Source organism: Anolis sagrei, chromosome X, assembly GCF_037176765.1.
Source record: "Anolis sagrei isolate rAnoSag1 chromosome X, rAnoSag1.mat, whole genome shotgun sequence".
In the NCBI taxonomy this organism is placed as follows: Eukaryota; Metazoa; Chordata; class Lepidosauria; order Squamata; family Dactyloidae; genus Anolis; species Anolis sagrei.
Window position 1 is genome coordinate 22,795,914 of NC_090034.1, and position 144,179 is coordinate 22,940,092.

The 144,179-nt window shown below is 42.7% G+C and overlaps 3 protein-coding genes across 3 annotated transcripts; all 3 read left to right on the top strand.

Moving 5' to 3' along the window:
- Nucleotides 1-4,553: 4,553 nt before the first annotated feature.
- LOC132781882 (coiled-coil domain-containing protein 63-like) lies at nucleotides 4,554-22,813 on the top strand. The gene is made up of 12 exons (XM_060786409.2): nucleotides 4,554-4,770; nucleotides 7,173-7,286; nucleotides 7,826-7,983; nucleotides 8,698-8,887; nucleotides 10,932-11,051; nucleotides 14,241-14,422; nucleotides 15,387-15,568; nucleotides 16,672-16,889; nucleotides 17,951-18,025; nucleotides 18,440-18,632; nucleotides 20,864-21,061; nucleotides 22,328-22,813. The coding sequence occupies exons 2-12, from the start codon at nucleotides 7,245-7,247 to the stop codon at nucleotides 22,462-22,464; spliced, it is 1,695 nt and encodes a 564-aa protein (XP_060642392.2). The 5' UTR covers nucleotides 4,554-4,770; nucleotides 7,173-7,244; the 3' UTR covers nucleotides 22,465-22,813.
- A 9,044-nt stretch (nucleotides 22,814-31,857) lies between these two features.
- On the top strand, nucleotides 31,858-61,579 carry PDILT (protein disulfide isomerase like, testis expressed). The gene is made up of 11 exons (XM_060786408.2): nucleotides 31,858-32,268; nucleotides 37,066-37,272; nucleotides 47,252-47,385; nucleotides 48,635-48,772; nucleotides 49,148-49,258; nucleotides 49,695-49,820; nucleotides 51,897-52,094; nucleotides 54,155-54,275; nucleotides 54,415-54,596; nucleotides 59,095-59,172; nucleotides 61,395-61,579. Exons 1-11 carry the CDS (start codon nucleotides 32,076-32,078, stop codon nucleotides 61,464-61,466), a joined length of 1,560 nt encoding a protein of 519 aa, XP_060642391.2. The 5' UTR covers nucleotides 31,858-32,075; the 3' UTR covers nucleotides 61,467-61,579.
- A 10,812-nt stretch (nucleotides 61,580-72,391) lies between these two features.
- UMOD (uromodulin) lies at nucleotides 72,392-86,931 on the top strand. The gene is made up of 10 exons (XM_060784395.2): nucleotides 72,392-72,512; nucleotides 73,333-73,980; nucleotides 74,078-74,185; nucleotides 77,386-77,594; nucleotides 78,645-78,793; nucleotides 80,390-80,635; nucleotides 82,173-82,335; nucleotides 82,465-82,549; nucleotides 83,680-83,718; nucleotides 85,507-86,931. Exons 1-10 carry the CDS (start codon nucleotides 72,431-72,433, stop codon nucleotides 85,575-85,577), a joined length of 1,800 nt encoding a protein of 599 aa, XP_060640378.2. The 5' UTR covers nucleotides 72,392-72,430; the 3' UTR covers nucleotides 85,578-86,931.
- Nucleotides 86,932-144,179: the final 57,248 nt, after the last annotated feature.

Sequence of the window (144,179 nt, forward strand, 5' to 3'; positions counted from 1 at the left end):
TTCATTTTCAATTCTCTTTGCTCAATTTTCAGGATGTCTTTGTAGGTTGGCCATTCGTTCCATCCTAGTTCACGTCTCTGGCATGCCTCTAAGGGGTATACCCATAGTGAAGTTTTACTGTGTATCCTTTGTTTGTATTTATCCCAGAGTCTTAGCAGTGCTGATCGGGCAAAGTGGTGTCCAATTTTTTTTCTATGGCTTTTTTCCCATACCATAAGTACCCGTGCCATCCTGTTCGCAGATCGTGCCCCTCTAGAGTCAGTAGTCTTCTATTTTTCAACAATATCCACTCCTTCAGCCACTCCTTCAGCCACTCTAGGCCACTAGACTCAAAGTATAGTCCTAAATCCGGCAGTCCCAGACCTTCTCTTCTTTTTTCATCTGGGTTACCTTTGAATAGCCTTGCACCTTAAAAGCCTGGCTTCTACCTGCCAGCGGTAAATCTTTGGTGGGAGTTCCCTAGTCCAAATTATTCAATTTCTGGGAATCTTCTGTTTTTTAGGGCCACAGCAATGCGTGGCAGGTACAGCTAGTGTGTGTGTGTGTGTGTGTGTGTGTATGTGTGTGTGTGTGTGTCTGTGTGGAACTGGAAAGTATGAGTCTACACTACCAAATAATAATAATAATAATAATAACTGGAAAAACTGACACGATATGAGGATTTAAAGATCGATCTGCAAAGACTCTGGCTAGTAAAGTTGGTCCCAGTGGTGATCAGTGGTTGGTCCCAGTGGGACACTGGGTGAAGTGCCTAAAGATCTTGGAACTTAAACACAATTGGCGCTGACAAAATTATCATCTGCCAGCTGCAGAAGGCCACCTTATTGGGATCTGCATGCATTATTCACCGATATATCACACAGTCCTAGACACTTGGGAAGTGTCCGATGTGTCATCCAATACAACAGCCAGCTGTAGACTCATCTTGTTGTGTTTCAAATTATAATAATAATAATTATTATTATTATTATTATTATTATTATTATTATGGTCATTGGCGCACTGGATGCTGTACCAAAAGATCTCAGCCGGCATTTGGAAACAATAAACATCGACAAAATCATGATCTGTCTACTGCAAAAGGCCACCTTACTTGGATCTGCACGCATCATTCGAAAATACATCACACAGTCCTAGACGCTTGGGAAGTGTTCGACTTGTTATTTTTTGATACGAAATCTAGCATATAGATCACGTTTGCTGTGACATACTGTGCTTTTGTGTCAGAAAATAATAATAATAATAATTATTATTATTATTATTATTATTATTATTCTTTATTTATACTCACTTTTCTCCCTTACAGGACCCAAAGTGGCTTGTATCTTAAAATCATACAAACAACAGTCCAAATACATCAATAATAAATATAAACATCATAAAATAAGCAATTAAAAAAACCAAACTTCAATATACATCCACATTTATGTGGCAACATGTCAAGTTATATTGCGCTCTGCTCCAATAGTAACATTATGGTGTTTTCTGTCATTTTTCAAGGAAAGTCTACTCGAAGTCTGTTTTGGAGACCTCCTTGCAAAGACTAGACAGAATGCAAAAAAAGAAGCAACGCATCGAGAAGCAAAGATGCAACAAAGCAGCATAAATCCTGAAACACAATGATGTAAGGTTCCAAAAGATTTAAGGATGCCAAGGCCCACTATACAGGCAGCCCCCGAGTTTTACAAACACCCAGCATGCAAATGACTCAGTTAAGAACAGGGCTGAGATTTATTTATTTACAGCATTTATATACCACTTTTCTCACCCCGAGGGGGACTCAAACAGGAAGTGAGAGACATCTACCCCTTGAAAGGGAAATCCACTCCTGGAAGAGTTATCCTGGGGAAAAGCGGTCTCCATTGAAGCTCTATCTCCAATCCTTGTTCCCACAGCAAGCTACATTTTCCAAAATCCAATTCTCACAGGGACAAGAAGTGAGGTGAAATCTTCTGAAAAGGGGCGCAGACAGCAAAGGAAACTCCACAGGGATGTTCACCCTTCCCTATGCTATAGGATCAGTAGGTTTTTTCGGATGTTGAATTTGTGGGTAAGACAGAACAAGTACATTTTTTAAGTTTAACTCCAGCCAAATATATAGAGATAGATAGAGACAGAGACAGAGATAGAGATAGAGGAAGTTCAATTTGTGTGTGTGTGTGTATGTTAAAGTAGAATTTGTATGTAAGTTGGAACAGGTACATTTTTAAGTGTAACTCCAGACAAATAGATAGATAGACAGATAGATAGATAGATGTGTGTGAGAGTGTGTGTGTGTGTGCGCGCGCATCTGCAAGCGCTAATTTGTATGTAAGTCAGAACAGGTACATTTTTAAATGTAACTCCAGCCAAATAGATAGATAGATAGATAGATAGATAGATAGATAGATAGATAGATGATAGATGTGTGTGTGTGTGTGCGCGCGCGCGCACGCGTGTCTGCATGCGCTAATTTTTATGTAAGTTAGAACAGGTACATTTTTAAGTGTAACTCCAGTGAAATATAGATAGATAGATAGATAGATAGGTATGTGTGTGTGTTTTAAAATCGAATTTGTATGAAGTCAGAACAGGTACATTTTTAAGTACAACTCCAGCCAAATACATGGATGGATGGATGGATGGATAGATAGATAGATAGATAGATAGATTCATGTGTGTGTGTGTGTTAAAGTTGAATTTGTATTTAAGTCGGAACAGGTACATTTTTAAGTGTAACTCCAGCCGTGTGTGTGTGTGTTAATGGGTTAAACTCATGTGCTGCTGAAATGCTGATCTGAAGGTTGGCAGTTCAAATGCAGGAGAGGGTGAGCTCCTGCTGTTAGCCCTAGCTTCTGCCAACCTAGCAGTTTGAAAACATGCAAATGTGAGTAGATAAATAAGTACTGCTTTGGCAGGAAAAGGTGAAAAGATGTTCCAAGCAGTCATGTCAGTCACACGACCAGGAGGAGACAATGCAGGCTCCTCTGCTTGGAAATGCAGAACAGCACCACCCCCAGAGCCAGAGATGAGCACCGCTTCCAAAGTAGGAAATGAAAGGAGAAGACTTTGCCTTTTCTGTGTTTGTTTGTCTCATTATACATGATTGTAAGGCACTGAATGTTTGGCTATGTCTCCTGTATATACTATAATCCATTCTGAGTCCCTTGAGTTGTTGTTGTAGTTGTTGTTGTTGTTGTTGTTGTAGTTGTTATTATTATTATTATTATTATTATTATTATTATTATGTCAGAACAGGCACAATTTTAAAGTGTAATTTCAGCCACACACACACCTGTTTGGCTGGAGTTAAACTTTAAAATGTACCTGTTCCAACTTACACACAGATTCATAGAATCATAGAGTTGGAAGAGACTTTGTGGGCCTTCCAGTCCAACCCCCTGCCAAGAAGCAGAAAAATCATATTCAAAGCACCCCCAACAGATGCTATTCAACTTCAGAACAAACCTACAGAAGCTATCTTGTTCCTAACTTGTGGAATGCCTGTATGTATGTGCATATAGTATGTATGTGTGTACACACACACACAAATGAAAGGCTTTCATGAAATGTGTTGTGTCCCTAAACCAATGGTTCCCAATTTTCCTAATGCTGTGATCCCTTAATACAGTTCCTCATGTTGTGGTGACCCCAACCATAAAATTATTTTCATTGCTACTTCATAACTAATTTTGCTACTGAATCATAATGTAAATATCTGATATGCAGGATGTATTGGCATTCACTGGACCAAATTTGGCACAAATACCTGATACGCCCAAATTTGAATACTCGTGTGGTGGGGTTGGGGAGGATTGATTTTGTCCTTTGGGAGTTGTAGTTGCTGGGATTTATAGTACACCTACAATCAAAGAGCTTCCTGAATTCCACCAAAGATGGAATTGAACCAAACTTGACATACTGAACTTCCATGACCAACAGAAAACACTGGAAGGGTTTGGTGGGCATTGACCTTGAGTTTTAGAATTGTAGCTCACCTGCATCCAGAGAGCACTCTGGACTCAAACAAAAATGGATCTGGACCAAACTTGGCATGAATACTCAATATGCCCAAATGTGAACAATGATGGAGTTCAGGGAAAATAGACCTTGACATTTGGGAGTTGTGGTTGTTGGGATTTATAGTTCATCTACAATCAAAGAGCCCCTTTGTGATGGCCTTTGGCGACACCTCTGAAAGTCCCCTCGCGACCCCCCCCCCCCGAGGTTGAGAAACACTAGGTTGAGACCCCTAGGTTGAGAAACAGTACCCTAGATCTTTCCTTAATATGTTCTCCTAAAAGGGTTGGTTTCTCCTCGAGTGGGCTGGCAAAACCGAACGACTGCGTTGCCAAACGTTGCAGGACTCCAAAGTTTGGAAAGCCCTCTTTTATACTCCTGGGTCGATGCAGATCCCAAGCATTTCTGGTCCCCACTCTCTGGGATCAGGGATGCGGGGCTCGCCCTGCCCTTGAGCTCCCCTTTGGGCTGGACGGAGTGTTGGGCTCGCCCCCACTCCAAGGCGCCTTCGGAACAAACGGTCTCTCCATTGTCCTGGCGGGGCGCGTTCCACTCGCGGAGGCGCAGAGAGTTGGAAAGGCGACGCGCTTGCTTGGACCAAGGAGGAAGGGCTCTCTTTTCGGCCCCGGCTCAGGAGGCCCCTCCGGAGGGAAACTCCCAAGGCGCACTTTTGCGCCTGGAGACGAGAGGCAAACTCTTCCCCTTCTTCTGTCCAATTTAGATGAGAATCGAAGTTGTTAAGACTGCATCTCCCAGCACTCCCAACCAGAGGTAAGAAAGGATATGAGCCACACTCCAGAATTATAATATAATCATATTTATTTATCTATCGTATCAGGGGCGAACCAAACAGTTGTATTGTATTTTTAAAAAAACACAAAGTTTGAAAACTTGGCATTACATTAAATGTTCTTTGACCAGTAGCTGGCCACTTGGAGTGTCTCTAATGTTGCTCTAAGAAGGTCCTCCATTGAAGCTTCCAGGCAGCCTTCAGAGGCAGCCCCACATAGCGTACGTTGCAGTAATCTATTCAGGATGTTACAAGAGCGTGGACCACTGTGGCCAAATCAGACTTCCCAAGGTACGGATGCAGCTGGCGCACAAGTTTTAATTGTGGAAAAGCTCTCCTGGCTAACACCAAGACCTGGGGTTCCAGACTCAGCGATGAATCCAACATCACTTCTAAGCTGCGAACCTGTGTTCCTCCAAGTCTCACTCCAGAGAGCTGACCCAGAAGGATACCATGGTCAACAGTATCGAGAGCCACTGAGAGATCCAGGAGAAACATCAGGGACACACTCCTCCTGTCTAGTTCTCTGAGGAGGTCATCCACCAAGGAGACCAAAGTTGTCTCCATTGTAACCGGGCCTAAAACCAGACTGTGAAGGATACAGAACTGCAAAGGATGTCTGCAGAGATACTCAATAGCCAAAAATACTATTTGGTACTGTATAGGGGGCAAGATGGATGGATGGCAGGCCCGTAGCCAGGATTTCGTTTCGGGGGGGGGGGGGGGGGAATTTTCAGGGGGGGTTTCGGGGGGGGGCTGAGTTTCGGGGGGGGGGGCTGAGTCTGAGTGAAAGAGGGTCTAGCCTAGCAAACCTTTTGTATCATTACCCCAATACCCCCATACATATGTGATATATTGAGAATGGTGATCAAATCATGATATTAATAAACATAACAGTTTAAATAATGCACCAGTAAGGCCTTTTTGCGTACCACCATGAGAATTTCGGGGGGGGGGGGGGGCTGAAGCGCCCCGAGCGCCCCCCCCCCCCCCGGCTACATGCCTGATGGATGTTATCCTTGAAGTGACTGGATTGACCTTGAAGGAGCTGGGGATGGTGACGACCGACAGGGAGCTCTGGCGTGGATTGGTCCATGAAGTCACAAAGAGTTGAAAATGACTGAATGAATGAACAACAACAAGGGTGCATCTCCATTGTAAAATGAATGTAGCTTGACTTCCCGCTTTGCCATGACTCAGTGCTATGGAAACATGGGATTTGCAGTTGGCAGAGAAGGCTCAAGGCAATGCTAAACCACAGCTCCCACAATCTCATCAGCAGTAAGCCCTCACAGCTCAAAGGAATGTCAGAACTAAATCCTTTCGATAGTGTAGATGCCCCCAAAGTATTATTTGCAAAATAAACACATTTTGCAACCTCAGTTATGAAGCAATAAAACAAAACAAAAGGTGGAAGTAAGGGATATCCAGCTGCAACCTTTACCCCTTAGTTGGGATGTATATCTGTTGATGTATATCTGTTTCTTAGGCCCCCTTCCACACAGCTGTATGAAATTCCACATTATCTGCTTTGAGCTGGATTCTATGGCAGTGTGGACTCAGATAACCCGGCAAATATTGTGGATTATCTGCCTTGGTATTCTGGGTTATATGGCTGTGTGGAAGGGCCCTTAGTCCCCTCCTACATTGCCATATAAAATCCAGATTTTATCTGCTTTGAACTAGATTAAATGGCAGTGTAGACTCATATAATCCAGTACAAAACAGATACTGTGGATTTTCTGTGTTGATAATCTGGATTATTTGGCAGTGTAGAATGGGGCTGAGTCTACACTCATACAATCCAGTTCAAAGTACATAATCTGGATGTTATATGGCAGTGTAGAAGGGGCCTTAATAAATTTGCATTTTTAGTGCTGTTTGTGTTTAGTTCTGTTTTAATGTTTTGTATATTTGTGTATTTTAAATGGTATACTAATGCTTTTATCTCAAGCTGCTTTCAGTTCCCTTTGGGGAGATAAAATGGGGTAATAATAATAATAATAATAATAATAATAATAATAGGAAGGAAAGATGCCTTGGAAAAGAGGATACTCCACATTGGCACCTTCCAGATGAGCTGAACAGAAGTTATTTAATAGGGCATGCAGATGTGTGTCGCTGTATTTTCCCACTTGGTATCTTACCTTGTCTTCTTGTTAAATGCCTGGAGAGGTGTTATTTGTATCCAAGGTCTGAGACAACACACATGGCAATGTTCTTTGAAAGCATTTCGCCAATGGGTATTTTAAACAATTGGTATCCTTTAGGGTTTGGATGCCTTCTGGATGAGGAAGGTAGAGGTTGACTATGATGTTGTTATTGTTGTTTATTTCTACCCCTTTTTTTCTCCACAAAGAGACTCATTTGCTCTTCTTTCCAGGACATTGGCTTCGCATCGAGAAGGATTTTCCCCTTTCCTTAATCAAGCTGTCTTCCATAAAACAGAGGAAAGATGAGGTCGGCGGTAAAAGTGATGACCACCATCCATTCCTTGGTAATTTGGGAGCTAAGTTGTTGCAAAATGCTCTTTTAAAAAGAAGACACTTGCTTATCCGTAGGCTGTACATCAGGCATGGGAAAACTCCGGCCCTCCAGCTGTTAGGAATTGTGGGAGTTGGAGTCCAAAACAGCTGGAGAGCCAAAGTTTGCCCATGCTTGCTGTACATCATAGCTCTGCCCCCTTCTACACTGCCATATAAAATCTGCTTTGAACTGGATTACAACAACAACAGCAACACTTTATTTATATTCCTCCCTTCTCCCCATGGGGACTCAGAGCAGATTACAGTGTAAACAGATACTGGCAACAATTCAATGCCTTGTTACAATACAATGAGACACAACAAGCACAAACAAAGGCAAAGGCTTCTCCTGTCATTTCCGGTTCTGGAGGTAGTGCTCTTTCTCCATTTCCAAGCCGAGGAGCCTATGTTGTCAACTCCTGGTTGTGTGACCAGCATGACTACTTGGAGTGTCTTATGCCCTTTCCGCAAAAGCGGTCCTTTTTCATTTCCTTTTTTTTTCTCTTTCCAGCGCCAGAGAGGATCCCATGGAGAAATTTCATACACTGAGAAAGAGCGGGAGATTATGGCAGAGACAGAACTCCGGAAACTCCAGCAACAATTCCGGATCATGATGGAAAGCCGGAAATCATCCGGGTTCAAGATTCAGCTGCTGCTGCACCAGCAGGAGTGAGGGCAACGTCTTCATGCTTTGAATGTTGGACCAGGGTTTGAATCACCACTCAGCCTTGGGCAAAGTACACTATTTCAGCCTCAGAGAAAAGCAAGGACAAACCCCCTCTGAACAAATCTGACCTATACACCCCCTCAGTAGTTTTGCCTTAGGATCACTGACTTGAATGCACACATAATGAAAGAAGGGAGAGTTATGTGTCATCTTCAAGTTGAGCAGATATTCAGGCATGGGCAAACTTGGGCCCTCCAGATGTTTTGGACTTCAACTCCCACAATCCCTAACAGCTTCAGGCCCTTTCCTTTTCCCTCTCAGCCGCTTAAGCAGATTGGGAAAAGGAAAGGTCCTGAGACTGTTAGGAATTGTGGGAGTTGAAGTCCAAAACATCTGGAGGGCCCAAGTTTTCCCATGCCTGCCCTAAAGGCACAGGATTCCATCTGATCCTGGAAGCTAAGCAGGGCCAGCCCAGGCTAGTACTTGTATAGGAGATCCCCAATGTGTATTGTGGGCTACCTTTCAGAGGAAGCAAATGGCAAATCACATTTGTGTATTTCTTTTCACTTTTGAGTATTGAATTCATGAGATTTCTAAAGAGGCTCAATCTAGGAAGAAGAACATTGTACTGTTAATGCTACTTCTACTGTTATTATTACTGCTACTACCACTACTAATTATTATAATTATTTCCCCCTTCCGCTCTATCACCAAAGAAAACAAATCCGCCAGTTGAAGCAAGAGAACAATGAGATCAAGTTAATCCAGAGTCTCATCCAATCCCCGCAGAACTTATTAATGGATGAACAGAACTGCCTGACCCTTAAATTCCTTCTGCACACCAAAGACCATTGCTTAGCCTGCATCCGAGCCACCAAGGCCTTGATCGCGGAACTGGACAAAAAGGTCTTGACTTTTATTTATCGAGAGGAATCTCTAGCGTGAAAGCATCCATTGTTGCTCCCCTTCCCAGATCTGCAGCTTCTCTTTTTGATTTGTATGTTTACCAAAGCTCCAGCAGAAATTTGCTTAGTGTTGATGTAATGTTAATGGTGATGGGATTTGCAGTCCCTTCACTTGCTTCCACAGACCACTGCGACCCCCATGAATGATGGACCTGGACCAAACTTGGGACACATCCCCCCCCCCCCCATGATGACCCACTTTACATCCTGGTGAGGTTTGGGGGAGGATGGACCACAGATGATGGGATTTGCAGTACTTTCACCCACTTCTAGAGAGTGCTGCAAACCCCATCATTCTTGGATATGGAACAAACTTGGCATACAGACCCCATCTTGATCACTTTACATCCTGGTGAAGTTTAAGGGAGGATGGGCCATGGATGATGGGATTTGTAGTACCTTCACCCATATCCAGAGACTGCTGCAAACACCCATCAGCCATGGATATCGACCATACTTGGGACACAGACCCCCCCTTGGGTCACTTTATGTCCTGGTGAGGTTTGAGGGATTATGGACAACGGATGATGGGATTTGCAGTTCTTTCACCCACATCCAGAGAGTGCTGCAAACCCCATCAGCCATGGATATGGACCATATTTGGAACACAGACCCCCATGATCCACTTTACATCGTGTTGAAGTTTAAGGGCACATGGAGCATGAATGATGGGATTTGCAGTACCTTTGCCCACATCCAGAGAGTGCTGCAAACCCCATCAGTCATAAATATGGACCATACTTGGGACACAGGACCCCCCCCCCCCCCATGGTCTACTTTACATCCTGATGAAGCTGGCTGTTAGGAATTGTGGGAGTCGAAGTCCAAAACACCTGGAGGGTCAAAGTTTGCCCATACCTGATGTAGATGCATTTCCACCTTTTTTTCCAGCTTGCAAATGCAAGACTGAACACAAGATGACTGAGTAGACAGTGGCAAAACTCCTACTTCACTGATATCACTATGTAACAAAATTTGAAAATGTTTCTGTTTCTAGTTTGAAAGAGTTATTTCCTGTTTAATCGTGCAGTACTTATTTTGAAAATAGTTGTTCTACTCCAGAAACTTTGTTTTTGTGGCTGCCACAAACTAGGTTGAATTGGTTGAGACTGGATGAGATATTCATTGAAAAATTAGAGCAAAATGTGCTGCAAGATGTTGTGTCAAAATAGTTTTTGCAGTTTAATAACCATTTTCCATATTTTTAATGACAGAACCAATTAGGAAATGACATTTATAACCCAGGAACAAAAACAGTGTCATATAGTGTAATCAACCGAAGTTCTAATTGACTGCAATATGAATACTAATTTATAGACTGAAAGAAAGTAATAATAATAATAATAATAATAATAATAATAATAATAATATAACAACAACAATAATAGTTTATTTATATTCTGCTCTGTCTCCCCAAGGGGACTCAGGGTGGATTACAACATACATAGATAGGCAAGCATTCAATGCTTTTAATGCAGTGGAATAACAATGAAATACAAATACACAGAACAAAGGTACAGTCTTTCCCTTTCATCTCCAGCTTTCTGGAGGTGGAGCTCAGCTCTGGCCATGGGAAGGTGCTCTTGTTCCATTTCAAAGCTGAGGAGTCTGTTGTCCATAGACACAGAGGTGGCCCTAGATAATTTTCAATGGTAAGCAAAGTATTTTGTGCCCCCCCCCCCCAACCAATCACTGATATATATTTTCCGTTCGTCGTGGGAGTTCTGTGTGCCATATTTGGTTCAATTCCATCATTGGTGGAGTTCAGAATGCTCTTTGATTGTAGGTGAACTATACATCTCAGTAACTACTACTCGCATATGTCAAGGTCTATTTACCCCCAAGAGCACCTCAAGAGCGCCCCTGGGCAAAATCAGCTATACTGCAAATGCTTACTTTGCGTAATGGGTTGAGCCACCCCTGATAATTATCAATCCTCTCCCATCATGAATAGAGGAAGCTTCATATTTTTCTTGTTGTTGTAGATACTGCAACTGGAGGGTAAGATTAAAAAGCAAAAAATCCTCGTGATCAAAATGAGGCGAGAGTTCGAAGGAAAGCGGCTCCAGAAACGGATTTACCTCTTGGACAACCGCCTCAACCAAGTGAGTTGTCTTGTATCTCTGTGCCTGCCTTTTCCCATATTCTAATCTATCTTCATTGTTGATGGTATCATCCAAAACTAAAAGGGATTATTGTATATACTTGAGTATAAGACTAGGCTGAAAAAGCCCCCCTCGGCTTATACTCGGGTGAGCGTCCTGGCGGGTAGGCGTGCAGTTGAAAGAAGGGCTTCTTTCAGCCCCACACTTTTCTGCCAGGAACCTCACCTCTCCACACAGCAACACAGCTCTCCTTCATCTCCTTCTCTCTTGTGCAGCGCACACTTTCCTCTCCTCCTTTCTCATGCAGTGCGCACCTTCCTCTCTTGGTGCCAGTCTTTCCCACTTTTCCTTATTTATACACGCACAGCATTTTCCCCAAAATATATAGTTAAAATAAACTGTGGTGGAAGGTTACGTAAGCACATTTACATTGAAGGAGGTTAGAATAATGATTTAATCAGAGTTGGATAGTCTTATCTTAAATTACAGTTTTACGCAAATATTCAAAAACATTTAACCTACTGATGCCTCCATTCATGTAAGTAAGAATTGCTATCTATTTTTATTTTGAAATTTACCAGTAGCTTCTGCATTTTCCACCCTCGGCTTATACTCGAGTCAATACATTTTTACAGTTTTTTGTAGTATGATTAGGTGCCTTGGCTTATATTCGAATGGGCTTATACTCGAACATATACAGTACTTATCAGGATTACAATGTTCAAAGTTCCTCCCCACCTGTTTGTGAGATTCCCAGATATCATCAGTGTCCCATCAGTGAAGGAACACAGCATTGTTTTTGAGGGCAAGAAAATGGAACCCACTTCCAGTAAATCTCCAACATACAGAAGTGCCCTTCTGGGAAACTGAAAGTTCGTTCCCTTTTGATTTCTTTGTTTTGCCCTGCTCTTAACTCTGTAACAGAATCCATAAAAGACATATCTGATATCAAACAGTCTAGATTCAGGAAGCCATAAATCAGAACAGAGTACAAACAATTAAGGTAACGGTTAGCATTTCAAGAGTCATAAATCTAGTACTGTGCTTACAATAGCCAAATCAGGTAGTCAAGCAATGAACTGAAAGTTTGCTTTCTGACTTCCGGTGGGCGAAATGGCGCAGGAGCGGCTTGCTGAGGGCTCTCGGCAAAGCCACCCGGTATCGAATGGATCAAGAGGTAAAATCCTCTCCTCAGCCCATGGATTGAAAGGGGCTGAGTCGCAGAGCCAGCGGACCCCCTCTCAGGCCCCAGAGTCGCCCCCACCCTCAAGGAGGGGGAGACGAGAGGGTCGAGAGGTGAGTGGTCGGGCGAGCGGATCGCGACCGGGAAGCGGAGGAAACTCCGCAATCACTGCCCCATCGCTCGTTTTTAAAGCCAAAGAGATCGGAACGAACTGAGGGCCAGACAAGCTGGCAGAGAGCCATCTAAGTGCTCAGAATATGAGAAATTCTCTTACTTTTTAATAGAGCTACTCTCTGAACCCCAGTAGGGGGTGGGCTGAAACGAAGATATAGAAATAAGAAAATAAGCCAAGCCCTCTGCGAAAAGCAGAAGGAGGAACGCAAGGTAACAAAGGGTAAAGCTCCTCCAAAAAAGCTTTGAGAAAGATACGCAAGGGAGAAGAGAGAAGAGAGGGGAAGAGGGGCTAGTCTTGAAAAGCTAAAAAAGCAAACAATATACTTGTTTGCTTTTGATGCTTTTATCTTCCTAGGAACATAAACTTGCAATGGGAGCCATGGCCATTTGGCAAGGTTGGTATGGCCAAATTGCCCATCAGGTTTTGAACAAAGTGCAACCTTGGGATTTATCTGTACCAGGCATGGGCAAACTTCAGCCCTGTAGGTGTTTTGGACTTCACAATTCCTGACAACCTCAGGCTCCCCCCCCCCCCCAACCAATTAAGGAGAAAAGGAAAGGGCCTGAGGCTGTTAGGAATTGTGGAAGTTGAAGTCCAAAATGCCTGAAGGGCCAAAGTTTGCCCATGATTGATCTATACTGCAGAATGCATGCAGTTGGGCCCCACTTTGTTGCAAGGGTGGGAGAAAGAACCCTTGTCTGTTTGAAGCAAGTGTGAATGTTGCAATTTGCAAGTTTGAATTAGTATTTGAGCAGCTACAAAGTCAATCAATGAGGGTATCTGCATGGAGGTAGCCTGGCCTTTGTTGCTTGGAGGCATCCTTTGTTTGTGAGGTGTCAAATAGCCCTTGATTGCTTGTTGTCTGGTTACCAGTATGAAAAAACTCTGGAATCAAGACAGTAAATAATGAACACCACTCATAAACAGGAGAACTCCAGACAGCAAACAATCAAGGGCCAGTTAACATCTCCCAAACAGAGGATGCCTCTGTTGTGGCTACTCCAATTCTAATTCAAGCTTGCTAATTGCAACATTCACACTTTCTTTAAACATATAACGGTTCTTCTCCCCCACTTCAGTCATTTCACAGATATATATCACACACACACACTCCACTTGCCTCACTGCCAACAGAACCTTTGAGGATGCCAGCCACAGATGCAGGAGAAATGTTAGGAGAGAATGCAGCTGGAACATGGCCCTAAAGCTTGAAACCCCACAGTAACCCAGTGGTTCTGGCCATGAAAGTCTTCGGCAATACACAAAATTAATGCAGTGTGACACTACTTTAACTGCCATGGCTCAATGATGTGGAATCCTGTAAGTTGTTTGGTTGGTTGCCAGCATTCTTTGATTTGTTGTTCATTCATTCAGTTGTCTCCAACTCTTCGTGACCTCATGGACCAGCCCACGCCAGAGCTCCCTGTCGGCCGTCACCACCCCCAGCTCCTTCAAGGTCAGTCCAGTCACTTCAAGGATGCCATCCATCCATCTTGCCCTTGGTCGGCCCCTCTTCCTTTTACCTTCCACTTTCCCCAGCATAATTGTCTTCTCTAGGCTTTGCTGTCTCCTCATGATGTGGCCAAAGTACTTCAACTTTGTCTCTAGTATCCTTCCCTCCAATGAACAGTCGGGCTTTATTTCCTGGAGGATGGACTGGTTGGATCTTCTTTGGTATTCTATGATAGAGGCGGCTAAAAACCTTGTAGAGCTACAACTCCTGGCCTTGCCAATTCAAGCGATGCCAATTGCATTCATTCAATGGTGTAAATGCATCCTTGGTTGATGTTTCTTCTCTCCCTACCACTACTCAATCCTTTTTTCTCCTCAGTTAACTGTTCGTTTTGACACAGTCTTGACCATAAATGCCAAGCTCCGTGACGACATAGATAACCTGCAGGTCCAGAAAGCCATCTTTGGCGGTATTTATTGGAGGCTGTACAAACAGCTGGACCAGCAAAGGAAAGCCATAGATTTGTCCATCGAACGGTCAATGCAGGCTTATGAGCAAAGGTGAGTGCCAGCGGAGTCCCGAGGCTTTGATTCATGATATACTTTCCTTGATAGGAAAGTGGACTTTCAGAGAGGAATAAGTGGCCTGTTTTCTCCAAGAGAAGTGTGTCACTATATAAAAAACAATATTATATTACACACACACACAAACACACACACACACACAGTATTATTTTAGTATATTATTATTATTCATTATTATAATAAAATCTTGTATTTTATTATTATACACTGTTGTATCATTTTGATGTTGTTTTTTTGTTTCATAAATTGTATTTTATTATTATATACTACTGTATTATCTTAATATATTTTACTATATATTACTTTATATTAAATTATATCGTGAGATATAATAATATATTCTATTAGGTTAAAACTGTTTTAGTATTTGTATATTTTAAATTGTATTGTAATGCTTTTAATGTTAACCACTTAGAGTCCCCTTATGGAGAGATAAAGTGGGAAAGTGGGATATAAATAAACATAATAATAATAATAATAATAATAATAATAATAATAATAATAGATAGATAGATAGACAGATTGATTCTTGGTGTGATCTTCACAGAATGTGCAAGCAGAGATTGCCAGGAGGAAATCACAACAGGGCTCCTGTACATTTATAGTTGGGTCAAAGTAGGAATTTCAGCCCAGTTCAAGAAACACCTTCAGAAAGTTTTTGCATAGCAAAGCAGATTGTACAACTTCAAACATAAGTTTGACTACACTGTAAGGATCGTGGCACCATCCTATGGAATATTGGCTATTATCGTTTGTTTAAGAACATTTCTCTGTTGTCTTGGACTAAAGCACTGGAGCTCTCAAGCAAATAATTCGAAGTGTCCCACTAAAGTATGGATTTCAGGATGCCACAAGATAAATCCTAGGGAATTAAAGTTGTTTTCAAGTGCAATAATTCAATTCTTGGATTGTAATCATGATTTTTCATCCCATGTTTCAGGACAGAAGCTCTTGCAAGAATCTCTGCCATGAAGGAACGGCGGGCCAAGGACCTAATTTCCTTCAACATCGAGTATCGGGAACTGGAACGGATTTACAACCACGAGACCAAACTGAGGGCCTTTATGTTCATGAAGCTGGTGGACCGCTCTGAGTTTGAGGAGCAAGCCAAAAAGGAAGAAGGTACTGTTACATGAAGAGAAAGGACATATGTGAACTATTTAGGGAAGGGAAGGCGAGTTTGAGTTGCGGTGCATGTTTATTGTTATGGGCTTCAAGTCAAGCACAATTTGTTGCAACTCTGGGTGCATCTGCACTGTAAAATGAACTGCCATGGCTCAATGTAAAGGAATCATGGAAGATGTAGTTTGACAAGGTCTTCAGCCTTCTCTTCCAGAGTTCTGGTGCCTCAGTAATTCCCAGGATTCCATAGCACTGACAGCATACATTCTACAATGTAGATGCGCCTTCTGTTATAATATTTTCTTGGCATGATAACTTCAGACATTTCCAGTTGTTTCAGTGAGCTTCCATGGCTGAGCAGGGATTCTAGCCCTAGTCTCTTGGAGTTCTCGTTGAACACTCAACCCATTAAATCAAACCAAAATGTCCAACTGCTTCCATAGGAGAACTTACCCAAAAGAAAGACATCAACTGAAATCCAGGTGTAATCATAACACGATGAATCCAAATTCAGCTGCATGCATTTGTAATTTTATTACCACCACTATGATTACTATAAGTTCTCCTCCTTCTTTTCCTCTTCTGTTTATTTGTACCTTGCTTTATCTCTCCACAAAGAAGACTCAAAGCGGCTTACATTCAAAGCATTTCAATACGATTTGAAATCCAAAAGTAGAGACGAATTATTTTGCACAAAGACTATCTGGTTAGTAAACATCTTCCAAGCCAGGGGTTCTCAAACCTTTTCAGTCATTTCAGCACCTTTGAAATGTGAAATTCAATGTATAGTACTAAATTTCCTCTCCTAGGAGCTGAAGGCGAAATATAGAGTCTATAGTTTGTGTTTCACAAGGAAGGTGCTAAATATATTCTCTAATGTACTCAATATGTTTCTAGACACCACTCATGGGCACAAAAAATCACTATATTGAGATTACCCCCCATTTATTTCTAAAATATTAAGATTAAGATATTTTTTAAATACTTTTCTTTTTGCAGAGCACTTAGCATTATTTCACGGAGCACTTGGTGCTCCGTGGAGCACAGGTTGAGAAACACTGCTCCAAGTGAAGATTTCCCACTGTCAATTTATTTGTTTCTAGCTCTCAAGGCAAAGAAGAGGGCCAAGACCAAAGGGGAAACGTTGGAGAGCTACCTGAATGGCTACAAGCGCTTATTGGACCTGACAGAGTATGGTGATATTGACCAGCTGATAGAGGATTTCAAAGAGAAGGAGGTGAAGAACTTTGCTCTCTTCAGCTATGTCACAGAGCTGAACAATGAGAACGACCGGCTGCAGAAAGGCATTGAAGACATTCTGGTCAGTTCCCTTTTTGCATTGTTGTTGTGGTTTTCCACCAAGCTGACTTTGTCTCGAGGTTAGAGACCTCCAAAAACACTGGCCATCTCCTGCCTCACTCAGGCCTTGTGCCTTCCTTGATTGAATCAATCCATCTATAATGCATCTTTTCCTATCACCTTCCACTTTGCCAAGCCTGATAGTTTTTTCCATATATTTTCCATGTCCAAAGTATGGCAGACTCCATTTCATCAGCTTGGCTTTTAATGAGATTTCAGGCTTGATTTGCTCTAAGACTCATTCTTTGATCTTTCTAGCAATCCATGGTAGAAGTCTCCCTTATCACATTTCCAAGGAGTTGAGACCCTTCTTATCAGCTTTATAAATTGTCTTGTTTGCCAACCCGATGGAGAAATCAGAAATACCTTGGCACCTTATTTGCCATTGCTGTTGATGTTATCTCCTACATCATACATCATTAAACTGCGCTATATGACTCTACACTGACCGCACAAGAAGACTGCAAGAAGATGACATTGATACATCACTTCTGAACCCTTTATCTTGAAAAAAATATAATAATAATAATAATAATAATAATTGTTATTATTATTATTATTATCATCATCATCATCACCATCATATCATTATCTTTATATTCCACCCTTCTCCTCTAGGGGGCTTCGAGCAGATTACCGCATTTACATACATAGGAAAACATTCAGTGCTTTCACAATTTTATGTACAATGAGACACACAAAAACAAACAAAGGCAGAGGCTTCTCCTTTCATTTATGGCTTCTGTAGGCAGTGCTCATCTCTGGCTCTGGGGAGGTGCTTTTCTCCATTTTCAAGCCGTGGATTTGAACTGCCCACCTTCAGGTCAGCAGTTCAGCAGCACAAGGGTTTAACCCATTGCACCACTGCAGCTCCATATGATGAGTTCTTCTTCCTCCCGCTAAACAAAACCTTGGGAAAAACAATTGGACTGCAGCTCCCAGAATCCTCCAGTGAAACTGAGATTGAAAAACAAGCTTTTTGCTGTGGCTGATCGTAAGCATATGTGCTTCTGTGTTTTGCAGAATGGCATGAGCCAGATGAGGGTCAAGCAAAAGAAGGATGAAGATGAAGCCCACAGCAAGTTGAAGGAACTGGAAGTATGTTGAAGGGCCGTCTGTGTGTGGATGAATGACAGCTGCTTTTTGTTTACCACTTCGTTGTCTTGTCCTGACCACAAACTGAAGTCCATAGGAGACAACCGACTCATAATGTGCATCTGGACTGTGGAATTAATGCAGTTTGACACCATTTCCACTGCTATGGCTCAGTGTTATGGAATCCTGGGCTCTGTAATTTCACGAGGAACCACTACTTTTTGGCAGAGATGACTAAAGACTTGGTAAAACTGCAACTCTTAGAATGTTCTAACACTGAGGCATGGTAGTTCAATTGGTGCCAAACTGAGTTAATTCAACAGTGTAGATGCTCTCTTGCCTGAACAGGTAGGAGCCACAGAATTGCAGGAAACCCTATCCAAGGGTGCTGCTGAGCCCACCTACTTTGTTCAATAGGAGCAACTGCAGAAGACAACCGAAGGTGCCAACTGGGCTGAGCACAAGCTGAAAGAGAGCCGGAAGATCCTAGACCAGCTGAAATCTATGATGGCCTTCTTCTTCAAGGAGATGGACTGTGATGCCACCAAGATCAAGGAACACCTGGGCGAGACTGGGGATATCACCGACCAAAACCTTATGGCCTATTTAAGTATGTGAGCAGCCACTGGTCCACTGTGAGCAGCCATCTTTGTCCAAGATGCCTTCCCCTGGGCATCTTGGACAAAGATCCTGGGTCTTGTGTGTGCACGGGGAGGGATGTGGGGTTTATCCAAGAGCCTTCTGTGGGGAAAATGTGGCAACTTCTTTCCAACTGAAAGCCAAATAACCTCATCACATTGAGAGGGGAAAGCATGGGTGACTGCCCCTTTAAGAGTAGAGAATTGCCCCTCATACATCTTCAGCTTCACCTTCTGCCTCCCCATCACACTCACACCTGGAAACTTAAGAGCTGGCAAAGCATCTTAAATTAATCACACAATCAGTATTACTTTTTTTGTTTTCAATCAGAAGAAACAACAATATCTGAAAACCAAGATATCACTTCTTCTGTCCAAACCCCCTTACATTAAAGGAGGCTGACACCAGTTTAAAAGCATTTATTTCCATGGGATCCTACAGTTATGCATCAAAGCCCATAGGATACAAGAGTTCAAAACCATTGCTGACAGTTGGGCAATGAAACAGGACAGGAAACTGTGTTGGTTCCCATCCCACTTGTGTTTCAGTTGTAAACATGGGATTAAAGTGCAATAAGAGACAGGAGCTCTGGACAGAATTTCTAGCCCATGTTCAGAGTTCCCTCCTTTCAGGACATTTCTGCCTCTTTTCAACCTTGGAATATGTGATGAGCTCCGTGCCTCTCCATGCTAGAAAAGAGGCTGAGTGTCATCTCTGGGGGAAATGTCTCAATGTAATGAAGTTGATTGCTGGGTTCCCTCTTTTCAGGACACTTCTGCCTCTTTCCAACCACAGAGGACTATGCATGACTGCTGGAAGTAGTTTAACTCATGTGATGAGCTCTGTGCTTGAAAAGAGACTGAAGTATCCTATGGCTGGGAAATTTCTCAATGTAATAAGTTGGAAAGTAAGTTTCAGAGACTCATAATCCTAGAGACCTCAAGGACCATCCAGTCCAACTTCATTCTGCCAAGGAGGAAGGCACAATGCTTTCTGCCATACTGGAGACTAGGACACAATGAAGCAATGGATTCAAACTTCAGGAAAAGAGATCCCACCTAAACATTAGGAAAAACTTCCTGCTGTTAAGAGCTGTTCAGCTGTGGAATGTGCCATTGCCTTAGAGTGTGGTGGAGTCTCCCCTCTGGAGAACTTTAAGTAGAGGCTGGATAGCCATTTGTCAAGAGTGCTTTGTTTGTGTTTTCCTGCATGGCAAGGTGTTGCACTGGATAGCCCGGGAGTCTCTTCCAATTCTGTGATTCTAAGTCACACTCTCTCAGTCTCTGTGGAATACAGTAGCACAGGGGTCCACAAACTTTTTAAACAGAGGGCCAGGTCACAATTCCTCAAACTGTTGGAGGGCCAGATTATAATTTGAAAAAAACATGAATGTATTCCTATGCACACTACACATATCTTATTTGTAGTGCAAAAATCACTTAAAAACAATACAACAATTAAAATGAAGAACAATTTAACAAATATAAACTTATTAGTATCTCAATGGGAAGTATGGGCCTGCTTTTGGCTCATGAGATAGGATTGTTGTCATTGTTGTTGTGTACTTTCAAGTTGTTTCAGACTTAGGTTGACCCTGAGCGAGGGCCGGGTAAATGACCTTGGAGGGCCGCATTCGGCCCCCGGGCCTTAGTTTGAGGACCCCTGCAGTAGCAGATCTGAAGAAACCATGCTAAGAAGAGAAGATTTCTTCCATCTATGGAAGATTTCTTCTTCTAGGTTAGGGGGCTGCCACAGGATTGAAACAAATTGAATGAACACAACAATTGAATGATAACAGCAGCAGCAGCAACAACAATAACAATGGGATGGGACCAGGGATTGTGTGGACTACATTGCCCAGTGTCAGTCACCATTGCCTGTTGTAGTAAAGATTGCTGAGAGTTGTTGTCCAGCAACAAATGGTGCACCACACGATTTCTTCTTGCTGTTGATATTGTTGTGCGCCTTCAGATCAATTCCAGTCCTAGGATTTTTCTTGTTTTGGGTTTTGCTTTTTGCCTCTCTTTTGAAGCTGAGAGAGAGTGACTTATCCAAGGCCAAGATAACACATAAATAAGATAAAATCCCTAGCTACACAGGGCTTCAAACCCTGGTCACCCAGAGCCGTAGTCGCATGGACCCTGTGTTTCCATCCTCTGCTATGACACATTCTGTCTTTGTCCCTTTCCTCCAACTCAACAGGTATCATTGAGAAGAAGAGCAACGACCTTCTGCTGATCGAGTCATTCTTACACTACAAAGACGTGGAAGGGGAGCTGGACTCTGTCCCTATGCTGAATCCATTTTTGGGAGGTTCAGCGGCACTGAGAAAGGCGGAGGCCATTAAAATACCCCCACCATCCCTTAGTGTGGATCCCTTTGCGGAGACAACAGAGCCTTGTGAGTAGATATGTATTTATCACATCAAGGTAGATGGCTCTCCTCTTCCAGACCTTATTCTCATAATAACCCAGCAAATTGGCCCAAGTTGTACTCAGATAGCAGCAGCTGAAGTAAGTTGAAATGTAGGAGGAGGGGAGACATTTTAATAGCAAAAGAGGAATGGCGGAGGATGTCAGGACTGTCCCTGCCAAATCAAGACAAGGGTAAATTCCTGGGCCTGAAGTTCAAGGTTGTTTAAAAATGAAACACATTGCAATACATTACTTTTTAAATTTTCCAGTGACTGCAAGCAAGGTTATTTCCTTCCCCTCCAAATAATCCAGAGAGTAACCAGAATGTAATTCATTTAAAAAGTAACTTTCCTAGCAGAAAGGAGAGGGTGTTGATTGCAAAAACAGGTCCAGATTCAGATGCACAGGAAGGTGAAACATGTACACTCCTATTTCATGCACAGATTGCAAAAATCAAAGATGGCTTCAAATTATCCCTTTTGGATTAAAATAATTATGTGGTTGCTCAACTTCCATTACAAATAGTGGTACAGTAAAATGATGACCCTTGCATAGCAAGGCAAAGTTTGCTTCTGGGATTTTTTTTTTTAAAAAAACCTTTCAAGCCATGGATAGCAGCATTTGAGGATGCAGAATCCGTAGTAAGGATAAGGACTTTCAGTTGCTTTAGCAATGCATTGCAATGTTGTTTATTGAGGTATGGAGATTTCAAACCGAGATTGGATGGCCATTGGGCTTTAGCACAATGGATTATACTGCCAGCTGTAGAAAATCTTGTTGATCAAAAGGTTGACAGTTCAAGCCTGGGTTGGGGTGAGCTCCCACCATCAGCCCAGCTTCTACCCACCTAGCAGATCGAAAACAGTAATGTGAGTAGATAAATAGGTACTGCTTTTAGTGGGGAGGTAATAAAAATGCACCCATAAGAACAATCCGATGATTCGATTGGAAGGACATCTACTGACAACAAAACTCCTCCATATGGAAGATGGAGCGACAGCACCACCCTGTGGATGGAGTCAGATGCAGCCTCCAGATGCCGGAGATGGAAAAGATGGGAAAGCCTACCTCTGCTTATGTATAGTCTGTCCTTGTTAATTGTGCAATGGCACTGAGTCCTATCTAGGAAGGAAGGTTAGACTAAATGGTCTTTGGGATCCCCCAGATCTTATGATTCTGTAATGTAAGCTGAAATCTAATAAGAAGTGTATGGTGGCTTTTCCTAACTAAGCTCTGTTGATTTCATTCTCAGCCGTGGAGGCTCCCTTGGACTACAGAAGCCTCCGGGCTTTGGTGCTGGAGAACCAGAACAAGGCCAAAGCAAAAGACAACTCTGGGGAAGGGGCTGATGGCTCCATCCGGGATAGGAAGAAACCCTCGTCGTCATAGAAGGAAGTCAATCCAAACAGGTGCTGGCAACCATGATAATCCATGGCCTGAGTGCCAGGGGAGCAATGCTTTGAATTTTAGTCTGAACCTTAAATGCTGCTATGCAAATTGTTAAACCTGACCCATTCCTCACTAATACATTCAGCACCTTGGTTAGTTCTCTTACATTTTTTAAAAATTAAAAACCATGACAGTTTTGGTGCTTCTGGTTGTTGGCAGCGTCTTTTCCAACTCATTTGCTTTTGAAATGTTTATGTCTGTATTGTTCAAAACTGAACATGGAATACAAAAATGGCTCCCACTGTATTATTTTTAAAAACATTAATTAAAGAAACTGTCTTTTTTTCAATTTATACAGCCTGAGGGGTTTTTTTTGGGGGGGGGGGGATTGTAGAAATGCCTGTCTGTGTTCCCATAGTCAGATGTAAAATGATGACATTATCCATAGATGTCTTTCAGTGGGCTCTACATATCTCAGAGTTGATGTAAGCCTTCAGAAGTTGCATACATCAGGATTAAAATCTTTCTGTTCCTGGTTAGTTGATATAAGCATTTCACATTTGCCTACATGGATATAACCAGATAATTTGGTTATTGGAGCAAGAGACTCTATGTCACAGAATCATAGTGCTGTAAAAATCCTCATGGGCCATCTAGTCTAACTACTTTGTGCTGTCGCACGCTGGGCCTGTGCATCAGACTGTAGACAGGACATAAATTCTGTGTGCCCAACGGGATGCCTCAGATTAAAGGTCCTTGGATTTCCCTAAAACAGAGTCTTTAGATTGCTTAAAAGTTCCACAAAGTTCTTTATTAATGAAAACAAAAAGGTACTTCAAGGCTTTCTTAACAGTCTATTGTCTCTTTCAATCTTGTCCACAGGGAACAGGCACTATCTTCTTTACTGTAACTAATGTGGAAATCTTTAACTTCTAATCTGGGCAGTCTGTCTTTTGCTCTGTTGGCGTGGAGCCCCTACACCCGGTACCAACTGCTTCTGGCTTCCGCGAGAGACCCTTACCAAGCAGAGCTTTGTAGACTTCCAGGGGGAAGGAACTCAGGTTTCCATGATGGCTGAATGAAGTCCTTCAGCAAAGGAGCTGTAAGGCTGCACAACCCCGGTCAGGCTGTAGGCTGTATATCTCCCCGGCCAAGCCGTGGGCTGTATAACCCTGGCCAAGCTGTAGAAGACGAAGCTTTCTACAGGAGCTCTTGGTATTATGTCCTGCATGGAAAGCTTCTCTGTGTGGACTGAACTCAAAAAGGCTCCTATTCCCTCCAAAAACCCAAAAAGGGGGCGGGACCAGGGAACCTAACTATAATTGACAGGTGGCTTGCCCTATGATTGCAGCCAAAAGAAGCCACCTATCTGCAGAGTCCCTGAAACTTAGGACTACAACAAACATTCAATGCAAAGCAAACAAAATTGGAGCTCCTGGTACAGCTGTACCTGCACATACTTCCTCAATGCAGGATCTCCAGAAGGGGTTTTTACTCACCCTGGAAGAAGGAAGCAAATAGTAACTGAAGTAAATAAGGTTAATTAAAGTCTGTGCATGCCACTAAGATAGTGGTTTCCAACCACTAGTCTGCGGACCATCAGTGGTCTGCAAGAACTAACATATGGTCCATGAAACATTTAAAATTTGAAACCTTTATTCATTTTAAATTAATTTTAAAATTGTAATGGATGCATTGTTATGTGGGCAGTGCCGGTGAGTAGTACGTAGGGTGAGCATGGGAGGCTGGGGTGAGGGCAAACAATTGACTTCACGTGTCACGTACTCACGCCACCCAGTATTAGTTAGTTGCACACATTCTTTTGTCTTGCTCAGCTGTGTCAGTGATTCTGTTTTGCTGTTTAGTAATTTGACGGCTCCAGTAGTTTTACTGATCATGAGTCCTCAATATTCATATTAATTTTTGACTTATTTAATGATGGTTGAAATTGGAGAGGTTGCAGAAGAAATCTAGGAAGAGCTTATTGGATTTCAAAATGATAGAAATGGCAAGGACACATTTGAATCTGATTCTCTTGAACAGTTTTGGTGTAAAAAGCATTTTTATACTAAAATTCGATAGTCTTGCACTATCTTATGCTCTTTTTCACAACGTACAAGAGTTTTTTGCTTTTCTGGTAATTAAAAACAAGTCCAGGAATCAATTGAAAGTAAGTGATGATATGCCTCCAGTTTTGAGCAATAATATTAGCCCCAGGAGTACACAACTTGTAAAGAACATGCAAGCTCCAAAATCACATTGATGCAAAACGAATTTAATTTTCTTTTTAAAAGGTTCATTTTTATTTTATAATAGTACTCTTAATTCATGCTACTATTAAGTTTAATAAATGTTAAAAGTTTTTATTAAAGTTTATTTTTAAGATCAACACACTTATCTACAGATATCCAGATTGAGGAAAGCTATTGCTGTCTCACATACACCAACAAAGGCCAACTTTTTAAACAAGGACTACAACAAACATTCAATGCAAAGCAAACAAAATTGGAGCTCCTGGTACAGCTGTACCTGCACATACTTCCTCAATGCAGGATCTCCAGAAGGGGTTTTTACTCACCCTGGAAGAAGGAAGCAAATAGTAACTGAAGTAAATAAGGTTAATTAAAGTCTGTGCATGCCACTAAGATAGGACAAGAGGGATCCTCTCACCTCTGCAGGAGTCTACCGTATACCATGCAGCTGTGGACAAGTCCACATAGGGACCACCAAACGCAGCGCCCAAACACGAATCAAGGAACATGAAAGGCACTGCAGACTACTTCAACCAGAGAAGTCAGCCATAGCAGAGCACCTGATGAACCAGCCTGGACACAGCATATTATTTGAGAACACAGAAATGCTGGACCACTCCAACAACCACCATGTCAGACTACACAGAGAAGCCATTGAAATCCACAAGCATGTGGACAATTTCAACAGAAAGGAGGAGACCATGAAAATGAACAAAATCTGGCTACCAGTATTAAAAAACTCTAAAATTACTACAGCAAAACAGCAGAGAGGAAACAACCAGGCACATCTTAACACCTCTCAACAGAACATTTTCACAGGCTCAGCCAAGCCTTCAAATGCTAATGAAGGTGGTCAGCTGAAACATTCACACCTAGCTTCAGCAGAGAGCTCTTTGCCCCACCCCAGTCATTCCACAGATATATAAACCCATTTTCCTATTTCCAACAGACCTCACTACCTCTGAGGATGCTTGCCATAGATGCAGGCGAAACGTCAGGAGAAATGCCTCTAGAACATGGCCCTATAGCCCGAAAAAACCTACAAGAACCTTTTTAAACATTCTTTTTTAAATGTCAGCAAAATATCACAAAGTAATTGCACACGGGATTCTAACAGTGTTTTTGATTTAATATTGTTCTGACGTGCTGTTGTTACGTGCAATTGGAAAATCAGTATGCATTCCATCAGCTAAAATCTTGCAAGAATAGTAGTTTGAGACTTACAGGCTACGTCACTGCGCAATATTAGGCAAAAAATCTCATTTCCTCCGAATGTCCATTCCTCCTTAGGAACATCCAAATAGTTCTCTCTTTTCCAAGTGAGCACTAGAGGGCAGTTTCTCTCTGCATTTTCAATCTACGACATCTCACGGAAACATCTTAGATAGACTACTTCTCTGGATTTGTTTTTGCTTCTTTGGATGAGGTTGCTGGTTTGCTCTTTAGTGTATTTGGAAGAAGGGGGATATGTATATATAATTTTGTGTGCAACCAACTGTAGAAATTGAAAATAGGAAATTATGTGAAGAAGCACTGTTTCAGTAGCTGAGGTTGATTCTAGCAACCACATCTTCACAGGCATGACATGTTCATATTTATACCATGTCTATAAACTAATATATGTAATTTCTTTATGCTTGTGGATAAACAGCATTTCTTGCTGTTTCTTTGTCAGTGTTGATGTAGAGATTGTCTGGTTTGCCTACACTGGAACATGCAACATATAATTGCCCTTTTTTGATGCTATATCTCTCTGCGTGTGAATCATATCTATCTATCTATCTATCTATCTATCTATCTATATGGCTGGATGGCTCTTTATCAGGAGGGCTCTGATTATGTTTTCTTGCCCTGGTGAAGAGAGCTAGACTGGATGGCCTTAAGTATTTTTTTTCTTGGTCAGGGGGGTTCTGTGTGGGAAATTTGCCCCCAATTGTGCTGTTGGTGGGGTTCAGAATGCTCTTTGATTGTAGGTGAACTATAAATCCCAGTAACTACAACTCCCAAATGTCAAGGTCTATTTTCCCCAAACTCCATCTGTGTTCATATTTGGGCATATGGAATATTCATGCCAAGTTTGGTCCAGATCCATCATTGTTTGAGTCTACAGTGCTCTCTGGATGTAAGTGAACTACAACTCCAAAACTCAAGGTCAATGCCCACCAAATCCTTCTAGTGTTTTCTGTTGGCCATGGGAGTCCTGTGTGCCAAGTTTGGTTCAATTCCATCGTTGGTGGAGTTCGGAATGCTTTGATTGTAGTTTAACTATAAATCCCAGTAACTACAACTCCCAAATGACAAAATCAATTTTTTTGGAGTGATGGTCACTCCTTGGGTTAGTAGGTGTCTTGTGGCCAAATTTGATGGCAATTAGTCAAGAGGTTTTTGAGTTATGATGTCACTCAAAACAAACAGAGTATTTTTATATATATGTATAAGAGTTGTAAACTTGCTAGTCTTATCATCCTATAATGCACTCCTGCCAAAGTCATTTTGGATTCTGACTGCATTCAGTGAGATCCCATCTACACTGCTAAATGAAATCCAGATTTATCTGATTTATGCATGGCTTTGCACGACTCAGGTCCTGCCTATTTATGCGACTGCATCCTTCTGTATAAACCTGTTCGGACGTTATGAACATTCCTACTTGGTGACGAATGCAGAAGACCACTCGGAACAGCTCAGAAGGGCGGTTCTTTGAGGATGGCGCCTTCCACACAGATTATCTGATTTGAACTGGATTATATGGCAGTATAGACTGAGTCTTTCACTCACTTATGCTCCCAGAGTCTCCTTTTCTATTAGAACTATTTGAAACCATGGAACAAGTACAAGCAAAGCTAAGCTTTTTTCCCCGTGTCAGGAACGACTTGAGAAACTGCAAGCTAAGATACCGTAACTCATGTCCTTTCTTCAGGAGATTTGCTGCACTCCTAAAGCTTACTCCTGTTCATTGTATAAGAAGCTTTGTATATGCGGTAAGACTGCTGTGCACAGGCCTATTTCTGTGAGGCATATTGTGTGCTTAATGATAAGAAGGTTGTGGGTCATTTTCAATGACAGTTTGTCATTGAGAACACCAATAACGGCTGTTGTGCCTTATAGCAGTCTTTCCCAAACTCTTGCCCTCTTGGTGTTTTAGGCCCCTTCTACACTGCCATATAATTCAGATTGTTAAATCGGATAATCCACATTATTTACTTTGAATGGGATTATATGAGTACACTGCCATATAATCCAGTTCAAAGCAGATAATCTGGTTTTTATTTGGCAGTATAGAAGGACATTAGACTTCAGTTCTTAGCAGTCCCAGGTGTCTTGGCCAATGATCACTTGAACCTTGTGACATTTCCACTCCATTTCTTAAGGGAGTCAGCACATCTATAACTATAAAATGTATTTCACATGTGAAAGTTACAATACAAATGGCATGAAGACATTCTTCATTGGTGGAGGTGCTCTGTTCTAAATTTAGACTAACAAAATTAAATGGCAACTATTGGTGAACTAACAATGCATGCAAAATGTTCAAGGCCAACCTATGGGCTACAAACACCATGGCATCACATGTGCATGTCTGCCTCTGAGGATAAAAATTAGATTCTAGCCATGAAGTAACAATCACAACATTATATTGTTATAGTATTGCTATTTGGGAAAAGGAATTGATTACTATTAATGGATTGTTAAGAAATAGTTGCTTCAAACACTCTGAATGTAGCAAAGATTTGAACTAGAACTAGAGGGTGTACTGTGAATCTCTTCTAATCCAATTTATTCCTATTTAAGCTCCTTGTAGCTTATTGGTGTGATGGTGCTTGGATAAATGATACGACTCCCAGGATGCATATTCAACAACATATTCTGTAACATCAAGTCACAGTAGATCAAATGTTGACACGCAGGTTTACACAGCTTCACTGGAACCTCATTGGTGATATGTGTATCTTCAACCATTGGTTTTGGGTGGATATGTCCTGTTTTGGATATCCAGTACCTCCTTGTGCAACATTCCCCCTAAACCCAAGCAATTGTTGTACAACGGGAGTGCACAGTCATGATCATTTAGGGCAGTGGTTCTCAACCTGTGGGTCCCCAAATGTTTTGGTCTTCAACTCCCATAACTCCTAACAGCTGGTAAACTGGCTGGGATTTCTTGGAGTTGTAGGCCAAAACACCTGGGGACTCACAGGTTGAGAACCACTGGTTTCAAGGCTTGATGGGGTAACTTGATGCAGAAACCCAGCCTTTGTCTAATTTTATATATGGACTATGCCTCCATCTTACTGAAATAGAGCAATTTAAAGCAGCAGCAGATAGTGAGATCGCAAAAACCAAAGCGTGAAAACCGAGATCTGTAGCCAGTGGGCCGCCTGTGGATCCATGTGCCTGGTGAGAGAAAGAAACTAAATCTAATGTTCCCCAATCAAGAAGTCTCATGAACTGAAGAAGAAGCCACCAAGGTATTTTATTTTATTCAATTCCAGCTGGAAGGGATGACAGTTTGTGCTAAGCCACAAAATGAAGCTGAGATTCTGACATAGGCAAAGCATACATTTTAATATACAGAAACCTTTTGTATTTCCCGCTCACACCCCAGCTGGAGCTGGCTTTGTGTGATTGGCAGAGCTGGGCCTGACGTCGCAGCCATCTCGGAGGATCCCTCTGGGAGGCGGGAGTGCAGCACCCACCAGCCAATCAGAGAGCGTCCCCCACTTCGAATGCAGATTCCCGCTCTACAAGGTCTGGCAGGGGCAGGATACTCATCCAGACAAAGGAGTGCAAAGTGTCCTTAGAGGATTACTGCTGTCCCAGTCTAGGGATGAAACAAAGAGGGGCCATCAGGTCCCATGAGTTCTATGGTATGTTCTTTTGTGTTGGTGAGTGACCCATTAAGGTAGGCTGGGCACCCAAGGCACCCATGTCCTTTATAGTCCATACAGAGCATTGTTAAAAGTTATAGGATTAGCAAATCCAGTCCTGGGAAAGGGGAAATGTCATTGTGGATAGTGGGGCAAGTCATCCCAGTACAGAGAAGAAAATGCCAGGTGACAAATGTCCTTTCTCATGTCCAAGTAGCTGCACAAAGGACAGGCAGCCTGGCCTCAGGATCCTGTTGTCTTATGCACAGCTCTGACACCACGAGATGCAGAGCCAACCTTAAGAAATGGGGCCACAAAGTGGACTCCATGACATGTGAATGTGGTAAAGAGCAAACCACAGACCACTTATTACAATGCAACCTGAGCCGGGCCACATGCACAATGGAGGACCTTCCTATAGCAACATCAGAGGCACCCCAAGTGGCCAGTTACTGGTTAAAGGACATTTAGCAAAATACCAAGTTTTTTAAACTGTGTATTTTTTAAATACATTACAACCATACCCTTCTGAGACAATAAATAAATAATGCACAGCTAGGTTTATGGTGCCAATAGAGATGGATTGGTCCCAGGGATGATGGGTGCTTGTATCCATTGTTGTGATGACTAGGAAGCGCTGGAGGGGACTTCGAGGTCAAGGGGTGCAGGTGAAAGGTTACCGGAGCTGGATCAGTGGCTTGATCCTCCAAAGGAGTTTTATATCAAGAATAAAATATAACACATTAAACATATACACACACGGGGGTCCATGGATACCGAGGAGGACCCAGTGTATGGAGACCTAGGTGTCCATAGAGCAAGGGTTGGCTAAAGAGTTAGTTGGGGTGCAAGGAAGTGATATAAGGAGGGAAGGAGGGAAAGGAGCCCCTCTCCGGGGGCTGTGGGGCTGTGCAGTCATGTGCAAGAGGTGAAGGCAGGGAATAAAGTCACAGGAGGCAATAGAGGATACAAAGAGTCAGAGATAAGAGAGTAACACGCCGTGATGCACATTTATTGAGGGGTTACTTGTGATAAAAATAATAATAAAAAGGGTAAGGATCAATGCATTATGTATCGCCGGTAGCTGCTTCTGGTCTCCTCCATATCTCTGATCATTCACATAGTCAATCTCCGTGGGGCTCTTGACTCCTGATCGCCGTGGCTCTCTCTACCACAGCTCTGGAAGGGAATTTAGAGTATAATTTGATGGGGGGGGGGGGGGTCATGTTCGACATTACTACAATAGTGAGACAGGATCTGGGAAACAGTCCAAGATGAGCCTGGGAATGGAGAGCGTTATTTGCGCACAGAAAGCAAAGTTCATCTCTTGTGTCGGTCAGGGTGCTCCTTACTTGGCATTGAATGATCCTCTTTTGGCCTAGTCTCACTCACAAATTCAGGTGTGATACATAAAGTTTCTCATAGAGCTGCAAGAAATGTTTATATATTATATAAAATGTATATATTTCAAGCACGGACAAACTTTCGAAGAACAATTTTTGCCAACATAAATGTAATAGTATTTCAGTGGAAGACCCCTGGGGGCTATCCAGTCCAACCCCCTTCTGCCATGCAGGAAAAGCACAAAGTACCCCCAAACAGATGGCCACACAGCCTTTGTAATAATGATAATGATTGATAATGATAACAGCAGAAACCCCAGGGGCCATCCAGTTCAACTTCCTTCTGCCATGCAGGAAAAGCACAAGCAAAGCACTCCCAACAGATGGCCACCCAGTCTTTGTAATAATGATAATAATAACAGCAGAAACCCCAGGGGCCATCCAGTTCAACTTCCTTCTGCCATGCAGGAAAAGCACAAACAAAGCACACCCAAGGGCTCCAGAGAACCGCTGTTGTAAAGTATTCCACTTTGTCTAGATAGTGTAGAACCTGCAAATGTGATTGTTTAGGGTTGCAGTTCCCTACATTTGCCACAGCCTGGATTGCCAGGCTAGTTAGGGGATTCTGGGATTTTTGTCCAATTAAAAAAAACCAATGTGATGATTCTTAGGGGTGTATTCATATGCCACCACTATCCTGCTTAATTGAACAGATGGAGAGAGCAGCAATGTGATTTAAAAGGCTTGTCGTGCTTCACCTTCTTGTTTTTCTAAAGTGTTTGGCTACTTTCTGAAACTGGTGGTTATCTCTCACCCCCCTTTGTCTTTCTTCCTGCTTCCTTCCTTCTGACAGTCACTCCTATTGTTTAGGAAGTCAGTTGGAGCAAAACACTGGCTTCCAACTTCCTCCTTCCATTTCTCTCTGTTTTTCTAAAAGCACAGAAATGAAACAGCTGTTAACTCTAGCTCTTTTTTGAGGAGGTTGGCTCTATTTGCAGAAAGCGGAGTTTCTTTCCATATCTCCCAAACCGTGTGGGAATTGGGCCACGTGGCCAAATGATAAGGCCACGGGCACTTTTTAAACACAGCAAGTCAGTTCCAGGTCCCTTTCTTGTTCTTTTCTGGTGCCTGCAAACTGCCAGAAAGAGAGAATGAGAACTCTGGGGCTTCTCCTTCTTGCATTCATCTCTTGGTCTTTGGGAACAGCCGAAGGTAGCCTCAGCCCAGCAGAGAAGAAATCCAAGAAAGGCAAGCCGATCAAGGAGGAGGACAATGTCCTGGTCTTAAAAAAGAGCAATTTTGATCAGGCCCTGAATGAAACAAAGTACCTGCTGGTTGAATTCTGTGAGTATTTCTTTTTTGTTCTAAAGATGTCAATAATTAATATTGACATCTGTCAGTTAATGCACACTGGTTTCTGTCTTTGACAGTTGGCCTTGAATCTATTTAGACCAAAGAGTATTTGCAGGTTACCAAAATCTAAACCTAATTCTCCCTTAACTACTGCTTCACCTGTAAAATATTTGTTCTGTAGGTAGAACAGTCGGGTAGAAGGCAAGGCCCTTTCTACACTGCCATATAATCCAGATTATCAAAGCAGAAAATCTATATTATCTGCATTGAACTGGACTATATGACTCTACATTGCCAGATTATTTGGATTTCATATTGCAGTGTGGAAGGATCCTAAGTGTGCAAAACTGAAGATGTGCACAGGTGGCATCTCACATAGTCTCCATGTGATTTTGGGTAGAGAAAAAGGGAAAAAACATGTCATAAATTCAGTTGTTAGTGCCTATTAGGATAGACTTGTGGAAGCAGGATAACTGGATAATTGGATTATATGGCAGTGCAGACTCATAAAATCCAGTTCAAAGCAAATAATGTGGACGATCTGTTTTGATAATCTGGATTATATGATAGTGTAGATCCAGGCTCAAATGTTCTTGAGTTCCAGCTTCCAGAGTTCCTCAGTTTAACTGTGCTCACCTGAGACCACATCTACATTGCCATATAATCCAGTTTCTGAATCCAAATTATCAGCTTTGAACTGGGTTATATGGCAGTGTAGATGCAGCCTGAGCTGCCAGGATCTGCCTTTCCAAGGGCAGCTGGCATTATTGAAGAGAGGTGCAACATTGAAGGCCCTCAACCTGGAATTTGTCTGCTCTTAAGGAGATTGCCACTGCAATGCAATAGCACCTTGGTCACACCAAAAATAGGGTCACTAGGCTGAGAACTGGAGAGTTCCCCTTTAATAATTAGCAGATGCAAAAAATCCCTCATTTTACACAGGAGCCATTTCAATCCCTTTGTGACCTCATGGCGCATCCCACGCCAGAGCTCCCTGTTGGCTGTGGCCACCCCCAGTTCCTTCAAGGCAGTCACTTCAAGGATACCATCCATCCACCTTGCCCTTGGTCGACCCCTCTTTCTTTTTCCTTCCATTTTCCTAGCATCATTGTCTTCTCCAAGCTTTCCTCTCTTCTCATTATGTGGCCAAATACTTCACCTTTGCTTCTATGTAATATCCTTCCCTCCAGTGAGCTGTCAGGCTTTTTTCCTGGAGTATGGACTGGTTTGATCTTCTTGTGATTCAAGGCTCTCTCAGAATTTTCCTCCAACGACACAGTTCAAAAGCATTCCTCTTCCTTCACTCAGCCTTCCTTGTGGCCCAGCTCTTGCATCTATTGATGACTACGGGAAATACCACCGCTTTAACTATGTGGACCTTCGTTGCCAGTGTGATGTCTCTACTCTTCACCATTTTATCAAGATTGGCCATTGCTCTCCTCCCAAGAAGGAAATGTTTCCTGCAGACAGCAGTTTGTGTCTGCAGTCATTTTTGTGCCTAGAAATACAAAATCTATCACTGCTTCCACGTTTTCTCTCTCTATTTGCCAGTTATCAGTCAGTCTGGCTGACATCATCTGATGGTTAACTGAAACCCAGCTTTTGCACTTTCTTCTTTCATCTTTGTTATATGGCTTCTCAGCTCCTTCTCTCTTTCAGCCATCAAAGCAGTATCATCTGCATATCTACGGTTGTTAATGTTTCTTTCAGCAATTTTAACTCCAGCCTTGGATTTGCCAAGCCCCACATGTCCCATGATGTGTTCTGCATACAACAGTGGTTCCCAACCATTCCAACGAGAGCGACCGATCTCACAAAACCCTCTTATAGTGCTGAGGCTTATTAAATATGGTTTTCTGTGGATGAACAGATGGCAACTACTGGATGGCATATGTTCTGTATCAGAAACTAGAGCTCATGTGGTCTATCCAATGCAATTTTCTGAATCAGCACCCCAAATAACCAAACCAAATTTAAAGTTGACCAAAAATTGATTCATAACCCTTTTGGTACTAATGTTGGAGAATAGTCCCTGGTCAAAGTGGTCCCTGGTCAAGTGGTCCCTGGTAAAAAAAAAAAAGGTTGGGAACCATTGGCATACAAGTTGGAATAGGTCGGATGAGAGTATGCAGCCTTGCTATACTCCTTTCCCAATCTTGAACCAGTCTGTTGTTCCGTGGTCTGTTCTTACTGTTGCAACTTGGTCGTTATACAGATTCCTCAGGAGAGAGACAAGGTGGCTTGGTATCCCCGTACCACCAAGAACTTGCCAAAATGTATTATGATCAAAGACTTTAGAATAGTCAATAAAATAGAAATAGATGTTTTTCTGAAACTCCCTGCCTTCCTCCATTATCCAGCAGATATTGGCAATTTGGTTTCTCGTTCCTCTGCCTTTTCTAAACCCAGTTTGTACAGTACATCTGGAAACTCTCGCTCCATGTATTTCTGGAGTCTACCTTGCAGGATCCTGAGCATTACCTTACTGGCATGAGAAATAAGGGCCACTGTATAAAAGTTTGATCATTCTTTAGGGTTTCCATTTCTTGGTATGGGGATATAAGTTTACTGCATGTTTAATAGAAATGATTTATACCCACCCTGACAAAAAAAAAGAAAAGAAAAAAAGTCTTCTCAAAATGAAAATATGCCAAAGAAAAACTAAAACTAAAACAATACATGGAATATATCTACCTGAAAGTATATGAAATAAAAGAGGGCAGATGGATTAAGGTCAGAGAATCACCACCACCACCATCCTCTTTATTGTTATTATTATTATTTTACTGACACAAAAATACAGTATGACACAGCAAACGAGATATATATGCTGAATTTCATATCACAAAATCACAAGTCGAACACTTCCCAAGCGTTTACGACTGTGTGATATTATTATTATTATTATTATTATTATTATTTATTTCTACTCATGCTGGAAGGCATCACTAAGGGACTTCTAGTCCAACTCATTGTCAATGCAGAGAAAGGAGAAAAAGACAACGTGTGCCCTACTCTGCTGGGTAGAAGATGTTTACTCACCATATCTCTGTTTCATTTTTTAATAAGTCACACATCAAGCACTACCATTTTCAGACCATCAACATATGCTGGCAAAATGAATAACTTCACCAAATCCTCACTTATGTGCATAGCAAGTTGAACACACAGACACATGGACTGCGTGTGTGTGTGTGTGTGCATGCAATCAGAGTAGGCAATCATTAGAGTTGTGGTTTTTCCAGATGAGGGCAAATATTACAGGATGTAGCCATATGTTCTTTTATGTGGGGCTCCTTCTACACGGCCATATCAAATCCAGATTATCTGCATTTAACTGGATTATATGGCAGTATAATATAATCCAGATTAAACCAGATAATCAGATTATCTGTTTAATAATTTAGAAGGAGCCTAAATAGACTCGGGGCTTCCCCAGATTGGACAAAATATGTCAAGGGATTGCTGTTTTTGTTGCTGTGGTTGTTGGAGTAGGGCTTTATATCTCCAAATAGTGTTTATGTTCTCCACGACTTTTTCTCTAGCAGGTCACAGCATGAGCGGCATCATTTTTTAAATTCCCACAATATATAAGAACAAGATGTTCCCCTCTCTTCTCTTACTTCCTTTAAAAATTAGTTATAATGCTACAGTGCAGGGATGTCAAACTCATTTTCATCAGGGATCATATGAGCCTTATGATTGCCTTCAAAGGGCTTTTGAATCCAAGATGGCCCAGACTCAGCCAGCAGGCCTTGAGTTTACACATATGCAATAGTGCATCAATGCAATAGGACTTTTACACTATACATTTTTCTTAAAAACTCAAATGGGAGAACATTTGCCTTTGATGTCAGCAAACCATGCACAATTTCAAGAAAGACCTTAACCCACTAGTGCAGAGCCAACAATTTTACCACGAACAGTGCTCCCCTTAAAGAAGGGGATTTTGGGCGCAACTACAGCCCAAAACTTGTGTTGTTGAAGGCTTTCATGGCTGAAATCACTGGGTTGCTGTGAGTTTTTTGGGATGTATGGCCATGTTCCAGAAGCATTCTCTCCTAACATTTCACCTAGATCTATGGCAGGCATCCTCAGAGGTTATGAGGTCTGTTGGAAACTAGGAAAGTGAGGTTTATATATCTGTGGAAATATGTCCAGGATGGGATAAAGAACTCTTGTCTGTTTGAGGCAAGTGTGAATGTTGCAATTGGCCATCTTGATTAGCATTGAATGGCCTTACACCTTCAAAGCCTGGCTGCTTCCTACCTGGGGTAATCCTTTGTTGGGAGGTGTTAGCTGGCCCAGATTGTTTCCTGTCTGTAATTCCCCTGTTTTTTAGTGTTGTTCTTTATTTACTGTCCTGATCTTAGAGTTTTTCAGTACTGGTAGCCAGATTTGGTTCCTTTTCGTGGTTTCTCAAAGAGCTAGAGAAGGTCAGGGATTTCTCCAGGGCAAGGACAGGCAAACTATGGTTTGCTAGATGTTAGACTGACTCCCATCAGATGTGGCCAGCTGTTGTCGTCATCACCTTCATCATCTTTCTCGCAAGATTGGGACTCAAAGCAGCTTACATATTAAAATGGTTACAATCTAGTTTAAAACATACATAAAACAGAAGTAAACTACTATTGAACTTGTTCTGTGGATTAGGTACAGCACTTTGTATAGTTCAGCCTAAAATCAGATATGGATCCAATGTTACCTCTAGCGTCAGAAGGCCTTGCTAAATTGTTGTATCACTGTAAAGATAAATAATCATATATCTTTGTTATCATGTCTTTGCAGACATTGCTTTATCTGGGGCATCTCAGAGCCTGGCTGCTGAATTTGCTAAAGCCGCGGAGCAATTCAAGAACGATGCTGTGGATATCCAATTCGGCAAAGTAGACGTTGCGGATCAGAAAGATTTGAAAAAGGAATTCGACATCCAAGAATATCCCACACTGAAGTTTTTTATAGATGGCAACAGGAAAAATCCCATTGATTGCAAAGGTAAATGAAGACATAGTGATCTTGCAGGCAGCTGTTTTCCCACAAGGGGGCGCTTGTGCCTCATGCTCAAGTGAGGAATAGGCGAATGTCAAAATGGGAACTGAAGGCAACATGCATAATAATAATAATCATAATAATAATAATAATAATAATAAATATGGATGAAAACATTGAGTAGGGGGAGACACATGTGTCACAAAGAGTGGCCAGTTGTGCATTGTCAGAAGAGGGCATATATTGGCATATCTTCCCAGGACTGGAGATGAGACTTAGAGGAAGGCCCTGTTAATGTTGTTAAGCTGCATATGTCAGATTTAAAATAATGCATTTAATTAGTTATCTGAAAAGCTTCAAAGAATGCAAATCAAATTAAAATACGAGCTTTTCCATGTGCAAAATAATTGTGTAAACTAAGCCACAGTGTTTAAGAAGGAAATACATATTGTGTAAGTCACCCTACTGCCATGGTCTGAACTCTTTGAAGTCCAATGAGTCATGATTTCTCAACAGACTGTGGTCCCAGGGTACAGCTATCATAATCTCAAAAATGAACATATGGTAGGTACTGCTTCATGTTCCATTTCCAGAGAGCAAGTGCCAGAAATGAGCAACTACAATTTTATCATGCACATTTATCAAATAGTAGCTTCAAACAGGAACAGAGTGAAACATCTTACCAAAGAAACAGCAGACGGACATAGCCTCCAACCATCCCAATTTGGTAGAGACGGTCCCAATTAATCCTTGTTTTCCCCCTTTGCAGCTACTTTCTTTCCTCTACTCCTATTTGACATCTTAATCCTCACTGTAGTTCAGCTGAGGCAAATTGAGTTCAGTTTACTGCAACTGAGACTGTTGAAAATAGCAACCTTCTTCAAACCTCCACTAATTATTTGTTATGTATATAATTAAAATTGCTTACTCTATTGTATATTGGTATGCAATTTGACCTTAACTCTTTGTTGTGTGAGGGGCTGCAGACCATGTGATCAGATCTGGGCTTGTTCAGGACTCAGACTCTATTTTAGAAACAGTATACTTTCAGATGCCAGCAGGAAAAGTATGCTTACAGACTCCACTGGACTTTCAGACCAGACAGAGACTCTGTTAGACTCTCAGAACAGAGAGATACTTTGGACTATTGATTCTAAGAAAGATGCCCAGTGTTACCTACACAGAGAAACTACTTCAAACCTATTTATAACTGGATTGATATGCAAAGTACCTGTATGCTGAATACATGAAGTTTGTGAGTAAACCAACTATGTTACTTTTAAAGAAATCTGCTTATTTTTGTCTCTTGAGAGCATGATTTAAAGGCAAAGATATTTTAAGGGAGAGTAGATGTTTTTGGGCAACTAAAAGAACACTTCTGAAACTCTGCTATCTATCTATATATCTATCTGTTTTTTTGTACATTGGCATATCTTTGTCTCTAACAGTTCAAAGACATATTTAGGGTGTCAGTCTAACAGCTGAGAAACATAATTGCCTTTCATGAATGCCATTTTCCCAAAAGCATCACTCTTAACTGGTGATGCTTTGACCAAGAGATTATGGCTTCATTAATCGAAATATTGTGACTTCTAATAAGGTCATGCCTTTCCAAAGGTCATAAAATCTCCAAAAGATTATGGAGATTTCCATTTTCCAAAAGAAGCAAATTGAATTCAAAATCCAGAATTTCTTTGACCACAGTTAAATCAATGGGGGAGAGGAGCATGCCTTCCCCAGTAGACTCAGGCACAAAATAAACTCTAGTAGCTTCTCCTAGCTTGTTTCAGTCTTCCTCATTGTTGTCACACTGTCTTCCCTGCCAAAGAGCTTTGTTTGGAAACTTCCTCCTTGATTGAATTGCTGGTTTGTTTCTAGCATTTCCCTTTGGGTGCCTTAAATACCTCCCCGCTTTAAAGTGGTACCTATTTATCTACTCACATTTGCTTTTGAACTGCTAGGTAGGCAGAAGCTGTGCTAAAGGCCAGGAGCTCACCCTGACGCAGGCTTCAAACTGCCAACCTTTCAATTGGCAAGATTTACTGCAGCTGGCAGTTAACCTGCTGTGCTAAAGCCCAGCTTGTTTGAGGATATTTTCAAGCTGCTGGTGATTAAATCCATGTAATCTATTCAGCTCCGTTTCTGAATAAAGGTCAACATAAACAAATCTAGGAGCTCATCAGCTGGAACTGGAGAAAGCAGGGGAAATCATTTTCTTTGTGTGTGGAAGTATCTCCTTTGTGAGGGATGTCACGAGATAGGTTTGGAAAGTGACTTATAGTTTTCCAATCACAGCTTTCCTGGAATCGCTGCACACTGGACAAGCACGTGCCACAGAAGCAAGCAAAACCTAGTACAGTCCATTCACAGCAACAAACATTTTTTAGTCAGTCAGTAAACTCACAGATTCAGTTTTCATCCAAAAATATTAGGAGGCTTTAATCTTCACTGTTGCACTATTTACAGCTGTATAATCAGGATATGCAGATCCACAATCAGATTTGTGCTTACAAACAATGCTCATAGACAGATATTCATGATGTGTTCACACAGAAAGAGAGAGATTGATCATCTTATCTCCTTTTTATAACCACCTGCTGACTGGTCATCAGTAGGGGACCAATGACTGATGCAACTCCTTGTTATAAACCTCACATGATTCTGACCCCGCGATTTCTGCATGCCTCTTAGGTATTTCATTACCAGTCATTCCCCAGGTGTTATCACCTGCCCATCAAAACTGTATTTTCATATCAATTCAATGCTGATTTTTATCTAACAAGGGATTCCATCTTTAAAGAAGACAAAGAGTTTACTTAACCCCATCACACAGGATCCCCTCCTCCTGCCTCAACCATTTTCTTGGAGAAGACATAAAGCATCATTCTTAAGATACCACTTCTATGGATTCCTTTACCTTCCCTCTCAATCCTGTTGTTCTAGAGGAGACCCAAGGCACTGTTCTTATGACAGACACCACTTCTATGGAATCCTTTACTTTCTTTCTCGGTCCCACTACTCTAGAGGAGCCACAAGGCACCATTCTATCTTCCTATAGTTAACAACAACTTTATTTATATTCCGCTCTAGCTCTCCAAGGGGACTCAGAGCAGATTACAACATACACAGGTAGGCAAACATTCAATGTATTTAATACAGTAGAATAATAATGACATACAAAAACACAGAACAAAGGTAAATGTTTCCCCTTTAATCTCCAGCTTTCTGATGGCGATGCTCAACTCTGACCATGGGGAGTTGTTCTTGTCCCATTTCCAAGCCAAGGAGCCTGTTGTCTGAAGACACCTCCTGGTTGTGTTGCCGGCATGGCTGCATGGGCGCCTTTATTACTTTCCTGACAAAGTGGTACATATTGATCTACTCACATTTGCATGTTTTTGAACTTCTAGGTTGGCAGAAGCTAGATCTAACAGTGAGAGCTCACCCCGACCTATGGCTTCAAACTGCCAACCTTTAGGTCAGCAGATTCAACAATTCAACGGTTCAACCCGTTGTGCCAAAAGGTTTAAAACTAGCAATAGTGCCATTTCAAAAGCTGAGATTACTATGATGGAGAAAATGTAGCAAAATCAAAGTGGTGATATCTTACAATTGTGCTATTCCTTAGGATTACATTAATTAAAAAAATAGTGTTCCAGGTGCATGCAGAAGCACTTTGTAAAAGAAGTGGAGCATAGGAGATTGCCCATAGGAACCCCCATTCTTCCAAATCACTAAACCGATTCAACATGGGTGAATCTGTTGGGTATTATTCCATGTGTTTTTAAAGTGCTTTATCCCATTTCCACGTGCATCAGGAGACCAGAAGATGATTTCTCTCTGGCTTCAGCCCACCCCACCCCTCACACCCCATTTCTCCACACTTCTAACACAGTTCACTGATGAGATATCACGGATGGCAGCCAGAAGTCTGTCTGTTCCATATGATGGGCTCCAGGGTACTTTGTGTATGAACTGTTTAAGAAGTATGTAGAAAAAGGGGGAGAACTTGCATGTGATGAAGTCCTTAGTGTGCAAAAAACATGATAAGCATCAACAGAACATGTCTATGTCATTGTCCACAGAGTTTGTTTTAGACCATGTCCCCTGTCCAAATGAGAAAAGCTTAGTTGTGCAATACTTGCTCTCACCCAGGTTTATTACCTTTTTTTCCAGAAAGAACACACACACAGAGTTCTTCTGTACCCTCTAATTTAATTAAGCAGTCTGCTCAATAAGCCTTTGAATGGTCTGAAAATCATTGTAGATTACACGATCCATCAATATTTTGCTTTGGGGGGAGGGCTAGGCAGCATTTTCAAGAGTTCCCATAAAAATCGTGGTGCTACGTGCTCTTTCAAGGTATTTCAGGGAGAGTGGCATGACCTGAAAGAACATCTTCAAAAGCTAGTGATTAGGCAGCTAATTGACAACATGTCCAATTAAGCAGGGAAGGCCTGAAAGCATACAGGAGAATTAGATCGGCAGCAGCGATGTTGTATTTCTGGAGTTCAAGGGGACTCTCAACTAAGTCCCAAGATCAGCCCTAGCATATGTGGGGCCGGGATTTGGGACATGTGTTTGGTTGCGGATGTGGAACATGCTTTGAGCTTTACTAGGATTATGTTCTTTACAAATATAATTTTACTTGGCAAAGTTCTAGGCAGATCTTTAACCTTTCCATGGTTTCCACTTCTTATGTTTGTGTTCCTAATGCCACAACTCCTTAATACAGTTCCTTATGTTGTGGTGACCCCCAACCATAAAATTGTTTTAGTTGCTACTTCATAACTGTAATTTTGCTACTGTTATGGGGATTGATTTTATCATTTGGGAGTTGTAGTTGCTGGGATTTATAGTTCACCTACAATCAAAGAGCATTCTGAACTCCACCAACAATGGAATTGAATCAAACTTGGCACACAGAACTCCCATGACTGACAAAAAATACTAGAAGGATTCAGTGGACACTGACCTTGAGTTTTGGAGCTGTAGTTCACCTATATCCAGAGAGCACTATGGATTCAAACAATGATGGATCTGGACCAAACTTGGTATGAATACTCAATATGTCCAAATATGAAAACTGGTGAAGTTTGAGGAAAATAGACCTTAACATTTTGGAGTTTTAGTTTCTGGGATTTATAGTTCACCTACAATCAAAGAGCATTTTGAACCCCACTAATAATAGAATTGGGCCAAACTTCCCACATAGAACCCACGTGACCAACAAAAAATACTCTGTTTTCTGATGGTCTTTGGTGACCCCTCTGACACCCACTCAAAAACAAGTGTGCAGCTTGTTTTTGCAGGCTGTAGAAGGACAAGGACAGCAGAGTCTTTAGAGTCATAGGGAAGCAATGTCAGGTTCAAAGTATCCAGTTCAATGCATTGTCAAAGACTTTAATGGCCTCTGGTATCTCCGAAGATGCTAGCCACAGATGCAGATGAAAAGACAGGAGAAAATGCTTCTAGAATACATTGGCCACACTGCTTGGAAACCACACAACACTATGTAGCTCAACTTGCTAAGACATATGCATCCAGATTATATAGGAAGATGTGTTGAAGGGTTTCCTCTGGGCATACCCTTATTTGGGTCCCTTTCTGGGGTGAAATTTTGAGGTTCATAGAAGCATGGCAATGCTAGCCAGGCCCAACACCCAGATTCCAATGCAAAGTATTAATATCTCCAGTGGTGAGTTCTTATAAATGTACAGTTGCCTATGCAAAGGCTTTTGCTAAACACTTGAAATTCACCAGAGCAGAAAATATGGAAAGCATTGCTCTTTGGCACAAAGCTGTTCCACATTTGCTTGGTGCACCATTGATCAGCCTGAAAGAAGCTCATGACAATTAATATCTGGCCCTACCCACTGTGCTGGACACACACTTGACTTGGTCTTCTGTCAGGGCTGGGAAGAAGGTGGCGGTGTGGAGGAGTTATCAATCTCCCCTTTGCCATGGACTGACCACCACCTGATCAAGTTTAGACTTGCTGCAACTTCTAACCTCCGCAGGGGTGGTGGACCCATTAAGATGGTCAGCCCCAGGAGGCTTATGGATCCAGAAGGACTCCTGATGGCTCTTGAGGATGTTTCCGCTGCCTTGGATGGTGATTCTGTTGATGCCCTGGTCGCTCACTGGAATAGGGAGTTGACTAGGGCAATAGACACGATTGCTCCGGAGTGCCCCCTCTTAAGTCGCCGAGCGAAACCTGCCCCTTGGTTCAACGAGGAGCTGGTGGAGCTGAAGCGAACAAAGAGGTGGCTAGAGAGCGTGTGGAGGAAAGAGCCCACGAGCCAAACCGAACACGCCTACGCCTTTATCTAATGGCGTATGGCGCAGCAATAGAGGCCGCGCAAAATGCTTTCTACTCGGCCAATATTGTGTCCGCAAGGAACCGTCCGGCAGAGCTGTTCCGAGTAGTCAGAGGGTTGTTGAATCCCACCTCGAGTGGGTCCCCTGACGACTCGGCAGCGCGCTGTGAAGCATTTGCTCAGTACTTTGCGGACAAAGTCGCTTTGATCCGCGCGGGCTTTGACACCACATTAACTGCAGTCTCTGAGGATGTAACTCAAGCATCTGCTTGTCCAGTTTTGTTGGATTCGTTTCACTCTGTTCAACTCGATGAGGTCATCAGGGTTCTGGGAGAGGCGAGACCTACCACATGCATCCTAGACCCCTGCCCTTCCTGGCTGGTAAAAGAAGCCAGAGGGGGTTTGGCAGAGTGGGTAAAGGTGGTGGTTAATGCTTCCCTTTGGGAAGGCAATATTCCAGCCAGCTTAAAACAAGCTGTTATTAAACCGCTGTTGAAAAAACCATCACTAGACCCCACTCAATTCGTCAACTTTCGGCCAGTTTCCAATCTCTCCTGGAATGTGTGGTGGCCTCGCAACTCCAGGAATTCCTCGTGGACATGGACTATCTAGATCTGTCACAGTCTGGCTTTAGGCTGGGACATGGTACCGAGACAGCCTTGGTCGCCTTAGTGGATGATCTTCGCCGGGAATTGGACAGGGGGAGTGTGTCCCTGCTGGTTCTGCTGGACCTCTCTTCGGCCTTCGATACCGTCAACCATGGTATCCTTCTGGGACGCCTCGCAGGAATGGGTCTTGGGGGTACTGCATTGCAGTGGCTCCAGTCATTCCTCGAGGGTCGTTCTCAGAAGGTGTCTTTAGGGGGCACCTGCTCGACTCCTCGGCCATTTTACTGTGGAGTCCCGCAGGGTTCAGTACTGTCCCCTATGTTGTTCAACATATACATGAAGCCGTTGGGAGAGATCATCCGGAGTTTTGGGGTGTGGTGTCATCTGTACGCAGATGATGTCCAACCTCTATCACTCTTTTTCACCTGCTACTAAGGAGGCTGTTCAGGTCCTGAACCGGTGCTTGGCCGCTGTCACGGACTGGATGAGGGACAACAGATTGAAACTAAATCCAGACAAGACAGAGGTACTCCTGGTCAGTCATAAGACCGAACAAGGTACGGGGTTACAGCCTGTGCTGGACGGGGTCACACTCCCCCTAAAAGCACAGGTACGCAGGCTGGGAGTTCTCCTGGATTCATCGCTGAGTCTGGAACCCCAGGTTTCGGCAGTGGTCAGGGGAGCTTTTGCACAATTAAAACCTGTGCGCCAGCTGCGTCCGTACCTTGGGAAGGCTGACTTGGCCACGGTAGCACACGCTTTGGTTACATCCTGCTTAGATTACTGCAATGCTCTCTACGTGGGGTTGCCTCTGAAGACTGCCCGGAAGCTGCAGCAAGTACAACGCGCGGCAGCCAGATTACTAATGGGTGCTGGGTACAGGGAGCACACCACTCCGCTGTTACTCGAGCTCCACTGGCTGCCGATTAGCTTCCGAGCACAATTCAAAGTGCTGGTGTTAACCTATAAAGCCCTAAACGACTCCGGCCCTGTTTACCTCTCCGAACGTATTCTCCCCTACGAGCCATCAAGACCATTAAGATCATCTGGAGGGGCCCTGCTCTCGGTCCCACCGCCTGCACAAGCACGGCTGGTGGGGACGAGGGACAGGGCCTTCTCAATGGTGGCCCCTCGACTTTGGAACTCCCTCCCATTAGAGATCAGAACTGCCCCCTCCATCATGATGTTCAGGAAATTAACAAAGACCTGGTTGTGGAACGTGGCATTTGACAACTGATCTAATTATTTGCCCACATGAAAGGACGATGATGAATGGGATTGTGCTGGTGTTGGACGATTTGGCTCTTTTAACTGTGATGATAATGTTTTAATGTGTATGGTGCTGATATTTTAATCGTGTAATGAAGTGGCATTGTGTTGTTATTGTATATTTTTTGTATGTTAACACATGTTGTGAACCGGTCCGAATCCCTCTTTGAAGGTGAGAGGGTCGGTATATAAAATCTCAAAATAAAAATAAAATAAATGACATCTATTGATTAGTACTGGTTGGTGGCTCCAGTGGTGGATAGGTAGCAAATCAATTCTGGGTTTTAACTCACATTTGAAAGGAATTGTCTAAGGTGCTGAACTTGCTTTGGGCAAGTAAGATTGAGCATATTGGCCAACATCTTTAATGAATGGCCTAAAATGTGGAATTGTAGAATTCTACATTTGGAAGAGACCTCGTGGTCCATCCAGTCCAACCCCATTCTGCCAAGAAGCAGGAAAATCACATTCAAAGCACCTCTGACAGATGGCCATCCAGCTTCTGTTTAAAACATCCAAAGAAAGACCCTCCACTACTCTCTGGGACAGAGAGTTTCACTGCTGAACAGCTCTCATAGTTAGGAAGTTCTTCCTAATTTCAGGTGGAATCTTTTTTCCTATAGTTTGAAGCCATTGTTTCATTGCATCCTAGACTCCAGGCTAGCTGAAAACAAGCTTGCTCCCTCCTCTCTATGGCTTCCCCTCACATATTTATACATAGCCCTCATCAAGTCTCATCTCAGCCTTCTCTTCTGCAGACTAAACATTCCCAACTCTTTAAGCTGCTCCTCATAAGGCTTGTTCCCCAGAATCTTGATCATTTTAGTCACCCTCCTCTGGTCACATACCAGCTTGTCAGCATCTCCATTCAATTACAGTGCCCAGAATTGGACACACTGTGATTCCAGATGTGGTCTCACTAAGGCAGAACAGAGGGGTAGCATGACTTCCCTGAATCTAGGCACTAGACTCCTATTTATGCAGTTCAAAATCCCATTGGCATTTTAAACTGCCGTATCACATTGTTGCCTCATGTTTAACTTGTTGTCCACAAGGACTCCAAGGTCTTTTTCATACGTACTGCTGTTGAGCCACACATCCCTCATCCTGTATCTTTGCATTTCATTTTTTCTGCCTAATTGGAGTATCTTACATTTGTGTTGTTGAAGGCTTTCATGACTGGAATCACTGGGTTGCTGTGAGTTTTCTGGGCTGTATGGCCATATTCCAGAGGCATTCTCTCCTGACGTTATTTGCATTTGTTCCTGTTGAACTTCATTTTGTTAGTTTTGGCTATTCCTCTCTCTAATCTGTTAAGATAGTTTTGAATTCTGCTCCTGTCTTCTGGAGTATTGGCAATCTCTCCCAATGTAGTGTTGTCTGCAAACTTGATCATGTCTTATAACCCGTCATCTAATTCATTAATAAAGATGTTGAACAAAACTGGGCTCAGGTCAGAACTCTGCTTCTGGCACTCCACTCGTCACTTCTTTCCAGGATGAAGAGGAAGTATTGGGGAGAATTACCCATTGGGATTGTTCACTTAACCAATTACAGAACCAGCTAACCGTAGTTTTGCCTAGCCCACATGTGACTAGTTTGTTTGCCAGAACGTCATGGGGGACCTTGTTGAAGGCCTTACCGAAATCCAGATACGCTACATCCATGGCATTCCCCGCATCTACCTAGCTTGTAACTCTATTGAAAAAAGAGATCAGAATGGATTCATTGCTATGCTGACTTAGAAGCTACCAACTGCTAAACGGATTCTTTTCTCCTTCTTTATAGGAGTCAGAGAAGCCTCTGCCTTTGTGACATGGGTTCAAAGGAGAATCGGATCAAGCACCGTACTTCTCAATAGCACAGACCAGGCCAAAGCTTTCATAGACCTTGAAGGTTTGGCAGTGATAGGCTTTTTCGAGGTATTTCTTTACCTATTTTAAATGTATGTCTTCTGATAAGTGGTAAATGTCTTCTGAGTACAGAACAAAAACAATAATAAATCCCCATCAGTTGAAACAGTGTAGAAGCCTTGAAATAGTGATAGTAAAGAGCCATCAATGAAAATCAAAACATGAAAGCCAAATAAAAAAAATAAAATGCCTGGCAGAAGAAAGGAGGAACTTTGACATCTCCCTTAGGAGAGTAATCCTTTATCACAGGCATGGGCAAACTAGGGCCCTCCTTCCAGACATTTTGGATTTCAATTCCCACAATTCCTAACAGCCTCAGGTCCCTTCCTTTCCTCCGATCAGCCACTTAAGCAGCTGAGGAGGGAAAGGAAAGGCCTGAGGCTGCTAGGAATTGTGGGAATTGAAATCCAAAACATCTGGAAGGAGGGCCCAAGTTTGCCCATGCCTGCTCTACCAGGAGTCTACTGCAGAGAAAGTTTGTATTCTGATAGGCACTCAGCACAACACCATGAAAGATGACCTTACAAATTAGGCCAGAACAAGGTAATAGATATGCTATTATAGACTGCAATTATTTTAGTAAAGGTAAAGGTTTTCCCCTGACATTAAGTCCAGTTGTGTCCAACTCTGGGGGTTGGTGCTCATCTCAATTTCTAAGCCAAAGAGTCGGCATTGTCCGTAGACACCTCCAAGGTCATGTGGTTAGCATGTCTGCACCACCCACATTAATGAAGGGAGAATACATCCCCCATTTGATCAGGAATAGGTCAGGAAAAGAAAGTTATTTTCCAAAGTGATGAAACTGAAGGAAGACAATTCAAACGTCAGTTCAAATGATGTTGCATTCTCTATTTTTCTCCAACTCGGTCTGTTTTCAGGCTAGAGCAAAAGCATAAGTGACGTGCTGCTTGATTCCAGAAAAGGGACCTATTCATATTCCTGCCTGGATGTTTGCGAGTATTTCACTGATGATGGCAGAAGATATTTGTGTACTGGGTGGGGACCCCTCTATCATGGCCACATCAGTTTTAGTTTAGAGGTTCCAGTGCTTGGAAAAGTTACTTTTTGGGACTCCCATTAGGCCATTGAGACATGTTGGCTGAGAGGAAAAGTTGGAATCTGCAGACTAAATGTGTGACTTTTACAAGCTCTGGAAAGCACCAGTTCTTGCTTCATTGTCCAGGCAGAACATATTTTTTCCCCCTTCATTTCTTCCAGTCTGCTATATTACTGAAGTACAATCTTTTTTATTGAACAGAAACTTCAGGATGGAGCTGTGGAAGTTTTCTATGATTCTGCAAGAGAGGTCCCAGAACTCCCTTTTGGGGTAACAGCCAGTAAAGACATTTTCGCTAAGTTTGGTGTCAGAGAAGACATGGTGGTTGTATTTCAAAAGGTATCTAATACATCATGTGCATTAAGAACAAAGGCATTCTCAAATATCTCCATGCACAAGGCCATCTTATCAATAGTTCAATTGGAGCAGTTGTTCCTGGTCCTGCACTGGCTGTGTACATGGGGCTGAAAGAAAAAGATGTTGTTTACCTCCACATTTAGAGCTACCCAAGGGCTTGATGCGGTCATGTTATTGCCTATAAGGGAAATGTATTGGCAGGTCTCATGCTACATCCAGGATTGGCAGACGTAGGAAGACCCTTCGATCTGTTCAGTGGGGGATAAACTTAGGAAGAGTTATACTCATGCCTTTTTCAAGAGCAGCTAGGGCTAGATTTGATTTATTTTCTGAAGTCTGATATTTCTTGTGCTCTAGGGGAAACCAATTCATAACGAAGCATCTGAAGAAGGCAAATTGAATAAAGTGGAGCTCACTAGATTAATCAAAACTTTTACTATGGATTTAGTAACAGAGTATAATCTTGAGGTAAGTTTGATGTTTGGCATCTAAAACCAATGGTGCTATCAAGAGGGCATATTTTGTGGATTTTCTGCTGAATGCAGAAAGACTGTATTCTCTGTATGAATACAATTGGACAGCACAGTCTGTATCTGTTCCATATCAATTTCATATGCATTCAGTTATAAATTGATACCTAGTAATTTCTACACCATTCTTTGCATTGTTTGTAATGCAAAGAAAGTGTGTAAATCAGACACACTCTAAAGCAGTGGTTCTCAACCTGTGGGTCCTCAGATGTTTTGGCCTTCAACTCCCAGAAATCCTAATAGCTGGTAAACTGACTGGGATTTCTGGGAGTTGTAGGCCAAAACACCTGGGTTGAGAACCACTGGTCTAAAGGGCATTCTAACCTTCATTCTTCCAATATCTGTAACAAACAGATTTTTGTTTTGTTTTCTAGACATCTGTGAAGATATTTGATGTACCTGTTGAAAGCCACCTTGTTCTATTCATGCCCAAGAATTCAGACACATTCAAGGAAGTTTATGAAAATTTGTCATCTGTTGCCCCGGAGTTCAGAGGGAAGGTTGGTACACTGTAATGAACCTTCAGGTGGGGTACTTGTTATTCAACAAGATGTGCTAGATGTGAAAGTATTGTTGTTTTTTTGATGTTCACTAGCGAAGCAGTAGATTCAGAAGTGCAAGTGTTCATCACAGCAATTCCCATTACCAAATGTACAGCCAAATAGTCCCAGACTGATAAATGAGTCCTAACATTTTTCAGCTCCACACAAAGCAGGCTTTGGCTGCTAAAGACTCTGTGTGTCCTCAACAGCCAGCCACTATTCACTGTAGACCTTAAGCAAACGTGGATTTCATGTCTGGACATAAATCCTGTGCTCCCATGTTCTGTTTAACACTTTGCCTGATGATGATGATGATGATGATGATGGGGTACATCGTTTTGTAATTAATCAAAAGACACTGTTAAGGACCTCATCAAATGTAGAAATACCCTTGTTTCTACACATTTAAAATATGAAGCTCCACAGTGGCGATCACAAAATGCAAACCTACTTCCAAGGGTTGCTCGTTCGACCCTATTTTTTAATTTCATAATAATGTGGAGTTTTTGGAGTCGGGTGTTGTAGTCTGGCAAGCATCTGAGGATGGAGGGAATGATGGGCTCCAAGTGAGGAGTCTGTGGGCAATTAGAGGGAATTGCAGGCAGGTGAGGCTTATGTTTTGGATTATTCAGCTCATTGCCAGGCAACAGGGGAAGGTGAAAGTTCCAGTTCCCTTGAGAAAAGGCCTTGGGAAGACAGGGAGGTTTCAAGCAAGCATAGATTAGACTTGAGAATGCAGGGTGTGAAAAGCTGGCAAACCAGATTTCCTCAGAGAGTTTGAGATAAGACCCAGAAATCCAGATGTGCTAGGCATGATGTCATGGGTGGCTTGGAGGGCTTAAATTAAGTAGTTTGCTTTCAGGCCTTTCAGAGGAGACAACGTTGCTAATGGAGATTGGACTCCTGTTCATGATTCCCAGTCCTTGGTTCATGTATTGTCAAGATTCCTGTTTCACATTACCATTTATGCCTATGTTCCTTTGGAGAATTTACCTCGGAGAAGTTCCTGTTTTCATGATCATGGATATACCTTTGGATTAATTCTGTGATTTATGGATTCCTTGTCTTTGTGTTTAACCTGGCATTTTTGGATTACTGCTACTGAACTCTAGCTTCTTTTGTGAACTGCATTTTATATTGATTCTGGTGGATTTGTCCCTTTTCCTTTTTATATTCTTTCTTTAATATACATTCTCTTATTGGATCACCGGACTCTGGTGTGATGCCGGGTGAAAGGGTGTTCTAGTGCCAGGGTGCAATATTGGGTATCTATCAGCTCCACTTATCTCTCTGTGGGTGGAAGTGGCAAAACACATCAAATTTCATGTGTGATGGGAACTGTTGGAGTTCTCCAAATAATACCATTTTATGACATGTATTTGTGGGTGGTCTTTACACTTTCCCACAATTTCTCTCTCTTTTTCCAAATAATTTTTATTAAACATTTACTAGGAGAGTGAGGGGCAGGGGGAAAAGGGAAGGAAAAAGGAAAGTTTGGGGATAATACATTTATTATTAGTTAGTTGCATTTTTACAAATGTCTAATATGCCACAAGGAGAAAACAAAGAGGGTAGGGGTTGTTGAGGTATGGGGAGGTTTTTTTTTTACAAAGTTATTATTGTTACAACTAAGTCTTCATCTCTATTTCTTCAACACACATTTCATAAAATATTGACAATTGCAACAATTTAAATTTTAAGTCCATTGGTTGTATCTTCTTACATCTTCTCACATTGTCTTCTGCTTGTCATATATTATTTTCCAGTTCTTCAGTGGAAAAACAAAGAGTTAAGGGAAAATTGCATACCAATGCACACATAAACAAAACAGTAAGCAATCTGAAATATATACATATGAAATAACTAGCGAAGGCTTGAGAAGGTTGCTATTTCCAACAGAAGGTGACCCTAGAATGACCGCCCTGAGTCGCCTGCGGGCTGATATGGGCGGGATATAAGTGATGTAAATAAATAAATAAATAAATAAATAGGATGTAAGAAAGTAGAACCTCTTCTGTTTCTTTTGCTCCTCAGATCATGTTCATCTTAGTGGATACTGATGAAACCAGAAATGGCCGTGTGATTGAATATTTCCGTGTCACTGTAGTGGAAGTCCCTGCCATTCAAATCCTAAACTTGACGAGCGATGCCAGGTACAAGATGCCTGCAGAAGAAGTGACAACAGATCACCTCCGAACCTTCTGCCGGAACTACTTGGAAGGAAAAGCAAAGGTGTGCTTCTTGCTTGGAAGCAAAACACAATGGGTTTTTACTTGTTTATTGTGGCCAATGAATATGTCCGTTGGCCAGTGAAATAAATGTGCTTCACTTGAGCTGTGTTGAGATTATGGCAACTTGAGATCATAAAGTTCTTGGAAATTTCACATTCTTTCAAAAATGTTTTTCTCTCTCTCTTGTTTTGTTGAAAGAAGAGAGCATTTATGCTCGGAGAAGAGATGATTTAAGGAGAGATGTGGTAGGTAGAAAGCTTTCAAACGGCCGAACTTCTGTTTGGAAGACACGTAGAGGGGCATACTTGTTATATGTGATACTACAAGAACCAATGACTGGAAACTGCTATTAAATAACTTTCAGATATAACTTGAGGAGCTGCTTCTTTTAATTTTGGGAGTCAAATTTTGAAAGCTTCTGAAACTTAAAGTTTTAGCAGCCGAAGATGGAATAGCATTTTAATGGCCACTGTACATTATGTTGCTATAATGCCATAATTCCACTTTAACTGCAATAGTTCCATCATATGGAATCCTGGGATTTGTTGTTTGGTGAGGTACTGACTAGAGGAATCTGGCAGATAATTATTCCAGCCTGAGCAATGTTTATGTGACCCTGGGTATACATAGGTAAATAAAATAGGTATAAAATCAAATATTTACTGATAATAAATCAGCATTTGAAAACCTTGCTAAACAGGCTGATTTTCCTTTTTATGTAGCATCTTATGCAAAATCCATTGTAAAAACTTGTGTAAATCTTTTACTGTTGCCAGATTTTTTTGGAACCCCAACATTGAGCTCAGGGGACCCATAGTTTAAGAAATAGAGAACTAGGGCACCGTTAAAATCCCCTTTAAAATTATTGATGGGATGCTCTCATGATGAATGTGAGGACATTACGAATTATCATTGTTAAGTTAGAGTTCAGGAAGAGAGCGCAGGCCAGATTAAGCTAAAGGAAAACAGTTGGATGGATAGGTGAGGAATTTGTTCATTCCTATTTCAGGGGTGGACAACTTTGGCAGTCTGGGGGAGGGGGGCAATTTTCTGTCCCATCACATTTAAATGAGTGCTAAGATTGGCTGGGGATAGCCTGCTCTCGGTCCCGCTGCTTTCTCAGGTGCGATTGGTGGGGACAAGAGACGGCCTTCTTGGTGGTGGCCTTCTTGATGGAGCTGTGGAACTCCCTTCCCTCCTGGTGTTCAGAAAAAAACCCCTTAAAACCTGGCTATGCAAGCAGGCATTCGGCAAGTGATAGTATCACTGAAGCAGCTAAATGATAACTATGGGACTGGCACAATGTTTAATATGTTTTATGTTCATGGTATGATGTCTCTTTGTATAGCTTTTAAATGTTTTAATTCATATTTATATGTTATTGATATAGTTATGTTATGTATTGCTTTTATATGTATGTTTGGCATTAAATTTTTGCCATTTTGACATGTTGTACACCACTCTGAGTACCTCCAGGAGTGAGAAGAGTGGTATAGAAATGCAATAAACAAACAAACAAACAAACAAATAAACAAATAAATAAATAAATAAACAAACAGCCATAACTACCTAATAAATAACATAGTACCTTCTCAGAAAAGTCCCGATTGCATCTCCTGCCACAACATATTTCCTTATCCAACAAAGCTCACTTCTCGGAGGGCATGTATATAGGTGAACCGCCACTTCTGGAGATTTCCAGGAAAGATAATTCACTTGTTTTGCTCAAAAAAACAAAAAAGAAAAGAAAAAGAAAAAAAAAGAAAAAAAGAAGAGTTGTCCCAAGGGAGAAGGCCACAACTACCTTGAGAAGTGTAAGTGAGTCCAAAGCTTCACTTTGCCTATCCTTCCCCATCCCTGGGATAGATACTGATAAACCTCTGGGTTGAATTGGTTAGACTGCATGCTCCAAGCCAGATAACAGCAATTAAAATGAAAGGAAACTTGGCCAGATAAGACTCAATAAGCCCTTTCAGCGAAGATTGTCACTTAACCACTACTGCAAGGTATCCTATCTAAGTCCCTGTTGGCCTGTTTTATGGCTTTTCTTTCCCTTATTAGCAACACTGGTCCAGTGAGGAGATCGAGGAAGGCTGGGATAAGAAGCCTGTTAAAGTGCTTGTTGGGAAAAACTTTGACAAAGTTGCCTTTAATACGAAGAACCATGTTTTTGTCATGTTCCGTGAGTATTACTCATCTCCCTGCGGAAGGGGTTCATTTGGACTGCAGTCCATTTGATTTTTGCTACTTGTGTTTGTCACCAGAGAGCGTGTTCAGCAGTATTTCCAAATGTATTTTCTTCTGTTTTCCTCCCATCACAGATGCACCTTGGTCTCACAACTGTCAAAAATTGTTCCCAGTTTGGGAAGAACTCGGCAAGTTGTATGAAAGCCGCAAAAAGGTTGTCATTGCTAAAATAGACTACACAGCAAATGAGGTCCGGTTAATGAATGTAGAAAAGTACCCCTTCTTCAGATTGTTTCCTGCAGGATCCACCACGGAGGTGAGGTGCTTTCAATTTGTAGAATTTGTGGCTATTGAAAGAAAATGGGACAATGCATTTCTCAATTTGTAGTAAAAAATGGAGAAGGTTACCCTTTTTTTATTATTATTACAGCTTTCAGAATCTTCTAACCAGAAGGTCCAGTTGCTATAATTAACCTATAGTTAACTATTGTTAAAGGGGAACCTTTCCACATTGTGCCAATTTTGCCTGGGAATTTCCTGCATTTTCGGAAGGACACCGTAGTTGTTCAACAACAATGACAAACACTGCAGCCTGCATGGGGTTTTTCATGTCATTCTCCATACGACCTGCACTGAGTTTAGAATATAACTGTTGCACTCCAGGCCTGGGAACACCTATGACCACAGCACCACACAAGAGTCCAGAATATAAGCAAACAGTTCATTGTAGGAACACATAAAAAGTAAAAAAAAAAATCAGGATTAAAGAAAGTAGATGTATAATCCAAAAAGGTTTGCAATAGGTGATAATCCAGTAGGAATCCAAATGTCTCTTAGGGATCCAAAAGTAATACAGTCCAGGAATAGCCCAAAGTCACAAGAACACCTTAAGTCCACAATCAAAAGGTATACTTAAAAAAACTTGAACAGGAGCCAAAAACATTAACATGGAAACTCCCAGAATAGTTGAATCCAAAACCAAGGCCTGACTTGAACCAAAACCCAGAGAACTCAAGCCTAGCTTCTCACTTGAATGCTACATTGCCGGAACTAACCCTTACAAAAACAACTTGCTAATTAATAGACACCCATGAAGTGTCTACTTCTTTTCCCATGGATTTTCTTCCCAACTTTCCCACATAAATGCTCAGACCTACAATGCCTATTGTCTGCTCTGATCTGTAAACAAAGGCCTTTGTTGATTTCCATAGCTCTAGGTGTTTTTTCCTGGGAGCCTTCTGAATCCACATAGTTCTTTGCCCAACTCCTTATCTAATGTTGCCATTCCTGGCTCCTCTGACTGACCTTGAAGGCCTGCACTTTCCGAGTCAGATTTCTCACAGAGAGAAGCATCATTCCCTTGACTTGAATATTCATTACTTTAAACCCCAGTCACTCCCACAATCCTCTCTAAATCATCAGTGAACCCATCAGCCTCAAGAGCCTCAGGCTGATCTACAACAATAACTTTTAATTAATTCCTCACTGCAGAAACAGTGCACTGCAGAGGTTTGGAGATAGATCAGGGCTAATTTAAAACCACTTCCTATGATCTGGGGTGATTTTTTAAAATATAAGTAATTGAAATCTTGGAGGGAACAAATCTCTACTGTGTGATAGCAAATCAAACAGATAATTCCTAAAGAAAGCAGAGAAAAGGAAAAGGTGTGACGGAGGTAGGAAAATAATCTATTTAATTTCCAAATGGGGCATTGCGAAGCTTAAGGGAAAACCAGTTATCCCAAATGCTTTACTTATCCTGTGAGATGAGATCCATAATAACCCCATGAAACTATTTTCATTTTCGCCATGTGAAAGGAACAGTTTTCCTCAGTCCCTTTTGGTAAAAACCTTTCAGTCTTGTATATGGCAGTTAAATCTTGCTACATCCCTGGATACATTTTTTTAACAATTTTTTCTATCATTCTCTCAAGTCTCCACAAAAGGCAAGAGAGGAAACCACAAATTAAACACACACAGAGAGAAAACAAATGCTTATATTCCACTGTTTGAGATAATCTAATTGAAGGGAGAACATCACCTCTGGATCCAAGTAATTCAATTCAGTGGGACTCTTTGATAATTGAGGCATTACTCAGGTTTCCATTTTTCCTCCTATTACCCATGCATGAATTACGATCAAAGACATTTGTTGTCTCCTTTAATCTGTGAAGCAAGTGCTCTGTCACTAGGTTTGTACATGCCCAGATTCTAATGAACCAAGCAGCTTCTCTGTACATTTAGGTGTCAGTGTTACTCTTGGAATAGAAGTATTTCATTCTATTTTGCATTGCACTTGAGACATTTTCAATTTCTAGAAATGTTTACTGAGAACATTGGCAGCTGCCAGCTTCCATTCCTTGGCAAAACGAACCCACTCCAGGCTTTTTAGACCACATCTTAACAGCTGCCCAGGATCTCAACCTTATCACACTGAGAAATATCCCAGTTGTAGGACACTTCAGCCTCTTTTCAAGAATGGAGAGGCACTGAGTTTTGGGGAAATGATGCCATAATGTTTTGGGAAATGGAAATCTACAATACCTTTTTGAAAATGGTACTCCTTGCCATTTGGGAAAATCAGTAATCTCCCTGAGAAGAGTTAAAAACTCACACGACTCAAACTTCTTAGTGGTAAACATCCACAAGCATTCGTGCAGAGCAATTAGGTTTCTCAGCTGTTAGACTGTATTTTTTTCCATGTCAGGAGTGACTTGAGAAACTGCAAGTCACTCCTGGTGTGAGAGAATTGGCCATTTGCAAGTACATTGCCCTAGGGATGCCAGGATGTTTTTCATGTTTTACCATCCTTGTGGGAGGCTTCTCTCATATCCCTGCATAGGGAGCTGGAGCTGACAGAGGGAGCTCATCTGCACTCACCTTGGATTTGAATCTGTGATCTGTCGGTCTTCAGTCCTGCCGGCACAAGGGTTAACCCATTGCTCCACCAGGGACTTAAATGTCTTTGAACTTTGAACTTAAAGGTCTTTCAACTGTTAGGGACAAAGATATGCAAATGCACTATCTATCTATCTATCTATCTATCTATCTATCTATCTATCTATGAGTTTCAGAAGTGTTCTTTCAGTTGCCCAAGAAAATCTATTCTCCCTTAAAACATCTTGGTTTAAATTATGCTCTTAAGAGACAAAATAAGTAGACTTATTAATTTATTCACAAACTTCATGTATTCAGCATACACGTACTTTGCTTCTCAGTCCAGTTACAGATAGAATTTGAAGTAGTTTCTCTGTGCAGATAACACAGGGCTTCTTTCTTATAATCTTAACAGTCCATAGTCTAAAGCATATGTGGTCTGAGAGTCTAATAGGGTCTCTAATGAAGTCTGTTTCTATTGACTTCTGAAAGCATACTGTTCCTGCTGGTGTCTAAACTGTACTGTTTTTACATTGAAAGTCTAATAACTTCTGCCTTTCTAAAATGGAGTCTGAGTCCAGAATAGTCCCAGTTCTGATCACATGGTTTGCAGCCTCTCACAACATAGAATTAAGAAAAACAGCAAACCAATATACACATATACAATACAGTAACTAATCTCAATTATATATATATAACAAACAACTAGTATAGGAGGCTTGAAGAAGGCTGCTATTTCCAACACTGAGGTCATCACATGAGTTAAACTCATGTGCTTTGTGTGTGCTTTGAATGTGATTTTCCTGCTTCTTGGCAGGGGGTTGGTCTGGATGGCCCATGAGGTCTCTTCCAACTCAATGATTCTATGATCATGAGTAGTTATCCCTGGTTGAAGAGGCAGAATTGTCCTGAAAGGAGGGAACTCTGAACACCAGTCAAACATCCTGTTCAGAGCTCCTGTGTCTTATCACAACTGAAAAACAGGTGGGATGGGAACCATCAAAGTTTCCCATCCTATTTCATTGCCCAACTGTCAGCAGTCTCTTATATCCTATGGGATTTGATGCAGAACAATAGGATCCCATGAAAAGCAATGGTTTTAACCTAGAGCGCTGTCTCTTATATCCTGTGGGGTTTGGGGCAGAACAACTTTATCCCATGGAAAGAAATGGTTTTAACCTGGCAGCAGTTTCCATTAATGTAAGGGGCTTTGGTCAGGGCAAGGGACCTCTTGGTTTTTGGATATTGTTGTTTCTCCTGACTAAAAACAAAAAAGTAATACTGACTGTGTGATGAATGCCAGATGAATGTATTGCCAGCTCTTTCCATTTCTGAGTGTGATGGGAAGGCAGAATGCAAAACGGGACTGCTGACAATATAAGAGTGGTGATTCTCTACCTGAAAGGGATGCTCACCCATGATTTCTCCTCTCAATGTGATGAGGAGGTCTTTAATCCCACAACTTCGTTCAGTACCTTGGAGAGCTCCTTTCTTGTACAGTATAAGCAGAAACTTTGAGGGCCCTTCCAGACAGGCCCTATATCGCAGGATCTGATCCTGAGATATAGTTTTTCTATTTATCCCAGTTTTTCTATTTATCCCAGATTATCTGGCAGTGTGGACTCACTCATGTAATCCTGTTTAAAGCAGAAAACCTGGGATCAGATCCTGGGATATAGTGTTTGTCTGGAAGGGCCCTTTGTGACTTCACTGCTCCAGTTACTTGGAAGACATCAGTCCTTTCATTTTCTGTGGAACGAAATCTAGGAATGGAACCCCTCTGCTAAAACTGGACCCATCCACAGTTTTTCCTTGAGAAGACTGACAACTCTCATTCTGATGATTCACTAAACATGGAAAATCGTCACTGCAACGAAAGTTGCTTTTTCAAACCATTTAACAAGGCAACTCTCTCCCCTTTCTTTTCCCCCTTTAAGGTTGTCCCATATAAAGGGGAATTCACTCTTGATGCTTTTGCCAAATTCTTAGAAGAACAGATTGAAGCAAGAAAGAAGGTAAGGGATACTTTTGATTTTCAAAGATGTTCCAAGCAAAGTGGATACACTGCATCCAATTTAGGAAGCTATCTGGAGTCGGCCAATTCCATTGGAAGCTGAACAGCTGCGGGAGCTTATGAACAGGGACAGTAAAGTTGCTTGCAGTAGGATGCTAAGTAAGGGCCCTGCATGCAACATGTTTCCCCTCCTGCTCAAAATCTACATTTATGGTTATATCCCAGGCACGGGCAAACTTGGGCCCTCCAGGTGTTTTGGACTTTAACTCCCACCATTGCTACAGCCTCAGCCCCCTTCCTTTCCCCCCTCAGCTGCTTAAGCAGCTCTTCTAATGTCTGTGGTGGAGTATCCATTGGCCTATGGAGCCCAATTTAGGTGGTTCAGTTCACCTTGGAGGAAGTGTGCTTCGCAAATTCTTTTTGCACAATCTGCCAAGGGTTTAATTGTGCTTCTTTTTTTACTTGGGTGATAGTTGGAGGTAACAATTTGTTGGGAGCTAACATCTCCCAACAAAGGATCCCCCATGCATGGAGCAGCCAGCCTTTAAAGCTGCAAGGCTATTCAATGCTAACTAAGGTGGTCAATTGCAACATTCACACTTGCCTCCAACAGACAAGCGTTCTCTCTCCCACCCTGGATATTCCACAGATATATAAACCTCACTTGTCTAGTTTCCAACAGACCTCACAACCTCTAAGGATGCCTGCCATAGATGTGGGTGAAACGTCAAGAGATAATGCTTCTGGAACATGGCCAGACGCCTGAAAAACTCGCAACAACTCAGTGATTCTGGCCAGGAAAGCCTTCGACAATACATTGTTTTGGAAAAGAAAAGGCCCGAGGCTGTTGGGAATGGTGGGAGTTGAAGTCCAAAACATCTGTAGGGCCTAAGTTTGCTCATTCCTTTGATATCCCATGTAGCTAAAAAAGTACATCTCTCTCTTAGAATCACTGCCAACCATATTGTCCTCGGCTGGTTCTATTTTCCTAAATGAATGTGTAAATTAAGAGTGATGATGCGGGTGGTGTGGGTCATATTCCACTCCCTCCCCAATGGGAGGTGACAGCAACCCTGAAAATTCAATCTAGAAGTCACATCTGGTTTCTGTTTCTAGGTTGTGTATATATGTTACATGATTTAGGAGAGGTTCCAGATGGCCTGCAAAAGGCTGCACATGGCCTATAGGGCACCCCTATCCCTTATTTAAATCAACCTCAAATGACTTGATAAGAAATGTGTCTGATAAGCCGTTATTATTGATCTCATGAAAAGAAACCATATATAATGTGGATTCTAAGTGTTGAGGATTTTGAAGCTCCTCTGGAATAATGGATGAGCACAACCAATTCTCACCCTAAAAAGAAGGCGAAAGAGAACTTTTTCTGGTGAAGCAAATATGCATATCTGAATCAAAGTTACTCTTTGGACTGCATATTTTTTTGAATGTCAATCACTTCTCAGTTCAAAAACTGCATTAAAATTAATGCACCATTGCAGAGGCCCTCTTGTCTCTCCATGGAAGCAGGACTCTGTGCATAAAAGCAATGCTCTGTACTGTTGAAGGCTTTCATGGCTGGAATCACTGGCTTGCTGTGTGTTTTCTGGGCTGTAAGGCATTGTTCCAGCAGCATTCACCTGCATCTGTGGCCAATGCCATCTTCAGAGGTCCTGCTGGCAGTGAAGCAAGTGGAGTGTATAATATACCTGTGGAATGTCCAGGGTGGGAGAAAGAACCCTTGTCTGTTTGAAGCAAGTGTGAATGTTGCAGTTAGCAAGCTTGAATTAGCATTGGAGTAGCCATGAAGTTTGCAATGTCAATCAGTGAGGGTATCTGCATAGAGATAGCCTGGCCCCTGTTGCCTGGAGGCACCCTCTGTTTGGGAGGTATTAACTGGCCCTTGATTGTTTGCCATCTGGATCTCCCCTGTTTCTAAGTGTTCTTTATTTACTGTCTTGATTCTGGTGTTTTTTAAATACTGGTAACCAACAGAACCTCTGAAGATGCCGGCTGTAGATGCAAGCAAATGTTAGGAGAGAATGCTGCTGGAACATGGCTATGCAGCGTGAAAAAACTCACAGCAACCCAGTGATTCCAGCCATGAAAGCCTTTGACAAAAGAGGGGTTGGCGAGGATGCCATTTTCCACTGTAGATTTATAAGATGAGACCCAACAGTATGCTCTTCTGTTGCATATTCTTTTTTTTAATGGTCTCTTTTGCAGAATTCCACAAAGGCCAAACAAGAAGACCCAGAGAAAGAGGAGAAAATCACCACACCGAAAGAAGAACTGTAGGTTTCTTTCCAAGCAGGAAGAGTGTTGGTTTCTCAAGGGTGTTAAGCAGTATAAAAGCATTTTAATGGGAAATTTAGGAAGGCATTGACAACAATAAAGAAAGGTCAAACAAACACAGTGGCTCACTTGTGCTTGGCAGAGTAGTGTCTCAACAGCCTGAAGAGGCCTGCCTGTGGCTTCGCTTTAAGAGCATTTCTTTGTTTTCAGCTCATTGTTGACAGAAGCAAAGTCTGGAAGGTGCTTTCCCCCTTCAAAAGAGATTCAGGGATCTGCAAGGTGGTCAGACCAACCTGTTCTGCTGGTAAAAATTAAATGGCAAATCAGTGCACTTAATATCATTTCAGGTATTTGTCACTTTCATAGTTGCATAAGATGTTGAAAAGTCACATAGAAAACTTCTTGTGCCATGATACTTGGCATGTGTTTGTCTATGTACTCCAGAGTTTTCACCTCACCCTTACATTTGGTTTGTTCATTTGTTCAGTCATGGACCTCATGGACCAGCCCATACCAGAGCTCTCTGTCGGCCGTCACCCCCCCCCCCCCCAAACTCCTTCAAGGTCAATCCAGTCACTTCAAGGATGCCATCCATCCATCCATCTTGCCCTTGGTCGGCCCCTCTACCTTTTTCCTTCCATTTTCCCCAGCATAATTGTCTTCTCTAAGCTTTCCTTTCTTCTCATGATATGGCCAAAGTACTTCATCTTTGCCTTTAATATCCTTCCCTCCAAGGGGCAGTCGGTTCTCGCAGTCCAAGGAACTCTCAGAACTTTCCTCCAACACCACAGTTCTAAAACACCTATCTTCCTTTGCTCAGCCTTCCCTATGGTCCAAGCTCTCATATCCGTAGGTTACTACAGGGAATACCATTGCTTTAACTATGTGGATCTGCGTTGCCAGTGTGATGTCTCTACTCTTCACTATTTTATAGAGATTGGACATTGCTCTCCTCCCAAGAAGTAAGGGTCTCCTGATTTCCTGGTTGCAGTCTGCGTCTGCAGTAATCTTTGCACCTACATTTAGTTAGATGCCCTCAAAGCCTTTTCTACAATCAGTCTCATATACATCAGTCTATCAAACCCATCCAGAAAAACAGAAGTGAATAACATGATTTAAAATCCAGAAGAATATAATATCAGTGTGTTTCATCTCTGGACCCTACTCAACTGAACAACTTTTGGCCAGTTTCCAATCTCCTCTTTTTGGGCAAAGTCTAGGAATGTGTGGTTGCCTCACATCTCCAGCTGTTCTTGGAGGAAACTGATTATCTAGATCCGTTGCAGTCCAGCTTTAGACCAGGCCATGGAACCGAAACAGCCTTAGTCGCCTTAGGGCATGACCCATGCAGGGAACTTCACAGGGGGAGTGTGTAATCGAGGCTGATTTTCAGAGGGTCTCCACAGTAAGAGAGATCCTGAGGACCGCACCAAAGAGGGTCCCTAAACCTTGGTGAGAACAGGGAAGCCAAATTCCAGCGATAAAAATATTAAAAATAACATAAATCCCAACAAAGCGGAAGAAGATGGCAACCGAGGCTCTTTGTAGCGATTCAGCTGAGATCGGATGCAATTGTGGGAATATTTCCACCACAAGCATGCCAACACAGAGTTTACAAGCATTTTTATAGCCAAAATACAGGAAAACATTTCAAATTTCCCGCCTGCCCCTCCCTGCCCGGCTTCTTGCTGATTGGTTGACAGTTCGAACAGCTGGGAGGAGGCTTGACAGCCCGCCTCGCTCTGGGCCAATCAGCAGGCTTCCCCGCCTCTGGGGAGCCAATCCAGACGCTCCTCTCACTTCCAAGGATGGACGAATCAGGGAAGAGGAGGCGGGACGATTGCGGACAATGGGAAGTGATGGGATTATCACTTTGCCAGCCAGCTGGAACATTGAGGCATTGTTTGGCCGGCAAAACTTGATTACATTGAGAAAGGTTTTCCTGTCCTTGATCGGATAAGGTGTGCCTATCAATAGGTTTGTGGAAGAAGTAAACAGAGCCGGGTGAGAAGGTGCCCCGGGGCTAGCCTCGTCCTTTTGTGACTGAATTAAAATGTCCAAAGAAATTCCTTGTCTATCAGACCAACTCAGAAAATAAACAAAGAATCTCCAGTTGCTATTGTCCATGCAAATGTTTGGTGGCAAGGTTGGTTTCGAGGGAGATAATGGCCCTCCCTCAGGAACTGAATGTTTCCTGGTCACCTTTTTCTGGGGCAGAGGGCAAGGGGGAAAGCAGAAGGGCAAATAATATTTCATAGAAAGATATATAGGCATTTAAACCATAGGCATTACATAGTACAGAGATCCCATCCCTATCCCATGTCCCAAGTATATGTAATAAAAGAATTGATTTTTATTTGGAGGCTTTGAGTCCAAGGTCCATGAGAAATAATGTTTCCTGAAGTCCCAAAAGGCAGCAGACAGTCCTTGATCTTGGAAAAGGCTGGCAAATAGAGTTCCAGCCATGCTGCAAAGGATTCCACAATCTGGTCCTTGGAAAACTAGAATCTCTTCCCAAGGTCCGGGGGCCCCCTGGCCAGGCTCCTCTCCGAAGTCCCATGGGGGACCACATCAAGTCCCCGGGTCTGGAGCTCAGTAGGGGTGGGCTGCAGCAAGGAGCGTTCGAGTTGTTGGCATGGAGCCAGCGATTTTGGCAATCAGCTGTTTTCTGTCAAATTATATTCTCAAAAATAGAAAGGTTATTTCCCGGGCATTGGGGTCCAAAGTAAGGAAAGTGAGATAGCAGTTTGGCTTAGAATTTAGTACAGAAAAATATGGCATTAAAATGGAGCCGATCTGCCATTTTATGATTTTCGTGGATACTGGGATCTGAAAGGAGAAATCCCGTATCCGCGGTTTCGTGAAATGCAGATTCAGCATCCCCGGAGCACCAAGAAGGCATTCCGGGCAGGCCCGCGGTTTCCCAGGGCCTGGAAAAAGGTTTATTTCATGCAATTGATAGTTCAGGCAAGTGAAAGACACAAAGTAACAAGCAGGAAAGTTGAAAGTTGCAAATCTCAAGTACTTTTATTAGGGATAAGATACAAAGTCAGGGCTTGGGGAAAGTAATAGAGGCCAAATGCGGTCCTAGTTTGAGCTGTCTGTTGGGGCACATTTCATCAGTTTATCCCAATGGTGGCTTCCAGGAACTGCGGAACTCTCTGCTGTAGCTCAACCCAACTTGGGGGCGGGAGCCCTCGATGTCAAGTGCATCCTTGTTGGTTCTCTTGGACCTCTCAGCAGCCTTTGATATCGTTAACCATGGTATTTTTCTGGGACACCTCATGGGAATGGGACTTGGAGGTGGCTCTGGCCGTTCCTGGAGGGTTGCTCCCAGAAGGTATTGCTGGGGGATGCCTGCTCACACCCACAGCCTTTGTCCTGTGGGGTCCCACAGGGTTCAATATTGTCTCCCTTGTTGTTTAACATCTACATGAAGCCTCCAGGAGAGATCATCTGGAGTTTTGGAGTTTGAGGTCATCTGTATGCAGATGACATCCGACTCTATCACTCCTTTCCATCTGCTGCTAAAGAGGATGTTCAGGTCCTGAACTGGTGCTTGGCGACTGTGACGATCTGGATGAGGGCAAGCAAAGTGAAACTGAATTCAGACAAGGCAGAGGTACTCCTGGTCACTCACAAGGTTTAACGGGGTATAGGGTTACATCTATGGCAGGCGTCCTTAGAGGTTGTGAGGTCTGTTGGAAACTAGGCAAGTGAGGTTTATATATCTGTAGAATAATGTCCAGGGTGGGAGACTTCTCTGGTTGAATTAGTCTGCAGTGCCAACATCTAAATTCTGTCGGCATGAATGTGGGGAAACTGGAACATTTATCCACATGTGGTAGGACTGTGCCAAGCCACAGGAATTCTATAGAAAAATAAAGGGGTAAATTCAAGAATTATTACAGTAAAAAGTAGGGCTGAACAAGAAATAGGAGTATAGTGCCTAGATCCAGGAAAGTCATGCTACCCCTCTATTCTGCCTTGGTCAGACCACATTTGGAATACTGTGTCCAATTCTGGGCACCACAATTTAAGGGAGATATTGACAAGCTGGAATATGTCCAGAGAAGAGCGACTAAAATGATCAAGGGTCTGGAGAACAAGCTCTATGAGGAGTGGCTGAAAGAGCTGGGCATGCTTAGCTTGCAGAAGAGAAGGCTGTGAGCAGACATGATGAAGGCCATGTATAAATATGTGAGGGGAAGTCATAGGGAGGAGAGAGCAGGCTTGTTTTCTGCTGCCCTGGAGACTAGGACACGGAACAATGGCTTCAAACTACAGGAAAGGAGAATCCACCTGAACATTAGGAAGAACTTTCTAATTCTGAGAACTGTTCAGCAGTGGAACTCTCTACCCTGGAGTGTGGTGGAGGCTTCTTCTTTGGAGGCTTTTAAACAGAGGCTGGATGGCCATCTGTTGGGGGTGCTTTGAATGCAATTGTCCTGCTTCTTGGCAGGGGGTTGGACTGGATGGCCCACGAGGTCTCTTCCAACTCTAGGATTCTATGGTTTGAAGAAACAGTATTTTCCCCTGAAACTGGAAGGCAAAAGTGCTAATAAAGATTGGGCTGAGGCGAAAAAATATGTTTGCTGCGGCCCAAGTTATGGTCACACTGGAAGGGAAGGAGCATAAAAAATGGGATACACAAAAATGATATGAACATTTAGCAGACTATATGCTTCAAGATTACATCACGGGTAGGAAAAATAAATATACCTATGGATACCTCAGGGGGAAATGGGAAGGGAAATGAGAAGAACTGATAGCCAAGGTAAAGGTCAACAGAAAATATAAGGAATGGAACCAGACTACCCTTACAATCCAACAAACAAAATGATGGATATAGGACATGTATGACGGTTCACCCCAGAGGGAGCAGGTGAACAGGAGGGGGAAAACAATAGAAAAGGGAAGGATATAAGTAGGGGATGAGGGTGATTACATATGATTTTTCTCTCTCTTCTTTGTTAAATTGTTAAAATATACACGGTATACTGTATACATTGCCTATGGTATCTTTTAAACTTCCTCATGAGGAAACGTGGTTATGTTCAACCCAAATAAAAACTTATTTTTTTTTAAAAAAGGAAGACTACATCAGGCTTCTGTCCTGCCACAAGAAAGGGAACTCGCCTGGATGCCACTTCCAGTACAACAAGAAGGAAGTGGCAGCCTTGGAGGAAGGGCATGGATATGAGACAGGTGGCAAGATCTTCCAGGGAGTTTCCTATGGTCAACAGTATTTTCAGAAAAAACAGAGCTAAGCAACTCACAAAAAGAGTTAATATAACTAGATGGGAACAGACAGGAATACCACAGATGCAGAAGCCTTTCTGGTTTTAGTTAACATGCTGGCCACGTTAACTGATGCAGACTGGCAGTTGGAAGACATAGGTTGAAGCTACTTGAGGCTGTCTATCGGGAGTACTTTGATTGTGCCTTTTTGCATGGCAGGGGGTTGGAGTGGATGGCCCTTTGGGGTCTCTTCCTGCTCTAGGATTCTATATCAGGAAGAGGCAATATGGGGTCTAATGGATACACTTTTTCTCTCCATCCACCATCTCATCCTGAACAAAGCTAACCCTTTTGGGATCCAAATGTTTCCTGTCTTTCCTTCACTTTCTGCCTCCGAAAGAGAATAGGAAGGGGAGGAAAGGGCAGGGAGGGAACCTGGGGAGAACCCCGTCTTCCTGGCCTGCCCACCACCCTCCAGCTCACCATGCAGCCCCCAAGTTAGAAAGTTTGCCCATTCCTGGTCAACACTGCCAGATAATCCAGTTCAAAGCAGATAATCTGGATTTCATATGGCAGTCTGGATAGGTCCTCAAAAGCATGTGTTGAAGGAGGGTTCCTGTTATCAGAAGAAGTAATGCAAGAATGTGGACAAGCCACTCAATTGACTCGGGCACTTCTTAATGAACTATCAGATTTTATTTACTTAATCAAGTGGCTGAATCAAGAATGCTTGCACATCTCTCCAATATCCCAACACATTACTTTGCTTAAAAGTCTGATTTCCAAGTAGTGAGTCAGCAAAGGTTTAGGCATTGTTCACTGAAAACATTAATGAGTGAACAATGTGAGCAGTCACATGGTTACTCTCTGGCTTTTCATAAATATTTTTATTGGATGATTGCAACATCGCTTGCTGGCTGGCACTGTTTTACTCTACTGGCTTTTCTTTCCAAAATGATTTGGACAAAATGCTTTTCTTGGCATGCAGCTGTTGAGTAGCCAAATGAATTTGATTTGCAAAAGCCCTTCAAACATTTACTTAAAAAGACAATAATTCAATGTTCAAATTGACCTTTCTCTCCAGAGTTCATGGTTCCTATTCTTGCATTTGGAAAACATTTCATTTGGGGCCCTTCTACACTGCAACATAAGATCCAGAATATCTGCACTGAACTGGATTCTCTGGCAGCGTAGACTCATAAAATCCAGTTAAAGCAGATAATATGGATTATCAGCTTTGATAATCTGAAATATATGGCCATGTAGATGAGGCCTCAGGGCCCTTCCAGACAGGCCCTATATCCCAGGATCTGATCCCAGGTGTTCTATTTATCCAAGATTATATGGCAGTCCAGACTCATATAATCCAGTTTAAAGCAGAAAACTTTGGATCAGATCCTGGGATATAGGGCCTGTCTAGAGGGAAATTGGATGGGAAATTGAAAAATAATACCTTAAATAAAATTAAAATAAAATCCTTTTAACCATAATGTAAGTTTAAGCTATGCAAACCACACTGTGAATAGGCCCACACTTAGTTAGTAAAGTTCATTAACTTAAAAAGTTTGTTGACTGCCTTATTTCTTTATCATGTCAGAAGCAAATTGAGGGTAAAGTTATAATGTATTTTTAAAAAACACAAACAAAGTTTTAAAACTTGGCATTGTACTAAATTTCCTTTGACCAGAAGCTGGTTGCTTGGAGTGCCTCTGGTGTCGCTGTGAGAAGGTCATCCATTCTGCACGTGGCAGGGTGCAGACCACATTGTAGTAAGTGGTCTGTGGTTTGCTCTTCTCCACACTCACATGTTGTGGACTCCACTTTGTGGTCCCATTTCTTAAGATGGCTCTGCATCTCGTGGTGCCAGAGCGTAGTCTGTTCAGTGCCTTCCAGTTGCCCAGTCTTCTGTGTGCCCAGAAGGGAATTACTCAACCCGAAATTAGCCATGGATTGAAGTTCTGGGTTTTAGCCTGCCACTTTTAGACTCTTGCTTGCTAAGGTGTTCCTACAAGTATTTCTGTAGATCTTAGGAAGCTATTTCTTGATTTAAGGTGTTGGCATGCTGACTGATATCCGAGCTGAGGGTGGGCCAGAGATGTCAATGCCTTGGTCCTTTAACTATTGGCTGCTACTTCCCGACTGATGGCAGGTGGTGCAATACCGGCTAAACAGTGTAATTTCTCCAGTGGTGTAGGGCGCAGACACCCCGTGATAATGCGGCATGTCTCATTAAGAGCCACATCCACTGTTTTAGCATGGTGAGATGTGTTCCACACTGGGCATGCATACTCAGCAGCAGAGTAGCATAACGCAAGGGCAGATGTCTTCACTGTGTCTGTTTGGGATCCCCAGGTGAATCCCCAGCTCATCCCCTGTTTGGATATCAGCCAGCACATCAACGACTTAAATCAAGAAATACTTTTCTAAGATCTACAGAGACACTCGCTGGAACACCTCAGCAAGCGAGAGTCCAAAAGTGGCAGGCTCAAACCCAGAACCTCAATCAATGGCTGATACCAAATGAGAGACTCCCCCCTGGGCACACAGAAAACTGGGCAACTTGGAAGGCGCTGAACAGACTGCCCTCTGATACCACGAGATGCAGAGCCAACCTTAAGAAATGGGGCTACAAAGTGGAATCCACGACATGCAAGTGTGGAGAAGAGCAAACCACAGACCACCTACTACAATGCAACCTGAGCCCTGCTACATGCACAATGGAGGACCTTCTTGCAGCAACACCAGAAGCACTCCAAGTGGCCAGCTACTGGTGAAAGGACATTTAATCAACTACCAAGCTTGGAAACTTTGTATTTTGTCTGTCTGTTTGTGTAAAAATGCAACGCAACTGTTTGGTCTGCTCCTGACACAATAAATAAATAAATAAATAAATTTATTTATCGTGTTTTGTAGCAGATTTCCTATGGAGCGGTTGAGGTGATAATCCTTTGTGATACTATTTTTTTTCCTCAGGAGGTGATGATTTACAGTATCATAAGCTGCTGACAGGTCTATGAAGACTACTCCTGGGATTACTGGTCCCAAAAGTTAATTGTGTATCCAGTAATCATCTTCCTTGATGCTATAATTTGCTGATAGACCTGTGCATTATATGTTTTTGACCTGTTTTGACACTCCCTCGCCCCCTATTCTGCTTCAGTATTTATATTTACATTTTAAATGTACCAAATATATCAAATTCATATGAAAATGTGACTTTTATTTCCTGGCACAAGAAGATTAGCCTGTAGCCTTTTGGATCATTACGGTCTTAGCCTGGTTTCAAGATGACTATGACTCTTGCTTTCCTCCAGATTTTAGGGATCTGACAGGATGCAATGCAGTTGTTCATTAGCTTCAACAGCCAGCACCTTGCTTTTGGGCCAAAGTTCTTAAATCGCTCCATCTTCAGATCATCTGGGTCAGCTTCTTTGCCATTTTTACATTTATTGAGAGGCATTCCCAATTCAGTGGATATAAAAGGTTCATAAAAATTCACATTGCAACACTGTGTTTCAGTAACTGGTTATTCCTATCCAATGTTGATTATTGTTGCATTGGCTACTCAGAGAAACCAGGGAACCAGGAAAAAGATGTTGTGTCCAATTTTTATAGAAAGTCAACTTCCTACTTTTTGAGTGGTCATGAGAAGGGGTTATCCAAATAAACCTGATCAAACATCCTTGGAACCGTTTCCTCTTCCAAACCCTATATAAGGGGGGAAATGAGATCTGAGCATCGGTTTTATTCTGGTCTTTTCAGATGAGTCTCAGCAGCTGGTTTGATATTGACTCTTCAAAGGTCCTAACATCCTCAAGAAAGGTATTGTGCATTTTATGAATCAATAACAATTTTTCTAACTTATTTCAAAAGTTGAATGGGACGTAAAAAGCAGGAATATCCTAGCTCAGAGTTCTAGCTTGCTGGAGTGGGTTAGACTTCAATTTCAGTTCCCAAATGTATGTTTTCATAAACTGTTTCCATTTTCCCCAACTCCAATATTTTTTTTTAAATGTCATTGAATTTAGTGGAAATTTACTCTAAGGTAAGTGTTGTATGGCTGGGTTGCTGTGGGTTTTTCAGGCTGTGTGGCCATGTTTCAGCAGCATTCTATTCTGACATTTTGCCTGCATCAGTGGCCGCCACCTTCAGAGGTTCTGTTGGCAGTGAGGTAAGTGGAGTGTATATATACCTGTGGAATAATGTCCAGGGTGGGAGAAAGTACCCTTGTCTGTTTAAAGCAAGTATGAATGTTGCAAATGGCAAGGTTGAATGGCACTGAGCAGCCATGAAGCTGCAAAGTCAATCAGTGAGGGCATCTATATAACCTGGCCTGTGTTGCCTAGAGACACCCTCTCTTTGGAAGGTGTTTACTGGCACTTGATAGTTTGTTGCCTGGAGTTCTCCTGTTTCCAAGCAGGGTTTCCTTATTCACTGCCTTGATTCTGGTGTTTTTAAATACTGGTTAACATCTCACAAACAGATGATGCCTCCAGGCAACAACAGCCAGGCTACTTCTATGCAGATACCTTTACTGATTGACTTTGCAGCTTCGGGCCCTTCCACACTGCCTTTATATCCCAGGATATGATCCTAGATTATCTGTTTATCACAGGTTACCTGGAAGTGGGGACTGATATATTCCTGTTTAAAACAGATAATCTGGGATCATATCCTGAGATAAAGGGCAGTGTGGAAGGGTCCTTCATGGCTACTTAATGCTATTCAAGCTTGCTAATTGCAACATTCGCTTTCTTTAAATAGACAAAGGCTCTTTCTTACACCCTGGATATTGCAATACACACACACACACATACCACTTGCCTCACTTCTAACAGACTTCTGAATATGCCAATAGCTACAGATGCAGGTGAAATGTCAGGAGAGAATGCTGCTGGAACATGGCCATTCAGCCCAAATAACTCACAGCAACTCAGTGATTCCAGCCATGAAAGCCTTCGACGACACAGTTGTACTGCTGCTTGAACCTACTGATGTGCAAGACATTTAGCCAGTCATTTATTTAATCCAAATAATTGTGTGCCCAGGGCCGCAAGGTAATGTGCAATAACATCATTTTAACTACAATGTTATAAAAAGTAGGTTGCTTAAACATCTAAATGATATACAGGTAGTCCTGAGTTCAAACATCCGACTTACAAATGACTCAAAGTTAAGAACAAGGCTGAGATAACAGGAAGTGAGAAAAATCTACTCTTCAGAAGGAAGGGAAATCCACTCCTGGAAGAGTTATTTTTATGGGGAAAGGGGGTCTCCACCAAAGTGTTCTCTCCCATTTTTGTTTCCACAACAAGCCAAAATTTTCAATATCCAATTATCCCAGGAACAGAAAGTGAGGTAAAATCTTCTGAACAGGGGTAAAGACCACAAAAGAAACACCACAGGGGTGTTAGCCCTTCCCTAGGCGATCTAAAGTGAAAACATGGATTTTTGTCTTTAGTTACTCTTAAATGTACCTGTTCTGACTTACACACACACATTCAATTTCAGAAGAAACCTACAGAATGCATGTTGTTTGTAACTTGGGGACTGCCTTTAGCTTTTAATCCAGCAACTCTTAAATTTTCCTCTTTATTTCTTCGTTTACATAAAAGAGATGTTAATAATGTGACCTCAATTACAAATTTTCTTACATTCCTTGCAGTTTGGATTTGTTTTGGTCTTCATCCTTGTGCATTGTTGATTTCTCGTTGGAAGAGCTAATTATGAGGCATAAATTCCATCTGCTGTGGCTCTTAATCAGCCTTGAATGTTCCAGCTCGCAAAAGCCAACAAGCCCAATGACTGGTAAGGACCTCATTTTCTAGTTTAAAGAACCCCCTCATGTTGTTGTGAGTCTGTTTAAACAGCAGGCTTCTTGTTCATGCTAGGTCATTTATGAGCAAACTTTGGCCCTCCAGGTGTTTTGGACTTCAATTCCCACAATTCCTAACAGCCAGTAGGCTGTTAGGAATTGTGGGAATTGAAGTCCAAAACATCTGGAGGGCCAAAGTTTGCTCATCCCTGCGCTAGATAAATAGAAAGTATCTATTTTCAGCCACAGAGTCCTTTTTGAAGCAAAAGTTTATTTTGGAGCCCCAATAAATGTAAGTGTGTGTGTGTTGTATATATATCAGGCATGGATAAACTTTTGGACACAGGGGTCTCATTGTGTGTTAAAATTTGACAGACGGGCTAGGCCAGTAGCAAATGGATGGTGTGAGTCTACACTGCCAGATAATCTGGGATAAGAATATAATCTTGGATCAGATCCCATCATATAGGGCAATGTAGATCCAACCATAGAAAGCATCGTGTTCTGCTCCTCTTTGGTCTCATAGCAGAACAGGAAGCAAAAAAGTAAGACCATATTTTAAGCAATCAATGCACATGGAGAACATTGAGTGGAGAATAGAATAGATCAGTATGAAAACTGGGAAATCTCCAAATTGTGGTATAATGCTGAATCCCTGAGAGTTCAACTGGGCTGCAGTCAGCCTCAAGATCACCGACCATAGCTGTATTTCCTCCTCTCACGGCTCCTCCGAAAGGTCGTGGGAAGATCACTTCATTAGGGCTTTGAAAAATACAGAAGGATTGTGGATAAGGAGCTGTGTTTCCATTTCAGCAGCTACAGTAAATTGTTCAAACTGCGATTCCAATGCTTCATGCGAAGAACATGGAGACCTGCATCGATGTGTCTGCAGAGAAGGATTCACCGGAGATGGTGCCACTTGCTTTGATATAGACGAGTGTTCCCACACTGATTTGAATCGTTGTCACTCTTTAGCGATCTGTATTAACAACCAGGGCAACTATTCCTGTTCTTGTCCCAAGGGCTACAAAGGCGATGGCTACCACTGTGAAGCTACCACTGGTTTTGCTGAGGACTGTGTGGGAATCAATGGATCCCGTAGTTGCGTCGACCCATGTTTGAGCCACACGGTTCTGGAACAGTCATGGCGAAGCATGTCCTATGGGTCAGGATCCAACTGTGACAGTGATAAAATTGGGTGGTATCGGTTTGTAGGCCGTGGAGGAACTCGTATGCCTGAAACCTGTGTACCAAAACGGAGGTGCAATACTTTTGCACCTATGTGGTTAAATGGCTCACATCCCACCAGTGATACTGGAATAGTAAATCGCATTGCCTGTGCCAATTGGGAGGGAGCTTGTTGCTATTGGTCCATCCCTGTCCAGGTGAAAGCTTGTGTTGGTGGCTATTATGTCTACAAACTTGATGGGACACCAACCTGTACCTTGTCTTATTGCACAGGTATGTTGTCTGGGATGAATTTGTAGGAGGGTTTGTTCTGTTGGGAGCACAATTCCCCATCTACCATGGTCCCCTTTGTGCTTTATTTCTCTTTTAGATCCCAAGTACATTGACAACCCATGTCCCCAATGCAACACAGAGGAAGAATGCAGGCTGGAGAATGGAGAATGGGGTTGCTATTGCAGTACAGGATACCCCAGCTCTGGTATGTGTATCAAGGGCATTCAAACAAAAGGCTCATTGAGCTGAAAGAAAATCAGTGCAAGAAAATATAAGAGAGGGATATGACTGACAGTTTAGATATGTGTGGGCATCCCTTATAGACATTCCAGATTTGTATTGTTGAAGGCTTTCATGGCCAGAATCACTGGGTTGCCATGAGTTTTTCAGTCTGCATGGCTATATTTCAGCAGCATTCTGTCCTAACATTTTGCCTGCATCTGTGGCTGGCATCCTCAGAAGTTTTTGGAAAACCACTGGTCACATAACCTTTTGGAAAATGGCATTCATTATCATTTGGGAAAACCAGGAATCTTTTGGAAAAGCATGAACTTGTTAGAAATCACAACCTTTTGTAAAGTATGATTTTCCCGAGAATAATTAAAATCTCGTCTGAATCAACCCTCTCCTTAGTGGTAACTATCCACTACCATTCATGCAATGCAATTAGGTTTCTCGGCTGTTAAACTGATATACCTAGATATCTCTTTGAACTGTTATGGACAAAGATATGCCAATGCACAAACACATATATTGCAGTTTCAGAAGTGTTTCTTTCAGTTGCCCAAAAACATCTACTCTCTCTTAAAACATCTTGGTTTAAATCATGCTCTCAAGAGAAAAGCAACATAGTTGGTTTACACACAAACTTTATGTATTCAGCATACAGGTACTTTGCATATTAATCCAGTTACAGATGGATTTGAATGCTTCTGGAACATGGCCATACAGCCTGGAAAACTCACAGCAACCCAGGATTTGAAGTAATTTCTCTATGCAGATAACACAGGGCATCTTTCTTAGAATCTTAACACTCCAAAGCATCTCTCCAGTCTGAGAGTCTAATAGAATCTCTTCTCTAAAGCATTCTATTTCTGCTCACTTCTAAAACGAAGTCTGAGATTTTAGGACAGTCCCAGATCTGGTCACATGGTCGACAACCCCTCCCACAACATAGAGTTAAGAAAATCTGCATACCAATACACACATATACAATACAATAAACAATACAATAAGCAATCTGAATTATATACATATCAAATAACTAGTATAGGAGACTTGCAGAAGGTTGCTATTTCCAACAGAGGTCTGTTGAAATGGAACAAGTGGTGTATATATATACCTGTGGAATGTCCAGGGTGGAAGAAAGAACCTTGTCTATTTAAAGCAAGTGTGAATGTTGCAATTGGCAAACTTGAACTAGCATTTGAGTAGCCATGAAGTTTGCAAAGACAGCAAGGCTATCTACATAGATGTAGCGTGGCCTTTGTTGCTGGTTAGGATACTGGTACCACCATGAGAGGCCCGTAGCCAGGATTTCGATTCGGGGGGGGGGGGGGGGAAGAGTTTTTTTCAGGGGGGTTCAGGGGGGGCTGAGTTTCGGGGGGGGGGGGCTGAGTCTGAGTGAAAGAGGGTCTAGCCTAGCAAACCTTTTGTATCATTACCCCAATACCCCCATACATATGGGATATCTTGAGTATGGTGATCAGATCATGATATGAATAAACATAACGTTTAAATAATGCACCAGTAAGGCCTTTTCACGAACCACCATGAGAATTTCGGGGGGGGGGGGGGGGGGAGGGGGCTGAAGTCCCTCAAGCCCCCCCCCCCAGCTACATGCCTGCACCATGAAAAAAACACCAGAACGAAGACAGTAAAGGATGAACACCACTCAGAAACAGGAGAACTCCAGATAGCAAACAATCAAGGGCCAGTTGACACTAGGCTTGTGTGCGGAATTTATTTCTACTGTTTGTTTCTGTACTTTAGGAGCCCGTAACAGTAAGGGCTCTCCCGGTACAAAAACCCACCCAACACGAAAGCAAGCAGGAGCTGATCTCCGCTCCTGCTCTGCCTTTCGGCATCACAGTTTAATCTTTTTAATTAATCCCCCAGCAAAAGCCACCCAACACGAAAGCAAGCAAGAGCTGATCTCCGCTCCTCCTCTGCCTTTCGGCATCACAGTTTGATCTTTTTAATTAATCCCCCAGCAAACAAAAAGAAAATCCCCATTCCCTGAAAATTGCTCTCCTCTTCCAGAAGGTCATTGCTCTTCCTTACTTGGAAGTAGGAAGCCTCCTTAAAATGCCTTGAAAAGAGTGCATGCATGGCTGCTGGCATAGTGCAGCCTAGGAGAGAAAGCAGCACCAGCCTGCAGCTGAGCGCCTCTCCTTTAGAGTAAGAAACAGAGGACTTGCCTCCTTGCCTTGGAAAGAGTGTGTGTGGCATGCAGGCCTGGGAGAGAAAGTGCGGGTCTCTACCTGCAGCCAAGTGTTTTTCCTTTAGAGTAGAAACGGGTAAGAAGCCTCCTTAAAACACGCACCTGCCTGCATCTGAGCGCCTCTCGTCAATGCCTAACATGACGGGAAGGGGAGCGTGGGAACCACTACCCTCCCATAATGGGCTGATAGAAAACTGATCTTTCAGCGCCCCAGTGCAAAAACAGATATCTGCCCTCCTGATTTCAGGAGGCTCCCAAAAATGGATCGGCGCCCCCACTGAAAGCCAGGTCACGAAATAGGCTGAGATTTAGCCTAGTTAACACCTCCCAAACAGAAGACACTTTCAGGCAATAAAGACCAGGCTACCTCTATTCAGATACCCTCACTGATTGACTTTGCAAACTACGGTTGGCTTTACACTGCAATACAATCCAGATGATCAAAGCAGATAATATTATCTGCTTTGAACTAATTATATGAGTCTACACGGCCATATATTCCACTTCAAAGCAGATAGTCCGGATTTATATGGCAGTGTCGATGGGACCTAAAATTTCACACTAGAAGTACATTTAAAAATACAACTAACTAAGTAACTAATACAAGACTTGTTAAGATGAGAAAAATGAGAAGAATGCAATCATGAACTTCCAAAGAATAAAAAAGAAAAATTAAAACAAGGGCAGAGTTCCTTTTATTCAGAAAAAGGAGAAATTGCAATGTTTTGTTGCAAGTCACACCTGCCTATGGCTGTTTCCTAGGTCAAGCTATTCCCTGAATCTGTTGCTGTGTGAAACTAGACCCACACGCACCACAAGCTTCATTTTTCTTTATCTGAACCTAAACTAGTCCTAAAATAACAGGATTCAATGCTCCACACAGACCTGAGTTTATATTTGACACTGTTACCCCAATTGAGGGTTCAACTTGTGATAGTAACTGGCTTGTTTTTTTAATTAAGATATTTCCAGCTTGGAACCACAACTGGAATGTGGTGCGAATGAAATCAAAGTCTCTTTGGAAAAATGTATCCTGAATCAAATGGGGATCCATAATGCAGTTGTGTACTTGAGGGACTACAAGTGTGCTGGTTTCGAAGAAAAGCAAAACAGGACCATGATCTCAGTGGTCACTCACACACAAAGTGGCCAATGTGGAACACAGTTGACAGTAGGTTTTCTATTTAGTGTAAAAGCAATATGAAGGCTGATTAGCAGCATCACAAAACTAATTAAGAGTGGTTTTTTAAAAAAATCATTGCCTTTAGTTTGCATTACCTTTTTGTGATGTTATCAAGTTGCTGGATTGGATTAGTTTTGTAATTGGGATGCAAAATGATCAATGACTGGCTAAAATATGACCCCTAATTTGCTGGAATCTTGAAATCATAGGCCCCTTCAACACTGCCATATAAAATCCAGATTACCTGCTTTGCATTGAATTATATGGAAGTGTAGACTCAGGCTCCTTCTACATGCCATATAATCCAGATTAACAAAGCAGAAAATCCACATTATCATCTTTGAACTGGATTAAACAAGTTTACACTGCCATATAATCCAGATTAACAAATCAGATAGAGACACTAGACTCCTATTGATGCACACCAAAATCCCGTTGGCTTTTTTTTTTTTGCCACCACATGACAATGTTGGCTCATGTTTAACTTGTTGTCCACGAGGATTCCAAGATCTTTTTCGCACTTACTGCTCTCGAGTCACATGTCCCCCATTCGGTATCCTTGCATATCATTTTTTCTGCCTAAGTGAAGTATCTTGCATTTGTCACTGTTGAACTTCATTTTGTTAGTTTTGGCCCCTCTCTCTCAGAGTCAGGAACAGACTCTGTTAAGACCGTTTTGAATCCTGCTCCTGTCTTCTAGAGTATTGGCTATCCCTCCCTTCTTATAGACTTAGCACGGGGATTTGGTTAACCAGTTAAAATTCATGAGTAAATCAGGTTTTTTTTAATCTGAAATTTTGCGGGATGGACAGGACCCCTAACCCCCCCCCCCCCCCCTTGGCTACAGCCCTGGGTCCAGCATAGATGCATGCCTGAATAGCTTCCAACTAGACACACCAGCAACTATGAAAGTGCTGAGCAAGGAGATTTGGGGCACCATTTCAGTTCCTTTTGGCATCAGAATTTTTTTGCTTGCAGCTCCACAGATTACTCTGAAGTTGGGAGCTGAGTTGCTTTCCTTCTTTTTCCACTCCACAGAAAAATGAAACCCATGCTACATATAGTAACACACTATATCTGGCAGATGGGACTGTCACCAGGGAGGATGAAATCAAAATTAATTTTCACTGCTCGTACCCGCTGGATATGGAAATCAGTCTCGAAACAGCCATCCAGCCCATTGTCAGGTGAGGCATTACTTATTAAAGGAACAGCAATTCATCTTGGCTAATGATACTTTCAGTTCTATTTAGCACTCCTACCACGGGAGAATAATATAAGGGAAAAACCCATCCCCAATAAGCCATACCGAGGGCAGAAAAGGACATGGGGAGGAACTGGTGAATGACCCTAATGCCCCAGGATTCATGGACTGGTTGATGGAATAATTTATTTATTTATCATGTCAAAAGCAAATTGAGAATACAGAAATAATGTATTAAAAAGCCACAAACAAAGTTAAAATCTTGGCATTGTACTAAATTTCCTTTGACCAGAAACTGGCCACTTTGAGTGCCTCTGGTGTAGCTGTAAGAAGGTCCTTAATTGTGCATGTGGCAGGGCTCAGACTGCATTGTAGGAAGTGGTCTGTGGTTTGCTCTTCTTCACACTCACATATTGTGGATTCCACTTTGTATCCCCATTTCTTAAGGTTAACTCTGCACCTTGTGGTGCCAGAGCGCAATCTGTTCAGTGCCTTCCAAGTTGCCAAGTCTTCTGTGAGCACAGGAGGGAGTTTATCATTTCGTATCAGCCATGGATTGAAGGTCTGGGTTTTAGCCTGCCACTTTTGGACTCTTGCTTGCTGAGATGTCCTTGTGGAGCAACTGGAGTGTATATATATCACTGTAGATCTTAGGAAGCTATTCCTTGATTTAATGTGTTGGCTTGCTGGCTGATATCTGAACAGAAGATGGGCCAGAAATGTCAATGCTTTGGTTCTTTCATTACAGGCTGCTACTTCCTAATGGATTTCAGGTGGTGCAATACCAGCTAAACAGTATAATTTCTCCAGTGGTGTAGGGCATAGACATCCCATGATAATGCAACATCTCATTAAGAGCCACATCCACTGTTTTCATGTGGTGAGATGTATTCCACACTGGGCATGCGTATTAAGCAGCAGAGTAGCCAAGCGCAAGGGCAGACATCTTCACTGATTGTAATCTCCAGATTGTGCCAGTCAGCTTTTGTATGATATTATTTATAGAATCCACTTTTTGCTTGATAGTCAAGCAGTGCTTCTTATAAGTCAGAGTATGGTCCAGAGTGACACCCAGGTATTTGGGTATGCTGCAATGCTCCAGTGGGATTCCTTCCCAGGTAATCCTCAGAGCTCAAGATGCTTGTCTGTTCTTAAGGTGAAAAGCACATGTCTGCATTTTAGATGGATTAGGAATCAGCTGGTTTTTCCTGCAATAGTCAGTAAGAGCACCTTACTTTGGAGAGCTTCTGTTTAACCTTTCCAAAGTTCCCTGCTTGAGTGGTGATGGCATGATCATCAGCATAGATAAAACTCTCTGTCCCTTCTGGCAGTAGCTGATCATTTGTGCAAATGTTAAACATTGATGGAACAAGTACACTCCCCTGAGTAAGGCAGATGTTTTTGACATCTGCTTCTCTGACCCTGGAACGCAAAAAAAAAAAAAAAACAACTCCTGTTAAATTGACTTGCAACATTAAGGTCAATTTAAATAAAGCTATCCTCCATCCAGTGATGAGAGTCAAAGACCAAAGCCTGTACCTATAGTTTTTCATCTTATCCATTTTTTCGATCCTTCTAGTTCAGTCAACATCAGCACTGGAGCAGCAGGAGTGTTTCTAGTTAAGATGGCTCTTTACAGAGATCAGAATTACACGTCACCCTATGAGGGAGCAAAGGCCATATTGTCAACAGAAGACTGGCTGTATGTTGGCGTCATGATCACTGAAGGAGACACATCTCAGTTCGTCCTGCAGATGGATAATTGTTTTGCAACACCAACAGAAAATGCCACAGATCCCTTGAAATATTACATAATTCAAAACAGGTATGGGAAGGCACATTCACTTGATCAAAGGCCCATCATTTCCCATGATTTCAGGGTACCTGAGCATTGATAGGATCAGTTATTATTAGGTCCAGAGTAGAGGCAAAAGGCACAACTGGACAAGAAATGGGCCCAATGCAGGATCTGAAGTCATGCTGTTCTTTGGGGGACTTTTGGCTATTTGAAACCAAAGTGAATGCGTTGATGGAAGAGGTGGTCTAAACCATATATGTTGATAATAATTAGATTTCAAAGGAGGCAAAGGAGAATATACATCAAGAATGACAAAAAAGACATGTCTCCTTCAACACTGCTATATAATGCAAGACAGTTTAGATGTGCATGGATGTGATGAATTCTCTACCTGTTAGGCTAGGAAAAGCTCAGAAAAGTAGGTCCAGGAAGTCCAGCAGCCATTTTAGAAGGGTGCCTGGGGGCATCCATCTTAGATACTCATTTCCTGAAGTAGGTGTGCTTAGGAGCAGCTTGGAGGGAAGTGAGGGGAGTTAGTGATTGGCTGGGAGAGAGTGGTCAGAGCTTAACTTGGCAAAGGGGAAAAAAATGTCTTTAAGGAGGACTTTTTGAAATCTGACAGCTCAGATTGGGTCTGGGTGTCAGAGAAGAAGGAGATTGAGTCTAGGTGTCAAAGAAGAAGGAAGATTAGGGTTTGGTGTGAAGAAGAGAAAGGTTAGGGAAGCCTGAAGTTGGTCCGTTAGTCAGCAGAGTTAGTGAGAAGATTTCCAGCTATTGGGAAGGATAGCTGGGGAGGTGGAGTGACAGATCCAGGGTAAAAGGAACTGTCTGTGAGGAGTTTGGGATTGCTGGGCAGAGAGGAATCCTGTCAGTAATTTCTGGAGGGAGAGAGAAATGTTATGTGCAACTAAGTTTTGAACTGTTTAAAGAAACCACACGCTTTATTCAACATTCAAACAGCTAAGCTTAATGCCTGTTTTATTCAAGTTCTCTCAAATAAACAACACTGTCATTTGTTCACAGCATCTGCCTCACGTGTGCCTCTGTGTGCGAAGTTTTAAAGCAAGTTGCTGAAGAAATCAAAGTCTAATGGTGGCAGCGTATAGTTAAAAAAGTAATCTCTTCATTGTTACCTCAGAGCACAAGCCTGAGTGCAAATCCAGCACATTCTAGCCTAAAGATGCCTCAAGTAATCCAAAGTCTTTGAACAGGATTATTTGGGTCTACACTGCCATATAATCTGGTTCAAGGCAATCTGGATTTTATATGGTAGTGTTGAAGGGGCCCAGTTTAAGCAAGCTTTTAAGAATAACGTTTTGGTTTATGAACTTTTCCTCTGTTTTACTCTTCTTCTTGTAAGACTAATGTGCATTTTATAGAAATGCTTGGATATGTATCTTTTATGGAGCTGCATTTTTAGAATTTTTATAGTACTTGTGTGTTTTTGACCCGCCTCGAACCATGGAGAGAGGCATGTAGGAATTATTATTATTATTATTATTATTATTATTATTATTATTATTTCATTTAATTGCTTAATAACTTTGATTAACTGATATTACAGATGCCCAAACACACAGGATTCAACAATAGAAGTCCCAGAAAACGGAGTTGGGCCTCAGGGACAGTTTTCTCTTCAAGTATTCAAGTTTGTTGGGAATCATAACCTTGTTTACCTCCATTGTGAAATCCGTCTCTGTGACACTAGCACTGAAACATGCAAACCAGTAAGTGGACACTAGCTGTTAAGTGGGAATTGTAACTGAGCGGGTGCAGATATATATGCAGATAGGTTTGCAACAGATGCTATTGTTACATTTTCCTTCTTGAAATTGATTTTTTTCCCCCCTCTATAGAGTTGCTCCAAAATTGGAAGCCGCCGGGCTGCTGAAGTGAGGGTTGACACTTATAGCTTGACACTGGGTCCTCTCTTCCAAAGAGGTAATGACACTTTTTTGTCCTATACAACAGCAGGGATTTAGCCCCTTTCTACACTTCCCTATATCCCAGGATCGGATCCCAGATTATCTGCTTATTCCAGATTAATTGACAGTGTAGACGCATATAATCCAAAACAATGTGTTGTCGAAGGCTTTCTTGGAAAGAAACACTGAGTTGTTGTGAGTTTTCTGGGCTGTTTGGCTATGTTCCAGAAGCATTCTCTCCTGACATTTCACCCACATCTATGGCAGGCATCCTCAGAGGTTGTGAGGTCTGTTAGAAATTAGGCAAGTGAGGTTTAATATCTGTGGAATGTCCAGGGTGGGAGAAAGAACTCTTGTCTGTTGGAGGCAAGTGTGAATGTTGATTAGCATAGAATGACCTTGCAGCTTCAAAGTCTGGCTGCTTCCTGCCTGGGGGATCCTTTGTTGGGAGGTGTTAGCTCCCAAGAAATGGTTAACACCAATAATCAAAAAAGAAACAAAATTAAACCCATGGCAGACTGTGCAAAAAGAATCTGTGAAGCCCACTTCCTCCAAGATGAACTGAACCACCTAAACCGGGCTCTACAGGCCTGTGAATACTCCACCACAGACATTAGAAGAGCTGCTTAAATGGCTGAGGGGACAAGGAAAGGGCCCCAGGCTGTTAGGAACTGAGGGAGCTGAAGTCCAAAACATCTGGAGGGCCCAAGTTTACCCATGCCTGCTATAGATGCACCCTGTGTTATCCACATCTTAATTCAGGGTCAGCCTACAAGATACCAAGGCCTTGGTTCTGATTGTAAATGGGTCAGTTTGTGTTTTAAAATGCAGGCAACTCGAAATTCAGCCCTGGTTTCCCATAAGGTCTTTTTGAAGCTTGTGTAAGCAGATATCTTTGCATGCCCTACACATTCCTGCCTGTCTGCCTTGGATTGATATTTGGTTTTACATTGAGCCTAGTTAATAATGTGGAGCAGTAGGAACAATGAGCAGAATAATAAGCGAAAGGGATAATTTTACCAGCCGGAGATAGAGGAGTGAGGTACATTCAGGTCCATCTGAGAGACAATAAACAAATGACACCTGAAAATGGTTCCTGCTTCCTGTTCATGATCTGGTTTATTCTTTCTTCGGGTTTTATTTTAGGTTTCCCATCAGAGGCTGGTTCTGCTGCTGCATCCCATGGTAAGCTCTTTTCCTCTGAAGTCTACAAGCATTCCCAAATGTTTTTAAAATGGGACAAAAAAAAGGAATGTGTCATTATTATTTAGGGTACAATTAAGAGCTAAAACGTAACATAAAATATGCATCTATATAAATAAAAATGTAATGTTCGTTTGTGGGAGTAACATAACTCAAAAACCACTGGATGAATTGATACCAGATTTGGACACAATACACCTATTAGACCAATGAGTGACCATCACTCATAAAAACACTGAAAACACAGTGGAAGGGACTTCAAAAGCCAAAAAAGCAAAAAGACACTACAGCACATGTACAAAAACAACTCCCCCTGGCAAACAAAACACACAATAGCATATCCACACTCTCTTCTGGACTACAGCTCCCAGCATCCCCTAGATCAGGCCCTTTAGGACAGGAGGATGATCCAAATGCACTGCTTCCAAGCTGCAAGCTTTCTTCTCCTTGGATTTCTTTGAGAGAATCCCAATCCCTGCAATTTCCTATTCCTGGACTGCAACTCCCAGCAATCATCCAGATAGATAGATTAGACAGAGATAGGTAGGTAAGTAGGTAGATAGATCAGGAGGACTGCTGGAGTTGCAGTGCAAGAATAGGTAGAGAAGGAAGAAAGGGGAGAAAGAGGAAAGGAAAGAAAAGGTGGGGGGGGGATGGAAGGGAAGAGGAAGAGAAGGAAGGAAGGAGAGACGGAAAGAGGGAGGGAAGGAAGAAAGAAAGGAGAGAAAGAAAGGAGGTGGGAAAGAGGGAGGGAAGGTTGGCCACAGTGAGTACAGCTAGTTTTAAATATACATTTTCATTGAAATTATTATAATTATAATTATTATTATTATTATTATTATTATTATTATTATCCTGCCCCCTCTCCCGGAAGCCCGTCTTGCCTGCTTCATTGCCTGCTTCATTGCCACCAGCTCCCTAGTAAACCAGGGAAGAGAGGACACTCAGGGGCGATCGTGTCCACTGCCCTGGTCATCTCCTTATTCCAGAGATCAACCAGAGCATTGAAAGGGTCACCTGCCACCGTGACAGGGAAATCCCCAAGAGACATCAGGAGTCCGTCCAGATCTATAAGTCTCCTGGGGCGGACCATCTTAATTGGTCCCCCAACCCTGTGGAGGTAGTAAGTTGTAGTAAGTCTAAATCTGATTATGTAACGATCAGTCCATGACAAAGGAACGATGGCAAGTTCCTCCAAAATGATCATATCATCCCCTCCCACTTTGACAACCATGTCCAAGGTGTGTCCAGCTACATTGGTGGGCCCAGATATAATTTGGGACAGCCTTATGGTTGCCATGATGGCAACCATAAGTCCTGAGCCACACCAGACAAGGTGGTTTCAGCATGGACGTTGAAATCCCCCAACACTATGAGCCGTTGAGACTCTAACGCCAAGCCAGAGATCAACCCCGCTAGCTCAGATAGGGAGACTTGTGCAGCGGGGTGGGCGGTGCACTAGCAGAATCCCCAGTATGTTCTGGTTACTCACACTAGGTAGACACACTCGAATGTGGAGGATTGTGGGATGGGACACCTGATCAGGGGGACAGAATCCTGATAAATTACCATGACTGTTCTGCTTTGGTGTGTTAAAATACTATGTCCTCTGTCTTAAGAACTTGCAGACCACCTCAGTCTGAATAGTGACTGACAATGCTGGCAGAGAGATTCTGAAATACAGTGGGAATGAGAGCTTTTCTGATGAAAAGGCTGTTTCACTTGAGCAAACGAACTCCAAAAATGTTTCCAACTGTTCCTCCTCCACAGCTTTACAAGGAGCATGCGTTACTGTGCTGATACCGGCTACAATGAGCTTGTTTCTGCATTCATTTACCTAGAAGAAAGTCAGAACGGCTCACTCTGCTGAAAAGACAAATGGATGAAGATAACATGATGCAGAACAATGTGCTACCTCCCTTATTCTATTGGTGGGAGAATCTAGGTTGATATGCTTTTCTTAAATTTGTTCAGTCTTCTGTTGATCTAGTCTTCCTGCTAGTTTCCCTTGTAGGGGCAGCTAGAAACCAAAGGATGTTCCAGGCGCAAAATATCATTTCAATGTGTTGAGGGAAGATAATAAGGTTGTGACTGCCAACTAGTTATGATACTCATATGTCACCTTTAGTATCAGAAGCTATTAGTCCCAACTAGAATAGATCTCTTGAACCAGTGGCATACATCTAAGTGTACCTTAGCAACTTTCATTTGTTTCAAAAGGTATGCTCACTAACAGCTGGATTCAGGTGAGAGGCAGGACATGCATTTGGAGGAAGGAAACTTTTGCACTCAGGCCCTTCTTAGGAGGAGGTCAATCTGGGAACAAAATGCTGCTTCGAGAAGCCTGTTCTTGTCACAATGGTGGGAAAGGTGTGTGATTTATAGTTTTCCCCTTCCTCAATCATGGCCTCCCTATGCTGCGCACCGGACTGATTGTCTCAGAGACAAGCTAGAAAAAAAAATCAACCTATACATAGCAGAGTCCTTATCAGTTATCAGTAGAGTTTTTACTGCACAGCCTGACCTTGTGCCGCTCACTGTTTAAGAAAACTCTTTAACTCAGTTTTCATCCAAAATCACAGTGGAGGCTTTTAATCTTGACATGTATATACACACATTAGGATCCCCTGATCTCCTATCAGTCAAAGGCAAATACAGAGATACACTCACAACAGTTACAGATAGCAGCAACAGTTGTATGGCAAGATGCAAGAGAATCATGGCAAGAGAAATAACTTGCTATGCTTGCTGCCCACTTTTATACCCATTGCTTCTCATTATCAGACAAGGACAAAAATGAATGATTCAACCCTCATCATGACTGTCACATGGTCATGACTCAGCTTCTGTTGCCTGCCAGTTTCACATCGCCACGTATATAAACCTTCAGTAGGTGTGTGACTACATGTCCATTAGAATTGCATTTTCAACCAGTTTTACACAATGGGGTTACAACCAATGCATTCCTATCTAACAGTGCATTATCTACCTAACAGTTCTGGCCTGGCTCTCTTGTTCTTAGCTTTAGAAGACATACTTTTGAATTACACATATATTTGATAAATAGTTTGAAAGCAAAATGGATTCCTTTCAAATAAGACAATCATCTGCACGCATCTGATCATTGATAGCCACACAACACCGTTTACAGAATGGGCGTTCATGTTATACATTTATTCCAGCAGCTAAATAAAATAAAAGGTTATTCATGCAATGTAGTGCTGGCTGCGAAGTTCTATATCATTGGTTTTACAAATGAAGTTGAACCGTTTGAATTATTTATGCGGAAATCAATACTAAAACACCCTGTGATAGGTGATTTCTTTCAATTCTGATGCCCCAAGATAGCCTCTTCTAAACCTATCACTGAACATCACTTGCACTTGTTCAATGCATTAAGATTTTCTCCTACCCTTCTACCCAATCAACCTCTGTGCAAAAATAATCTCACACTTTGTACAGCTTGGAAAGTTACTTTTTGGACTACTGCTCTCAGAATTCCCCAGTCAGCCATCCTGACTATTGGCCAAACTGCTTGGTTGATTTGAGATATTGTCGTCCATCAGTATGGTTTTGTTTTTTTTAACTTTTTCAACCCAGAAGTAAAAAGCACACCACCAATAAGGAATATAAAAATACCGGCAAATTTCCTCATGCAACAGACTTCATCTTGGCTTGTTGTGAGTTTTCCTGGCTGTATGGCCATGTTCCAGAAGCATTCTCTCGTAATGTTTCACCCACATCTATGGCAGGCACCCTCAGAGGTTGTAAGGTCTGTTGGAAACTAGGCAAGTGAGGTTATCTGTCAAGAAACTAGACAATTTCAATATGATTTCAGTCCTTTTGGACGTACATACCGTAAATTTTATTTGTGAAAAACAAGGGGTTGGGATACAGAAATTTTCTGCAGACAACAGCATATTTTGTGTAAAATGCATTTTAGGTGCAAGTTTGAAGAGGAGAGGGGCTTGGGCTGAACAAAGATTATTGTGTGAAATCCAAATTTTTGCATAAAACATTTTTGCAACAAAAAATTCCAAAATAAAATAAAACCAGGAATTAAAAAAAAATGTGTAAAAACAGCAGTGATGGCAAGTAGAAGATTTTTTAAAAATGATCCACAATTGTATGTAAGAATAAAACAACCAAAGATTAAAACCCTTAGTAGCCACTCATTAAAGTCCCCCTCTTCGCACTGAATCCAGCCCAACTAGATCAAAAAAGAAGTCTTTGCTGCTAGTGGAGGGTGCCATCCTAGCATCATTCTGCCATGAATACTTTTTGAACCTTATGTTCTTTAATCAATTTTCAGTGGGACAGAGTATCTCAGGTACTTTAAGAGAAAGCAGTAGACACACAGACTCCAGTACTGGGTTTTACAATAGCCATATATAATGGCTACAACAAAGATAACCATCTGAAGTCTAACCCTGCCAAGATGCAAGTGTGTGCTTTCCAGCTATGTAATCGTGAAGCCAACAGGAAACCGAAGGTTACCTGGGAAGGCCAAGAGCTTGAACACTGTTCCCACTCTAAGTATCTGGGTGTCACCTTAGATCGAACACTAACATTTAGGAAACACTGCGAATACCAAGCACAAAGTAGCTGCATGCAGTAACATCCTGTGGGGGGATGTTGACTAAGCTGGAATGTGTCCAGAGGAGGGCGATTAAAAGGATCAAGGGTCTGGAGAACAAGCCCTATGAGGAGAGACTTAAAGAGCAGAGCATGTTTAGTCTGCAGAAGAGAAAACTGAGAGGAGACATGATGAGGGCCATGGATAAAGAAGATAGGGGAAGTCATAAGGAGAAGGGAGCAAGCTTGTTTTCTGCTGCTCTGGAGACTAGGACACGGAACAATGGCTTCAAATTACAGGAAAGGAGATTCCACTTGAACTTTAGGAAGAACTTCCTAACTGTGAGAACAGTTCAGGAGTGGAACTCTCTGCCCTGGAGTGTGGTGGAGGCTCCTTCTTTGGAGGCTTTTAAACAAAGGCTGGATGGCCATCTTTTGGGGGTGCTTTGAATGTGATTTTCCTGCTTCTTGGCAGGGGGTTGGACTGGATGCCCTATGAGGTCTCTTCCAACTCTATGATTCTATGGGTGCCAATGAAGTCTTTTGGGATATGGAACTCAGGAGGAGAGTTACCATCGACCGCTGAATAAGCACCATCAGAAGTGCTACTCAATGCTCAGGCAAGCAATCTCAGATGAGTTCCCCTGGTTAACCAGTATAATATAATTGCATAAGCAATTGGATAAATATTAATGAAGTTTTAAAAACCCAGAAAACTTTATTGGAATGCAGGTGGGCTTTCAATATCCTCTCGAATAAATGTCATTTGCTTGCCAAGAAGTCTAACACTGCTGGAATCCTAATTAGTTCACAGTGTGTTCAAACACCACTGATGAAGCAATGTACCTTTATTAAGTGGCGGCTCTGTAATCTGGCACAAGCTGGGCTGAGCATTTGATTTGCCTTTCCATTCCAATTCTAGGCAGGTGTGTGCCTTGATTTCAAGGAGGGAGAAAAGTAATGTACATAATTGGGCTCGCAAATAGGACTCTGAAAAGCTCATGCTAATAACGTAGATCAGAAAAACTCTGAAATCTTCTTGGAATCATAGACTTGGAAGGGCCATCAAGTTCCACTCCCTGCCATGCAGTAATAAAGCTCCCCTGAGATATGATGATCCAACCTCTGTACCATCTCTGAGGCTCGCTGACCTACATTGTATGGTCTCCAGATCTTCTACAAATAGTAAAATATTCAGTCAAATGTTTGAACCATGTGCAAGAGAAACCTTTTAATGGAGACATGAAGAATGTTTGAACGTTACCTCCCAGATTCTTGGTGCATAGTGAGGCATTTATAAAGTTAAAGTCCAAAACATCCATTGGGCAAAATGTTTTTCTCACTAATGTTGAGGGTAATGTGGCATTACTGGGATCAGAAGACAGGACTAATAATGATATGAGAAAAGGCTTGTTGGGTCAAACCAAATACACTAAATGGGAAGGGGCAACCGAAGACAGGATGCAAGATGGGGAATGAGACTTAGTGGACAACAGCATGGCATTCTGCAACAGCAATCCATTAAGGCTGAGTTAAATTGGATTGCTTCTCCTGGAAGGCACAGTTAGTGATATGCCTTCTCTTTTATTAGTTACGGCATGAAATTAGCCAGCAATATGGGGATCAAGAAGGCCTTGTGGAGCTATACATATCATTGTGTCTGTCTTACACTCCCAAGTGCCAAGTTATTTCAGGGACATAGTGTTTACCTGACTGTGGTTTCTTTGGGAAGAAGAGGTCTAATGCAGTTCTACAATAGAGTAATGTTTCACATTTACAGATATGCAAGTGAAGCATAAGTGATGGGGGTGAACAGCTTAATATTTTCCTCTCAATTCTCTAGAGAGAAGCAACCATGCATCTCCAGCTATGTTACAGTTCTGTCTCTTATAGTTCTGTCATTTTATCTTTCAAGTGTGTGTACTTTCCCAGACTCTGTCTGTAATACTCTGGGCTTCAGCCTAACTTCAAAGGAGCTATCCAGGGTTCTGAATCCAATTTTCCAAATAGTTCCAGCGCTTTGGACAGTGCCTATAAAATTTAGACTAACACCCATAATGGATTCATTGCCCTACTGACATGGAAGCCAGAAGCATTCACTGTCTTAGGCCCCTTCTATACTGCCAAATACAATCCAGATTATTTACTTTAAACTGGATTATATGGCAGTGTAGACTCATATAATCCAATTCAAAGCAGACAATCTGGATAATCTGCTTTGATAATCTGGATTATATGGCAGTGTAGAAGGAGCCTTAGATGCATAGGAGCTGCCCAAGCAGAGAGCTACCTGAGAGTGCTGTACATAGTCCTCAACTGACTCTACACAGTCAAGCTGTGTTTTGTGCCAGTCCTCATCCTGTGATTTATATCCATATATTCAAAATCATTACTAGTTTAGGGAGAGGAGTCCGTAGCCTCTCCCGTTGCTGTGACTGAATCATTACAGGCCATGGCAGGTAATGGTAGTGATTCAAAGACATCTGTTTCAGACTGACATCTAAGAGTGGGAGCTGATTTCTCATCTGATGTTCTGAAAGGTGCCAGTGAGCAAGTACAGGTAAATCATCCTCTCTGGGCATTTATAAATATCAATGCATCTCATCTGAGCTCATTGATTCCACAAAGAGTAACAGCATCCTGCAACAACTCTGGTGCTTGACTTGGCTCTGTAGGTATCTGGCAGCAGTGACAGAAATAAGGATGGTAAAGTGATGGTCCAAAGGGACCACATTGGTCTCGGCCTAGTTGGACCATCTTGGGATGGAGTGTGTGGATGCCTCCAGAGCCTCTGGGCCAGACAGGAGCATTGCTGTTCTGGATTAAGCGGTCAGTATAGATAAGTGATTCCCATACTTTGGTCCTCTAGGTATTTTGGACTTCAGCACTCACAATTCCTAACAGCTGGTAAGATGGCTAGGATTTCTGGGAATTTAAGTCCAAAACACTTAGTGGACCAGAGGTTGGGAACCACTAGAATAGATGAAGCCTTAGTTAGCTTTTTTACTTGCTCTTCTGCCTATTGCCCTTCCCTATTGCTGTTGATACAACATTGAAAGGAGAGAGCTCTATACATCTGGAAAGTGGGAAGTGGGAACTGCATTATCCATTCTTGGGAGAGGCATTCCAGGAAAGATTAAAAAAATGCCTTGATGGTGATATGTATTTATTTATGTATTTAAATGTATACTCTGCTTTTCTCCCAGAATGGATTTTAGGAGAGATCTGGAGAAGAGAGGACTCCACAAGGCAAGGAGAAGCTACAGACCTCTGTTCTTCAAAGGGCTTGTGCTGGTATTTCCTCTTCCTGGTGTGCTGGACTAAATAGTTATTCAATTGTGGTCTGGAGACTATTGACAAAATTGACATCTGTCAATTTCTGATCAACCAACTACTATGAGCCTCAGATTTTTTTCGATTTCCTTTTGAAATTATTTGAAAGTAAAGAGCAAGATATATAAAAATGCATACTATATGAAAAGTCCATACAACAAATATGCAAACATATCTTTGAATGGACTTTGTGCAGAGAAGGTGGGAGTTGTTGCAGGATCTGGAATGTGCAGTGACAAAGAAATGATACACTTTTGGAAATTGAAAACCACTGATAGGTTTTGTTAGATAGAAATGGCAAAGCATTTCTATTCATAATATAAAATACTGTTTGACGAACATGTGGTATATTGATAGCACCTGGGTATGACTGCGAATGTCATGATGCAATACCTAAGCAGGTGTGGTGATGGCTGAGTCATAACCATGTAAGGGTTATTGCAAAGGGGTTGCATCAGCCAGTGTCCCTCACTGATAACCTATCAGCAGGTGGCTATAAAAGGAGGATGAAAGAATCCATCTTTCTCTCTCCTGTGTGACTCAATGTGAGTATCTGCCTATGTTGTATGTAACTATCTGATTACTCTGATTGTTTGCAAGTACAAGGAGTGAGGATCTGTGTATCTTGTTTGTATATTTATATATATATTGCAGTGGTGAAATTTAAAGGCTCCAGATATTTTGGATGAAAACCTGAATCTGCGAGTTGACTACACAATCTTCCCTGAGTTCCCTTGGGAAGATAGGGCAGGCTAAATAATAATAATAATAATAATAATAATAATAATAATAATTTTTTATTATTATTATTATTATTATTATTATTATTACTACTATATTATTATTATTATTACTATTATTATTATTATTATAGATAAGGTTGGATGCTGGCATTTGGACTCTGAAAGATAGGCTGAAGCAGCATGCTTTTGCTGTGAAAGGGCTCTGCTGTATTTTGCTTGCTTTTGGGACACTTGTTATCCAGCTTGCAGCGGTTCAGGGAGGTCATGATTTGGAAACTATAAACACTTCAAATACTAGCATCCCACAACAGGTTTGCCTGAAAGCATTAGAAGAAAATCCTACAAGATGGCTTTCATTTTCCTTAGAGTAGGGAAAGAAGTTGGGAGGAAAAGAGAAATTTTACTTTGAGAGAAATGTCAAAAGTAAGGGATTCTGGATCAGCCTCAGTATTTATCTGCCTAGTGTTTCATCTCTCTGGAACTCTGTTTGAACTCCAGCGGAACAAGAGCCATTTAGATGAGAATGATATTGAAAACTGGTTTAGGAGTTTTATTTCTCCCCCAGTGCCTCAGACACAGTGAGGGAAAGAATGAATGGTGGAAAACAAAAGAAGAACAAAATGGTGGAGAGCATTACACATTTTTAGACTTTTGCAGAGAGAGGAGATGATAGAATGGGTACCCTTTTCTTCCCACCTCGGGCAAAGCAAAATGAGATTTGACAAGCCTGTTTGTTGCTGTCATCTGATAAGGAAGTCTGCTCTGCCAACCTAAGGGGAATGGAGCAAACTTACCCAGAGATACCATCACTAATAGCTTTTCTTTTTCTCATTTATAACCCAGATAACTCTTTCTTTCTGGCACCAAGGCTTCTCAAAGCTTGTAAATGGTAGCAAGCACTCTTACCCCAAACCAAACTCTTTTTCTTTTCTTTGGTAAAAACTATTTCCAAAGTGTACACATTATAACATAATGTTTGGTATATAAAGCCACCAATTAACAGTAGTAATTTTACACTTTCTGATGCTAGTAAAAACATATGTATCTTAATTAATTAATATTAATTAATTAATATGGACATCTCTGACCCATCCTCTGTTCAGATATCAGCCAGCAAGCCAATGCCTTAAATCAAGAAATAGTTTTCTAAGATCTACAGAGATACTCTCAGGAACACCTCAGCAAGCGAGAGTCCAAAAATGGCAGGCTAAAACCTGGAATTTCAATCAGTGGCTGATACCAGATGAGAAACTTCCCCCTGGGCAAACAGACGGCTAGGAGACTTGGAAAACGCTGAACAGACTGTGCTCTGGCACCACGAGATACAGAGCCAATTTTAAGAAATGGGCTACAAAGTGGAGTCCACGACATGCGAGTGTGGAGAAGGGCAAACCTCAGATCACCTATTACAATGCAGTCTGAGCCCTGCCACATGCACAATTGAGGACCTTCTTACAGCAACAACAGAGGCACTCCAAGTGGCCAGCTTCTAGTCAAAGGAAATTTAGTATAACAGCAAATTTTTAACTTTATTTGTGGTTTTTTAAATGGGGCTACAAAGGCAGTCTGTTAGTAAACTGATAAATAAAAGTGTGCATATATTGCATGTACCCAGGTATAAAGACAGCTCCATAATAGCAAGGTCATGCAGTAAACATCAGAGCTTCCCCCAACCGGCAAAACAACACTGCTCATGTTACAGTTTTATCTGTGAGCCAATCTGCACTCAGACATGGGGCTTACAAAACATTTTGCTTTGTCCATGGAAGACAAACCAGAAAGGGCTGGAGTCCCTGGCCTGCTCCACATAATCTGCCAAGAAAGCTCAAATATCATGCTCAGAATCAAGTATGCACAATCAATACCACTAAGGGGGCTGCGCCAAGACTCACCTGTTTATCTCATGGAGGAACAGAGAGAATGAAGGCACTAGGAATCAGCCAGTGTCCTTGTGGTTCATAACTATCACTGGCTAGAGCTGGGCTTCTTATACGTTTGCCGCTCACAACCCCTTTCCACCCAATATTTTTTCCACAATCCCAGGTGTATAGGTATACATGAAATAGATATAAAAATAAAAAAAAACTATTGATAATGAATCCGCATTTTCAAAGCTTTCTAAATAGGCCAATTTCCCTTTTAATGAAGCACACTGAAACATTTTTCGCCGAGTCCATTATAAACACTGCACATGATTGCTAAAGGATTTGTGTAAATGTATAAAACAGCCACTAGGTGGCATTCGGAAATTATTTTTCCATGACCTCACCATTGATCTAAGAGAATCCTACAGTATTTTAATAACAGAATAGCTTTATTGTCATTGTGCTATTGCACAACGGAATTAAATGCCCCCCCCCCCAGCATACATCACAAAACCAACATAACCGTTCCTCTACACCCCAACCACCACCACACAGCCTCCAATGCCACATCAATGCGAAACCATGGGGTTCAACATAGCCGCAGCTCTAGGATAAAAGCTATCTCTCAGTCTATTTGCCTTTTTCTTTGTCACCCTGTACTGTCTGCCAGATGGTAATAAGTTTTTTTTTAAAGAATTTGCTGGGTGAGATGGATCCCCAAGAATGCTCTGAGCTTTCTTAAGGCTGTGGGACCTATAAAGTTCTTCCAAAGAGGGGAGAAAGAGGGCAACCAATGATTCTCTAAAGAAGAAGTGGTCTGTAGCAGAGGTGGGCAAAGGACAGCCTGCAGAGCACATACAGTCCCCAAGGAGCCGCAGTGGCGCAATGGGTTAAACCCCTGTGCTGCTGAACTGCCGCCCTGAAGGTTGGCAGTTCGAATCCACAAGATGGGGTGAGCTCCCACTTTTCAGCTCCAGTTCCTGCCAACCTAGCAATTCTAAAACATGCAAATGTGATGGATAAATAGGTACTGCTTTGGTGGGAAAAGGCAAAGAGACGCTCCAAGCAATCTTGCCGGCCACACAAGCAGGAAGTGACAGTGCAGGCTCCTCTGCTTAAAAATGGAGAAAGCATCTCCCTAGAGCTAGAGATGAGCATCGCCTCCAGAAAGCCAGAAATGAAAGGGAAGCCACTGCCTTTGTTTCTGTTTGTGTGTCTCATTTTATATGATTGGAAAGGCATTGAATGTTTGCCTGTTTGTATAAATGCTGTAATCCACTCTGAATCCCCTAGAGGAGAAGGGCAGAATATAAATTTTATTATTATTATTATTATTATTATTATTATTATTATTATTATTATTTCCCCCGCCTTTCAGTGGCCATTTAAAATGCCTTACCCAGGCCATTTTAGATTCAGGAGACACTTTAAACAAATATGGAAAGAACAAAACATGACTTACGGTGATCTTACAAATGAGAGACCCCCAGACCCCACTACAATGAGGCAATAATAGAATGATGCCCTGAGATGGCTTTTAAGCAACTGATTTTAAAGTGGATGTAAGTGATTTAAATGTTTGTATATATTTATGGTTTTATGTCCCGGCATTGAATACTTACTTACTTACTTACTTACTTACTTAGGCGATCCCTCATTGTCCGAGTAGGATTGTCTTCCAAGATTGGTGTACTGGCGGTGGGTCCGTAGGTGACTCTGGAGCCCTATTCTTGATCTTGCCGTATATATATATATATATATATATATATATATATATATATATATATGTTGTGCTCCGTCCTGAGTTCCCTGCAGGGTGAGAAGGGCAGAATATAAGTGTTTCAAGTAAGTAAATAAATAAATAAATAAAGACCTGAAATGGCGTTTTTCATGCCTGGCAGACTTAGAACTGTGTGGAATAGTCTGCCCACCTTTAATGGGCCTTCCTTGATATCCTACTGCCAACTACTTCACTAGGATTCACCTTCCAGAAGCTTCAAACAGCATATGCAGTGGTCAGGGATTCTGGATGTTGTACTTCAGAATCCCTGAATGTTAGTCATTATAGCTAATGTCATCTCAATAACAAAAATTGAGAATTACAACTAAAGTCCAGTAGTGACCAGTAAGCATGAAATGACTTTGGTGAATAGCTTTACTCTTTCGGGACACTAAAATGAACAGGGACAAAAGCCAGACATGAATAAATTTCCTACCGGATGTTGCTTAGCACTTGATTGAAAATGTTGATGAATCATAGACTGAGGGCACAATTGGCTGCATCCAAGCAAGTGAATGAAGGTTTCACAGGACATAGACTTTGTGCGGATATCCTCAGAGGGCAGCCCTGTGCTTCCAGTCATCATTGTTGGCACTCGTCACCTTCATTTAATCATTCTGAGAGCCAAAAATTGTTATTGAGACATCATAGATTTGCTGTTGGGCAGGGAAACTTCCTGAACATTTTATCCCATGTCACCAACATGAAGGGGTTCAGCAAATGATTCTACAGTGACGATATTGGCATTTGGGGCTTTTATAATCAATCATGAAGAGCACTGACTCACAAACAGCATCTGATGTCCAACTGTCTAATTGAGTCATTATGCAGATGAAGGTTCATAGCCCAACAAATTTGGATGATGGCTTGAGCAAACAGGTGCTCCATTATTTTCTCAAGTTTTCAAGAAAATCTCCCAGAAGTAACAATAAACCAACACACAAATACCTCTTGAGGATTGCCAAATTCACTATAGTGAAAGGATGTGCTTGTGATTCGGATCAAGACCAGTGGTTTAAAGCTGGGCTTAGCACAGCAGGCTAAACTGCTGTGCTGCAGAAAAATCCTGCCAATCAAAAGGTCAGCAGTTCAAGCCCGGGTCGGAGTGTGCACCTGCCGTTAGCCTCAGCTCACCTATCCACCTATCGGGTCGAAAGCAGAAAGGCGAGGAGATAAAAATAGGTACCACTTTTAGCGGGGAGGTAATAAAGGCGCCCTTAAGGACATTGGTCAGAGGAAAAGCACCTCGGCATGGAAGATGGAGCAACAGCAACCCCCATCCCCCATGGCCGGAATCAAGCGCAGCCTCCAAGATGCTGGAAATAAGATGGGAAAACTGCCTATACCTCTGTTTGTGTTGTCTGTCCTTGTTAATTGTACGTATAATCTGCATTGAATGTTCTGTAAGCTGCTCTGAGTCCCCTTCAGGGTGAGAAGGGCAGGATATAAATACTATAAATAAATAAGCAGGTCAGTCGTTCCCTGGAAGGGGCATGAATCCCCTCTGGATTTTATTCCACATTTTAATGCATGATGACAAACTGTTATCACGAAATTGAATCCCTTCCCAAGAACGGAACTCCAATGAATGTTGTACAAGTGGAAAATTCATTTCTATTTATTTATTTATTGAAATGAATTTCCAAAATTTTAATGAAAAAAAGATTGGAAATATCAGGAAATCCGAATCGCTTCGTTGGCTTCGTTAATGGAAGGTTCCCCTCCCTCCCTCTAGAACCATTAAGCAATTTTGGCAAAGCCTAACAAACGGTTTTAAAATCTCGCAGTTTCCCTTCCTTCCCTGGCGGCGAGCTGCGATGCAGAGGGACGGGGTGGGCGTGGCTAAGCACAGCTCTTCTTGAAGGCCACTGGGGGCATGGCCTTCAAGAAGAGCTGTGCTTAGCCATGCCCACCTCGTCCCTCTGCATCGCAGCTCACCGCCAGGGAAGAAAGGGAAACCGCGAAATTTTAAAACCGTTTGTTAGGCTTTGCCAAAATTGCTTAATGGTCTTAAAGTCAAAATAACTGTGGGAGACATCTGAAAATAATTCTGAACAATGGGTAAGTGGTTTTAATTCAGAATTGCTCCTCCCACTATTCCTGCATGGCTCAAAATTGAATTTAATCCGAATTAATTACGATTTTAGAAGCTTCCGAACAAACTTGCCCAAGCCTAGTACAATCACCTGGTATTTTTCCTCATGCCTATATAGCAAGTCCCTTGAAGAACAAAGTTTGCCTGACACACACACATATATTCCAATAATGTCTATCATATCCACATAGCCTGCATAGCTCCCAAATAGCCCCCATATATGTTTTTCATAAAGAATAATCTGATGTGCTGAAACAAGGATCTGGAATCAATGCTTATGAAATTCAGCATGTATTTCCCGGGAAAAAGACTAAAACTATATGTTGTTCAGCAGTGGAACTCTCTGCCCCGGAGTGTGTGTGGGGGGGGGGGGGCTCCTTCTTTGGAAGCTTTTAAACAGAGGCTGGATGGCCATCTGTCAGGGGTGATTTGAATGCAATATTCCTGCTTCTTGGCAGGGGGTTGGACTGGATGGCCCATGAGGTCTCTTCCAACTCTTTGATTCTATGATTCTATGATTGTGGCTACGTGAGTTCCTAAGGGCCTTTTTGGCAGACCTGAGCTTATCAATGAGAGAACAATGCCCCGAGTAAAGAGATATCAATTGTCAGACTCAAACATTATACAGATTGCCTCTGTATACTTTTCATGGTACTGCTTAAATTTCCTTGATAGCCCATTGTGTTCACAGAGCCTTTTCTTTGTACAAACTTTGCTGGGCATTTACTTTCATCATAGACTGTTTTACATATGTATCCAACCTCATTCCTGACATCCGTCCCTCTTTTTAGGGTGGAGTCACCAACCAGCTCGGGCTTTAAACCTGTCAATGACAGCTGTTAATTTTTCCCACCATGAAGGAAGCTCCACCCACCTGTGATGTCAGAGGGAATCCCCACTCAATGAGAGCCTGGATCCAAGCCAGGCCATTTTTCAACTCAGGGGAGGGGACATGTGTTTTGAATGGCTGTCAAAATGAATACAATATTCTGTACTGTACTGCATGCTTTATATTTTATCTCTTTGAGTGCAGACTTTGTATTAGACATCCTTTCAGACCTGAAGGCAATAAATCTCTATTCTTGTTATCTTCAAACCCAGTTTGCATATTTTAATCTGGTTCGCAAAGTAGAGGGTTGCAACGGCCACTGGATCTCAGCCCGCTCCATAACTGGTAGCTGGATTTTGGCCTCAATACCTGTACGGGGCATAAGGTTCTGGAGCCAAAAAATGCAGACCAAGGCCCAACAATTTTGATGTATTATGATGACAGCAACTTATGGGGCATTTAACACCGCCTTCCCAATAAACAGGAGCAAATCCTAGATGTTCTTTCATTTATTTAGCCTGAAACTGAATGCAGGAAGCTGAAGAAAGAAGCCAAAAATGGGGAGAGTACTAAAAAAAATAAAAAGTGCCAAACACCCTTTTTTCTATCTAGCCAACGTGTGAAATGTTGTTTATGGGTGTGATGTAATCTTCCTAGCTGGAAAGGTGCTGGGAATTCATTAACGATCTATCTAGTTTTGATCCCCTTCTTTTATAACCAGTTTTGGGGGGGGGGGGCAATATTCATTTTGGAATAATAATAATAATAATAATAATAATAATAATAATAATAATATCTCCCTGGAGGGACTCAGAGCAGATTACAATATATACATATGAGGCAAACAGTCAATGCCTTTTACACACACAGTGAACAACGATAATATATACCAGGGGTCCACAAACTTTTTAAACAGAGGGCCAGGTCACAGTTCCTCAAACTGTTGGAGGGCCGGATTATAATTTGAAAAAAAACATGAATGTATTCCTATGCACACTACACATATCTTATTTGTAGTGCAAAAATCACTTTAAAACAATACAACAATTAAAATGAAGAACAATTTAACAAATATAAACTTATTAGTATCTCAATGGGAAGTATGGGCCTGCTTTTGGCTCATGAGATAGGATTGTTGTCATTGTTGTTGTGTACTTTCAAGTTGTTTCAGACTTAGGTTGACCCTGAGCGAGGGCCGGGTAAATGACCTTGGAGGGCCGCATTCGGCCCCTGGGCCTTAGTTTGAGGACCCCTGATACAGACAAAGGTAAAGGCCTCCCCCTTTTTCCATCTCTGGCATCTGTAGGTGATGCTCAACTCTATGTTGTCCATAGACATATCTGATCTTCTTGCTGGCACTTCTGCATGTCTGCATGGGGTGCCCTTTTACCTTCCCACCGAGGCAGTGCCTATTGATCTACTTGCATTAAATGCTTTCAAACTACTAGGTTGGCAGAAGCTCATTCTTACTCATTCTTACTCACGACTTCGAACTGCTAACCTTCCAGTCAGCAGATTTCTTGCAGCTAGCAGTTTATTCTGCTGTGCTACCATGGTCCTCAGACCAACTCAACAATTACAATAACCATAACTGGTGGTGGCTCCCTGGCTTTGGAACTCCCTCCCACTAGAGATTAGATCTGCTCCCTCCCTCCTGACTTTCAGGAAATTAATAAAGACCTGGCTCTGGAACGTGGCATTTGAGGACTGAATCTATAACCTTCGTCCATAAGGAAGGAGGATGATGAACTGTGACTATGACTGTGACTGTATTGATGACTTGGCTTGGGTAATGTGATGATGATGTTTTTACTGTACTATTTTAATCTGTAATGATGTTGCACTCTGTTGTTTTTGTATATTATTGTATTTGCATACATGTTGTAAACCGGCCTGAGTCCCTCGTTCGAGGTGAGAAGACCGGTATATAAAACGCCTAAATAAATAAATAAATAAATAAGAAGGAAGGGCGGGGTATATATATAGTAAATAATAATAATAATAATAATAATAATAAAGTAAATGTAATTAAGTAGCCCATTTTGAATTCCAGCCAATTCCAGGTTGAAGCTTGCCTTTGTATGAAATGTTGGCATGCTGGATAGAGTTTTCAGAGAGTTGTAATTCAGGAAGTAACTCTTGCAATTTCTCCCATGATGCTCATAACATGATTCAGTTATTATCTTTTTTTCAGTAAGGGTGGGAATTGCATGATGTGGGTGGACTACAGCTCACAGCACTTCTCTACATTAGGGCACCTAAGAGTTGTAATTCAACATCATCTGAAGAACAGACATTTCCCACCATTATTGCTAGAATTTCTAATATCCGTAAACAACAAAACTGCAATCTGGGGGAGCCAAGAGCATCAAAAAGGGAGGACCCTTTAGACCTCATTTCAACCTCTAGTAGGCAACTTCATTTCTCTGATTGGAATTTGTTGGATGTTGAACTTGAGAACACAACAATTACATTGGCTGCATTTTAATCAAAACACAGGGCACCATTAATGGTGATGTTCAACACCCATCCTTTCAGTGGGTCAAAATGCCATGAATAATGTAGACAGGATCAATGGGTGAATGAATGTGGACTCGCTCTCTCTCTTAAATGTACGGTGCCATTTCCTTCCTAACCACTGGAAGTGCGCTGTAGCAATTATTTCCCCATCTTCACCCCTGCTCCCCCAATTCTTCAGAAAGGGAGGAAACATGTCAGCAGCAAAAACCATTTCAGAAGGACAAGAGGGCAATATGGACAAGGACACAATTGACAAATGGATGTAGTCCTAATTGCAATGTTTGTCAAAAACCTGCACTCAAACAGCATTAGTTATTGGGTTGCTGTGAGTTGTATGGCCATGTTCCAGTAGCATTCTTTCTTGACATTTTGCCTGCATCTGTGGCTGACATCCTCAGAGGTTTGTTCAGAGGTCTGTTAGAAATGAGGTAAGTGGAGTGTGTGTATATATGTCTGTCTGTCTGTCTGTCTGTCTGTCTGTCTCTCTATCTATCTATGGACTGTCCAAAAAATAACCCTTTGTCTGTTTGAAGCTGCCAGTTAACACATTCCAAACAGAGGATGTCTCCAGGCTACATAGGCCAGGCTATCTTTATGCAGATACCCTCACTGATTGTCTTTGCAGCTGCAAGGCTATTTATTTAATCTATTTATACCCTGCCTTTCTCTACCCTGAAGGGGACTCAAGGTGGCTCAATGCTTACCAAGCTTGCCAATTGCAACATTTACACTTGCTTCAGTAGTTCCCTTTTTTGTGTGTGTGTCAGGAGTGACTCCTAATTTCGTGTCAGGAGTGACTCCTAATATCTAGCAATGCTTTAAATTTTTTATGGGCTCACCAGTGAAATATTAGCTGTTTGCCGAAATACGACAGGATGTATCAGAAATTGAGCCCTCTCTGTAGGTTTGCTCTTCTCCACACTCACATGTTGTGGACTCATTTCTTAAGATGGCTCTGCATCTTGTGGTGCCAGAGCGCAGTCTGTTCAGCGCCTTCCAAGTTGCCCAGTCTTCTGTGTGCCCAGAAGGGAGTTACTCAACCCGAAATTAGCCATGGATTGAAGTTCTGGGTTTTAGCCTGCCACTTTTAGACTCTTGCTTGCTGAGGTGTTCCTACAAGTATTTTTGTAGATCATAGGAAGCTATTTCTTGATTTAAGGTTTTGGCATGCTGACTGATATCCGAGCTTTTTTTTTTTTTGGTGGTGGTGTCAGGAGCAACCGCTCCTGTTGTGAGAGAATTGGCCGTCTGCAAGGACGTTGCCCAGGGGACGCCCGGATGATTTCTGATGTTTTGTCATCCTTGTGGGAGGCTTCTCTCTTGTCCCCGCCTGAGGAGCTGGAGCTGATAGAGGGAGCTCATCCACCTCTCCCGGATTTGAACCTGCGACCTGTCGGTCTTCAGTCCTGCCAGCACAGGGCTTTAACCCACTGTGCCACCGGGGGCTCCAGTAGTTCCCTTGATATATGATAAGAACCCCTTTCCTCTAGGTGGATCTTTGTCTTTTCTCTCATGGCTTGTTTGTGGTCTTGCAGCTATTCTGATGTCTGTGGTGGAGTCTCCATTGGCCTGTGGAGCCCAGTTGAGGTGATTCAGTTCACCTTGGAAGAGTTGGGCTTTGCAGATTCTTTTTGCACAGTCTGCCAGGGCTTTAATGGTACTTCTTTTTTTACTTGGGTGATGGTTGGAATTTTTATGTAGGTATCTATCCATGTGTATAGGTTTTCTGTAAATAGTGTGGCCCAGTTGCTGATTGGGTTTGCAAATGACTAGGACATCTAGAAATGGCAGTTTCCTTTCATTTTCTTTTTCCATGATGAATTGGATGTTTGGGTGGATGCTGCTGATGTGGTCCAGGAACCTGTTTAGTTCTTCTTCTCTATGGCTCCAAATGGTGAAGGTGTCACCCACATATCTGAACCATATAGTGAGCTGTTTTGTTGCTGTAGTGACTATTTCTATGTCTAGACTCTCTTCAGTGGTGATATCAAATCAGAAAAGGACAAGACAGGAAGAAATGCGATTGCATTATAGAAACCTATAATTGCATTGACATCTCATGTATGATTTAGGGTCAAATTTCATACATTTCTGAACCAGGAACTTTCAGACCATTAACTGGGCAAATGAAGAGATGCGATCAGCCAACGTTAAAAACAGCATGTTATAAATGGATAGTGTTGAGACAGGCAATTACTTTAGGCATAGATATTTCTTTAGGGCAGTGTTCACTCCTGTGATAAGGTATCCCAATGTCACCCAGCTGGTAAATCCCCCCTTCTCTCCTCCTTCCTCCTCCTCCTCCTCCCTCCTCCCTACACCAGTCTTTTTCTTCTGTCTTATTATTAGCCTTTTTATCTTTGATAAAACGCCTTTCAGGCTTTTATCTAGCAAGTCTGCTAGTGGCCTTGGCGTACTGCATTGTATGGCATACCAGTTGATTGAACCGATTCCCCCCTTTCCCTCTCTGTCCACCCCTTTTCTTCTGTAGCCATTTCCCCAAGTATTTTGATCCTTCTGGCAAACAGTCTGACATTATTGATTGGCTCCTTGTTGCAAGTCTAGAGACTCATCTGCAAAAGCATTACTCTTTATTGCTTCAATAATTTCTCTTTAGGGTACAGAGCTAATTTTTTTGTTAAAGAAAAAGAATCCCTTAATATCTAGCAATGCTTTAAATTTTTTATGGGCTCACCAGTGAAATATTAGCTGTTTGCCGAAATACGACAGGATTTATCAGAAATTCAGCCCTCTCTGTAGCAGCTGAATTTACTTCCAGGCTCAATCGCTTCTCTCTATGAAATGCTCTAAAACTTAAAATATCACATTTTGGGAAGTTCCTCTTGTTGGCTGCAACTTCCAGATCAGAGCTTCTTAAACCTTTACACTTGGGACTCAAGAAATTTGTAGTGACTCCAGTTATATGTATATAAAAGAAGTATAAAAATCAAACATTGAGTGATAATGTATCAGCATTTGCAGAGCTTACTACACAGGATGACTTTATTTTTATGAAGTACAACTGAAGTATTTTCTGCACAGACCACAACAGATTCCTGTAAATGCCTAAAACAGCTACTAGGTGGCATTCAGAAAGCTTTTACAGTTGTCAAAATTTTTGAGAACCCATTATTGAGCAAAAGCGACCCCATTTGGGGTTGGAAACCACAGTTCAAGAAGTGCGGGCCGGTTCTCAGCTCGAGAGAAGAGGTGGAGCGAGGCCTATCACTAGCTAGGCCTGAGTACGCCCCCTCCCAATCCACAGACTGTTTGGCCGGAGCCTCTGGGTTCGGGACGGCCTGCAGCGCTGTTGGCCCTTGGCGGCGCGCGGCTCTCAGACCCTGGGGTGGTCGGAACTTGCCGTCCCGGGTCTTAACGCGGCCGCCATTTTGGAGTGCGGCGCGGCTGCCGCGGCGGTTCCCTGCGGCCTGGGCTGGCCTTCTGCGTGCCTGGAGCGGGGACGCTCATCAGCTCGGCGGCCCTCTGCACTTCGTCGCCCGGCGGGGCTTTCGGCTGTTTGGCGGTGCTGCCGCTCGGCTATCAGCGGCGCTCCATCATCCCCTGCTCGGCTGCACCCGGCTGCGCCGTTTGGCTGCTCGGCGGCGTCGGAGCTCCGAGCGGGGTTGGTGGCCACCATCTCTCGCCGCCCTTTCGGACGCCCAGGCATCCCAACTTGCCCCTCCTGCTCCTCCCTTGGGGAAGTCTGCCCCTGGCCGGCCTGGTTCCGGGTCGGAGCCCCGGGTGCGGCCTAGTGGATCTGTATTTGGACTACACTCCTCCTGGGGGCCCCTGGGGTCAAACCGTGTATGCTACCGATGCTGTGCTGATGCTGTGCTGACAGACTCAGGCTGCCTGACGTGTGTTGACCAATTAACCATCTACTGTGCCGACCGTTTGTGCTGTTTAATTTACTGTGTTGTCCATCTGTGTTGTCCATCCCCTACCATCGGGCCGACCGGCTGCGGCCAACGACCACCACCGCGGACACTAATTCTACTCCCGGAAGGACCAATATCAACCACCCTCCGATCCGTTTTCTGTCGTCCATTGTCCTGTAATTGTATGTTTTAATATCCTTACCAACATACTGAGTGGTGCTGCTAATCTGTATAATTCCAACACTTAATCTATCAGCACCTTAATCTACCAGCACTTTAATTTACTATCTTGTACTGCATTGGTCCATTATCCTGCTCAGCTTAGCACTTTAACCCAGTGTTCTAGTCTTCTAGCACTTGAATCAGTAGTTCCTCCATGACGCACCTTATTTTAGCACTTTAGAACAACTTGATAAACCTATTGCACTTTAATAGCACTTTTACCATCTGCGAGGTTGATACAACTACCTGCTGCACTTTAAGAACTTTGGGTAGCTCTATAGACAGTGTTTAACATCTACCATCCATGCTGCTTCCGATTCCCTGGTACTTGTTAACCCTTCTGCTAATTGACTGTGGGAGAGATAAGGAGTGGAGTGAACTGGAGACTTCTGGAAATAGCAGAGTTAGGGTAAGAAATGAATGGAAGGGAAAACTATGGCGAATTGAACCTGTATCAAATCAAATAACCAGCAGTGAAGCATGGGGTGAAACTATGGATGTGGATTGCGTCATGGAGGAGGGAGGGTGTTCCGTTGGTCGGGGAGCCCCCATAGAAGTCGTGGTGGGGATGGGGAGATACGGGAAAAGGAGACCTCAAATTCAGCCTAGGGTTCGTGCAACAACATTAGTAATTCCAAATCGGTCTCCTGATACGGTAAATTGGTGTAACCAGGATGGCGGTCCCCCCGGATTGAAGGTGGTGCTGTTGAACGCCAGATCTGTCAATGGCAAAACAGGTTTCCGGGCAGATCTGGCGTGCATCACGGAGACCTGGCTGGATGAAGCTGGAGGTGTGAATTTGACCCAGCTTTGCCCGCCAGGTTTCTCTGTGCAGCACCAGCTGAGATCCGGAGGGCGGGGAGGCGGGGTTGCAGTGGTCTATAGAGATTCCATTCTTCTGACCAGGGGCCCCATCCCGCAGTCAACAAATTTTGAATGCGTCCACCTGAGGGTGGGTGACCGGGACAGATTAGGGATTCTGTTAGTGTACCGTCCACCTCGCTGCACTACAGTCTCCCTGCCTGAGCTAGCGGGGGTGGTCTCGGACCTGGCATTGGAGTCCCAACGGCTGCTTGTGCTGGGGGACTTCAATGTCCACGCCGAGGCCGCCTTATCGGGAGCGGCTCAGGACTTCATGTCTGCCATGGCAACCATGGGGCTGTCCCAACAGGTATCTGGCCCCACCCACAGTGCTGGACACACATTGGACTTGGTTTTCTGTCAGGGATGGGAGGAAGATGGCGGTGTTGAGGAGTTGTCCATCTCTCCGTTGCCATGGACCGACCACCACCTGGTCAGCTTTAGACTCACTGCACCCCCTAACCTCTGCAGAGGTGGAGGACCCATTAAGTTGGTCTGCCCCAGGAGGCTTATGGATCTGGATGGATTCCTGACGGCTCTTGGGGAATTTCCCGCCGCCTCGGTTGGTGATCCTGTTGATGCCCTGGTCGCTCTCTGGAATGGGGAGATGGCTAGGGCAATAGACACGATCGCTCCAGAACGTCCCCTCTCAAGTAGCCGAGCTAAACCAGCTCCTTGGTTCACTGAGGAGCTGGCAGTGTTGAAGCGAAAGAAGAGGGAACTAGAGAGCGTGTGGCGTTCGACTCCGAGCGAGCCAAATCGAACACGGTTTGTGTCCTTTTTAAGGGCATATGCCGCGGCAATAAAAGCCGCAAAGAAGACTTTCTTTGCGGCCACTATTGCGTCTGCAAAGAACCGTCCGGCTGAACTGTTCCGAGTTGTCAGAGGCCTTTTAAAACCCACCATGCAGGATGGGTGCCCTGATGACTCGGCAGCTCACTGTGAAGCCTTTGCTCAGTTCTTTGCAGACAAAGTCGCTTTGATCCACTCTGGTCTGGATACCATATTAACGGCAGTCTCTGAGGATATAACACGAGCATCTGCTTGTCCGGTTTTGATGGATTCATTTCAATTGGTGAAACCCGAGGATGTGGACAAGGTGCTTGGAGGAATGAGAGCTACCACATGCATCCTAGACCCCTGCCCATCCTGGCTTCTGAAGGAGGCCAGAGGGGGATTGGCCGAGTGGGTGAAGGTGGTGGTTAATGCCTCCCTTCGGGAAGGCAAAATTCCAGCCAGCTTAAAGCAAGCTGTAATAAAACCGCTGTTGAAACAACCATCACTGGACCCCACTCAATTCGTCAACTATCGGCCTGTTTCCAATCTCCCCTTTTTGGGCAAAGTCCTGGAACGTGTGGTGGCCTCACAACTCCAGGCATTCTTGGTAGACACGGATTATCTGGATCTGGCACAGTCTGGCTTTAGGCCAGGGCATGGTACCGAGACAGCCTTGGTCACCTTAGTGGATGATCTGCGCCGGGAGCTCGACAGGGGGAGTGTGTCCCTGTTGGTGCTGCTGGACCTCTCAGCGGCCTTTGATACCGTCGACCACGGTATCCTTCTGGGACGCCTCGCGGGAATGGGTCTTGGAGGGACTGTTTTACAGTGGCTCCGCTCATTCCTTGAGGGTCGGTCTCAGAAGGTGTTACTGGGAGACTCCTGTTCAACCCCACAACCTTTGTCCTGTGGGGTTCCTCAGGGTTCAATATTGTCTCCCATGTTGTTTAACATCTACATGAAGCCGCTGGGTGAGATCATCCGGAGTTTCGGAGTGCGATGTCATCTGTATGCGGATGATGTCCAACTCTGTCACTCCTTTCCACCTGCTACTAAGGAGGCTGTCGAGGTCCTGAACTGCTGCTTGGCCGCTGTGACAGTCTGGATGAGGGCGAACAAATTGAAACTGAATCCAGACAAGACAGAGGTACTCCTGGTCAGTCGTAAGGCCGAACAGGGTATAGGGTTACAGCCTGTGTTGGATGGGGTCGCACTCCCCCTGAAGACGCAGGTTCGCAGTTTGGGTGTGATCCTGGACTCATCGTTGAGCCTGGAACCGCAGGTTTCGGCGGTGACCAGGGGAGCATTCGCACAGTTAAAACTCGTGCGCCAACTGCGCCCGTACCTTGTGAAGTCTGACTTGGCCACGGTAGTCCACGCTCTGGTTACATCCCGTTTAGACTACTGCAACGCTCTCTACGTAGGGTTGCCTTTGAAGACGGCCCGGAAGCTCCAATTAGTCCAACGTTCAGCAGCCATGATACTAACAGGAGCGGAGCGCAGGGAGCATACAACTCCTCTGCTGCACCAGCTCCACTGGCTGCCAATTTGCTACCGGGCTCAATTCAAAGTGCTGGTGTTGGCCTTTAAAGCCCTAAACGGTTCTGGCCCAACCTACCTATCCGAACGTATCTCGGCCTATCAGCCCACCAGGTCCCTAAGATCTTCTGGGGAGGCCCTGCTCTCTATCCCGCCTGCTTCACAGGTGCGGCTGGCGGGGACGAGAGACAGGGCCTTTTCTGTGGTGGCCCCTCGGCTATGGAACGCCCTTCCCATGGAGGTAAGATCAGCCCCCTCGCTGATGATGTTCCGAAGAAGATTAAAAACCTGGATGTTCGAACAGGCATTTGGTTAATTTGGTGCAATGAATGTAATGATTAAAGGATTGGTAATATGGACGACGAAACTGGATCACGATTTTAGTTAGGAGATGCATTGGATTGTTATTGATATGCGAATATTGTGTATTATGCTTTTATGGTTTTAAATTGTATACTGTTGATTGTTGTATTTTGTTGTAAACCGCATTGAGTCGCCGGCTAGGCTGAGAAACAGCGGTATACAAGTATAGCAAATAAATAAGTGGTGCTCTCCATGTTGGAAATAGCAACTTTCTTCAAGCCTCCACTAGTTATTTGTTATGTATTGTATATGAATGTATTGATGTGCAGTTTTCCTTAACTTTTTGTTGTGGGAGGGACTGCAGACTATGTGATCAGAACTGGAACTGTTCAGGACTCAGACTCCATTTTAGAAACTGTATTCTTTCAGATGCCAGTAGAGGCAGACTCCACTGGACTTTTAGACTAGACAGAGACTCCATTAGACTCTCAGAACAGAGATATGCTTTAGAATATGGAGTGTTAAGATTATGAGAAAGATGCCATGTGTTACCTACACAGAGAAACTATTTCAAATCCTATCTGTAACTGGACTGATATACAAAGTATCTATAGGCTGAATACATGAAGTTTGTGAGTAAACCAACTATATTACTTTTAAAGAACTCTACTTATTTTTCATCTCTTGAGAGCATGATTTAAACTGAGATGTTTTAAGAGAGAGTAGATGTTTTCTGGGCAACTGAAAGAACACTTCTGAAACGTTGCTATATATATAGATACAGATGTAGATATTGTGCATTGGCATATCTTTGTCCCTAACAGTTCAAAGAGATATCTAGGTATATTGGTTTAACAGCTGAGAAATCTAATTGTCTTGCATGAATACTAGTGGATATTTACCACTAAGGAGAAGTTGACTCAAGCAACTTTATAACTTTTCTCAGGGAAATTCCTGATTTTCCCAAAATGGTGAAGAATGTCATTTCCCAAAAGGTTATGATTTCTAACAACGTCATGCCTTTCCAAAGATCATAATTCTCTGAAACTCGAGTATCTTGGCCAGTGACTTATTAGGGGATATTGCGGGTGGGGTTTTTGGAAGCGATGTTTCACAAAACTAAGTTTTCCAAGCTTTGAAGAGAGCATTAGACAGTGTATAGAGAGCAACACATCTGTCCACTTTCCTCTCTGCCCTATCTCATTTTGGGTCTCCTATGGTCTTTCCAACCCAATTATGAAAAAAAGTGCATTTTGGATTTTTTTTTAAAAAAATGAACTAAATAAAATGCTCTCCCATCTGCCCCATCAAACTTCATGCAGCATTACGATTCTCTGTATAAAGGGGACCATGGTGCATATGTGTCTGTTAGGGCTGTGCAGAAAGATGTATGTGCTTTGAACGTCATTTGTATTTCGGATGTTCTGTACATTCGGAGCCATTTTCAAAACGCAAGCGGTGGCCACACCAAAAAAATAAATAAAAAATGAAACACTCACCTACAATTTATCAGAAGAATTAAGTAAATCTCAGAAGTCTCCCAAAGCCAGTTACATTTTCAACACAAGCAAACTGTACCAGTGTGCAAAGCGAAACATAATATGTTTCTCAACCTATCAAGGTTGAGGGAGAGGGGTGTGCTGTGCTGACCTCATCACATTGGGACAAATAGAATAGTTAGGTGAGAGAAATAAGGAAACTTTTAAAATTCCCTAAAAACAGTGGATGTTCAAATTATTCTGAAACTTGGGGAAAACGATCCCTTGATTATGGTGTGTCATTAATAGAGAAATTTGAGGGGATAGCTATTGTAGTTTTTTTTTTAAAGTTGTTCACAAAAACTTCAAAAATATTTTAAAAAACAGTGGATGAGCAAAACATTCTGAAACTTTGGGGGGTTAGAGTGGTAATTGTGTGCTAGAACTGTATCAAGTTTCATCCCAATAACCCTAGAACTGAGGGAGGTACCCCATTAGTGTCCCCATTGGCACAAATGGGCAAATAACATAACAAAAACTAACTAAATTTTCGGAACTCCATAATAGATCCAACTTGTCTGGTGTATAGCTGCTAAAGATAGAATGTCGGTCAGAGAAAATGACAACACAGTGAGATGGTGACCTCAATTAAACAATACAAACATGGTTGGGCTCAAAGGATTGGGACAGAGTCTTTGAAGAGCTAAGCAGTCAAAGCTCTTAACCTACTATGCTCCTTCTGTGCCTATTGCTTTCTTCCACCTTACTGTTATATCAAAAAACCACTTCTCATATTTTTTTATTTTGAAAAAAAGGTTGACATTTTACCAAACTCCTCTCAAAAAAAGAGCCATCTTTTCACCCACCAGTTAAAACTTCAGTGCAGTGAAGTCTACCCTTGGATGGATGAGACTAACAGGAAACTGTAATCGAGCAAAATCAGAGCTGTCTGGTGATTTCCATGTCAAAGAGGCAGTGAATCCGGTAAAACTTTTGGCCCATATAGTAAAGGAGTTATCTAAGATGCTGGAGTTAACTTTTTTTATTCAGAGGGGACGTTTTGTAACACGCCTTCCCCTGAATTTTTTTCTTGATATGGCCCTGCCCATGACTGAGACACCTCTGTTCTTAAACAGCATTGTCCAGGTCTTGCAAAGTCTAGACTGCTGGTCCCTCATCTACAGGGGCAGCTCAACCCATTACGCAAAGTAAGCATTTGCAGTATAGTTGATTTTGCCCAGGGGTGCTCTTGAGGTACTCTTGGGGGAAAATAGACCATGACATATGCGAGTTGTAGTTACTGGGATGTATAGTTCACCTACAATCAAAGAGCATTCTGAACTCCACCAATGATGGAATTGAACCAAATATGGCACACAGAACTCCCACGACTATATATCAGTGATTGGTTTGGGGGGGGGGGGGGTGCCAAAATACTGTTTGCTTACCATTGAAAATTACCTAGGGCCGCCTCTCAAACCAGGTGTGGCGTGGTCTTTCTTTTTTCTACCTGTTTTTCACTATACCAAGCATTACCACCTTTTCCACTGAATTATGATGCCTTATGATATGGCTGGAGTTTAATCATTTTTATTTCTTCTAATGGGAATTTGGGCTTGTTTTGCTCTCAATACACACGTATTTGTCTTTTTGGTGGCTGTGATATCTGCAAAACTCTCCTCCAGTGCTACATTGCAAATGAGTTCATTATGTTGCTGTTTCACAGTGCAGACATAGAAATTGGGAATATCATGGTATGGGTGACATGTCTCATTGGGAAAAAATGGCAACATTCAGGAAAGTCAAAGGAAGAAGGAAAAGAGGAAGGCGACAGTATAGATAGATTGGTCAGTCAAGGAAGCCATGGCCCTGAGTTGCCAAGTTCTGAACACAGCCATTGATAAATGGCGCTTTTGGAAGGCTCTCCTCCATACAGGCATCATAGGTCGAGGCAGACGGATGGCACATGACAACAAAAAGTGAGGAAATCATTGCACTGTCAAGCCTAGAGTGAAAAATGCCTCTCAGCCCAAGAGGTGAACTCAATTTCAGCGATATTCTCAGCACTCACATTCCAGTGGTGTTGGTGCTAAAGACAAAATATAGCTCCAAAATAGCAATGCAGTTTAACAAAAAACTCTTTATGACCATAATAAAGCCTTCAAAGAGATTTCAACCCAGTAGGATGGGGAGGAGACTTCTCAAAAGTGAGAAAATCAGCAAATGATAATGTCATGATGTAGAACTCTTGATTTTCTAGGGAAGCCCAGAGGGTCAGATTCAGTCCCAGGGTTTGGTGCATTCCCACCCCTGATAAAGCACTAAAACTTCTGGTAGAGATAATTCTAAATATGTTGTTGAAAGCTTTCATGGCCGGAATCACTGGGTTGCTGTGACTTTTTTGGGCTGTATGACCATGTTCCAGTAGCATTCTGTCCTGACGTTTCACCTGCATCTGTCACTGGCATTCTAAGATGTTTGTTCACAGGTCTGTTAGAAATTAGGCAAGTGGAGTGTATATATATCTGTAATGGGAATTCCAGACAGCAAACAATCAAGTGCCAGCCAACACCTACTAAACCAAGGATTCCTCCAGGCAACAACACTGATTGATTTTGCAGCTGCAAGGATACTCAGTGTTAATCAAGCTTGCCAATTACAACCTTTACACTTGCTTCAAACAGACAATGGGTTTTTTCCTCACCAGAGTCCACAGATATACTCCACTTGCCTAATTTCCAAGAGACATTTGAACAAATCTCTGAGGATGCCTGCCACAGATGCAGGTGAAACATCAGGAAAGAACACTACTAGAATATGGCCATACAGCCCGAAAAACTCACAGCAACCCAGTAATCCTAAATACTTCACAAAACTATAAATTCCAGGATTCCATAGGATGCAACATTGGCATTTAATATGATATCACAGTGAGTGGGATAACTTTTTTGTGGGAGGGAGGATCTTACACAGTTACAACATCATAATTCTGCTTGAACTGTCTTGTGTAGATCCAATATAGTTTGTCGTTAGTTTGGCAAGATGCTTCCTCCCGCTAAAATCTTGGGATTCTATAAAATGCAGAGATAGCAATTAAAGTGGAACCATAGTAGCTGCTGCTGCAGTTGCTGTTGCGTATCTTTAAGAAATTTCCCATTTTTGGTGACTCTAAGGCAGGCATGGGCAAACTTTGGCCCTCCAGGTGTTTTGGACATCAACACCCACAATTCCTAACAGCCTAAACTTAGACTTATGCTAGTAAGTTTAAAGGTAAAGGTAAAGGTAAGTCTAGCTGTGTCCAACTCTGCAGGGTGGAACTCTTCTCCATTTCTCAGCCGAAGAGCCAGCGTTACCTGTAGCCACCTCCTAGGTCATGTGTCCAGCATGACTGCATGGGGTGCCATTACCTTTCTGCCAGAGCAGTAGCTATTGATCTACTCACATTTGCATGTTTTCAAACTGCTAGGTTGGCAGAAGCTGGGCCTAAGAGTGGGAGCTCACCCTGCTCCCTGGATTTGAACCCCCCAACCCTTCAGTCAACAAGTTCAGCAGCTCAGTGATTTAACCTGCTGCACCACCAGGGCAACATAAACTGATAAGTTTGTCTTGGTTAAAATCATTCTTCATTTTTAATATTCTATTTCTCTTTCATGGTTTCTTTTGCACTACAAATAAGATATGTGCAGTGTGCATAGGAATCCATTCATGTATTTTTCAACCTGTAGGCCAGTCCCCCAACAGTCTCAGGGATCGTGAACAGGTCTTTGGTTTAAAAAGCTTGAGGACCCCTTGCTCTATGTCCTTCCAGGAAAATAGAAAGAGAAAAGGTAGAGTTTCATGGGATTTACTTCTAAGAAAACCCATCAAAACAATGTGGTGGAACAGATCTGAAATAATAGCAGTGAGATTGAACAGGATCCGGCAGATTTCCCCATGAGATCTTGGCCATGACGTCCAGAGTCTCCCATGATTTAACTGTCCCCACTAAGGGATCATCTTCTGCATTGATGGACAGCTCTTCTGTGTAATTTTCTTTGTTTTCTCCCCCTCCAACTATTTGTTCAATCATTGGAACTACTGGGGCCTTTGTAATTGTGAGTAACATTTGAGATCGTCATGATCAGGCAGGTGACAGCTGTTGAAACCACCCTGCAAGGTCTAAAAGCAAGCTGCTCATAAATTAGTTCTGGGAAGTGCTTGCCAGCGGGCGCAAAACAACCTCTGGCAACTGGAGACTCTTTGTCACAAATAAACAAAGTGTCATAGGAGAAACCAGCGCTGCTCTTGTCTTAGTTCTTGCTCTGTGGCTGCAGTCCTTGGCCAGTTGGCTCAGAACAATCCCCCCTTACAATACCTCTAAATCAATAGGGCAAACTCCGAAGGCAGCATTACTTGGGCAGTTTAGCAACACACCTGCAGTACTAGGAAAGCTAGTCTGAATTCATTCATCCCATTCATCCCATCCTTTGTCAATGCAGCAGTCATTTGAAAAGTGATCACTTTTGTGTGTGCTATTACTGCATTTCATTGATAAACATAACTACCTCAAATAAGCACTTTTCCCAGGCACTTTGGGGGTTGGAAATGACTGGCAGCCGCATAAAAGAATCTGCAAAATAGTCTATTTTCTGGGTGGGTGGCTAAGAAACAGAGAAAGCTTATCCGTTTTATTATAACAAGACCACTGGATAAAATCTGACTCAGTCCTGCCTATAAATGTAAACAACATTGTTTCAATGACAGCATGGAAATGGGGCGTTTTGGACTACAATTCCTAGAGTTCCCTAGCATGGCCTCTAGGATGCTGGTTGTCCTCGTCCAAAAGATAACTATTCAATGTATTGTCGAAGGCTTTCATGGCCAGAATCACTCAGTTGCTGTGAGTTTTCTGGGCTGTATGTTCCAGAAGCATTCTCTCCTGTCATTTCGCCTGCATCTCTGGCAAGCATCCTCAGTGGTTGTGAGGAAAATGGGGTTTATATATCTGTGGAATGTCCAGGGCGGGAGAAAGAACTCTTGTCTGTTGGAGGCAAGTGTGAATGTTTCAATTGACCACCTTGATTAGCATTTAATGGCCTAGCAGTTTCAAGGTCTGGATTCTTACTGCCTGGGGGAATCATTTGTTAGGAGGTGATTAGCTGGCCCTGATTGATTCTTAGCTGGAATTCCCCTGTTTTTGAATGTTGTTCTTTATTTACTGTTAGGATTTTAGAGGTTTTTTTAAAATACAGATTTTGTTCATTTTCATGGTTTCTTCCTTTCTGTTGAAATTGTCCACATGCTTGTGGATGTCAATGACTTCTCTGTGTAGTCTGACATGGTGGTTGCCAGAGTGGTCCAGCATTTCTGTGTTCTCAAATAATATGCTGTGTCCAGGTTGGTTCATAAGTGCTCAGCTATGGCTGACTTCTCTAGTTGAATTAATCTACAGTGTCTTTCGTGTTCCTTGATTTGTGCCTGGTCAATGCTGCTGCGTGTGGTGGTCCCTATGAAAACTTGTCCACAGCTGCATGGTATACGGTAGACTCCTGCAGAGGTGAGAGGATCCCTCTTGTCTTTTGCTGAACGTAGCATTTGTTGGATTTTCTTGGTGGGTTTGTAGATTGTTTGTATGTTGTGTTTCCTCATCAGCTTCCTTATGCGGTCAGTGGTTCCCTTGATGTATGGCAGGAACACTTTTCCTCTGGGTGGATCTTCATCTTGACTCTCGTGGCTTGTTCTTGGTCTTGCAGCTCTTCTGATGCCTGCGGTGGAGTCTCCATTGGCCTGTAGAGCCCAGTTGATGTGGTTCAGTTCACCATGGAGGGAGTAGTGTTCATGGATTCTTTTTTCACAGTCTGCTAGGGGTTTAATTGTACTTCTTTTTTGACTTGGGTAATCGTTGGAGTTTTTATGTAGGTATATAACTATTCAAATCTTTGGTTGTAATGGGAAAGTTTAAATACAAAATTCAAACTATAAGTAGGAAACCTATTGCTGAAAAGGAAGGAAGCATCCAACTACCTCCTTGGTTATTTTGGTTGATATCTGACTTCACTCAACTGCTAGAGAAAGGATTGCTCATCAGTCTCTTTGGAGCTTTGATTCCCCTCCTCTAAAGACATCCCAAATCTGGCCTTTCCATCCACTATGTCACTGCCCACAAAAGAAAGAATCCCGGAATGGATTGTCATTATAATTACAATGAGACAAGATGGTTCAGAACATTGTGACACGGTTTCGTCCACCAAAAAAAAAAAAAAGCAGAGGAAATATTATTTGCATGAAAAGATCTGTTTGATGCGGGCAGGAGAGCTGCTATTTCAGAATGAGAAAGCTCTTCAACTGGCAAATGTCTCCAGTACATATCTAGCCTTCATGGAGAAAATTACAGAACATGGAAGGTGCCTAATTAGGTTTCCTGAAAAGTCCTATTTCTAATCCTACTTTTAGCGTGTTCACAGATCTAGAAAAATGAAAATCAAAGTAGGCTAGTAGTAAAGGTAAGGTTTTCCCCTGACATTAAGTCCAGTCGTGTCCGACTCTGAAGGTTGGCGCTCATCTCCATTTCTAAGCCAAAGAGCCGGTGTTGTCCGTAGACACTTCTAAGGTCATGTGGCCAGCATGACTATATGGAGTGCCATTACCTTCCCACCGGAGCAGTACCCACTGATCTACTCACATTTGCATGTTTTCAAACTGCTAGGTTGGCAAAAGCTGGGGCTAACAGCAGGAGCTCACGCTGCTCCCCACATTCGAACCTGTGACCTTTTGGTCAACAAGTTTAGCAGCTCAGTAGTTTAACCCACTGCACCACCAGGGGCTCTCTGTAGGCTAGTAAGAGGATGTCAAAAGTGCTGCCATTATTTCTTTAAAACCCATTAAAACCCCACTGCTTTAGCCTCTGTTTGATGAGGGCCTCAACCAGAACTACAATTCCAGTTATGCTTTGGAATAATACCATAAGGAGGGATCAGAAAGTTTACAGAACTCCAACATACAAAAATAGCCCTAAATTCGAAATTGTCCACATGCTAATTAAGGTGACACCTTTGTTTTCTGATGGTTAAACGTACACAAACATTGTTTCGTGCACAAATTATTAAAAATCTATACACATTAATAAAAGTGAAAGTATGTGTGCATATGTGTGGTTGGAGTGTCCACTTACACAGACAAATTCCCACTTCCACAAATAGCTATAGCTCCCACTACTCAGGAGACACCAATGGCCCTCGGTTGCTAATAACATTACAGGTTATAGAGAGCACCGTGAACATGTCCAAGAACCCTGCCAATGTCCTCCACAAACACAATACTGCCAACTACCCAAGTGAATGCTTTCATATGGGGATCATCCTAGATTTTATGTGTTTCCTTAACCACATACATCCCAGTGTTTCTGACTTTCTCCATTGGTGTGGAATTTGCATGACCCCACCCACTGCCTCACCCATAACCCTTTCCTATACTTTTCTATGGCACACAGCAAACAGATGAATTTTATCAGCAACTGGACATACTAGAGAGGTTTGGGGAGAATTCATGATGATATATAGGAGATGAATGAGTCGCCGATAGGCTGAGAAAGGCAGTATACAAGTATAATAAATAAATAAATAAATGTAGGTCCTGGGATGTGTAGTTCACCTGCACTCTGAATTTCACCAATCAACTAACTTGGCACCCAGAATCCCCATGACCAGGACCGTAGCCAGGATTTTGTTTCGGGGGGAGCTGAGTTTGATTCGCGGGTGGTGGGGGGTGGGGGGTGGGGGCTGAGTCTGAGTGAAAGAGGGTCTACCCTAGCAAACCTTTTGTATCGTTACCCCAATACCCCCATGCATATGGGATATATTGAGCATGGTGATCAGATCATGATATGAATAAAAATAACAGTTTAAATAATGTACTAGTAAAAATAACAGTTTAAATAATGTACTAGTAATACTGGAAGTCTTTGGAGGGATTTATAGGAGTTGGAGTTCACGTACACCCAGAGCAAACTATGAACCAGAGGCGGCCCTAGATAATTTTCAAAGGTAAGCAAACATTATTTTGGCACCCCCCCCCCCCCCAAGCAATCACTGAAAAATAAAACGTAGACGGTAGAGGTGAATAAAAGAGTTACCTTACAAACCAGAAGTTTACTTACAACATTATGTTCATATAGTTACATTACATAGAATTAACACAAATTAACATTTTTTAGAATGCAAATATTTTATTAAACTTAGCAACAATTTTAAGTTTTTGTTGTTATTTTTGGTCTACAAGTACTACACAAAGGTTTCCTGGTCATGCTGTCTCTTCAGAAGATTTTTCAGACTAGGGAACTCAATCCCATGCTTGTTGGGTCTGTCAGTCAGATTTGTTTTGGAGAACGCAGCCCCAGGAGAATAGACACCTCCTTGTTAAGAAAGGGAACTCTTGTCCTTCAAAAGTGCCATGCCAGCCTGGACCATTGCAATGGGTGTGGCAACATAGCCAGCCCCTGGCCCCTTCACTTGAGTGGATACTTTAACATCCAGTTTTCCTTAACACAAATAAACTTGAACACTTTTAAAATTAAAAAGAGATTTTTCTGGCTTTCAATTTTGAGAACTCGTGTACTATTATATCTGTTTCCATTTCATCCAACAAGCCATTTTCAATGGCCAAGGTTGCTAGTCCACTCAAGCTTAATTCAGTTCCTCATGTCATGGTGACCCCCCAACCATAAAATTATTTTTGTTGCTAATTCATAACTGTCATTTTGCTATTGTCTCTTTTAAATGGTCTTTTAACTTATGATGACGTTTTAGTTCGTGTTTATCTGTCTTTTTATTATTGTTGTTGGCATCTAATTGTTATAAGCCTCCCTGAGTTCCCCTCCGGGGGTGAGAAGGACGGGATATAGGGCCTGTCTGGAAGGGCCCCTAGACCCCTTCTACACTGTCCTTATATCCCAAGAACTGGATTATATGAGTCCGCACTGCCAGATAATCTGGGATAAACAGAAAACCTGGGATCAGATCATGGGATAAAGGGCCTGTCTGGAAGGGCCCTTAGACCCCTTTTACACTGTCCTTATATCCCAAGATCCGATCCAGGTTATCTGCTTTGAACTGGATTATATGAGTCCGCACTGCCAGATAATCTGGGATAAACAGAAAACCTGGGATCAGATCGTGGGATATAGGGCCTGTCTGGAAGGGCCCCTAGACCCCTTCTACACTGTCCTTATATCCCAAGATCCAATCCAGGTTATCTGTTTTGAACTGGATTATATGAGTCTGCACTGCCAGATAATCTGGGATAAACAGAAAACCTGGGATCAGATCTTGGGATATAGAGCCTGTCTGGAAGGGCCCCTAGACCCCCTCTACACTGTCCTTATATCCCAAGATCTGATTCCAGGTTATCTGCTTTGAACTGGATTATATGAGTCTGCACTGCCAGATAATCTGGGATAAACAGAAAACCGGGGATCAGATCTTGGGATATAGGGCCTGTCTGGAAGGGCCCCTAGACCCCTTCTACACTGTCCCTATATCCCAAGATCCGATCCAGGTTATCTGCTTTAAACTGGATTATATGAGTCCGCACTGCCAGATAATCTGGGATAAACCTTGACATTTGGGAGTTGTAGTGCTTGGATTGATAGTTCACCTACAATCAGAGCATTCTGAACTCCGCCAATGATGGAATTGAATCAAACTTGGCACACAAAACTCCCATGACCAACAGAAAATACTGAAAGAGGTTTTTTGTTTTGCTCTTACAGTCACTCCAGGAGACGATTATTATTATTATTATTATTATTATTATTATTATTATTATGATAAAACTCAGTTGGAAGGAAACCCCAAAGGCCATCAAATCCAACCCCCATCATTCTGCCAAGCAGGAAAATAGAATTATTATTCTGTTTTTATACATCATCATCATCATCTTCATCATCATTATTATAGATTGTTATTATTATTATTATTATTATTATTATTATTAGACTAAGGCAGTTGAAAGGGAACCCCAAAGGCCAACTAGTCCAACCTCCATCTTTCTGCCAGATAGGAAGATAGATTTATTATTATTATTATTATTATTATTATTATTATTATTATTATTATTGTAAGACTCAGGCAGTTGGAAGGCCATCCAGTCCAGCCCCCTTCTTTCTACCAGACAGAGAGATAGAATTACTGCAGGAACAACAACAATAATGATAATGATAATAATAACAGTAAGTAAAGCTTATGATAGGCTCTCCCATCCTTTCTGCTCCAAATAATGATAATAGTAATAATAATAATAATTATTATTATTATTATTATTATTATTATAGACACTTGGGAAGTGTCCGACATGTGATCCAATACAACAGCCAGCATAGTGATCTTGTTTGCTATGTACTAATATGGTTGTGTTTCAAATAATAATAAGTAACGCTTATGGCAGGTTCTCCTTTCTGCCCCATATAACAACAACAACAACAACAACAACAACAACAACAAGTCAAGCTTATGGCAGGTTCTCCCATCCTTTCTGCCCCATATAACAACAACAACAACAACAACAACAACAGAGTTCTGGAGCACAATACTCCTGACCTCACGATCATGTTAAAAAACAAAGTATGGATTGTGGATGTTGGAATCCCAGGTGACAGCAGGACTAATGAGAAACAACAGGAAAAGCTGACACAATATGAGGATTTAAAGATTGAACTGCAAAGACTCTGGCGCAAGCCAGTCAAAGTGGTCCCAGTGGTGATCGGCACACTGGGTGCAGTGCCTAAAGACCTTGGCCTGCACTTTAAAACAATCAGCACTGACAAAATCATGATCTGCCTGCCAGCTGCAGAAGGTCACCTTACTGGGATCTGCACGCATTATTCACCAATACATCACACAGTCCTAGACACTTGTGAAGTGTCCCACATGTGATCCAATACAACAGCCAGCAGAATGATCTTGTTTGCTATGTACTCATCTTGTTGTGTTTCCAATAACAACAACAACAACAACAACAACAACAACAACAACAACAACAACAAGTCAAGGTTATGGCAGGTCCCCCATACTTTCTGCCCCATATAACAACAACAGCAACAACAACAAACCAACAAACAACAACAGTAAGTCAAGGTTATAGCAGGTTCCCTCATCCTTTCTGCTCCATATAATAAAATAATAATAATAATAATAATAATAATAATAATAATGAGAATAATAATATAATAACAACAACAGTAAGTCAAGTAGGGCCAGGAAGTTCTTGGAGGCATAGGGGAAGAGAGCCGTGCTGCCCTTGGGTGATTTGGACTCCAACTCCCACTATTCCTCGCATATAATAAAATAATAATAGTAATGAGAATAATAATAATAATATAACAACAACAGTAAGTCAAGTGGGGCCAGGAAGTTCTTGGAGGCAGAGGGAAAGAGAGCCATGCTGCCCTTGGGTGATTTGGACTCCAACTCCCACTATTCCTCGCAGCTTCAGGCCCTTTCCTTGTAAGCAGGTGACTAGAACTGACCTGGCCTTGAGCTCCTCCTTGTGCTCCTCATGGATCTTGGCTAGCTCAAGCTGGAGGCACGCTGGCGCCTCGCACACAGCTGCTCTCACCTCCTCCCACATGCACGGAGTGGAGGGAAACAGAGGAGCCCACCTTCCTCATCCAACTGTTGGGTGCATGCGTGGAGCCAGAAGGGAGGCGGCAAAGTGAGTCAAGCCCCAGGCCAAACCATCTCTGTGTAGCCTTCAAGAGGGAGAGGGAGGCAGGGAAAAGTTGCGGAGGGGAGGGACATTTATAGAGGCGCCTCAGTGCCCCTGGGAAAAAAAGTGTACCGCAGCCGCTTACTTAGCATAATGGAGGAACCGGCACTGCTATGAACCCAAACAAAGATGGATCTGGACCAAACTTGGCATGCATACCCAATATGCCCAAATTTGAATGCTGCTGGGGTTTGAGGGGAATTGGCCTGGGCATTTTGGAGTTGTGGGTACTGGGATTTATAGTTCATCTGTCATCAATGAGCACTCTGAATTCCATCAAAGATAGAATTGTACCAATCTTGGCACACAGAGCCCCCGTGGCCAGCAAAAAAAATCTTTGGGAACTCTTTGGGAACTTCTATTTGGGAACAGATTTTCAGAGAAGACAAAAAGTGGCAGATGATGTCAGGCTGCAGATCCCATGACTTTGCAGCAGTCATGTAGTGGAGGAAGGGCTCATGGATGTGGCAAACTAGGACTTTTTGTTGAGCAGGGATGAGAACTTCATGTGATGCCCCCTTTGATCTCCCTATTGTCTTTGAGTTTGGCAGCCATACTCACAGTACCTGGAGATATTTTGAGTCATCCCTCATGCAATGTAAAGCATTTTAGAGTGACCTCAGCTTGCATGGACAATCAAGATCCATTTTGTTTGCAAAAAAAATTCCGTTCTCTGCCCAGCTATAGAATGGGTTTGTCAGTATGGATCGATGGGATGCCTTGACAGAACGAGACTTATTATGTGCTCATAGCATTCTTAAACAAAGCTACAAAAGAAATTAGGAAAGCAACTTATCTCATAATTGACCACTACACTCCATTACTTCCTGGAATGAGAGCTTTACATCCTGCTCATCTGCAGAGATTGAAGTAACAATATATATATATATTTGGATCACAAGTGCTAAAAGTTCCTACTGGCATGATGAGTTGACATTGTTTATCCAAGCTGGAGTTGGAATTGTAGCCTAGGAGTTGTGGTTTCAAGGTAACTATTCCAAGTCCTGTTTTCTGAGATTGACTTTTCTTTGTGCAAGAATTTGTTTGTGTTGGGATGGATACGTAATGCCTGAGACATCTGAGACCACTACCTGTAGCTTGAAGTGTAGGTAAGAACTTTGCCATTCCAGGAGAGCCAGGCTTCCAGAATAACTAGACCTCTGTGTCCATCACTCAACAGATGGCATTGTGAGACCTAAAATTAGATTGAGTCCGTCAAGGACCAAGAAGGTTGCATCTTCTTTAAATTAGATCCTTAGGGTAACTTACCAGGATGAGAGCTCATTAACAATCCCTCCATCACACAACATCAAATGCCCTCTGCTAAGCATGGCTTGATTAGATCTCCCGCATATGTTCCAACCTTTGCTGACTTTGGAACTCCAATTCCAGCCCCAAATGAGATTGTTGAGTTATCGCAAGATGTCCTGAACAGTCTATGTCCAAAATGGGATATCTTGAAGATGGGAGAGATAAAGCAGGAGAGATAAAGCGAGGTAATAGTAATAATAATAATAATAATAATAATAATAATAATAATTTATGTTTCATGTAGGTTATACACATAATCAGAAGGTAATTTTATATAATACTAGCTTGGGTACTCGGTATTGTTATTCGAAAAAGTCAAATTTTTTAATTGTACAATATGCATAAGGTTGTGGATTAACTACAACTGACATAATGACAAGTTAACCCTGAGAAACTCCATAAATACTTAAAGTTTGTTATGTTGGGCAAGTTTGCTCTAGATGCATCATCGGTGGGGTTCAGTGTGCTCTCTGTAAACCACAACTCCCACTATGGTGAGTCAGTGCCCTCAAATCCCTTCAGTAGGTCCAGGTCCATCATCAGTGGAGGTCATAGTTTCTCTGGCTGTCAGTGAAGTACAACTCCCAGAAAGGAAGGTCAGCCTCTCCCCCCCCCCCCCCCCCCACCTCCAGTAATCAAATTTCAGCATATCAAGTATGTGTGCCTAGTTTGGTCCAGCTCCATCGGTGTTTGGGTTCACAGTGCTCTCTGGATGTAGGTGAACTACAACTCCTCCAAATCAAGGTGAATTTCCCTCAAAGACCTCCAGTGTTTTTTGCTGGTCATGGGGTCTTTGTGTGCCAAGTTTGGTCCAATTCCATCTTTGGTGGAGTTCAGAGTGTTCTTAGATTGCTGGTGAACTATAAATCCCAGCACCTACAACTCCAAAATGCCCAGGCCAATTCCCCTCAAAACCCACCAGTATTCAAATTTGGGCATATTGGGTATGCACGCCAAGTTTGATCCAGATCCATCTTTGTTTGGGTTCATAGTGCAATCTGCATGTAGGTGAACTCCCACTCCTACAAATTACTCCAAAGACGTCCAGTATTTTTTGTTAGCCATGGGGATTCAGTTTAATTCCAGGTCCATTGTTGGTGGAGTTCAAAGTGTTCTTAGATTGCAGGTGAACTATACATCCCAGGACCTAAAACTCCTATAAATCATGGTGAATTCTTCCCAAGCCTCTCTGTTCTGGAACAGCTGTTCCAGGAGCTCCAATTTTATTTCTTTGAATTAAATGTTGGTTTGCAATCCCAGGCTTGGGATTTTGCAGCAGGGTGGCCTCCTGTTATAATTTGCATTCATAGGACAAGCCACCTGTCAATAACAGTTAGGTTCCCTGGTCCCGCCCCTCTCTGGGTGTTTTGGAGGGAAGGGGCCATTTTTCAGTTAGTCTCAAAAAGGACGTCAATGCAGAGGATGTACACAAACGTCCTCCTGTGCAAAGGCTTCGTCTCTTAAGGCTTCCTGGGGGAGAACGGTTTTAAGAGCCTCTACAGATTCCCAAAAGGTTCCAGGGAAACTGCTTTACAGCCCTGAGGACTTCCGGAAGGAATAACAGCTCTGCTCATCTCCAGCTAAGTGACTACAGGCCTGTTGATATGTCTGCTAGGTCCTGAGACGCAGTTCGGCCGGTAGTGGACTCAAATCAGTCAGGTTTAGGTTCACAGCAGCCTGGGAGGAGCTAAAAAGGGGAATTTTCCTTTGAACAAAGTTCTTGAAGATAGTGCCTGTTTCCTGTAAACAAGATTGCAAGAGCTAATAGACTGTTAAGCCTGTTTGTTCATTAATAAAGAACTGTTATATTTCTCAAGCCTCATAAAGACTGCTTAATAAGAGAAATTTTCCTAAAGGCTTCTTTTCGGGGGCCCTGGCTTCCCGCCGGATGCAAGCCTAACATCCTCTCTTAAAAGCACTTTATTTCGGCTCCAGCGGTGACAGAACACTCTCTAGTATTTCCAGTTGCTGATCAATTCCTCTGTTTGCTGTGTGCCATAGAAAAGAATAGGAAAAGGTTAAGGGAGAAGCAATGGGTGGGTTCATGCAAATTCCACACCAATGGGGAGAGTAAGAAACACTGGGATGTCTGTGGTGGAGGAAAACACATAAAATCTAGGAGGAATTTTTCCCCATATGAAAGCCTTCACTTGGGTGGTGGGCAGTATGGTGTTTGTGGAAGACATTGGCAGGGCTCTTGTATATGTTCATGGTGCTCACTGTAACCTACAATGTCATTGGAGGGAGGGCCATTGGTGTCTCCTGAGTAGTGGGAGCTATAGTTAGTTATTTGTGGAGCTTGTCTGTGTGGACAGCCCAACCATACACATACATACATATTTTAGCTTTTCTTATTGATATAGATAGATAGATAGATAGATAGATATAGAAATTATTATTATTAATATTGATAATAATATATTTTAATTCTATTATAAGTGACTTGAGAAACTGCAAGTTGCTTCTGGTTTGAGAGAGTTGGCCATCTGCAAAGCCACTACCCAGGGGACACCCAGATGTGTTACCATCCTGTGGGAGGCTTCTCTCATGTCCCCGCATGGAAGCTGGAGCTGACAGATAGGAGCTCACCCTGTTTCGCAGATTTGAACCACCAATCTTCAGGTCAGCAGTTCATCTGGCACAAAGGTTTAACTCACTGCAGCACTGCGGTTCCAATAATAATAATAATAATAATAATAGGAGCATAGCAGCCATGTGGCTTTTCCTATAACCATACCTTCTCCTCATCTCCCATCTCAGGAGTGAAAGCCAAATAAGAATCCTGCCCCACCAAATGAAACTGTCATTTAGTCTTCACATTTCTAGCATTGCAGAGAATGAGATATTGAGAATCATTTTCTGCCTTCGCAGCCCCTTGGTCACTTTCTCTGGCTCTTTTCTTTGAAATTATATTGCTCAGCTTCAAGTTTTAAGTGACTACCATGTTAGAAATTCAGGGGCTGGAGAAAAATAAAAATCCTTGAGGATTTTAGCTGCAAGCTCCCCCCTTAAATTGGCCCTCGTTCTTAGCTTCATTTTGTTTCTCTAGTAGTACAGAGCCTGTGCATTGACTAAATCAAACCTGCCAGAGTTGAGGCTGGCATTTAATCCTGATCTTGTCGCCTGCAGGAGTTAAAAATGAAGCTAATTATGTTTAATAATTCAGGGGAACTTGATATGCTCAATTGTTACTCAGAGAAGCTAATTACCTCTTTCTCACCACACAGCCCTCCCTCGCAATATCAATAAAGAGACTGCTCAGGAAGCAGCATTCAGGGTAAAAATGCATTCAGGAGCCATTTAGCAAAACTCCCCATTTTGGAAGCCACGGATTGCGGGTTCCTTTTTTAGAGCATCACATCTCACAGGCCTGGTTCCAGGTCTGAGACAATCCCATGCAACTGTCTTTGGATGCCCACTTCCTCCAAAAGCGATAAGGAAAATTGACAGTTCGGGTCTCCTTAAAGTTTGGTTTTAAAATAAACCAATTAATTAACATTTATTTCTGTTCTGACCATGTAAAAATGTGCATTTCAGTAAATTCTTTGTACACCTTGGACAAGGAAGTAATCAAGCAGATCAGCCTTCAACACTCTTCTGTACTCGATAAAAGTAAATGTAGGTGGAATCGCAAAGTTAGGAGTCACGTTTTTACAAACCCACTATTTACCACTTGGAATCCAAGTGACCCTAACCTCTGTTCTGGAGGTTCCATGGTTGGACCACTGCGCCTTAGGAATCCATATTAAGCATACCACCTCACCCAGTCTGGGTTCGCCCAAAGAGACTTATGGAACCGGTCAGGTTCCTGAATGCTCTGAAGGCCTTGGAACCTGTCAGCGACTCACTGGAGGTGCAAGTGGATACATGGAACACCAAATTATCCGATGCACTTACGGGGTCGCCCTCTCCGACCCCATAAGAATCGGTCTCCTTGGTTTACTGAGGAGCTCCGTGCGATGAAACAGGAGCTCCTCAGGAGAAGAGACGGCTAGAGGTCATGTGGCGGGAACTCCATGACGGGGAATCGGAATCAGCTTATAAGAATTTTAGAGAGTCTTATGAGCATGCTATCACCGAGGCCAAAAAATCTTATTATGCTTCCTTGATAGCGTCTGCGAGCTCACACCCAGCACAATTATTTAAGATAATTAGATCCCTGACAACAATCTCTTCTGTCCCAAACAATAATAATCTGGCCCCTTCTGCTGAGGTTTTCCAGAGCTACTTCGCAGATAAGATCTCGCTTCTCTGCCGGGATCTCCCTGCCACAACTGATACAGTAAGTGAACTTGAGACTCCGTGGCCACTCGCTGGGCCCATCCTCAACCAGTTCATCCCACTGGATGCAGAGGCTGTCGATAGGATCATGACTGCAACTAGGCCGACCACCTGCTCCCTTGATCCGTGTCCCTCCTGGCTAGTAAAATCTTGTCTGGAGAGATTACGCAAACCTCTGTTGAATATAATAAATAGCTCCCTTGAGCAAGGAGTTTTTCCAGAGGGTTTAAAAGAGGCGATGGTATCTGCTGCTGAAGAAACCAGACTTAGATCGTTCAGTTCCCTCTAGCTACCGCCCAGTCTCGAACCTTCCGTTTCCGGGCAAGGTGATTGAGAGGGCAGCAGTGGAACAGTTGCAGCAGTTCCTTAATGACACAGCCGGACTTGATCCCTTCCAGTCCGGCTTCCGTAGAGGGCACGGGACGGAGACTGTGCTAGTTGCCATCACTTGATCAGCTTCGCTGCCAGATGGATCAAGGCGGATCAGCGCTGCTTGTGTTATTGGACCTCACAGCAGCATTTGATACGGTTGATCACAATCTATTGACCCACCACCTAGCCATGACTGGGGTTAGGGGGATACCCCTTAAATGGGTGTCCTCCTTCTTCCAGAATCGGGGACAGCATGTGGTGAGGGGAGGGATGGTTTCTGAGAGATCTCCGCTAACTTGTGGGGTCCCACAGGGAGCTATTCTCTCTCCTCTATTATTTAACATCTATATGCGACCGCTTGCCCAACTGGTGTGGAGCTTTGGGCTTGAGTGCCACCAGTACGCTCATGACACTCAGCTCAGGATGGAGGGCCGGCTGGACTCTGTACCCGAAAATTTCCATCAGTGCCTTGAGGCCGTTACTGGATGGTTGCGTGCCAGCAGGTTGAGGGTGAACCCAGCGAAGACGGAGATCCTTTGGCTGGGCCGTCCGGGTGGGAGGGAGATCCAGCTGCCTGCTCTGGATGGTGAGACACTATGTCCGTCATCTTCTGTAAAGAGTCTTGGTGTCTTATTGGACCCTCTGCTCACAATGGAGACTCTGGTCTCTGCTGTGAGCAGATCTGCATTTTTCCATCTGCGTCAGGCTAGGCGACTGGCTCCCTACCTATCTAGGAACAACCTGTGTACTGTGATCCAGGTGACGGTCATCTTGAGGCTTGACTACTGTAACGCCCTCTACATTGGCCTTCCTTTGTCAGTGATCCAGAAACTGAAGCTGGTGCAAAATGCTGCGGCTCGTCTTCTCGCCGGGGTGCCGGCGAGGTGTCGTATCACCCCAATTCTACAACAGCTGCACTGGCTTCCGATTGAGTACTGGTTTACTTTCAAGGTGCTGGTACTAACTTTTAAGGCCTTATATGGTCTGGGGCCCTTATTTCTCATGCCAGTAAGGTAATGCTCAAGATCCTGCAAGGAAGACTCCAGCAGTGCATGGAGCAAGAGTTGCCAGATGTTCAAGCTGGGTTTAGAAAAGGCAGAGGAACCAGAGACCAGATTGCCAATATCCGCTGGATAATGGAGAAAGGCGGGGAGTTTCAGAAAAACATCTACTTCTGCTTCATTGACTATTCTAAAGCCTTTGACTGTGTGGATCATAATAAATTGTGGCAAGTTCTTGGTGGGATGGGCATACCAAGCCACCTTGTCTCTCTCCTGAGGAATCTGTACAAGGACCAAGTAGCAACAGTAAGAACTGACCACGGAACAACAGACTGGTTCAAGATTGGGAAAGGCGTACGGCAAGGCTGCATACTCTCACCCAACCTTTTTAACGTGTATGCAGAACACATCATGCGATGTGTGGGGCTTGATGAATTCAAAGCTGGGGTGAAAATTGCTGGAAGAAACATTAACAACCTCAGATATGCAGATGACACCACTCTGATGGCCGAAAGCGAGGAGGAGCTGAGGAGCCTTCTAATCAAGGTGAAAGAAGAAAGCGCAAAAGCTGGGTTGCAGCTAAACATCAAAAAAACCAAGATTATGGCAACAAGAATGATTGACAACTGGAAAATAGAGGGAGAAAATGTGGAGGCCGTGACAGATTACTGCAGATGCAGACTGTGGCCAGGAAATCAGAAGGCGCTTACTTCTTGGGAGGAGAGCAATGTCCAATCTCGATAAAATAGTAAAGAGTAGAGACATCAGACTGGCAACAAAGATCTGCCTAGTCAAAGCCATGGTATTCCCTGTAGGAACCTATGGATGTGAGAGCTGGACCTTAGGGAAGGCTGAGCGAAGGAAGATCGATGCTTTTGAGCTGTGGTGTTGGAGGAAAGTTCTGAGATAGCCTTGGACTGCGAGAAGATCCAACCAGTCCATCCTCCAGGAAATAAAGCCCGAATGCTCATTGGAGGGAAGGATACTAGAGACAAAGTTGAAGTACTTTGGCCACATCATGAGGAGACAGCAAAGCCTAGAGAAGACAATTATGCTGGCAAAAGTGGAAGGCAAAAGGAAGAGGGGCTGACCAAGGGCAAGATGGATGGATGGCATCCTTGAAGTGACTGGACTGACCTTGAAGGAGCTGGGGGTGGTGACGGCTGACAGGGAGCTCTGGCGTGGGCTGGTCCATGAGGTCATGAAGAGTCGGAGACAACTGAATGAATAAACAACAACAACAACATGGTCGGGCCGGCATAACTGAGGGCCCGCTTAACCCCCTACCAACCCCAGAGATTACTTTGGTCCGAGGACCAAAATTTGCTTGAAGTCCCCAACATCCAGACTTATCATCTGTCCTCTACTAGGCAGAGGGCCTTCTCGATTGTAGCCTCTTATTTATGGAATGCCTTGCCAGTTGAAACCCGAACTATCCGAGACCTACCTGCTTTTCAGAAAGCCTGTAAAACTTTTCTCTTCCGTCAAGATTTCGATGGGTGAATAACTCGGGACTATGTCTGTTCTTGTTTTATTGTATTTTAAAGTTAATTGTATTGTTTTAATCTACTGCTGTAAACCGCTCAGAGCCAAATTGGGAGTAGCGGTATACAAGTCAAATAAATAAATAAATAAATAAATAAATAAATAAATGCAATTCTGGGTTCAACATCTTATTTCTTCCTCTCTGTCAGATATATCATTTCAGCGCTTCCATTACATAGTGCTTTTGGCTTGAGATTGGCATAGGCAAAAAAACAAAAACAAAAAAAAACCCTATGTCGCTCCATGCATACCTTTGACCATCTCCAAAAAATGCTGTATTAGATAATGATGATGATAATAATAATAATAAGCCTCGATAACAATGCATTACACGTACCTTTATTTTTATACCTCGCTTTCATCTCCCCGAAGGGACTCGGGGCGGCTTACAAAGGGACATGCCTAACAAAACTGGTTAAAACAAGCATCGATAGTAATGCATTGCACGTATTTTCAGTGTGTGGGGAAAATACAGTTTTAATGCACATGTGTTCACATTGCAGCCCACTGAAAGGTTAAGAGTAGAGATGCAATCCTAGGGACAACTAAGTCATTTCCTGTGATCCCTCAGGGAAGAAATGTATGTGGCTAAATATGTGCACTTCCTCTTTGCAATGTGATCGGTCTTTGTCATATTTGATCACTTGCCATTATCTCTCTGCATCTGTAATCCATCACCATACTTGTCGTGTGAGTGTCTTGCTATGGTTGTGAGTATCTCCGTATACTGATAACAAACCTGTAAATAGTTTTATTTAGCAACAACTGAAGAATAAACCTCCAAAGGAGTTTGGATGAAAGCCAGAGCTCAAGTGTGTTTATTAAAAGTAGTAAGCTACTATACAAGGTCAGAGGCCGTGCTATAAAATCTCTGCTAACTGTAATAAGGACTCTGCAGTGTGTTTTTGGATGACAACTAACTGCTTGCCTTTGAGACAGTTTGTCCTGTTGTGCAGCTGGATGAGGCATGAGAGGAAGAATACACTTGCCTTCCTAGGAGTGTTGTGTGTTTACTCTTCAATAACCCCGGACACATATAAGTCACACAGGGGAGAATGTATAACCTGCTGGTCTACCAAAGTCTCGCTTATCTGACATAAAAGGGGCCAGCAAAATGTCAGATAAACAAAAATGTCGGATAATACAGAGTTGAATAATCCTACTATTACCTGTCCGACGCAGTGCTAGACACCTATAATACTAACAACAGGGACTCAAAAGATTAAGGTATGGCAACACCTCAGGGCTAGAGAGGCCCAGCAGGAAGTATCCGGATGTGGAAGAGGAGTGTGGAAATCACAGAAGGAAGGAGGGAAGATGCTTCCTCTCTGGTTCTGCCTCTTTTCCCCCTTTCCTCTCTCCTCCTACCTCTCTTTGTCTTGCCTTTTTCACTTATTGGGAATGGAGAGATACGGAGCACTCCTTTAATTGAAGGGGAATTGCTAGAGGAAAAGGGGGCGTCAGATAAGAGCGTCGGATAAAACAGAATGTTGCATAAGCGAAAGTTGGATAAGCGAGACTCTACTGTACTTTATTTATATTCTGCCCTATCTCCCTGAGGGGACTCAGAACGGATTACAGAATGCATATATGGCAAACATTCAATGATGTTATACAGTTAACAACAAAGACAGACAGTACATAGACAGAGACAATGTACTGGCATCTGCTGCAATCTGGAAGTCAGCACTGGAAGACTTTTATGTTTTTTATGTATTCCCTGCACTATTGACTATGAATATGAATCAGTTATGAATGTGTAACTTTAGGTTATACACTTGCATACCCCTACACTTGTGGCTCAAAAATAGCCTCTAGTGGGTATGGTTTGCTAAATGCTGCCCCAAAGCATTTCTCTTTCTGACCCTAAATCATCAGAAATAACAACAAAAATATTCTGAAAAGTGACCAGACTCAACCAGAATGCCATATTTCAGGTTGAAGGAAATACGAAGGGCAAAAATGATCTGGAGTACTTGTACTGACCCTTAGTGTGGGAGAATGTTCTGAAGAGAATGATGGAGAGGTATGGGTGATGCCAAGCTTAAATAATGCCTTTTCCCTCTGCTCTGTCCTTGTGATGCAAGATCCTTACCTGCTCTGAAACCCGTGCACTCGAATAGAAATATTTGTAAATATTTGTAGGTTTGATGTGGGGGTTTTGGAAAATCAATAGAGTATCACATGGCCTTTCATGAAAGAATTAGACTCATTCAAATTTACCCTTCAAAGAAGGGCAAGGAGAACAATAGGAACTGATGGTCAGTCATAAAGTAATGATCCTGAGCTGGCCAGCTAAGAGGAGTCGCTTGCCAAAACCATCTGAGATCAATGATGCCCACATTTATGAAAATGACCTTCTCCTCTTCCGCTTCACATTCTTTCTTCTTCCCTGGTTCATTTCATTGTCTCAAGTGTTGCAGTGAAAACCCAGCATCAGTTTCCCAGTTTAGGGTTTCTAAACTGCATTCATTCTTAAGCATTCTTTGAAAAATGTTTAACGTAGGTACATATTTCCATGGCAAGTGCCAAAGGTCCATTTTGGCATGGGAGAGGCCAAAATGGGAGAGGGCCTTCTCTATGGTAGCCCCCCAACTCTGGAATTCACTCCTCAAGGATATCAGACAAGCCCCCACATTGGCAGTCTTTAGGAGGAGCCTGAAAATGTGGCTGTTCCAGTGTGCCTTCCCTGAATAAAGGAAACAATGCCCTGCTCTGATTAATTCTCTGCAATTGTCCTCAGAAACACTTTAACTACCCGTTGGGTTAGTCTTCTTACATTATCTTTTAAAACCCTCCTGCTTAGATACATCCTACCTCTGTTCATGCCCAGTGTTTATTTAAAAAAAATAATTTATTACATCTGGCCCGGCCATAAGGTTTTAAAGTTTGTGTTATTGCTTATATGTGAGTAATATTAATTGTATTGGTTTATTTTCTTACTGCTTTGTTGTTTTATTGATGTGTTGTTGGGCTTGGCCTCATGTAAGCCGCCCCGAGTCCCCTTGGGGAGATGGTGGCGGGGTATAAATAAAGATTATTATTATTATAATTATTATTATTATTATGGATCATGCCTCATTTTGGCAAGCAGATAATGATTGTTTGCTTGGCTAAACTAAGCTGGTTGAATTATATGCCTCAAGCATGTCACATATTTAGACCCAAGATGTGGCAAAGAGTAGAGAGGGGTGTTGTGATGGAAAGAAAGCCTTTCAGCCCTTCCTCTGCCCAGGCAGACTCTTTGATCTCTGACCCCTATTAAGGCTTTGTATGTTTTTCTTCCTCTTGTGTATTGACAAAAGCAAAAAATCTATTTCCCTGCTGTATTGCCCACCTCCTTCAGTCCTCGTTGGAGCTTTGATGGAAAACTCGCACTGCCAAAAGTGGGTCAGGCAATCTTGTGCGCGGTCCTTTTGCTTTCTGTCTAGAGCAGCTCCTCTGAATTGCTCAGAGGCACGGGGAAGCTCACAATCAATGTGTGCCGGCAAAGTCAGCCAGGCAACAGAAAAACAGGCTTGCTGGAGCGCATGCCAAGTGCCAGTCTTCTTGAGCTGTTGATTGATAGCAACGTTAGCTTGAATTATGGCTCTGGTGCTGAAATTGGAAAAGTTACTTGTTTGGGCTCCAACTCCGAGAATCCCATGTAACCAGAGCTCAAGAAATGTGGTTTAATCAGACAATGGTAATCTCTCCAAAAGGCAATTCTCCCAGGTTCTGCATAGAAAAAATTGGCTTAGACAAAATTGGAATGCTTGCACCCTTTGCCTCTTCCAATCTGCCCTAAATGTCATGAGAATGAAAAAGGCAATACAGACACTCCCCAGGTTACAGACACCTGATTTACATATGACTCCTAGTTAAGAACAGGGTTGGGACAACAGAAAGTAAGAGAAATCTGCCCCTTGGAAGGGAAAATCACTCCTGAAAGAGTTATTATCATATCATATGGCTGGATTTACACTTTAAAAATGTACCTGTTCCAACTTACAAACAAATTCAACTTAAGAACAGAACCTCTCTTGTTCATAAAATGGGGACAACCTATACTAGTTTGAATGTTCATGTGACAATTATTATTATTATTATTATTATTATTTGATAAGATTAATACACAGCAAGATTAATTCACAGCAAACAAGATCACAATGCTGGCTTTTGTACTTGATCACACGTCAGACACTCCCCAAGTGTCTAGGTCTATGAGATGTTATTATTATTCAATACCCATTATTATTATTATTATTATTATTATTATTATTATTATTATATACATGACAAGTTCAGTTCACAGCAAACAAGATCACTATGCTGGCTTTTGTATTGGATCACATGTCGGACATTTCTCAAGTAACTAGGACTGTGTGATGTGTTGGCAGATCTGAGTGGGGTGGCCTTTTGCAGCTGACAGATGGTAATTTTGTCAGTGCCGATTGTTTTCAAGTGCAGGCCAAGGTCTTTAGGCACTGTACCCAGTATGCCAATCACCACAGGAACCACCTTGACTGGCTTGTACCAGAGTCTTTGCAGTTTGATCTTTAAATCCTTGTATCATGTAACCTTTTCCAGTTGCTTCTAATCGATTCTGCTGTTGCCTGGGATTGCAACATTGACGATCCATACTTTGTTTTTCCCCATGATCGTGAAGTTAGGAGTCTTGTGCTCCAAAACTCTGTCAGTCTGAATTCGGAAGTCCCAGAGTAGTTTGACGTGTTCATTTTCTGTATCTTTTTCAGGCTTGTGATCCCACCAGTTTTTTTCATAGGCAAATGGTATTTGTGGCAGTTCATGACAGTTTGATTCCTCCTCCTCCTCCTCCTCTTCTTATGTTTATCTCTCCTGAAGGAGACTCAAATCAGCTTACATTAAAAGTACCATATTACCACACAATTTAAAATATACAAATATGCAAATCATTAAAACAAAATTAAACATAACAATATTAAAACATAACAGTATTTTAAAAATTGCAAAAGGCTGTGGGTTTGTGGGTTTCTGAATCAGAACCCAGACCTTAGTTTCACCTCTGCTTTCCTTCTCACCACTATTTCCTTTCTGAAGAACTTAAACCACTTGTTTGTTTGTTTGTTTTTGCAAACCGGGATATTTTTCTCAATATAACATAATAGCACTGCATCAAGAAAGTATGAATCTCAGATTTCATATAATGGACTGGCAATGGTTAAAGTAATACCAAGGTATTGGACAACCTGATTTCCCTTTCACCTGAGACAATTATAACACTTTTATACAAATACCCTGCTGCGTTGTATTAGTCCTGAAGTTTGCAGTTTTGTGGAATATTTAGCATTCTCTACTGGACAGACACTACAAATCCCAAGATTCAACAGGATCCCATGCTAGTAGTTAAAATGGTACCCAAGTGCTAGAACTGAGTAGTTGGAAAAGAGAGACCCGAGGCTCTGGAGTAATCACAATTACCCACATACTGTCCAGACCACAAATGTGTTTCTCCCTTGCAGCCGTAAGTCCATTTCATCAGCCAAATGGAGCCTTCTAGGCTCCCGTAAAAGATTGCATAATAAAAGCAAATGATCAAAGAGCTGCAGGTTTTTGGCAGCTGGAATAAATTGTGCGCAAAATAAACACATTTGTCCAAGCGAGTTTAATTGATTCAAACCATAAAAGCAGGCATGGGGAGAAGCAGAACTGCAGGGAGGGGGGAATCTTTGGCTGGCTTGAAAACCAAATCACGTTTTTTAAATAGACCCTGTGATACAGTAGCTGTAAAATGAGGCTGGCAACTGGATCTGTGCCGAGACAGTGTCAGATGTGTTTGAAAGGTGAAAGCAAGGTTCACCGTGAGGGCGAGACACATGGCCAGAGCCACCATCAAGCAGAGTGGAGTGGCCACCTTCAACAGCAGATCTGAGGCATCCTGAAAAGATAGCACATTGTTAGTGATTTAATTAATTAGGGTGATGATTTTATTGCCAGGGAAGGAGAAAGTTGCTTGTGGGATGCTTTGCTTCTTTTCTCAAATAATCTAGTTGACTTTCATCAGAGCTTTGCAAAACTTTCCTTTTTGGAGAACAATTTACAGAACCCCCCCCCCCCCCATCACATTCTGGGAGTTGTTGTAGTCCAAAATATCATTTTAAAAAAGAACCTCCGGCTAATGGGATAAAAAGTCTTCAGATGGCCTAGGTGTCTCCTAGCAGCTGTTTTGAAGTTGCATCTCGGTGAACCATCAGCAACACTGGAAGCCCAGGACACATATACACAGACAACTTAAGGCCATTTCAAACCGGTATTGAAGAAGCAATTTTACAGTGCAGATTAAATCTATAGGAAATCTAGGTACCTCAACCATCTGCTTAATTTCCCATCCCATTGGCTGGTGACATCTCCTCCAACTAGACCAATACACTTTTAAATACAGCTTTGAATGGATTCTCTTCCCCACCCCTTGAATCACTCCTCTTGGATAGACCTGTCATGAATACTTTTTGAAACTTAAAATGTTATTTAATTCCATTTCCAGTGAGACAGAGTATATCAGGCACTTTACAGAGAAAGAAGGTAGAAACACAGACTATATACCTACATTGTTTACACAGACAAAGGGGATATTAATTTTACTCAGCATTCACACACACACATTCATTCTACATGCATACATTACCACCCCTTCTTCCTGCTCCTGGAGAAGAGAAGCACACATGGGCCAGATTGCATTCTTGGCAAACCTGCCATTCTGCTAATATACCTACCTTTTTCCATCCCTTAGAAGAAAGAGGCAGCGGGTGACCAGACTCTGCATTTCCCTGCAGATCTGACACACTTTTGGAAAGTAAAAAGGTCTCTTATATAGCATCTGCTGCTGTTGTTCTACATTGATTAACTTGTTATCCAGCTAAAACTTGCTGACTCCACCGGTTTCAAAGATATTGTTTTTCTTCCTTAATAGATGTTGATTTTCCTCCTTAATGTAAGGAGCATTTTCTTTGGTCATGTAAACATGTTATTTTCAACCACAGTGCAACAGGTCAATCATGTCCTGTATACCACTCGGAGTCCCCTCAGGGAGATGGGGCTGGATATAAATAAAATTGTTGTTGTTGTTGTTGTTATGTCAGCAGTTCTAATCAGCAGCTTTTTATCACAGTTCAGCAGTTCATGAATTCTTCGCCTACTTTTGCAGTTTTCTAGGTCTCAATCTTCTTAGGATGGTATCTTCAGTCTTCACCAGAACTCAGTCATACACCAATCATTTCATTCAATCCACACATTACAGACCAGCACACTTTTAAACACTTCTTTCAATGGGAGCCACACTCTCTTTAAATCACTAATGGAGACAGAAGGAGCATTGAGGAGGAAAACCATCTGATGAAGTCCTTAAATTCATTTGTCTTTACATTTTATTGTTCAGGATTCCCAGTTTGTAATTGCTTCTCCAAACCATGCATTCTAGGCACAAACTTCGCCATCATTTTGTTACAGCCCATCAGGCCCATAGCCAGGATTTTGTTTCGGGGGGGGGGCTGAGTTTGGTTCGGGGGGGGCTGAGTCTGAGTGAAAGAGGGTCTGCCCTATCAAACCTTTTGTATCGTTACCCCAATACCCCCATGCATATGGGATATATTGAGCATGGTGATCAGATCATGATAGTGAGCCCGAGCGCAGCTGAGACCCCCGCCTTCAAATTGGTGTGAACCGCAGCGGAGAGTTCCGCAGTTCCTGGGAGCCAAATTTGGGACCAACGGATGAAATGTGCCTCAGCAGCCAGCTCAAAACCAGGAATGCCTGCAGCTTTCCCTTGCTTTCCCCCTCTCCTTACATTGTAACATTCCCCTAATAAAAGTACTTGAAACTTGCAACATTTAATCTCTCCGCTTGATATTTTTGTATCTTTTCCTGCCTCAGACTAATCCAACATAAAAATAAACCTTTTTCCAGGCTCCGGAGAGCCGTGAGCCTGCCGGGGGCGCCTACTGGCACCCCCGGAACGCCGGATCTGCGTTCGTTTAAACCGCAGATACGGAAACCGCCATTTTGCACCCCTGTATCCGCTAAAACAACAAAATGGCGGATTGACGCCGTTCCAAATTTGTATTTTTCTGCTATTAATTCTAAGACTAACTGCCATCTCGCTTTCCTCATTTTGGACTCCCCCGCCCGGGAAATAATTGGTTTGGTTTAAGGTATTTCATTTGACAGAAATCAGCTGTTTGTCAATTTGACCGGTTTCTTCGAAGGCAGCCCGTTTCTTTTCAGCGTCGCTCGTTCCTGCCCAGCCCCGCAGCCGGGGGCTCACTATGGCTACCCATGGGAGGCCCTGGGAAGGCGGCCAGGCGGGGACCCCGGCCCTGAAGGAGAGACATAGTTCTCCAAAGACCGGACAAATGAACTCTGTCGCCATCCAACCCAGCGCTCATCACTGGACTATTCTGCCTTTTCTCTTTGACTCCCTGACTCATGAACTGAACTGTTTACATATCCACGGCCATGGATCCTCTGCTGGTGCCTGATCTGAGACGCTGGCAGCCTCCGTTTCCGCGCATCCTTTTCCACGTCTATGAAATCTCCGATTTATGTCATAATAAAGATCAAATATTATAATAAACTTTCCTGGGATGGGAATGGGGTTTTGCTTTATGAAATATATGTAATGAAATGTTGTATGGAATATACTGTGTCCCCTTTTCCCGCCTTTCCTGTTGACCCTTGCCCCACAAAGTTGTGACCTGAAGATTACTGTGATGCCCTGGGGAGAAGTTCCTCTGTTTTCCCCAAACCCTTCCTGATTGACTCATCAGCATGAAACAATACCTGTTGATTCCCACTCCTCACCCTCTGAGCATGTCTAGTGAGGGGAGGAAGTCAACAGAAACTTGGATAAAAGATTGATTAAATCAAACAAAGACAACGTCGATCCCCCTTTTGAGGTCTGTTGTCTGGCCGATATTCTCTTCCCCCAAAACCATTCCAAACAGGAAAACCTTTGTTTGCAATCACAGCTGGCCGTCCGTAATCCCATCACTCCTCCATTGTGAAGACTCGGCCCGCCCCCTCGCTCCTGATTGGTCCATCCTCGGGAGCGAGAGAAACATTCCTATTGGCCCCTAGGAGGCGGTGAAGCACGCTGATTGGCCCGGAGGCGGGGCGGATCGCCAAGCCTCCTCCCAGCTGTTCCGCAGCCAGCCAATCAGCGCGAAGCCGGCCGGCAAAGGGCGGGTGGGAATTTTGAATTGTTTTCTTTGTGTTTTCCTCTATAAAAATGTCTGTAACCATCCTAGCGTTATGCTTGCGGTGGAATTATTCCTGCATTGCATCCGACTACAGCTGTGTCGCAATAAACTTCGGTCGCTGACTTCTTCCGCTTGGTGAGGTATTATTATTATTTTTTATTTTAATTTGGCAATTTTCCTTGCCTCACCAAGGTATCCAGGGCCCTTTTTGGCGTGGTCCTCGGGTCCCTCTCTCTCGAGGGGATCCTGCTAAAAGCAGCTCGATATCAATAGTTTAAATAATGTACCAGTAAGGCCTTCTCGCGGACCACCATGAGAATTTGGGGGGGGGGCTGAAGCCCCCCGAGCCCCCCCTCCTGGCTACATTCCTGCATCCCATACAACATTGCTTTAGAAACTGCATTGGGTGACCACAGGAATACATTGCCAAAATGTGCTAAAACACTCTCCAGTAGAGTTGTGCGTGGAATTCATTTCTCCCATTGCTGTCTTACTTTCGGTACTTCAGGATCATGTAACGGGAACTCCCATCTCTGTACAAAAATCAGCTGGACAAGAAAGCAAGGGAGAGTTGATCCTGGCTCCAAGCCTGCTTTTTGGTATCACAGTTTAATATTTTTGATTACTCCCCCAGCAAACAAAAAGTAAATCCCCATTCCTTGAAAAGACTCTTGTCTTCCAGGAGGTCATTGCTCTCCGTTACCTGGAAGTGGGAAACCTCCTTAAAATACCTTGGAATGGAAAGAGTGTGTGGCTGGCTGGCATGGTGTAGCCCAAGAGAGAAAGCATGCATGCCTGCAGCCAAGCGCCTGCCAGAACTTGCCTCCTTGCCTTGGAAGGAGAGTGCATGGTCCAGAAAGTGTACGTCTCTTACTCTAGAGGAGCCAAGTGCCTCCTCTAGAGTAAGAAATTCCTACTCTAGAGGAGGGAGGTGCTTGGCTGTAAGCACTGGCAGGAGTGCATGGTTTCTGGGCTTGTATGCCACACATGCCCTCTCTTTCCAAGGAGAGTGCATGTGTGGCATGCAGGCCCAGAAAGCATGCATGCCTGCCAGTACCTGCAGCCGAGCACCTTCTCTATAGTCGAAAGAAACAGCAGATTAGAAGAAGCCTCCTAAAAGCGCATGGGAAGGGGAGCCTGGGAAGTCCCTTCCACACATAATGGGCCAATATAAAACGGATCTTTCACTACCCCAGAGCAAAAACAGATATCTGCCCTCCTGATTTCGGGAGGCTCCCAAAAAATGGATTGGGGCCCCCATGGAAAGCCAGGACACAAAATGGGTCAAGGTTTACCCTGAATGCACAATCCTGCTTTCCGGAAGAGATGTTTACCTTTCATCTCAGCAGCAGAAAAGCTTCAGTGTAGTTATAACCAAGATATGTTTTTCAATTTCCCTGTTGCTTTCATTATTTATTCTCACTGCCTTGTTAAGATCATCCTCGATGGAGCAATTATCTTCTAATAACATGCTATTACTACAAATTTCACAATACATTTCCAAGGATTGGAAAGAACTGCTTAAAAAGTCATGTAATGGACAATAAACTGGAGATTTTAAAAAACTTGTTAATGAAAATAAAAGTGAGGGGAACAAAGGATGATTTTTAAATCTTTTAAGAAAATCCCAGCATTCCTTTTCTTTAAATTAATTAAGTAGAATTTTACTCCCCTTTCAAACAGAGGCCTGTTCATTATAAGGAAGGCCACCAGCCATTCCAATGGTTAACGTATTTCATTGCATAATAATCACACTCCCCGCTTTCCTTCCATGAGAGTTTTTGGGGCTGATTTTCTCTTTCTTCCTTCTTTCCCTGAAGGCAAGACAGTTTAAAAAATATATAATGAAAGTATCTGAAGCTCCACTCTTCTTTCCACCCTCCTCACTCCCTTTTCTGAGGACTTAAGGCAGTTTACAAAACCTGGAATGCAGTTTTTTGGAGAAATGAGAAAGGAGGGATGATCTGAGTTCCAGAGACTTCCATTTCAGGTTTTTTAAAACTGCTTTGCCATGAAGGGAGACAGGAGGAGAGAAGAGTGGAGCTTCAGAGACTACCACTTTATAGTTTTTAAAGTGCCTTGCCTTCAGAGAGAGAGAGAGAATCAACCCAAAATGGCTCTGTGACTATTATGCGAGGAAAACAAAAATACAAATTTTGCCACCCAAAAAAATGGGATGCAAATATTATGTGGTGGTGACGATTATGCAATGAATCCACATTAAGGGTCTCTTGGGGGACAATCAAAAACTTGTAGGAGGATCGTCTGCCACGACTCTGATAGTGAAGAGCTTGGCAGGTTTTGTTCTGTCCTTGCAAAATGGGCCATTTGATTTTTATGCATGAGGCTTCATTTGAAAAGGACACTGATCGCTTGTTTTTTTTAAAAAAAGAAAATCAGATAGAGCAGTAAGAATGACAAGTGAAAGCAGTTCTTGGTTCCTGCTTGGAATACGACTTACTCGGAACACAGCATGGTCCCCCATGACGTGGCAAACAAACTAGTCAAATGTGGGCTAGGCAAAACTATGGTTTAGGTGGATCTGTGATTGGTTAAGCGAATGATCTCAATGGGTGATTCTCCCCAATGCTTCCTCTTCATCCTGGAAAGAACTGACGAGTGGAGTGCTATAAGCAGGGTTCTGTCCTGGGCCCGGTCCTGTTCAACATCTTTATTAATGACTTAGATCAGGGGTCCCCAAACGACGGCCCGTGGGCCGTATGCGGCCCGCCGAGGGCCTTTCTCCAGCCCGCGCAGCCTGGCCTGGCCACGCCCACCTGGTGCCGCTCCACCCATTGTGGACACCCTCTGCTTTGGCCGCTCTGCCTGTGTGGGAGGGAGAAGCCTCCCAGGTGGGTCCTCTGCAGAGCCAAGTGGCCGGAGCAGAGGGTGTCCGCAATGGGCGGAACGGCGCAGGGTAGGCGTGGCCAGGGAACACCGGCGTTCCCTGGCCACGCCCACCCGGCGCTGCTCTGCCCATCTCGGACACCCTCTGCTCCGGCCGCTCTGCTCTCCGCGGCCACGAGGCGCCTCCTGCTCCACTACCAGCCGCGCCGGGAGAACAAGCCCCTGCAGCGCCGCTGTGAAAAGGTTTGGAATAACAGTGCCAAGTTTGCAGGTGAAGTATAAATCCCAGCAAATACAACCCCCAAACGCCACCAGTGTTCACATTTGGACATATTGAGTGTCAGTGCCAAGTTTGGTCCAGATCTATCATTGAGTCCACAATGATTTATGGAGGCAGGTGAACTACAACTCCAAAACTCAAGGTCCATGCCCACTAAACCCAGTATTTTCTGTTGTTCATGGGAGTTCTGTGTACCAAGATTGGTTCAATTCCATCATTAGTGGAGTTTAGAATGCTCTTTGATTGCAGGTGAACTATAAATCCCAGCAAATACAACCCCCAAACGCCACCAGTGTTCACATTTGGGCATATTGAGTATCAGTGCCAAGTTTGATCCAGATCCATCATTGTTTGAGTCCACAGTGATCTCTGGATGTAGGTGAACTACAACTCTAAAACCAAAGGACACTGCCCACCAAACCCTTCCAGTATTTTCTGTTGGTCATGGGAGAACTCTGTGTCAAGTTTGGTTCAATTCCATCGTTGATGGGGTTCAGAATGTTCTTTGATTATAGGTAAACTATAAATCCCAGCAACTACAACTCCCGCTCTCCAGCAAAGGATCACCGCCTTGTCGGGGCGCTGGAGCTTGAGCACCTCAATGATGTCATGAGCGAAACCGTGAAGGGACACCCAAGACGGGACGGTTGTGGCAGAGAGGTCAGACCAAGCGTGATCCCTGGGGAAGGCAATGGCAAACCACTCCAGTATCCTTGCCAAGAAAACTAAATGGACCAGTACAACCAGAGATATGTCGGTATGCCATTGGAAGATGGGACTCCCAGGTCGGAAGATGGCCAAAATGCTACTGGGGAGGAGCAGAGGATAAGTTCAACTAGCCCCAGATGTGATGACGCAGCTAGCTCAAAGCCGAAAGGAAGGCTAGCGGCCGACGGTACTGGAGGTGAACGACGAATCCGATGCTCTAAAGATCAACACACCATAGGAACCTGGAATGTAAGATCTATGAGCCAGGGCAAATTGGATGTTGTTATTGGTGAGATGTCAAGACTAAAGATAGACATTCTGGGGGTCAGCGAACTGAAATGGACTG

Coding starts and splice junctions, on each gene's coding strand:
- LOC132781882 (XM_060786409.2), top strand. CDS start 7,245: ATGAGGTCGGCGGTAAAAGTGATGACCACCATCCATTCCTTG. Junction 7,287..7,825: donor TGACCACCATCCATTCCTTG/GTAATTTGGGAG, acceptor TTCTCTTTCCAG/CGCCAGAGAGGATCCCATGG. Junction 11,052..14,240: donor TGGACAACCGCCTCAACCAA/GTGAGTTGTCTT, acceptor TTTTCTCCTCAG/TTAACTGTTCGTTTTGACAC.
- PDILT (XM_060786408.2), top strand. CDS start 32,076: ATGAGAACTCTGGGGCTTCTCCTTCTTGCATTCATCTCTTGGTCTTTG. Junction 47,386..48,634: donor CAGTGATAGGCTTTTTCGAG/GTATTTCTTTAC, acceptor TTTATTGAACAG/AAACTTCAGGATGGAGCTGT. Junction 49,259..49,694: donor TAACAGAGTATAATCTTGAG/GTAAGTTTGATG, acceptor TTTGTTTTCTAG/ACATCTGTGAAGATATTTGA.
- UMOD (XM_060784395.2), top strand. CDS start 72,431: ATGAGGCATAAATTCCATCTGCTGTGGCTCTTAATCAGCCTTGAATGT. Junction 82,550..83,679: donor GGGTCCTCTCTTCCAAAGAG/GTAATGACACTT, acceptor GTTTTATTTTAG/GTTTCCCATCAGAGGCTGGT. Junction 83,719..85,506: donor TTCTGCTGCTGCATCCCATG/GTAAGCTCTTTT, acceptor CCTCCTCCACAG/CTTTACAAGGAGCATGCGTT.